The 139921-nt window shown below is 43.4% G+C and overlaps 3 protein-coding genes and 1 long non-coding RNA gene across 8 annotated transcripts; 3 read left to right on the top strand and 1 right to left on the bottom strand.

The window, feature by feature from the left end:
* The first annotated feature begins 11874 nt into the window (after positions 1 to 11874).
* On the top strand, positions 11875 to 62088 carry LOC306925599 (IgGFc-binding protein-like). 3 transcript variants are annotated; one of them, XM_079504524.1, is made up of 28 exons: positions 11875 to 12074; positions 15215 to 15241; positions 17158 to 17822; positions 19020 to 19098; positions 20368 to 20740; positions 22542 to 22714; positions 23447 to 23623; positions 23859 to 24084; positions 25294 to 25539; positions 27195 to 27296; positions 27796 to 27943; positions 30078 to 30192; positions 30475 to 30673; positions 31545 to 31681; positions 32817 to 32988; positions 40108 to 40205; positions 41248 to 41378; positions 42555 to 42724; positions 43499 to 43716; positions 44901 to 45086; positions 45815 to 46018; positions 48106 to 48521; positions 50122 to 50243; positions 52250 to 52446; positions 55853 to 55991; positions 56166 to 56348; positions 56471 to 56613; positions 61203 to 62088. In XM_079504524.1, the coding sequence occupies exons 1-28, from the start codon at positions 11913 to 11915 to the stop codon at positions 61491 to 61493; spliced, it is 5499 nt and encodes a 1832-aa protein (XP_079360650.1). In that variant the 5' UTR covers positions 11875 to 11912; the 3' UTR covers positions 61494 to 62088. The 3 variants fall into 3 exon arrangements, with proteins under 3 accessions (XP_079360650.1, XP_079360651.1, XP_079360652.1); XM_079504526.1 differs by having other exon boundaries at positions 11916 to 12074; positions 15220 to 15241; XM_079504525.1 differs by lacking the exon at positions 15215 to 15241.
* A 48908-nt stretch (positions 62089 to 110996) lies between these two features.
* Positions 110997 to 133303, top strand: LOC306925616 (zymogen granule membrane protein 16-like). 3 transcript variants are annotated; one of them, XM_079504563.1, is made up of 6 exons: positions 111002 to 111063; positions 129883 to 129998; positions 131205 to 131298; positions 131822 to 131948; positions 132460 to 132598; positions 132926 to 133303. In XM_079504563.1, the coding sequence occupies exons 3-6, from the start codon at positions 131226 to 131228 to the stop codon at positions 133109 to 133111; spliced, it is 525 nt and encodes a 174-aa protein (XP_079360689.1). In that variant the 5' UTR covers positions 111002 to 111063; positions 129883 to 129998; positions 131205 to 131225; the 3' UTR covers positions 133112 to 133303. The 3 variants fall into 3 exon arrangements, with proteins under 3 accessions (XP_079360688.1, XP_079360689.1, XP_079360690.1); XM_079504564.1 differs by having other exon boundaries at positions 129935 to 129998; XM_079504562.1 differs by lacking the exon at positions 129883 to 129998 and having other exon boundaries at positions 110997 to 111063.
* Positions 114547 to 116915, bottom strand: LOC306925619 (zymogen granule membrane protein 16-like). Its single transcript, XM_079504567.1, has 3 exons — positions 116895 to 116915; positions 115691 to 115829; positions 114547 to 115329 (listed from the first exon to the last, which is right to left on the bottom strand). Coding segments are annotated over exons 1-3 (327 nt in total). The 5' UTR covers positions 116897 to 116915; the 3' UTR covers positions 114547 to 115143.
* A 2791-nt stretch (positions 133304 to 136094) lies between the features above and the next one.
* LOC306925622 lies at positions 136095 to 139063 on the top strand. Its single transcript, XR_013790272.1, has 5 exons — positions 136095 to 136134; positions 136691 to 136772; positions 137859 to 137985; positions 138462 to 138600; positions 138950 to 139063. It is a non-coding gene; the product is annotated as an uncharacterized lncRNA (long non-coding RNA).
* Positions 139064 to 139921: the final 858 nt, after the last annotated feature.

Raw genomic sequence — 139921 nt, forward strand, 5'->3', positions numbered from 1 at the left:
TATACCGCTGTACATTGCGTTTTATTTAAAGGTCATTCTTATGAGGTTTCCTACATGCACATGAGACCAATAAAAGTATTCTGGATAATAACTGTGTTCGTTTTTCTCTGTCAACACCAGACACGTGAATGTTAAAGGACAACTTTTTTTTAGTTTTTTTTTCAACCAAGGTTCATGTATTAGAGAAAGTAAATGATGAGTGTCAATTTTTTTCTTTCGTTTTAGCTATTTTTGACCGGGGGGTTGGGATTGGCATTCGAACATGGGGCTAAATATGTATTTTTTTTACACCATTTTATAGCGATTTATTTTTTTATTATTTACTATAGTCCTACTAGACACCAGGAAATTACATCTGGCCACAAAAGATCACGGGATCTACTGAATGTGAAGGGGGTGACATGTTGAGCCATACAACACAGTATAGTAAAAATCACACCCGTGTGAACTGAGTGGTGCAAATCCCCCCCCCCCCCCCCCCCCCACTCCCTCTCTCTCTCTCTCTCTCTCATTAGCAGGCAACAGTGCAAAACTCTCTCTCTGTCTCTGGCACAACAGCGCCCCTACTGGTACTCATGAGTCACACATGAGTCACACACATTAACACAAGTCACATATTGCTGTTCCTTGGAGTGGTTGCACCACTCTAAAAAACTAAAGTTGTCCTTTAATTACGTTGTGATGCTGAGTAGCTTACCTACATCGTTGAGTAGCTTACCTATACATCGTTGAGTAGCTTACCTACATCGTTGAGTAGCTTACCTACATCGTTGCTGTCGGGCAGAAGCCTCTTTATCTACGAATTTTGATTTAAAACGTTGGTGTGTTTGGTAAATGAACGCCCTAAGCCTACTGGACTAACCACAGTGTGACAAAAGTATCAAATATGGCAGATCTACAAGCAATACAAAAAAAGTATTTTTGGCATCGGGACCACGAGCTGTCTCCTTTTCTATTTTAAAGATCTACAAGTTCGAAACACTGCGTGAAGTGACGCGCTTTGATCTTGTAGATCTGCTGCTTTTGAATTGAATTGACTCCTGAAGAGCCTAGTTTTGGACACCCGACAGACGATCTCACCATTCATGTATATTTGTGTTCATAAGTAAAGCTGTCAAATGGGGCCTGTCGGCTCAAACCCACAATGCAATGCTTTGTTTTCAAGAGTGTTGCGCACGAACGTCAGATGCATTACAAAGTTAGACAAAACAAAACGGTACCAATTCCATTTCCGCTATTTCCCATTCCAAGTGTCTTATGTAACACCAGCGCCGCTATTCCAAAGCCCCTTCAGGTACATTTTTGTAACTATTTTCAGCAATGATATAATATTTTTTGGCTGGATAGACCTTGTCGCGCTGGTCATTTTGAAAGTAGCTCTCAAGTAAGAAATCACACCTGTGTGAACTGAGTGTTGCAACTCCCCTCCTCCCCCCCCCCCCCCCTCTCTCTCTCTCTCATTAGCAGGCAACGGTGCAGCACTATCTCTCTCTCTGTTTCTGGCACAACAGCGCCACGTTTGCCCCTACTGGTACTCATAGTCACACATGAGTCACACACAAACATAGTCACATAGGTTAACACGGACATTGCTGTTCCTTGGAGTGGTTGCACCACTCAAAAAGTGCGGGCACCCCTGTAGTAGAGTAATAAATGCAATAGAAGTGTAGACTTTGTACTTCAATCAAAGCAGAAAATGGGTTCTGTTTTGGCTAGTATTGTGGGGTATTGTAAGTGGACCTTAGTGAAACAGAGCCTGGCTTGAGAGGATCTAAACCCTGTGGCGTAGTCTACCATCATACGCTATACGTAGTATGCCGTTGCGAAGTTTCTGAAAAAGAAGAGAAAGAAAAAGTGTATACCGCCTGCTAATCATTTCATACATTGACCACGCGCGAGCTGCACAGGGAAGAGTTATTGCGAACAAAGTGAGCACTAACTATAGAAGCTGGCCGAAACTGTCTGTGTGTCTGTCTGTCTGTCTGTCAAGCTGTAACACCACCCGCCCGCCACCAGAGGGCAACTGAAATTGGATCGATACAGAGGTGTGTGTGTGTGTGTGTGTGTGTGTGTGTGTGTGTGTGTGTGTGTGTGTGTGTGTGTGTGTGTGTGTGTGTGTGTGTGTGTGTGTGTGTGTGTGTGTGTGTGTGTGTGTGTGTGTGTGTGTGTGTGTGTGTGTGTGTGTGTGTGTGTGTGTGTGTGTGTGTGTGTGTGTGTGTGTGTGTGTGTCAGTCAGACACGTCTTACTTGTGGTATACCGTCTGCAAAAAACCTAGACTACAGCACTGCCTAAACCCATACACTGACCATCTTACAGTATCAGACGCCCATGCATTTACCTGTATAACCACTTATATAAGCCCTATATGTGACGTCATACGGCGGTGTCATGCCAAAATAACAGGATGAAACGTTGGGGAGTGTTAACCCATTTTGACCTGAGGTCAGATTCTAAAAATGTCTTCTACATCCTGACAGTTTTCTGAAAAGGCTACGTTTCTATGTCAGTCGTTCTTCGATTTTTCAAAAATAGCAGACCTACAAGCTCGTTGCGCGCCACTCGGTGGCGCGCTACGAGCTTGTAGATCTGCTATTTTTCAATAGCTAAAGCATAACATAATGCTAACAACCAAAAGGGGTTCCCGCCCAAAAATGGGTTTTAAAGCTACTGCTGCAGATTCAGACCTTTTTGTTTCTACATTTTATGTTCTGGAGAACATAACACAACATTAACACAGTACGTATTATCGGAATATGCACCCAGTGCGTACTTTTCCCATACTGTCCTTGAGCCGAGCGAGCCTTTCCCTTCCAAATGTGCGTGTCAGGCGGAAGCCTATAACCGGGATCCTCCGACACAGGTGCTTGAGGTCACAATGTGATTGACTGATTAATGTGCCTTTTAATGAAACGTGTATTAAAGTGTGTATCAAAGTGCTAGTGTTGACCCAGAGACAACAAGGACCTGCTCAGTGCACACATCCTGTTTGAGTTCCATCTCATCTCTTGGCCCCCTTTTTTACGCTACTAAATATGTTAAGTTGTTAAACCGAAACTGTGCTGTTGTTTTTGTCACGAAGGTTCTTATTTGACTTGGCCGCCTCCGTGCCTGCTCTGCCTCAATGATAAACACGCACCCACACGCACGCACGCTGGGGCATTAAGCAACTGGTCCACTAGTTCAGGGGTTCTCAACGTTTTTGGCCGGGGACCCCCGGAAATGCTTTGGCAATGTCTCGGGACCCCCGCCCCGCCCCTCCCGACCCCCAATATAAATTGACTGCTACAATAACCTTAAACCATTTTGGGCGGGAGCCGGGAACCCCTTTTGGTGTTTTAAGCATTGTTATAATTTAGCTATTTAAAAATAGCAGATCTACAAGCTCATAGCGCGCTACGAGCTTGTAGGTCTGCTATTTTTGAAAAATCGTGGAATTCTTTTTAAAAAACAACTTTTTTTTTTTTTTTTTTTTTTTTTGAAAATAATTTGGGGACCCCCTAAAATAATTTGGCGACCCCCCGAGGGGTCGCGACCCACGGGTTGAGAACCCCTGGACTAGTTAGTCGGGGCATTAAGCAACTGGTCGACTAGTTCCACTAGTCGACCTTGTTGGTACTAGTTGACTAGTTGATAAGAAGAAAAAAAAAGTGTTTTTTTTTCCTTTTTTCTTTTTTCAATGTTGTAGGCCTCAAGATCAGGTAGATTATAGCACCAATGTACACAGTTTTTAAATGTACACATATTTATTTCCCAAAAATACATAATAGGTAGTTAAATAACTAGTCGACTAGTAAACTAGGCAACTAGTCAACTAGTAAAAATGACTAGAAGTGAATGCCCTAACGCGCACGTGCGCGCACACACACGCATGAATTAATGAAAGTAAACTTTTGAGGATGTCGCATCAACTTAATACAAAATGAGGTCGACACGTCATTTGCAGTAGTTGGAGGCAGGTGTTCTCCATACTCCGTCCATTGAGACATTTGGACCCTGATGTCTGTCTGGTATAGGACAAAATACTGCTTCATAATACGTTGGTTCATATGATAGATAGATAGATAGATAGATAGATAGATAGTTAGTTAGATAGATAGATAGATAGATAGATAGATAGATAGATAGATAGATAGTTAGTTAGTTAGTTAGTTAGTTAGTTAGTTAGTTAGTTAGATAGATAGATAGATAGATAGATAGATAGATAGATAGATAGATAGATAGATAGATTCTTTATTGTTGTGTCATGCACCCAAGGCGCCCCGCCCACATGGACTTATAGGACACACCATACAAATCATTGCGTCAGTATTGCATTGTGTACAAGAAACAGTTTTTCTTCTTTTTTTTTTTCTTTTTTTTTTTTTTTTTACACAAACAAAACATTCTGCCTTTTTTCCCCACGCTTTGCATAAAAATTCTGCTAAAGCAAAAATACCTTTCCTAAAACAAAATTCCAACTTTTCGTAGTCCTCTAACCAGAAAAGGTGAACACAGATGGTTGTCATTTTACAAAATAATACATGTCTTAGTTCTTCATATACAGTTGGAGGCTATCGATATTGTCCTTTTCTTTTTGCTGAGGTTTGCGTGATCTGCGCAAAAGGACAGTTAACCCATTTTGGGCGGGAACCCCTTTTGGTGTTTTAAACATTGTTATAATTTAGCTATTGAAAAATAGCAGATCTACAAGCTCATAGCGCGCCACCGAGTGGCGCGCTACGAGCTTGTAGGTCTGCTATTTTTGAAAAATCGTGAAAATATTTATTTCAGAAAACTGGAGGATTTAGAAGGATTTTTTTTAAATGTTGAGGTCAGGCCTAAATGGGTCAAATGATAAGGGACAATATCGGTGGCACCCAACTGTATCTCCCCTGGGCAAGCAGGGACTGCCTACATTTGTCCTGTGCTGTATATACGGCTCTATGGCTTGTTAAAGGACCCCAGTGGGTTTTTGTTTAAGTTTTGTTTTAATGTATTTGTTTTCAAATAATGTTCAAAATGAAACTCATTCATGTATTCATTCAAAGGACCCCAATGGAAACAAGCCATAGTGCTTTCGTGGGCGTTTAGTCCCATTATTTAGCAGACTTTATATTGAACGCTACAACTACATTACTGTGATTGTCTTTGCAAACTGTTAAGGTATTCCAATCAATCAATGTATTCGCGCACCGTCTCTATTTAACCCATTTTGGGCGGGAACCCCTTTTGGTGTTAGCATTATGTTATGCTTTAGCTATTGAAAAATAGATCTACTATGAGCTTGTAGGTCTGCTATTTTTGAAAAATCGAAGAACCACTGACATAGAAACATAGCTTTTTCAGAAAACTGTCATGATGTAGAAGACATTTTTAGAATCTGATCTCAGGTCAAAATGGGTTAAGATGAAGTACAGTATCTGTGTATTAAAATGATGTGTTTGTGTCATTTTAATTTTATATATGCTGCCTATCACTGCACATGTATATTGTATGTATTTGTATACCCGGCTCCTCTTATAGCTGTGTGTGTGTGTGTGTGTGTGTGTGTGTGTGTGTGTGTGTGTGTGTGTGTGTGTGTGTGTGTGTGTGTGTGTGTGTGTGTGTGTGTGTGTGTGTGTGTGTGTGTGTGTGTGTGTGTGTGTGTGTGTGTGTGTGTGCCACTCGGTGCCACAGTGGCGCGCTACGAGCTTGTAGGTCTGCTATTTTTGAAAAATCGTGAAAATATGAATTTCAGAAAACTGGAGGATTTAGAAGGATTTTTAAAAATGTTGAGGTCAGGCCTAAATGGGTCAAATGATAAGGGACAATATCGGTGGCACCCAACTGTAGAGAAACGAACGCGTTTCAGCACGCAGGCCTTCCTCAGCGTTTCAAACTCATTTGGTAATTCCCCTTTTTCCATTGACCTTGAAGAGTCCGAAAATGTCCCAGAAAATCGCTAGCTTAGCAACTCAGAGAGCTCTGAGAGCAGCGAGACTCAGTTAGCAAATCTGACTTTTACTAGACCTGTATACGTGCCCGTCGGCCACCGGTCTACTTGAGAACGATGCAACTTGGGAACCTAATAATACCCGTTGTCAACTTGTCATAGCACCCGTTTTAACAGTCTGTCTGTGTCCCACATGGAGATCTCTGTATCTATCTGTCTGCCTGTGTCTGAAGAGTGCAAACTGACTGTGAAAAGTGGACTGGTTTGGGGTGTGGGGTTGCCATGGCAATCAATTGGCTGAGGCAGAGGCTGGAAATTGCACAGGTGAGAGGAGTTGGCTTCATTAGGCCCACTGGCAGAGCCTGACCAGAGCCTTTTGTGATGTTTCTGCCTGGACAACGGTGTATGCCACCGACTCTAGGCCGGGCACTGCAGTGTGGAACGTGTGTCGATTTTGAAGTCGGTGGGGCAAATGGTTCTCGGGTTACGTGCATTACAACTAGAGATGTCCCGATACTGTATCGGTATTGGAAAAGTATCGGATCGGCCCTTATTTGATCATATCGGGTCATATCGGTATCGGAAAATATGCCAGTCTAACCACCGATCCGACACAGGGGTATAGGGGTTGACACTATGGCAGGTAAATAAAATGTTGGGGCATGTGGAGTTTGCTTTGGAGTTGCCCCAAACTGCAAGTGCACATTTGAGTGAGGAGTCTGCTATAAACACAACACGGTCGGTGGACTTCAAAATAAGATATTTTTGTATTATTATAAATGCTATTCTCTGGTATTCGGTATCGGTATCGGCTAACACAGAAATTGTGGTATCGGGACATCCATAATTACCATACACACACGTGCACATACACGCACGCACACACAGTTGGCTATTTCAACCAATCAGATTGCTTCCTCGAAACGACATGTTGTATATGATGATTGATGATTGATTCTTTATTTAAGTGTCATGCTTCTTTATTTAAGAAGCCCAGCCCATAACTTACGGGACACTTTTTACAGTTTACATAAACAATGACAATAAACCCACATGACGGTTTGCAAACAATGATCAAGTGAATACCAAACTGACTAATACACCCCAGATCCTTACGAGGCAGATTAAATAATATAAGACATAAAATAAAATACCATAAAATAAAATACACCCTTAGGCCTGTGACAGGAGACACATGTACCTACTTGAAGAGCTGGGATTGTCTTCTAGTCCAGGCTCTAGAAACAAACTGGGCTGTATAATTGTGAATTTGTATGCATTCATTAGGTATTTGTATGGGTGTATTCTCTTTCTATTATTCTCTTATTCTCTATTCTCGCTCGCTCATTTCAATTCAAATTGCTTTATTGCCAAAGCATACATGCTATAACATAAAACAGTATAATCATCCTAAATGTTCTTGTACCCGGTTATTGTGTAGTGTATTATTTTGGCTACTGTTGTATATAATATATTCTATAGGCTTCTGGAGGTATGTTCATGGATGTATTATTTGGCTGTTGTATAACTTGACATGTTTCTAGAGCCTGGAGGTGGAAGACAATCCCAGCTCTTCAAGTAGTTACATGTGTCTCCTGTCACAGGCCTAATGGTGTATTTTATTTCATGGTGTTTGTTTTTATGTTATTTAATCTGCCTTGTAAAGACCTGGGGTGTATTAGTCAGTTTGGTATTCACTTGATCATTGTTTGCAAACCGTCATGTGGGTTTATTGTAATTGTTTATGTAAACTGTAAAAAGTGTCCCGTAAGTCCATAATATGTGCTGGGCTTCTTTGGAAGCGTGACACTTAAATAAAGAATCAATCATCTGTACAATGTAGCGTTTGAAAGTGTAATTATGTATTCTGCCTCTTGGCCAGTTCCCACTTGAAAAAGGGATGCAGTCTCGATGTGTTTTTAGTACTGGTTAAATAAAGGTTAAATAAAATAGAAATCCTAGGATAATGAAGATGAGTGATTAACAAACATAGAGACGAGGATGGTGAATGATGATGATGATGATGTGAACAGTCAGCAGTTTAGTTTAGTGAGTGACTTCAGCCAGATTCTGCCCACTGACTGGCCCTTAAAACTCATTCACCGCCACCAGGGGGCGCCAAAAGTCCCAGACCGCCACCAAATCTCTTTTATTTTATTTTATATATTTTTATTTTTTTCAAAAAAAAAAAGTCTAAAAAAAAAACTGGACATCATGAAAAAGAAGTTAAATAAGTCCTTGGCGACCATTGAGTTAAAGGGACACTTCACCCTTTTTGCAAAAATATATATGTTAATGATGTTTAGAAGATTTAGAATTATAACACTTTCCTGGGGGTCTTTATGTGTGTAATATGTGGTTTTAGATATTTTAGATTTTAGCAGTGAGCCTAGTGTCTCTGATGTCATCGAAAGTGGGCTCACTTTCTTCCTGGACTAGAATTCCCATAATGCTTTGGTGCACTGCTCCTCCTTGTGGAGCAGTGCACCTCCTCCTTGTAGTCCAGGAAGTACGTGAGCCCAGTGTCCATGACATCAGAGACACTGGGTTCACTGCTAACATCTAAAATATCTAAAACCACATATTACACACAAAAAGACACCCAGGAATGTGTTCTAAATCTTCTAAACGTCTTTAACATATATATTTTTGCAAAAAGGGTGAAGTTTCCCTTTAAGTTGATGACAACTACACAAGGTACAGTATATTGTGCAATGTTGTTTTTGGCAGCACATTTTGATTTTAGTTTTAGTCATAGTCTCTTGAATAGTTTTCATTTAGTTTTAGTCTCATTTTAGTCACCCGGGAATGTTTTAGTGTTAGTCTAGTTTCAGTCGACTAAATATCATAAGATTTTAGTTCACTAAATCTACAGTTGATTTAGTCGACTAAAATGCGTTTTGGCGGGCCTTGATGCCGTCGCAATGACTGTTTTCACACCAGCTGAAAATATCCGATCTACAAGCTCACAGCGCGTCGTTGTGAGCTTGTAGATCGGCTATTTTCAGCATGCAACCAAGTGTAAAATGACATACTGGATATCTTGTCCACTAGTCCCTCCCTAACATTTTAGTCTTAGTTTTTATTTGTTGACGATATTGTCAATATATTTAGTCTTAGTGTTAGTCATCATAGCTTTGTTTTCATTTAGTTTCCATTTAGTTTTCCTCAGTGAAAAAAGGCAGTCGACGAACATTTTTCGTCTTAGTTTTAGTCGACGAAATCAACACTGATATTGTGCTGCCAGAAACGATGCATACAGACATTTTGATTGATTGATTGATTGATTGATTGAAGAATTTATTAACAGTTTGCAGAATTACAGTACATTTCAAGTACAAACTCAATACAAAGGCTGTTAACTGTGAGTGGACGACCCAATTAAGCATTACACTTGTTTCCAATAGGGTCCACCATGTTCAAATCATCAAAACATTTAGAGACGTACAAATAGACACTTCTATAGACAGAACAGGAATTCATCATAAAGGAGGTAAAAAGGGAAAAGAAACATATACAGTGAGGGGAAAAAAAGGGGTGGGCGGTGGGGGGGATTCACGTTCAGCTCCGTTCATTTGTTTGTTTTCCTTGGAGGAGCTGCGTTGGGTCCCCAAGTCGGCTCCGTGGCCGTACCTTGAGTTGGCTGTGTGGCCGTGACCGTCTCTTGTGTTGTCCTTGCGTTGGGTCCCCAAGTTGGCTCATTGGCCATACCTTGAGTTGGCTGTGTGGCCGCGACCGTCTCTTGTGTTGTCCTTGCGTTCGTGTTTGAGGGATTCCGATTTTACAGGGGCCAGTTTCGAATTGCAGCCGTCCGTAGGTGCCCTTTGAGAGAGGTTTTGAAAGAGTCAAAACCGCTCTAGATTTCAACTAGAATATACCGAAGTGATGACTTATGAACCCATTAAAACACCATTCTGTGTCATATTAGATGTTTTTGTATTGGCTATTCAAAAACAGCAGATGTACGTACACGCTTGTGCATCTGCTATTTTTGAATACACATTGACCCCCTTTCCACCGGTTGGGACCTCAAAGGCCCTTAAAACCAGGCTCCAGACTTCCCAAAACAAACTGGTCAGGCTCCTACTTCACCTAGCCCCCCGAACCCACCTCACCCCTGCCCACTTCGACAGGCTGGAATGGCTTAGGGTCGACGACAGAGTACAGCATCTTGCAATGGGTCTGGTCCACAAGATTCGATACACCACCAAGATACCCATGTACCTGTCTAGATACTTCCTTAATGTTAACGAAGTCCACACCCACAACACCAGAGGGAGTGCAACGAACCATGTACAACCCAGATTCGGCACAAACAAGGGACTAAATTATTTTCGCTCCTATGCCACCAAAATGTGGAACGCCCTACCAACTGTCATTAAGACATGCAAATCCCTTGACTCCTTCAAAACCGCTCTCAAAGGGCACCTACGGACGGCTGCAATTCGAAACTGGCCCCTGTAAAATCGGAATCCCTCAAACACGAACGCAAGGACAACACAAGAGACGGTCGCGGCCACACAGCCAACTCAAGGTATGGCCACTGAGCCGACTTGGGGACCCATCGCAAGGACAACACAAGAGACGGTCACGGCCACACAGCCAACTCAAGGTACGGCCACGGAGCCGACTTGGGGACCCAACGCAGCTCCTCCAAGGAAAACAAACAATTTAACGGAGCTGAACGTGAATCCCCCCCACCGCCCACCCCTTTTTCCCCCTCACTGTATATGTTTCTTTTCCCTTTTTACCTCCTTTATGATGAATTCCTGTTCTGTCTATAGAAGTGTCTATTTGTACGTCTCTAAATGTTTTGATGATTTGAACATGGTGGACCCTATTGGAAACAAGTGTAATGCTTAATTGGGTCGTCCACTCACAGTTAACAGCCTTTGTATTGAGTTTGTGCTTGAAATGTACTGTAATTCTGCAAACTGTTAATAAATTCTTCAATCAATCAATCAATCATTTTTAGAAAGCGTTTGTTGTCAAGTCGGCCTTGGATTCATGGTAATCTTTAGAGAAGAATGATGCTCTAACGTCTTTATATTTCTCACTCTCTCCACTTAATGTGATCAAATAGTGAATCATCTGATTACAGGTACCTCACTGGCAAACACCCCAACATCCAATATATGCTTGTCATCCACCCATCAGTGTATTTACACTAGTAAACGTGCACCCCCCCCCCCCCTTCCTCTACCGTACTCACAGTATATAAGAGTCTATGCGTGTCTCCATGTCATTGGATTCCCACCACTCTCCTCCAGGTATCGTATGAATGATGTACATATCGTAGTTATAGTTCAGATGAACTCAAAGCATGAGGACAAGAAAACATTCGACTAACTGTACTTATTTTATTATATTTTGTTTTCTTTCATTTTTTTTTTTTTTACCGGAAAATCTGAAGATCTGCCTTTTTTTATTACACTCTCCGTGTTGAGAGTTGTTAACCCATTTTGTGCGGGAACCCCTTTTGGTGTTTTAAACATTATGTTATAATTTAGCTATTGAAAAATAGCAGATCTACAAGCTCAAGCTTGTAGCGGCGCGCTACGAGCTTGTAGGTCTGCTATTTTTGAAAATATTTATTTCAGAAAACTGGAGGATTTAGAAGATTTTTTTTAATTTTGAGGTCAGGCCTAACGTTTTTTTTATCATCTATTTCTACAAATTATAACTTCATGTAGACTATTACTGTAGTGTTAAATTAAAAAAATCTGAACTATCCCTTTAAGTAAGGATATTCTCTCTCTCTCTCTCTCTCTCAGCCATGGACACAAGGTTCCTTCTACTGTGTGCTGCTGCTGCTGCTTCACTGCTCACAGGTGCAATGCTGCAACTTTGATTGACTTCACTTGAATGACTTAACATGACGTGACATTACGGGCGCGTTCGGAAATAGCGCACTGACTGAGCCCACTGCGCAATGCAAACTAATAGGCGAGTGCGCTCCGGTGTGGTATTTCCGAACGCGCCCTACACGTGTTCAATCCAATGTCTCTCCTCTCCTCTCCAGTGTGTCAGAGTTGCACCTCCGGCAGAGAGTTCTTGACGGCGTTTCTTCCAAACCATAGATATAGAAGACAGAAGAGTAAGACTCCCAAACTCCAGCTGGTTCTAGCTGCCCAGGGTTATGCAGCCACCGTCAACATACAGGTGTGCACTGCCCATAATCATGCATTTTCATTTATTTATTTTTGTCACAGCTTAAAGGACAACTTTAGTTTTTTTCAACCAAGGTTCATGCTTTAGGATGTTATTAGAGAAAGTAAAAGATGAGTGTCATTTTTTTTTCATTTGCTGCTTTCTTTCGTTTTAGCTGTTTTTGACAGGGGGGCGGGGGCATTCGAGCATGGGGCTAAATATGTATTTTTTTACAAAATATATGGCGATTTATTTTTTTATTATTTACTATAGTCGTAATAAACCCCAGGAAATTACATCTGTCCACAAAAAAATCACAGGATCTACTGAATGTGAAGGTAGCCTACTGGGGGGAAGCCACACTGTGTGTCATGTGGCTCAATGTCAGTTTGACACATTCAGTAGATCTTGTGATGTTTTGTGGCCAGATGTAATTTCCTGGGGTTTATTAGGACTATAGTAAATAATTAAAAAAGAAATTGCTATAAAATGTTGTAAAATAATACATATTTAGCCCCATGCTCGAATGCCCCCGCCCCCTGTCAAAAACAGCTAAAATCCATAATACGAAAGAAAGCAGCAAATGAAAAAAAAATGACACTCATCTTTTAGTTTCTCTAATAACATCCTAAAACATGAACCTTGGTTGAAAAAAACTAAAGTTGTCCTTTAAAGGGATAGTTCAGATTTTTTTAACTTAAGTTGTATGAAATTCTTGCCATTAATATAGTGGTTGCAACTGTATTAATTGATTGCCCGAGTCCCGTTGTGGGAGTTCTGCTCTGGTTTTGGTCAATATGAAGTAGTTCCGGTCATTTTGTGGGGGGCACTGGGGCCACACAGTAAAAGTAAATTAATCCACAAAACTAGCGTCATTTGTATTGTTGACCTATTTCTAAAATATTAGCGCGACTTTCGTTCAACTTTGACCCCTCCATCACATGGAACTATTTTTTGGGCGTAGTCCTATGGACAAAAAAACATAGTTCTGTGTGATAGAGGGGTCAAAAAAGAACCAAAGTTGCACTAATATTTTAGAAATAGGTCAACAATACAAATGACGTTAGTTTTGTGGATTAATTTACTTTTACTGTGTGGCCCCAGTGCCCCCCACAAAATGACCAGAACTAGAACAGAACCAGAGCAGAACTCCCACCACGGGACTCGGGCAATCAATTCATACAGTTGCAACCACTATATTAATGGCAAGTATTTCATACAACTTAAGTTAAAACAAGAAATTATGACTTTCGTCATATTATTAGGCTACCAGCAGCTTTTATATTTGCGGCGGTGGTGGTCCACAGAAAAAAGATCTACAAGCTCCCAACGTGTGAAGATGTGAATATGATGCAGTGTGAGCTTGTAGATAGGCTATTTTAACTATTTTATGTATTTTTGATAATTGATATTATATATTTTGTAAAGGAATGGTTTTGGTCATACAAGGTTTTCACCTGGCAGCAATATATCTGACTATCAGTGTTGTAAACTCTAAGTACTGGACCCTCGTCTGGTTTGACAGACAGGTAGTGTGTGCAGGCTGGGTGGTGTGTGATAATCCGGTTGAAGTATTCCTTCGGTACGGCGACTGCGGCGGCGGGCCCGGGAGAACAATAACGCGACACGAGACAGTATCACGCTAAAGGTTCACAAAGTTTATTACACAAACTGGAACATATATATAGTGCTGGATCATAATGACGTGACAACAAGATATGAGACATAATAACGTGCCTACTGCAGCAAGGCTGACCTTGCTGTCTGAGATGTCTCTCGTAGCCTAACTATAAAGTATGCTACAGTACAGGCAGTACACAATACATATCAAGTACACTGTATCTCAAGTTGGAGTACACAGACATGGGCAACTCATGATTATAACATAATCTTTTGTTTTGAAAAAACAACTGATACTGTGTTGATACAGTGCGGAAAAGCGTCTTGCAATCACACCTCGGAACCAAAACAAAAATAGCCAATATCACTAATATGACATTGTCACTTCGTCTGTGATATCAATCTTTGCTAGGAAAAATTGTAGCCGAGTCCCCCTCCCCATCAACCATCCAATTGGGCGAACACACGCATGCGATGTGATTGCGTGCGCAAAAGAAAAGAGGAGAGAGAGAGAGAGAGAGAGAGAGAGAGGAAACAAAGAAAAAAGAGGGGAAGAAATCAAGAAATCCAACGCTACATATTAAAAAAGAAAACACATAATCATAAATATACAAAACTCATTAATAAAAGGTGAGGGGAAGGGTAGGGAAAGGGGATTGGGGAGAGGATGAGAAGAAAGGGGAGGATACAAAAAAATAAACATAAAATCATCCTGAATATAATGTAACCTAAGATCACTGATCATTTTCAAAAAACTAACTCATTTCTAAACTAATGAATAATCAACCTTGTCTTAAGTAAGTTGTGTCTAATTTCCACACTCACAGAATAAAACATTAAGAGAATCTTTTTTGCAGGAATCAGTCTAATCTAATCCTATTCCATTCTTGATTATTGTTGCTCCATGATCTCTGAGCATCACCTTTCCACTAAATGTTCTTATTCACTGTCTCCAATCACCGCAAGGCAGTTAACTCCTTGCACACACTCACCTTTGGTGATGCTGTGGCAGCGGTGGCCGAACGGATAGCGGCGCGGTCTTGATACCGGAAGGTTCCTAGTTCGTATCAGCCGTCCGACACGTTAAAATTACCACCGTTGAAGTGCCCTTGAACAAGGCATTGAACCACTACGATGAAATGTGTTCTATGAGCAGGGCCTGGCTGGAAACAAGTTCTTGAGCTTAGCCCAGATACCCTGGGTAAATATAGATTTCATTTCATTTAATTTTTTCATTTCATGCTTGCATTGATAAATTACATTAGCCTCTCTACTTCCTCACGTACTTCACCTAATCCAGAACTTGCCTACTCCAGTCCACAATTTATACCTGTGTGGAATTGTGCTGCCCCCTTTAGAAATGGAGGCCCTCTTTGAACGACTGTGAAATGTGTGGATATCTGCATGTGCAGTGTGTGGATTAACATAGGTTGGCCTACTCACGTATTCGGCAGCAAATAAAAACAAATAAGAACTCCGCTTCAATGAAAACAAAAAAGAAAATAATCCATGTTTGGACCTTCCCTACACAGTGCAGAGGGGGACGCAGAAAATCGTGGGTAAGTATAAGACACACATGCTGAATAAATACACATTCACATTTCTTTTGCTGGCATCCAACTTCTGAACACCAATTGTTGTAAACTCTAAGTACTGGACCCTCGTCTGGTTTGACAGACAGGTAGTGTGTGCAGGCTGGGTGGTGTGTGACAATCCGGTTGAAGTATTCCTTCGGTACGGCGACTGCGGCGGCGGGCCCGGGAGAACAATAATGTGACACGAGACAGTATCACGCTAAAGGTTCACAAAGTTTATTACACAAACTGGAACATACATATATATAGTGCTGGATCATAATGACGTGACAACAAGATATGAGACATAATAACGTGCCTACTGCAGCAAGGCTGACCTTGCTGTCTGAGATGTCTCTCGTAGCCTATCTATAAAGTATGCTACAGTACAGGCAGTACACAATACATATCAACTACACTGTATCTCAAGTTGGAGTACACAGACATGGGCAACTCATGATTATTATTATTATTCCTGAAGAAGATCCTATTAAAGGGATCGAAACGTTGAGTCAAATAAACCAGTGAAGCTGAGTTTTCATACCAGTGTTGCAGACTTTCTTTTTTCCAACTCATGATTATAACATAACAATCAGTATCAGTCAGTTTGACCAGATTGCATTCAAATTGGCTACTATGAGTATGAGGTTTCCACTTGACAGCACTCACACAGTTGGTTTGATTGACACCCGAACACATTGACAATGTCAATCTTTCGTAAAAAGGAGAGTCTGAAATTTTGTAGAGTTATGGGTCCATTTGGTTGTATTTGTACATGCTCAGGTCGCCCATTCTCCAAACCATCATATATCGCATGATTCGCATCGCTCCGTCCGCGGTAGTATGCGTGGGAGTCCGCGAGTACAGTCACTGAGACACAAATGTGTTACTGTCTGTTACCCACGCTCCCATCGCCCAGGACGAAGTTCTTTGTCCTTTCTATTAGTAACGCCCGACGCCCAGGACGAAGTAGTGTCCAAAAGACGAAGATTATTGATATGAGAACGGATCGCATGGCTCCACAGCCTGGGAGCGCCTGTTGGGCAATCCTCGGTGATGCGCAAGAGTGAGACGTCATCGAAAAACTCCCTCCCCTGTTTAGCTGATGAAAACGTTCATAACTCGCGATCTAAATCATCCCGTCTTTTTATGAAAAAAGATCCTGTGTTAGACGGCGCTCCGCGGTCCAGTCGCTAGTCGCGATAGATTTATGGCTCTGGGACTGGTTGAAACCAGTGCGATCATGGCTAATGTCTGGGAAGGTGCGTCACAGTGCGTGGCAGGCGAAATAGCCAATGCGAACTGTCTAATCGTAATACTTAGGCACAAACCAACTATTGTCGAAGAACAATATTGATGTAACTAAGAGATTCGCTGAGTGAGCTATATTTTATATACAGAGATTTAGAAGGAATAAGCAAAAGCGTGATGCGGCAATTCCTCCTCCAGTCCGCTGTGTCTCCTGCATGAGAGTAGGCGAGAGAGATGACGTGTGTGTGTGTGTGTGTGTGTGTGTGTGTGTGTGTGTGTGTGTGTGTGTGTGTGTGTGTGTGTGTGTGTGTGTGTGTGTGTGTGTGTGTGTGTGTGTGTGTGTGTGTGTGTGTGTGTGTGTGTGTGTGATCAGGAAGGCGTGAACATTGCTATTCCATCTGAACTAGCAGATGCTCAGTTAAGTTTTTTTCTGCTAATGCTATACACATCCATGTCGGCATACAGAAGCAACATAGGCTGTCGCACTATGCGCGCATGCGCGTGCGTGCGTGCGCGCGCGTGCGTGCTGTATGCCGACATGGATGTGTATAGCATTAGCAGAAAAAAACTTAACTGAGCATCTGCTAGTTCAGATGGCATAGCAATGTTCACGCCTTCCTGATGACGATGACTGTATTATAAATCTGCAGGAGCCTTATGGACACTTCTCCAGGACTCTTCATTTATCTCCGAACGAACACGTCTGGGTGGAGCTGCCGGTCGAAACGCAGCTCCGGCGCGCCGGCGCTCACCCCGACTTGGCGGTCCGGGTCTCGTCCAGCGAGGACATCACCGTGATGGCGTTCAACAGCCGCTCTGGGACGGGGGACGGCACCGTGGTCCAGCCCGTCCGCCGGCACGCCGTGCAGGACTATGTGGTCTTCACGCCGCCGTTCGGACCTGCCTCCATGGACAAGCTGGTGGCCGTGGTCAACGGCGACAGCGCCAACAACATCACCTTCACGCCTTCTCAGGACGTCACGCTGAGAACACGTCGGACGCAGGACATCTGGACGGGCGGACGGAAAGTGAACGTGGTCTTGAAGCCTCACGAGACGTACCTCATGCGAGGCGCCAGCGACCTCACGGGCACGTGGGTTCAGGCCCAGAGGCCCGTGGCGGTGTTGGTGGGCCACAGTTGCGTGAAGATGGTGGACACGTGTGAGCACGTGGTTGAACAGCTCCCCCCGGTGTCAGAGTTGGGTAAAGAGTACATGGTGCCCAGTATGAGCGATGCCAAGCAACAACTCGCCTACATAGTGGCAGCCGAAAGTGGCGACACAGAAGTGGAAGTGCAGGGGGAACACACGTCCAAGTAAGAGATGGCAGCAGATTTGTTTTTGTAAATGAATGTCCTATTTTATACTTTATCCCATGGCAGACAGTACCATGCAAAAATAGCCATTCTACAAGATGACAATAGAGCGCCATATAGTCCTGACGTCACTCGCTCATCCCCTGGTTCATGGAAATGTTTCTCTATGGACAATAACATGGGGTCATCTTAAAATCGTCTCATATAAGCATTGTGGTCCAAAAATAAACAAACTGCTCCTGCGATATCGTCGGGGAGGTGTCTCTGTATCGTTTATGACATCAGTCCCTCATAATATACAGTCTGTTTCTAGCAAAAATTTAACTAATTCAGCAGCAGTAACGTTAGCGTTTTCTCACAGTCAGTTGATTCTTCATATCCACATGAGTGAAACGGCCTGGATGATTTGCTTATTTTTCAATCACAGTTCTTATATGAGGCGATCTAAAATCCCCCTATGGGGATTACAATGCAAATAAAAAGTACATGAACCTATGGACTTTAACGCCCACTACCGATATTGACGTCAGACCTCGGTGCTCCACTGCGCATCAGCTAATAGAGCGTCGTAGTCCCGCCCCCCTCGAGAGACCCGGAAAAGAATTCCCCGTTAATTTTCCTCATAGACTTTTCAAAAAGTATTTATTTAAAGACGTTTACACCGCAGACAAAGCCAACTCTTGTCGTGACAAATCATGACAATAAACACAATGTTTTGGGCCGAACAAATAATTAGAAAGAAGAAAAAAACGGCAGGTTACAACACTTATTTTGTTCTTTTTCTTCTTTGTAATTATTTGTTTGGTCCAAAATATTGTGTTTCTTGTCATGATTTTTCACGACTCGAGTTGGCTTCGTACGACGCTTAAAAGGTCTTTAAATAAATACTTTTTGAAATGTCTATGGGAAAAATGCATTGGGATTAATTTCCTGGGCCTGGTGTCATGAAAGGGGGCGGGACTGCGACGCTCTATAGTGGATCTGATGGAACACGGGTTATATTTCCCATTTCCTCAAAAGTATAGCAGTTTTTTCCCACAATACAGGGTTTCCACCCGACAGCAACGATATGTATCAAATGTGTAGGAATGGGCTATATATTATTCACAGTCAATTAATAAATATACTATCTATTTAAAAAAAAATCTATATATCAGATGTGGGCAACGATAATCCTCTCCTCCTCTGCGTCGACAGGTTTCGGCTGCGTTTGGGTCAGAGCATGAAGCTGCAGGTCAAAGACAGACACCCGGTGGTCGTCAACGCCACCAAAAAGGTATAGACAAACAGTGTGGTTTTTGGCAGCACATTTTGATTTTAGTTTTAGTTCATAGTCTCTTCAATAGTTTTAATTTAGTTTCAGTCACATTTTAGTCACCTGGAAAGTTTTTTAACTCATACATAGCTAAATGGCAGTAGCAATAGTTCAGCACAGGCTAACATTGATTTGTTCTATTTTTTTTTAGAAAGAGAGTTGTAAGATAATTTTTTTTTAAGTAAAAAAGAAAAAGAAAAAAATTGTTAAAGGACCACTTCACCACTTTTCAACTTCTCTTCCTATAATTGGTCCTAACTAATGTTCATGATAAAATACCACAATTTTTTTCTACTCAGTCTGTGTCTCATAGGAAGGCTGTGGGCAGTTCAGAAACCCGTCCACCAGTGACATCATCGATGGTGAATCCAAGCTAATAGAAACGGCAGGCTTTCTTTTCCTGAAAAGTTGCAATGCAAAAGTTGAAGCCATCGTTCTCACGATAATAAAAATCTAAATATATTTTAAAACAAATCTTGTTATCTGCCTAACGATGATGTCACTCGTGGACGGGTGTTCGAACTGCCCAAAGCCCTCCTATGAGACACAGACTGAGTAGGAAAAAATGGTGGTGTTTTATCATGAACATTAGTGAGGACCAATTATATGAAGAGATGTTGAAAAGTGGTGAAGTGGTCCTTTAAAAGAAGTCAAATAAGTACTTGGCCTAGAATGAAAAAGGTGCTCCTGGATCAGTCGGGATATAAATAAGGAGAAGATCCGGACACTCAAAAGTTTAAAAAGGGGGGAAGATATCCATTTAAAAAAGTTCTTCAGTTTTTCTGAAAAACCTTATGTTTCTGTATCAGTGGTGCTCAATATTTCATGTCAAAGGAGCCCAAAAACTATACGTAATATGCCTCCGCCCCCCATCTGAAAATATGTTGTTCCAGGGACCTCCCCAGAAGCAAAGATTTGACTTAAAATGCTCACTCTGTAATAATATATATTCAAAGATTTGAGGCACATTTGACGATTTTTCAAAAATAGCAGACCTACAAGCTCGTAGCCACACAAGCTTGTAGATCTGCTATTTTTCAATAGCTAAAGTATAACACAATGCTTAAAACACCAAAAGGGGTTCCCGCCCAGAATGGTTAAACCACCCGTTTCGACCAATAACGGTCTTCATCAGGGGCTGGCAAATATAGAGCCTATAAAGGAAACTATAGAAAACATATATATGTCTAAATCTAATGTCCTCCACTAAAAAAAACAAAATAAAACAAGGTGCTGGCCATGTTCCTGAGCAGCAATAAGCCCTTCGACCCGTTCCTGACCACGCTGACGCCCTCGTGGGGCCTGTCGGACGCCTGGGCCGCGGACACCGAGGACGGCATAATGAGCCACGCCGTGCTGCTGTCGGAGAAGGAGGGCTCGGACGGCGTGCGAGTGTGCACGGAGGTGCCAGGACGGGCGACGAGGTGCGTGGAGCCCACGTGGATCGCCTTCCCGGCCGACGACGCGCGCGTGTGGTCCAAGGTGGCGCTGGGGGACATGCAGGCTCACGTGACCGTGGAGGGGGGCGACGCCCCCATGGCGATGTACGTCTACGGAGGGAAGCAATACCGCGGCTACGGCACCGCCGGAGTGTGTCACGAGGGTACTATAATGCACACAAAATAAACATACTCAACTGATCCACCTGCTGGTTGATTTCGGAACTAATTTTCCAATATTTGCAAAAGGAAAAGAACACTTAAATGAAATGGCACAATACCAATGGCACCCAACTGTATACAGCCCCCAAGCAACTCTTATAGGCAGTGGTGGGAAAAAAAGTACTCAATTGTTTTACTTAAGTAAAAGTACCAATACTGCAATTTAGAAGTACTTTGTTACAAGTAAAAGTACGGAATTGAAAAAGTACAGTATGTAAAGCATCGGCATCAAAATGTACTTAAAGTACTAAAAGTAAAAGTACTCATGCAGAATGTCCCATTTCACAAGTTCAAACTGTGTACAAAATCTTTTGAAAATAGCAGATCTACAAGCTCACAATGCAACGTGACACATTGTGAGCTTGTAGATCTGCTATTTTCAAATGGCCGTTGAAGTGGTTAATGTATGTTTTCTAATAAAAATTAAAACTAAAGTTTTCAAATAGTTGTACTGAAGTAAAAGTACAAATGTTGGCTCTGAGATGTAGCGGAGTAGAAGTAAAAGTATTGGAAATTGGAAATACTCATGTAAAGTACAAATACCTCAAAATTGTACCTCAAAAAAGTACAGTACTTAAGTAGAAGTACTTAGTTACTTTCCACCACTGCTTATAGGTCATATTTTTCATATCTGGAATCTAGAGTTGCAATACCAAAACCCTTCACCACACAACCAATCAATAAGCACCTTTGTTTGACCTGGTGGCGCCGCCCGGGACAGCTTAAACCATTTAGGCCTGACGTCGAAATTTAAAAAATGTCTTTTTTAAAATGTATTTTTTTCTGAAAAACCTCATGTTTCTATATCAGTGGTTCTCAATATTTCATGTCAAGGACCCCAAAAAATATATGAAATTGGCCGCTGACCCCCATCTGAAAATGTGTTGTTTCAGGGACCACCTCCCAGAAGCAAAGATTTGAGTTAAAATCTTTACCACATGTTCATGATTTTTCAAAAATAGCAGACCTACAAGCTCAAGCTATGAGCTTGTAGATCTGCTATTTTTCAATAGCTAAATTATAACATAATGTTTAAAACACCAACAGGGGTTCCCGCCCAAAATGGGTTAATTTAGCTTCTCCGAGGGAGATCACGTAATGAATTAAAAAAATCACAGAATGAAAATCCACCATATATACATGACATGTTATGAGCTACTTTCCGTCAATACATTCTGTGCAGGTGATATTTTTTTTGGATTGGATTATTTAAGTGTTATAGGTTAGAGTTTGGAGGCGCTCATTGGAAATCGCAGTAGCTAGTGGGATGTCGCGTTATTGAATACAAAGAGGAAAATCCAAGCTTTCCGTACAGCTGCGATGTTGGTGAGTTTGACATTGTTTAATACAATCAGATTGGACTTTTCTGTACGGATGTATGGGCTGTCAAGGGTTGGTATTGCAACTCTAGATGCCAGATATTAAAAATAGGATGCGAAAAAGAAGGCACTGGAGCAGCTCAGGCAATTTAGGCCCTTAGTTTAATAACAGGGTGCATTAAAAAGTGACAACGTTTCGATGTTTAAGTTACAACTTCGCCAGGCCTGACCTGCGCAGGTGCACATGCACGCCATTGTATTCGATTATTAAACAACCTGTTGTTTTCACCTTTTTTTTTGACGGGGGTGCACATCTTAGGGGGTCAGAATCCCCCAATCACCCCTTAATTTGAACCATGGATGTATTGTGATGTATTGTGTGTGTGTGTGTGTGTGTGTGCGTGCGTGCGCGTTTTCCCCCCAGCCGCTGCTACAACGCCCCCTCCGACGCTGCCCCCAGACCCCTGTCACGGAGTGACGTGTCAGGAGAAGGAGAAGTGTGTGAAAGGCGTGTGTGTTCACACGTCCACAGAGACGTGCCGTGCGGTCGGCGACCCCCACTACCAGACCTACGACGGTCGATGCTACGACTTCATGGTAGGGCATTAAGCGACTAGTAAATCCACTAGTCGACCTTGTTGGTACTAGTTGACTAGTTGATAAGAAAGTTATAGTCACCAATGTAGACGTTTTTTGTACAATTATTTATTCTCCCCCCCCCCTCCCCCCAAAAAAAATCAACTAGTAAAAATGACTAGAAGTGAATGCCCTACTTCATTCATGGTACCCTCAACGTACTGTTAACAATGTTTCACATATTTGAGCGGTTCCTCACCGCTCCAATGAACAGCTATGTGTGTCCCTATGTATGTATGAATGCATGTATGTCTCTATGTAGGCTACAGTATGTATGTCTCCATGTATGTCTGTTTGAGTACGGACATCTGCAATTCCGCTGATTGATGTGGCACTGTTGAGCATTGTGGACGTGTGTCCACACATGTCCACACGTTATTTCTATACACATGTTAAGCCAGCGATACAATTATGTCCTTTCAAGGAGCAAGTGAACATTTGGCAGCAATGCCAAGTAACCTCAAACACACACACGCAAGCATGCACACGCACACACAAACACATGCGCACACACACACACACACACACAGACACATGCACGCACGCACGCATGCACACACGCACACACACACACACACACACACACACACACACACACACACACACACACACACACACACACACACACACACACACACACACACACACAGAGTCAGGTGTGTTCTCTACAATGTCCCGGTGTTTTCCTCCCAGGGTACCTGCACCTATGTCATGTCAACGCTCACGAAGAACATCACCGGCCTCACGCCCTTCACCGTGACAACCAAGAACAATCACCGTGGCAACCGCCGAGTGTCTTACGTGAGGACTGTGACGGTCAGCGTTTACGACCTGACGATCACCATCGACAGACAGAGAGGGAAAGTCCTGGTAATACTGTATACTGTACAGGTCATCCTGTTATCTCTCCTCTCCTCTCCTCTCCTCTCCTCTCCTCTCCTCTCCTCTCCTCTCCTCTCCTCTCTTCTTCTCTTCTCTTCTCCTCCCCTCCCCTCTTCGGTTCATTGTCGTCATATTTCTTATCTCTTTGATCAGGTGAATGGTGAGCTGGTGCACCTGCCGGTCAGTCTGTCGGGTGGTAAAGCGTCCTTATCTCTTTGATCAGGTGAATGGTGAGCTGGTGCACCTGCCGGTCAGTCTGTCGGGTGGTAAAGTGTCCGTGAAGCGCAGCGGTTCCTACGCCGTTCTCACCACCGACTTCAGCCTCCGCGTCAAATACGACTGGAACTCCAGGCTGTACATCACCGTGCCCTCCTCCTACTACCGCCACCTAGGGGGCCTCTGCGGGAACTACAACGGAGACAGGGAAGATGACCTGCCCGCGCCCACTGGTGAGAGGGATGGATGGATGGAAATGAAAGAGTGTGAGGTGAATTTAAATCTACAGGAATCAGATTTAAATAAAACAAGAGAGACCCTACGGTTGTGCCATTTGTGAAACGAGCTTGTAAATACTGATCTGGGAACCCCTTACTGGTGTTGTAAATAAGATGAGAGAGACCCTATACCAGTGTGCTGTTTGTGTGTGGAACGAGATTCTAAGGCCTCACTCAGACCTTTACTGCATTGCTGTATGCTTGTTGGATGAATGTTGTGTAGTGTCATGGCCGCCCCAATGCATTTCCAATGGGAGTCACATGGTTTGAAATAATATTTGTGTTGTATGAGGGGGAGGGGCGCAGTCGAAACACAGCCGAAAGCCATACACCAGCTTGTAGTCCAAAATGTGGACTACAAACCATGTGACTTCCATTGGAAATGTATTGGGGCGGCCATGACACTACACAACATTCATCCAACAAGCATACAGCAATTTCTTTAGTTTCTTGTAAAAAATAACACAATGGTAAATGGTGCATTTATATAAAGCGCCTTTATCCAAGGCGCTTTACATATAGATTGTGCATTACATTCACACGTACATTCACACACCGATGGCGGAGGAAACCATGCAAGGCACCAACCAGCACACCAGGAGCCATTTGGGGTTCAGTGGTCTTGCTCAAGGACACTTCGACACTATGACTCTGGGGGGAGCCCGGGATCGAACTGGCAACCTTGTGGTTGCTATCCAGCCGCTTTACCCCTGAGCCACCGCCGCCCCAGCGTCTTTGAACCATGCACGGATTTCACCCACGTCTTTACTTGTAAAACTGTGACGTGACAATGAAGATGATTCTGATCATGCTCTCCAAGCAGTGGCGTGCACAGACATTTAGAGGGGCAGGTGCTCAAGTGGAAAAAAAGGGCACTTTGTGCAGCGCGTGGAACCGGCCGGTTGCCTTAATAGTGTGAGATTTATAGATTGTGGGGCCTAAATAATATATTAGGAGCGTTTTATCAAGAATTGATCAATGTCACCATGGTCCACATACTGTACAGTGTAACTGTACAAAAAAAGAAAAATAATTCAGTTTTTTTTTCTTTTCTAAAGGGCACATTGCCAAAAGGGCAGGGGGTGCTCTAGCACCCCCTAGTGTCACGCCACTGTCTCCAAGACATACATGTATTAATGTAGTGTGCTGTTTTGTCCCTTGCAGGTGCCCAGACGTCCGTTGTCCTGAAGATGATCCAGACATGGAAGGTGGAGGACTCGGACCGTTTCTGCAGTGATGACTGCGGAGGACACTGTCCTTACTGTTCACCCAGCCAGCGGACTCACTACCAGAAACCCAGCCTGTGTGGAGTCCTGGCCCAGAAACATGGACCGTTCTCAGCCTGTCGCGATGCGGTGGAGCCTGCAATGTACCTGGACAACTGTGTCTATGACGTCTGCATCAATAAAGGTATAGGCCTCACTCAGACCTTTACAGCGTTGTGAGTGTCATGGCCGCCCCAATGCATTTCCAATGGAGGTCACATGGTCTGTTGTATGGCTTTCAGCTGTATTTCGACTGCCCCCTCCCCCTCACACAACACAAATGTTGTGTCAAACCATGTGACCTCCATTGGAAATGCATTGGGGCGGCCATGACACTACACAACATTCATCCAACAAGCATACAGCAATGCAGTAAAGGTCTGAGCTCAGCCATAGGAAGACCAATTAGAAGCCGAGGTGACATCCCACTACCAGAATCAGAATAGTATAGTCGACGAGTAGTGGTGTCTGGTGGGAAAAGTACTCAATTGTTATACTTAAGTAAAAGTACCAATGCTGCAATTTAGAACTACTTCGTTACAAGTAAAAGTACGGAATTGAAAATGTACTTGAGTAAAAGTACAAAAGTATCTGCATCAAAATGTACTTAAAGTACTAAAAGTAAAAGTACTCATATTGCAGAATGTCCCATTTCACAAGTTCAAAATGTGTACACAATCTATTGAAAATAGCAGATCTACAAGCTCATTGTTATTTGTTATTTTCAAATGGCCGAAATGTATAGGGTTGAAGTGGTTAATGTATGTTTTCTAATCAAAATTTAAATTGCCAAAGTAACTAGTAACTAAAGTTCTCAAATGATTGTAGTGAAGTAAAAGTACAAACTTTGGCTCTGAGATGTAGTGGAGTAGAAGTAAAAGTATTGGAAATTGGAAATACTCAAGTAAAGTACAAATACCTCAACATTGTACTTAAGTACAGTACTTAAGTAAATGTACTTAGTTACTTTCCACCACTGCTGGTTGCTAGTATAGGGCACTCCACTTGCTCCAGCACTTCCACAGACTTTACATAAGTACTCTGCCAAGGTTATGGGCTTATTGTCCCACCCTCAATGTCTTCACATTATTGTACGGTTAACATAAAACGCATTATTCAGGCATATTTCAGCCACCTCTTTTGCCCATTTATAGGACCACTCGACGCAATGTCCTCAAACAGTGTCACGCACCTATGGTAACATCATTCTGCAGGCCACAAGTTTCTGCGTTACACTTTTCATTTTTTTCCTCCCATTTGTGGGCCCACAGGTTGAGAACCACCAAACACGATACGACAGTTTTTCTGTCTAACCTGTCTTGTCTGTCTGTCTGTCTGTCTGTCTGTCTGTCTGTCTGTCTGTCTGTCTGTCTGTCTGTCTGTCTGTCTGTCTGTCTGTCTGTCTGTCTGTCCTACCTGTCTGTCTGTCTGTCTGTCTGTCTGTCTGTCTGTCTGTCTGTCTGTCTGTCTGTCTGTCTGTCTGTCTGTCTGTCTGTCTGTCTGTCTGTCTGTCTACCCTATCTGTCTGTCTGTCTGTCTGTCTGTCTGTCTGTCTGTCTGTCTGTCTGTCTGTCTGTCTGTCTGTCTGTCTGTCTGTATGTCTGTCTGTCTACCCTATCTGTCTGTCTGTCTACCCTGTCTACCCTATCTGTCTGTCTGTCTGTCTGTCTGTCTGTCTGTCTGTCTGTCTGTCTGTCTGTCTGTCTGTCTGTCTGTCTGTCTGTCTGTCTGTCTGTCTGTCTGTCTGTCTACCCTACCTGTCTGTCTACCCTACCTGTCTGTCTGTCTGTCTGTCTACAGGTGCCAGGCAGTTCCTATGTGATAACCTAAAGGGCTACAATGACGTGTGTCTGTCAGAGGGAGTGAAGGTCAATCCACAATGGAGGACGATTGCCAAGTGCCGTGAGGAACCTTCCCTTTCTATTCTATTCCATCCCTTCTATTCTATTCTACACACACACACACACACATTTCTGTGTGCTGTCTGTCACTTGTCACTGCTGTTGTATCATATACTGACTCACCTGCCAGTGAGGAGCCCCCGGCCACCGGGAGGACGTACTGTAGAACCTCCGTCAAACACATATCGGTATCGAAATACATAATAATATTTGAACCCATTTTGGGCGGGAACCCATTTTGGTGTTAGCATTATGTTATGCTTTAGCTATTGAAAAATAGCAGATCTACAAGCTCATAGCGCGCCACCGAGTGGCGCGCTACGAGCTTGTAGGTCTGCTATTTTTGAAAAATCGAAGAACGACTGACATAGAAACATAGCTTTTTCAGAAAACTGTCAGGATGTAGAAGACATTTTTAGAATCTGATCTCAGGTCAAAATGGGTTAATTTATAATATGTTGTTTTGACGATGGTGTATTTTTTTCTCTCTCTCCTGTCAGCCCTGTCCTGTCCCGCTGGCAGTCACTATGAAGCGTGCGGCTCCGCCTGTCCGTCGTCCTGTGGCTCTGTGGACAGTGAGAAGCAGTGTACGGACCCCTGTGTGGAGGGATGCCAGTGTGACAAGGGACTGGTGCTGAGTGGAGACCAGTAAGTACACACTACAGCCCTCTGTGTGGGAGGGACTGGTGGTGAGTGGAGACCAGTAAGTATACAGTCCTCGGTGTGGAGGGACTGGTGCTGAGTGGAGACCAGTAAGTACACACTATAGTCATCTGTGTGGGAGGGACTGGTGCTGAGTAGAGACCAGTAAGTACACACTACAGTCCTCTGTGTGGAGGTACTGGTGCTGAGTGGAGACCAGTAAGTACACACTATAGTCATCTGTGTGGGAGGGACTGGTGCTGAGTGGAGACCAGTAAGTACACACTACAGTCCTCTGTGTGGAGGGACTGGTGCTGAGTGGAGACCAGTAAGTACACACTACAGTCCTCTGTGTGGAGGGACTGGTGCTGAGTGGAGACCAGTAAGTACACACTACAGTCCTCTGTGTGGAGGGACTGGTGCTGAGTGGAGACCAGTAAGTACACACTACAGTCCTCTGTGTGGAGGGACTGGTGCTGAGTGGAGACCAGTAAGTATACAGTCCTCTGGGTGGGAGTGACTGGTGCTGAGTGGAGACCAGTAAGTACACACTACAGTCCTCTGTGTGGAGGGACTGGTGCTGAGTGGAGACCAGTAAGTATACAGTCCTCTGGGTGGGAGTGACTGGTGGTGAGTGGAGACCAGTAAGTACACACTACAGTCCTCTGTGTGGAGGGACTGGTGCTGAGTGGAGACCAGTAAGTATACAGTCATCTGTGTGGGAGTGACTGGTGGTGAGTGGAGACCAGTAAGTATACAGTCATCTGTGTGGGAGTGACTGGTGGTGAGTGGAGACCAGTAAGTATACAGTCATCTGTGTGGGAGTGACTGGTGGTGAGTGGAGACCAGTAAGTACACACTACAATCCTCTGGGTGGGAGTGACTGGTGCTGAGTGGCAGTGTTGATTTCGTCGACTAACACTAAGACAAAAAATGTTCGTCGACTACCTTTTTTCACTCAGGAAAACTAAATGGAAACTAAGCTATGATGACTATAAGACTAAATATACTGACAATTTCGTCAACAAATGTTAGGGAGACTAAAATGTTAGGAAGGGACTAGTGGACAAGAGATCCAGTATAAGTCATTTTACACTTGGTTGCATGCTGAAAATAGCCGATCTACAAGCTCACAAGGTGTCGCAGGTGTAAAAACAGTCATTACAACGTTTTAGTCGACTAAATCAACTGTAGATTTAGTCGACTAAAATCATAATGATATTTAGTCGACTGAAACTAGACTAACACTAAAACATTCCGGGTGACTAAAATGAGACTAAAACTAAATGAAAACTATTCAAGAGACTGTGACTAAAACTAAAATCAAAATTTCCTGCCAAAAACAACAATGCTGAGTGGAGACCAGCACTAAAGTATAGTATACATATAGTTCGTTTTCAATGACACCTGCATTTCTGCGTGGAGCACTGGGGAGCAGTCGCGGTGCGACAACGCAAGCGGATTTACGCGAGCGCGTTCCCGTGAATTTGTTTTGCGCGCATGCTCGTTTCGTGCAACACGCCCGCGACTCACCGGACTTGGATTCTGTTTAGCTTCTTTTCCCTCTTGAGCAGACCTGTAGCAGACCTGTCGTTGATCCAGGCCAAACAACGCCTGCGTTCCTCGCTTTTTTGGTCAAAACATAATTTCATTTGTCCAAGTTGTGAGATGCTAATGCTATAGCGTGGCACCATATTAACTAAACATCATAGGTACTGTACTGTACTGTACTGTACTGTACTGTACTGTACTGCAGGGGTTCTCAACGTTTTTGGCCGGGGACCCCCGGAAATGCTTTGGCAATGTCTCGGGACCCCCGCCCCGCCCCCTCCCGACCCCCAATATAAATTGACTGCTACAATAACCTTAAACCATTTTGGGCGGGAACCCCTTTTGGTGTTTTAAGCATTGATATAATTTAGCTATTGAAAATAGCAGATCTACAAGCTCATAGCGCGCCACCGAGTGGCGCGCTATGAGCTTGTAGGTCTGCTATTTTTGAAAAATCATGAAAAAAAAAAAGAAACTTTTTTTTGGAAAATAATTTGGGGACCCCCCAAACTAATTTGGCGACCCCCCGAGGGGTCGCGACCCACGGGTTGAGAACCCCTGCTGTACTGTACTGTACTGTGTGTTTCAGGTGTGTACCTACGTCCAGCTGTGGCTGTCAGCATGAGGGCAGGTACTACACACCAGGGACCACCTTCTGGGCCGATAACAGCTGCAGCACCAAATGTAGCTGTGTTCGTAGAGAGGTGTGTGTGTGTGTGTGTGTGTGTGTGTGTGTGTGTGTGTGTGTGTGTGTGTGTGTGTGTGTGTGTGTGTGTGTGTGTGTGTGTGTGTGTGTGTGTGTGTGTGTGTGTGTGTGTGTGTGTGTGTGTGTGTGTGTGTGTGTGTGTGTGTGCGTGTGTGCGTGCGGACTTTTATTGTTTGTTTAGAGCACTTTTAACAACCATATAGAGTGGCAGTAAAAACATTACCAGGCCTCTCACTTCACACAAGTGTGATTTTCTTTCAAATTAACAAATCCTCTTCAGGTCACGTGCAAGTCAGCTAGCTGCAAGAAGACTGAGCGCTGTGCCGTGAAGGGCGGAGTCAGGAACTGCTACCCAGAGTCCTTTGCAAAGTGCTATGGCACAGGAGACCCTCACTACCGGACCTTTGACGGTCGTCGGTTCGACTTCCAGGGAACCTGTACTTACGTGCTGTCTCGGCTGGTCAAGGGCTCTGACCCAGGTCTGCTACTCTTGGTTTATGACCACTTGAAACCCCAGCATGCCTATTCTATAGGGGAGCAAAAAATGACTGAAAATATATATAATATTGTAATTTACATTATACATAAACCAAAATGTGCTGTCAAAATGAACACTTCTAACAAAGGCTTGCTTGGTCACGAGTTTCATCTTGTATTGTTCTTTTGGGTCTTTGCTGCTATTTCATTGTTTTCCATGGATTATAGAACTATATGACCGGAACTTAGAGGCACTTTATTGGCAATGGTGTGATTATTATATAGCATATATTCCTACTTGTTCTTTTTTTGCTGAGACATTGTAGATACAATGTAATTATGTAATCACAACTGATATAAGAAGAGTACTTAAACCCTGGCCCCTCCAAAAGGTCAATAAAATGTGCCCCAAATATTCTGACTCAATGAGGTTTTCAGAGAGAGGACAAATATGACAGAAAGGAATAATAAATAAAATAAAAATCCACGTCCAGGCACTCAAGGTGGATTTTGTAGGTAAAGGGCCTTTATTAAATGTGGGCTAGCGCCCCTCAAAAATACAACTCTCTAGGTAAAAGTACTTTATAAATTGTCACTCAGGTTTTTGTTATTGTTTCTTGACCACAATTGTGTTCTGCCAATTGTTTTATTATTAACCCATTTTGGGCGGGAACCCCTTTTGGTGTTAGCATTATGTTATGCTTTAGCTATTGAAAAATAGCAGATCTACAAGCTCATAGCGCGCCACCGAGTGGCGCGCTACGAGCTTGTAGGTCTGCTATTTTTGAAAAATCGTAAAAATGTGGCACAAATCAAATTTTTTAACTCTGGTCTAAATGGATTAATATTATTATTCTGTGAATTGTTTTGCAGATCTGGTTCCGTTCCAGGTGTTGGTCCAGAACGAGAACAGAGGGAGGAACAAGGCCGTGGCGTACACCAAGTCTGTCTCAATAACTGTGTATAACAACACCGTCAGCATGAGCAGCGACGACCCGGAGAGAGTTCTGGTAAATATATCTACAGTTACTAGATATCAGTGGTGGAAAAAGTACTCAATTGTTTTACTTAAGTAAAAGTACCAATACTGCAATTTAGAACTACTTTGTGACAAGTAAAAGTACGGAATTGAAAATGTACTTGAGTAAAAGTACAAAAGTATCTGCATCAAAATGTAAGTACTCATATTGCAGAATGTCCCATTTCACAAGTTCAAAATGTGTACAAAATCTATTGAAAATAGCAGATCTACAAGCTCACAATGCGTCGCGTTGCGACGCATTGTGAGCTTGTAGATCTGCTATTTTCAAATGGCCGAAATGTATAGGGTTGAAGTGGTTAATGTATGTTTTCTAATCAAAATTTAAATTGCCAAAGTAACTAACGTTTTCAAATGATTGTAGTGAAGTAAAAGTACACATTTTGGCTCTGAGATGTAGTGGAGTAGAAGTAAAAGTATTGGAAATTGGAAATACTCAAGTAAAGTACAAATACCTCAACATTGTACTTAAGTACAGTACTTAAGTAAATGTACTTAGTTACTTTCCACCACTGCTAGATATACTTCCCAAAAGTCTCTATAATCTGTCTCTGTTACTGTATCTGTTGACGATTCATTGTCAACAGATAATTGCATTGGAACGTTACCATTTGTATTTCTGTTTGCCTCTCAGGCTTCGCCATCACAAATTGCACAGGGCAGATACTCTAGCGCATATAACTTAAATATCCAAAGAAATCACTGACAATCATTTTTTCTTTTCTAGAAAAAAATATAAAATAGCGGAAATAGTTGATCTGTAAGCTTGTAGATCAGCTTTTTCTGCAACAAAAATAAATAAATAATTGTATGGACATTTTTCAACGTGTAAACGATTGACCATTATGTAAAAAAAAAATATTGCGATTATCTCAAATAATTGCGATTAGGCAGCGATTTTTCTTTGATGAATTGAACATGGTGGACTCTCTTGTAAACAAGTGTAATGCTTAATTGGGTCGTCCACTCACAGTCTTTGTATTGAGTTTGTGCTTGAAATGTACTGTAATTCTGCAAACTGTTAATAAATATTTCAATCAATCAATCAAAAGATTAAGTAATAATTGTGACGGGCCTAATCACGAGTCTCTTTGTGGTTCTTTCAGGTCAACGGCCGGCCTGTCAACCTTCCCTACTCCACGGCGGATGAAGAGCTGTCTGTATATCGAAGTGGTTACACCGGCGTCGTGCGGACCGCTTTTGGTGCGACACTGTTGTTTGACTGGAGGAGCCATGTCCGGCTGAATCTACCCAGCATTTATTCTAACGCTGTCGCCGGTAGGTTTGGGATTTTGTTTTTTTGTTTTATTAACTATTAGCTTACTTTACGGATGCGGGTGGTGTACCAGTGTTGTTTTTGGCGGCACATTTTGATTTTAGTTTTAGTCCTAGTCTCTTGAATAGTTTTCATTTAGTTTCAGTCACATTTTAGTCACCTGGAATGTTTTAGTGTTAGTCTAGTTTTAGTCGACTAAATGTCATAAGATTTTAGTCGACTAAATCTACAGTTGATTTAGTCGACTAAATTGTATTTTGGCAGGCCTTGATGCCGTCGTAATAACCGTTTTTTACACTTGCTGAAAATAGCCGATCTACAAGCTCAGTTGCGACACGTTGTGAGCTTGTAGATCGGCTATTTTCAGCATGCAACTAATTGTAAAATGACTTATACTGGATCTCTTGTCCACTAGTCCCTTCCTAACATTTTTGTCTAGTTTGTATTTGTTGACGAAATTGTCGGTATATTTAGTCTTAGTTTTAGTCATCATAGCTTAGTGTTCATTTAGTTTCCATTTAGTTTTCGTCAGTGGAAAAAGGTAGTCGACGAACATTTTTCGTCTTAGTTTTAGTCGACGAAACACTGGGGTGTACAACCGTCAAATGTGTCGAGTCAACTTGATATCAGCTAAACGTGGATTCATGTTTATGAATTTATTTAAGACTAGGGCGATGCCTGCTGGGAACGCATGCCCCTCGCGTTATGCAGTACTCGACATACGCAAAGGACAAATGTGACTCTTTTTGATACAGAGACAGTCATGGCGGCAATACTAACTGTCCAAAATGAGTTAACACGAGGCCTGCCAGGAACATAGACACGTAGAATAGCGTACCGTGCCACACCCGGAAAAGCCGTTTTAACAGCGATGTATTCTTTAATGAATGTTTTAATACGATCAAATCGTTCGCTACCGTTCGTTAGCACAACAAACCGAGAGAGTCAGTAGCCGCAGCCATTTTGAAGATGTGCGCGCATCCACTTCCAGTCTAAGCCAACCAATCACAGCTCTGTATCTCAGAAACAACATTGAGGGGCAGTTTCTGGTGAATACAAGGGTTTTCAACGGGCTGTAGCAAGCAGGTTGACACTCGCGGTCGACTTTTTCCACCACCGACCGACACAACAACATCCGGGTATGAGACCACACACAGCAGTTTGTCATTGTAACACGCCATTACGGATATTTGGATCTTCAAAGTAAGTGTTACGCGCGATTAAACAATGGCAATACGCGATCAATGGATGGATTAATGGTGGTGTGAATTGTGATTTATAGCACAGGCAGACTCTTCACATACAACTAGAGCATGTCTGAAATAAATGTCAGAGCTGAGATCGACATGAAGATATGAAATAAATGCTTAAACATGTAGCTATAGGTGTAATGTTAGAGACCACAGAAGTGAACCTTTCAAGCCTGTTTTCTCAACTCGCTGTTTTCTGCAAGACTCTATAAGCCATATCTCCAAAACTGGTGGGCCAAACTGAACAACGAAATATGTCAATTTGACATATTTGCTTTCACATGACATGACAAAAACTAAAATTAAAAAAATGTCAATGACTTAGCCTCAGTCAGAAGCTGTCACAAATTGATACACACACGCACAGCAGACTCGGAGATTTCATGCATTTATAGAGATTACTTGAGAATATTGATCACCTGACTTTCGCACCTCCTCTGGTCCACGGGCAATACACACGGCAAGTTTGGAGTTATATTATCATATGGATATCTCTGTATCTGTCTGTCTACCTGTTGCCAGTTGTATGGCCATATATGGGCATCTATTTGTCGGTGCAACTGCACAAATCTGCGTTGTTAGGCATGCTTGGCAACCGTTTGTTGACGTGGGCGACGTCACACCACAGCTCCGGTCAGCCTGATGGCTGACCAGATATAGAGTCTAAGATTCCCATAGAGATCTATTCTGCCCCGGGATGACCTAAAGAGAGATTCATATAGTGAGCGACTGGACTCACACAGAAATAAAATAACTAAAACGTGCTGTGTGCTCAAGGTGAATGTCCGCAATAGAGGCGGAATGGGCCCCTCTCCATTTGTCCAAGCCGGGACCCCTCCCCCCCAATATTCCGGAACCAGGGGACCCACCGGCGAAGCCTCCTCCGACGGCGGGGGGTCCCGCCGCCGTCACGCAGCCGGTGGGCTCAGACGTGCAGATCAAGAAGATGCTGACGGACGAGAGGATGCGCTGCGAGATCCTCCTGAAGAACTACAAGGACCTGCACGCCGAGTACACCAGTCTGCTGCAGGGTGAGCTGGCGCAGAGGCAGGGCGAGCTGAAGCAGCTGACGCTGGACCAGCAGTCCCACCAGGAGAGCCTGGAGCTGCTGCTGCGGCTCCGAGGAGAGCTGCTGGCCAAGACCAGGGAGCTGGAGGAGATGCGGCTGCAGGTGATGACCCCCCAGCGGCTGGAGCTCCTCCGGGCCCAGCTGCGGCAGGACATGATGGAGGGGCCGGTCAGGGAGCACTTCAACAGGCTGGAGGAGAAGATCGAGAAGCACAGGTCGGAGTACAAAGAGCTGCTGTACGAGCACATCCTGCTCACTTGCGAAAACATCTCCCTTAAGTCGCGGTGTTACGACGACGACGACGATCCGGAAGAAAGCGAAGGAGAGGAACCGGAAGAGACGACGGTCCGTCTTGAGGCCGAGGCGGCCCGTCCGGAGCGGCGCGAGGAGGGTCCGGTGATCCAGAACGAGTGCGCCTCCGACCCGTCTTCTCGCGAGGAGAAACGCGCGGAGGCTCCACCGAAGGATTCAAGGCGTGCTTCACGGCTGCAAGGACTGGAGGCGGAGGTGTCCGAGCTCCGCGCCCAGAACGCCCGGCTGGCCGACCAGCTGCACGAGGCAGAGGGAGAGGTCGGCTCTCTCACCTGCCAGGTGGACGGCATGAAGAAGCACGCGCTCCGGTCGGAGGCGGCCTGCGGTGTCGAGTCTAAAGCGGACGTAGAGAGGGAGTGCGATGAGCTGCAAACGCAACCTCGCGGTCTGCGGTATGACGCGGAGGTTCTGGAAGAGAGCGCAACGAGGCGAGAGCAACAAGAGGTGCTGACGGAGAAAGACATGGAGCTCATCCGCAGAGTGCCGGCCACCCGCGAGCAGGAGGCCTACAAGACGTGGTTGGAGAACCGCCTGGCGGACACGGAACAAGAGATAGACGAACTGGAACGGCGGAACCGGACGCTGGGCGTCCAGCTGGGGACGCTGTCCCGCTCTCAGAGTGACCTGGTGGAGACCAACGAGCGTCTGAGGGACATGCTGGACAGCGTCTGCGAGGAGCTGAGGGCGACCCGGGCGGAGGCCGATAGGAGCCAGCACGAGGCCGCAGCCGGCAAGCCCGTGCTCGTGGACGAGGAGAAGCACAGGCTTCAGCAGAGGCATACGGAGATGCAGGACAAATACAGCAAAGCCAAGGAGAAACTGCAGAGGAACAACCGCAAGATCCTAGAGTTGGGATTGGAGGCGGACGCGGCCAAGAAATGTCCGTCCTTATCAGAGGAGCATCTCATCAGACAACTGAGGGAGCTCCGTCATGCGATGTAAATCACGTCACTTCCACCCTCCATTGTTGCTGGGGGGGGGGGGGGGGGGGGGGAGGGCCGCTAGCTGTTTTAGCATGTAGCTCAGTGCGACCACCTGTGTACGCAGTTCCTTGCACAGAGGACAAGCCAGGTTCAGATAAATATTATATACACTGTTGTGTTATGGTGCGTTCTACCTTGAATTTATAACTGAAATATAGCCTAAAGCCCACACCAATGCAACCCGTCGCAAGAATGTGCAGCGGTCTTGTACCAAGGCCAGTTGCATAGTATGCATACTGGTGCAATTTGGTAATAATAGTAGTTGCAAGTACTTCAAGTGGTTGCAGTTGCAACTAGTTGCGTAGGTGTGGACTCTGCTTAAGGGTACGTCCAGGAAGGAAAAGCAGTCTTTTCTGAAATACGGTAAGGGGGGCAGGGGCGTCAATCAATGCGATCGACATAAACAGACTCTTATGGAAAGTACCAAATATTGACAGAAAAGTTTTAAACCAGGTGATGTAGGTGTGGAAGAATGAGCAACTATTTCCTGCCTAACATTACCTTTTATAGACAATCTTGTCACGTGAACACTGCCTTGTCTGTGTTTTATCATCGTTAGATGTTAAGGAAATACAATGTAATTATATTAGGTAAATTTGTTGAACATAACTGTGTTTGTTTAACGTAGGATGGTGGTAGAGTGGCCTGCGTGGCCAATAGCAGGCCGTAGAGACACGGCCTGCATGGCCAATAGCAGGCCGTAGAGACACCATTATTCAGCTCTGCGTTGTCACGGTTGTGGCTTTTGGACAGCTGATAAACAGTGGTTCACGTCATAAGTTCACATTTCAATTCTTAAAGCGTTAAACTATTTATTCTCCGGTTATAAAAGCACTCTACGCAGCCAGACAAAGGGGGCTGACGACTATAGTGCCTTCTAAAAGCAACCACAATGCAGTCGACCTTTAGCTCGTTTCTCATAGGGTTTTTAATGTTTTTTTTGAGTGGTGTAAACCACTCCTACAACTGGCTTTGTTAGTCTGTGCAGAAATAATGAGCATGGTTGCTATGTTCACCCTGTTCACCCGGGTGTGATTTCATTACGTCAGACATGATTTAATTACGTCAGACAGGCTATATAAGACCTTACACCACTCAGTTCACACGGGTGTGATTTTTTAACATAAAGGTGCCTAGTGTGAATGTAGCCTAACTGAGTTCACTAATCTAATAATAATGACATGGCAACATGGCAACACAACATACTAATGTACAGTAGGAGTATAGAATGTAGTTACCTGTATAAGAGTGTATAACAAAATCACAGGTTTATTTGGTAAACCACTAGTACATTACCTGGATTTTCACAGAAGAACTAGCAAATAGTCAAACGGCAATGACGGATGACAAAGCTATGTTTCTATGTTCTACGTTCTTCGATTTTTCAAAAATAGCAGACCTACAAGCTCGTAGCGCGCCACTCGGTGGCGCGCTCTGAGCTTGTAGATCTGCTATTTTTCAATAGCTAAAGCATAACATAATGCTAACACCAAAAGGGGTTCCCGCACAAAATGGGTTTTAAAGGCATGACGTGGTAAACGATAGAATTGTAAACAAAGGCCACATGCATTTCACAGAAAGATATTACATCAAACACACAACTGTTTTTTTCTGGCTGCTGGGTTCTAGAATTCCACGAACCCAATGTTATTTAACGGGTGCAGAAATGTCACAAACATGACATCCCGTGACTTAGCATGCATGCCCGTGTATATTAGAGACTCCTTGATATCGGATGTTCAGGCCGCAAGAGTGGCCTGAAAATCTAGCTTATTATTAATGCAAAGATAATGATGACAGAGAGAGATAATTAAAGATATTCAGCTGTTCAGCTATTTTCTTTTGCCATTTTTCGATTTGACATGCCATGTTGAAAGTGGGTATAAAACCAAACAAACGCATCCAAAATTGGAACTCACTTTGATCAATCTAATACCTGTATGGTTTCTGATAACATGCCATGTGAGGTGAATGTAAAATGTTTGTAAAAAGCAGTGGTGGAAAGTAACTAAGTACTTTTACTTAAGTACTGTACTTAAGTACAATTTTGAAGTATTTGTATTTTACTTGAGTATTTCCAATACTTTTACTTCTACTCCACTACATCTCATAGCCAAAATGTGTACTTTTACTCCACTACAATTATTTGAAAACTTTAGTTACTACTAGTTACTTTGGCGATTTAAATTTTGATTAGAAAACATACATTAACCACTTCAACCCTATACATTTCGGCCATTTGAAAATAGCCGATCTACAAGCTCTCAATGCGTTGCGACGCATTGAGAGCTTGTAGATCGGCTATTTTCAATTTTCTACACATTTTGAACTTGTGAACTGCACAATGATTACATTTACTTTTAGTACTTTAAGTACATTTTGATGCCGATACTTTTGTACTTTTACTCAAGTACATTTTCAATTCCGTACTTTTACTTGTAACGAAGTATAGTTCTAAATTGCAGTATTGGTACTTTTACTTAAGTAAAACCATTGAGTACTTTTTCCACCACCGGTAAAAAGGGACAACACTGTGTAGCTCTATTGCAACTATAGGCAGGGACTAATTAGCCATTGGGCCAGTGGGGCCGTGGCCCTAGGGGCCCTTGGCTCTCAGGGGCCCTTCGGGGAAATTGGGCCGCGCAGTACTAGGTTTGACGCCCTAAAAAGGGCTCCTGGGGCCCTTCGTTGGCCAAAGATTTAGTTACATTTAGGTCAAAAACATGATGAAAACACGGAGCCCACACACACTATGGGGGCCCTGCAAATATGACCGGCCCAGGGGCCCCTCGTGGGGGTGAATCCGTCCCTGACTATAGGCCTACAGAATTGCTCCCTGTCTGTATCTCAGATGTTTCTCAGTTCTTTTCAAACGAGCAATAAAACAGAGCTTTAAAAGCTTTCGTGTATATCTAACATTTTACCCAACAGTTATGAGGTTAAAACCCTTTGGTTAACTTTGACTTTTTTTGATGGCTTGTCTTAAACATACAGATGTTTGTATTTCAACCAAATACTTAATCAGCTAATTTCACTAATTGACACGCAATTAATCAATTAATTAATTCAAACTGGCATGATGATGGTAGCAAAATGATACGCACGATACGTTATATTGGACAACATATAAAACTTTATTTCCACCATTGCTATAAATGTAGTCGGACGGGACCAGACTCGATCACAATATAATCGGTTGGGTCTTTTGTTAAATCAAGTCCCTATAGTACTACATTTATTCTGCTGGTTTATTTTGGACTGAAAGCTAAGTGGATGGACATATATATATATATATATATATATATATATATATATATATATATATATATATATAGAAATAATGTAGACCTTCCGTGTTCCTGGCAGGGCTCTGTGGGAACTATAATAATGTAGACCTTCCGTGTTCCTGGCAGGGCTCTGTGGGAACTATAATAATGTAGACCTTCCGTGTTCCTGGCAGGGCTGTGTGGGAACTATAATAATGTAGACCTTCCGTGTTCCTGGCAGGGCTCTGTGGGAACTATAATCAGAATGGTAAAGATGACTTCCTGAAACCCGACGGCTCCCAGGCCAAAAACCCCAACACCTTTGGACACAGCTGGAAGGTAAAGATGAGCAGGGCTGGAGGTTGTATGGCTGAATGAAATCTGTACGTACATTTGTTTCGTATGTATACATACTTGTAAGTATACCTACTTGTATTTGTATGTAACTAGAAGATCGACCCGCCCGCCACATATGTGTGTCGCAGTGCGATCCAAGTGAGACACGCACGCACGCACGCATTTGGGTTGAAAACGCGACCGTGAAGGTGGCACTACTTCCTCATGCTCAGCATATGCACCACGGGTCTATGGCTTGCCCAACTGAACTGTGCATGCGGTGTGCGCTCACAACTTGTTATACCGTCTCTATAAAGGACTACATTTCCCAGCAGAAATGCTGCTCTCTCACCGTTAATAATCACTGTGTCTTCGGTGTTGCAGACGAGAAAGAAAAAGTATCATATGCTTCTTGTTCAGCAGGTCTCTCTCTTGTTCCAAATCACAAATCACGTTTAAATCAATTTCCCCAATGATTTCAGAGGGAGGAATCTTAATTGTTTTAGTCGGGGACGGGGTAGTGCTCGTTTAGCTTCGTTCAACGTGTGTACTTTCATGTACACCGGTTATCACCAGGTTCCATCAGGACCCGGCCGAACTCGACTACTCGTCGATGCATGAGGCCGTCGAATCAGTCAGTCTGCTACGAAATGTCTACATTTGCCAGGAACCATCCATCCATCCATCCATCTTCAACCGCTTATCCGTAGTCGAGTCGCGGGGGCAACAGCTCCACCAGAGTGCTCCAGACTTCCCTCTCCAGAGCAACATTAGTGACTTCCTCCTGGGGGATTCCGAGACGTTCCAAGGCCAATGAGTCGATGTGTTTCCTCCAACTGCGCCTTGGTCTGCCCCGGGGTCTCCTCCCAGTGGGACGTGCGTCGAAGACCTCCCTAGGGAGGCGCCCGAGAGGCATCCTAACCAGATGCCCGAACCACCTCAGCTGACTCCTTTCCAGGCGAAGGAGCAGCGGTTTTAGGAACATTTCCCACAATTCCTGTATTGCTATACATTTCCCACAATTCCTGTTTTCCTACATTTACAGGCAGGAGGGGATGTTGGCTGCACCAGTGACTGCGCTGGTGGAAAATGCCCCGAGTGTGAGCCTGCAATGACTGCACTCTACGAGAAGAGGCAGTATTGTGGCATCATCTCTGACCCGGCTGGACCTTTTAAGTAAGCGCTGCTCAGATCTCACACAATATGACGTTTTCAGAAACACACAAACAATGGATTGGAGGATAAAGCACTCCTCCTGACACATTTCTTGGTTTAAAGCCTGTGTGAGTGTGGCATGGATAAATCCCATTAACCACGTAGCCCCGACTATGTATCTCCACAGATCTTGTAAATGGTAAATGGTGCATTTATATAGCGCCTTTATCCAAGGCCCATTCACACACAAAGCAAAGCAAAGGAAAGTTATTATATTTACCCAGGGTATCTGGGCTAAGCTCAAGAACTTGTTTCCAGCCAGGCCCTGCTCATAGAACATTTCATGGTAGTGGTTCAATGCCTTGCTCAAGGGCACTTCAGCGGTGGTAATTTGAACGTGTCGGACCGCTGATTCGAACTGGCGACCTTCCGGTATCAAGACCGCTCCGCAATCCGTTCGGCCACCGCTGCCACACACACACACACACACACACACACACACACACACACACACACACACACACACACACACACACACACACACACACACACACACACACACACACACACACACACACACACACACACACACACACACACACACACACACACACACACACACACACACACACACACACACACACACCGATGGTGGAGGAAACCATTCAAGGCACCAACATGCACATCGGGAGCAATTAGGGGTTCAGGGTTCTTGCTCAAGGACACTTCGACACGAACTCTGAGGGAGCCCACAGGGTTTGAACTGGGAACCTTGGGATTCCTGAGCCACTGCCGCCCTGCTGCTGTATAGACTGTGGTCGTAGATGGTGTTTACTAAAAAAGAAAGGAAGATTACACAATAGAGAGTGTTTGGAAGCGCTCGTTGGAAATCACACAGCGGTCCTGCGTATACCGCCTAATGTCACATAATGCAGGAGGCAGCAGGACGTTGCGTTATTGAAAACGAGCGCTTCCAAACTCTGACACTCATATAACATTACGGTGGAGTTTTATGAAACAAAAACTCTGCAGATAGAAAGAGGATATTTCAAGCTTTTCGTACAGCTACAATGTTGGTGAGTTTAACGTTGTTGAATACAATCAAATAGGATTTTTCATCTGTCTCTCTGTCTCTCTCTCTCTCTCTCTCTCTCTCTCTCTCTCTCTCTCTCTCTCTCTCTCTCTCTATCTCTCCAGACAATGTCACGCCAAATTGGACCACACAGAGTTCCTCCACGACTGTGCTTATGACATGTGCGCGTACAAAGGCCACACCTCTGCCCTGTGTGGTAGCCTATCAGCTTTCAGCACCGCCTGCCAGGAGGCGGGAGCTACCGTGGAGACATGGAGGACTAAAGATTTCTGTCGTAAGACACACACGACACATGCACGCACGCACGCACGCACGCACGCACGCACGCACGCACGCACGCACGCACGCACGCACGCACGCACGCATACATACATGTACATACGCAAAAGAAATCCACCCTAAAACTGAATGTTTTATTCAATGAACGTAATTACACTTATACTGCCACCTGCTGGACGCACAGCCAACCTCAGACTGCCGAGGCCATTTCAATGCTGCACACGCTGGACCCACATCCTGTTTTGGGCGTCCATGTTTAATGCTAAATAAATAGCGTAAATTCTAGCGAGCTAAGATGAAGCCATCCTTGCTCTAGAAAGCGGCAATGTTTCCATCTAGACCACCGGATAATCAGCAAAGACCTCCGAACATCGCACGTTTTATCCAAACCACGGACATCCGTAGATTTAGACTTATTCAGCTTTTTAGTCAGCCTGTATAAAGGGAGGTGGACGGCAGCGATGTTGCGCAACCCGGTCTAGGATCGCTAAAGAAGGAAAGGCCAAGCCAAAATAATAATGAAAAAATAGAAATCAGCGATCCGGTTTGATATCAATAATAAAGCTTATCAGATGGAACATTACGCCAGAAGCAGTTGCTGGTTGTATTCCTTCTGACGGAACGTTACGCCACGAGCAGCTAATTGGTTAACGCCTGTGTCCTCCTTCTCTATCACTCCTTTTTGTCTTTATTTTACTCTCTCTCTCAATCTCTGTCTGTCTGTCTGTCTGTCTGTCTCTCTGTCTCTCTGTCTCTCTGTCTCTCTCAGCTCCATCCTGTGGTCCCAACAGTCACTATGAGACGTGTGCAGCTCCTTGTCCCCAGACGTGCAGTGGTCTGGTTTCTCCTCCAGCCTGTGGGGAGGAGGAGGAGGCAGGCACTGAAGGCTGCGCCTGTGACGATGGCTTTGTGCTCAGTGACAACACGTGCGTTCCAGTGGCCGAGTGTGGCTGTCAGTATGAAGGGCAATACTACCACCAACGACAGGTACTGTATACACGGTGCATTAACCCAGGGGTTCTCAACCCGTGGGTCGCGACCCCTCGGGGGGTCGCCAAATTATTTTAGGGGGTCCCCAAATTATTTTCAAAAAAAACAAAAAAGGTTTTTTTTTAAATTTTATTTTCACGATTTTTCAAAAATAGCTATGAGCTTGTAGATCTGCTATTTTTCAATAGCTAAAGTATAACATAATGCTTTAAAACACCAAAAGGGGTTCCCGCCCAAAATGGGTTAATAATAGAAGTAGGAGTTGCGACTGTACGTTACAGTTTACTATGAAAACCTGCGTATTGCGTCCGTCACGCCTTGTGACACGCTCCATATATGGCCAATACAAAATTAATTCCATATGTTGATCTGACCTCATCAAACCCTGTACACTCAAGACACGCTCCATATATGGTGGGTAATGCATTTAGGTTTACATTTAAGTCAGTCAATTGGGGTTGTTGGGAGGGGGGGATACGCCTCCACCAGAGGGGCTAAAGCCCCTCCCCCCCTGGAGCCGCCCCTGATAAATATTAAAAAGATTTGAATCTAGAATTGATCAATGTCACCAAGGGCCACATACTGTACACTGTATAAAACACAAATAAAATGAACAAACTGTACAAAAAACTAACTTTCAAAAGGGCACATTGCTCTAGCACCACCTAATGATTACTTAAGCTATTAAGTAATCATCATCATATCATCATATCATACTATAATTAAGCCAGTGTCTGTCTGTCTGAATGAATGAATGTGTGTCTGTGTGTCACTGTAACTGCCGTAGCTCCTCACTGCCTGCTCCAATCGCTCCCACACAGGCATTGACCATAATAATATGGAGGTCTTAACTCAATGGTCGCCAAGGACTTATTTAACTTCTTTTTCATGATGTCCTGGAGCGCCAAGGACGTGTTTTTCGTGTTTTATAACATGGTAAAAAAAAAATATATATATATATATATATATATAAAATAAAATAATATATATATGGTGGCGGTCTGGGACTTTTGGCGCCCCCTGGTGGCGGTGAATTAACGAAGCCCTTTTTTCCAATTTAACAAATTATAAATTAATATTGAATTTATTAGTGAATTCAAAATGGGGGGGGGGGGGGGGCAATATCTCACAACGGGTAAGGGCTAGTAATAACAATATGTGGTTATACTTTGTTCTCTCAGGTCTTCCGGCCCTCTTGCGGCACCAAGTGTGAATGCAAGGCTAATGGACAGATGAGTTGCGCCGCGTTCGACTGTTCGGCCAATGAGAAGTGTGCCGTCGAAGGGGCCGTCGCTTCCTGTGTACCAACGAGCATCGGGTCTTGCTCTGTGGGTGGAGCTAGAACAGTGAGGTCATTTGACGGACGGGTAAGGGAAACATCTTCAACAAGCAAGTTACCGTAGTTAGTTGAATATTTACAGTATGCGCTCAGTTGAACAATATACGGGTACAACAATATCAAGGAGATGTATCAAACGAGTGAATTGTTTTGATTCACAAGTGAATCGTTTGACCTTGCGGATCAAACTGGGAACCGCAAGGTTCCCAGTTCGATCCCTGTGGGCTCCCCCAGAGTTAGTGTCGGAGTAGCCTCGGAAACCCAGACGTTTTTATTTCCAGGGAGGAAAAAAAAGTCTGGGTCCACTTCAATTCGGCATAGAGTAGCGCAAACATCTCTCACTCTCTGCTGATTTCTGATCATCTGCACCTTTGTTAAATTGACACACGCACACATGTACACACACTCCTCTCTCTCTCTGTCGCTCTAAGTAATTAGTCTCATGTCGCGCAGCTGCGCATAGTTTCTCCCGGTGGATCCTGCCGGGAGCTGCCTATGCCATAAAAAGCATAGGTGAGTTCCAGGCTAGTGTCGAAGTGTCCTTGAGCAAGACTCTGAACCCCTAATTTCTCCCGATGAGCAGGTTGGTTGGTGCCTTGCATGGCTTTCTCCGCCATCTGTGTTTGGATGTGGGAATGTAATTGCACAATCTATTGTAAAGCGCATTGGATGAAGGCGCAATATAAATGCACCCTTTACCACTTTGACTTGCTCCACATGTCTCCTCTCCTCTCCTCTCCTCGCCCCCAAATCCAGGTGTATTCTCTCAGGGGAGACTGTGTCTTCACCCTGTCAGAGGTGAAGGAGGAGAGGACAGGAGTCACAGGAGGAATGGCAGCCTTCTCTGTGTCGCTACGGCAACACACCGAGCAGGAGCGTGGCAGCGTGAGCCGCAGTGTGGAGGTCCGGGTCTACGCCTTTAAGATCTCCATGGACAGCGGCGTCGTTGGGGAGGTCAAGGTAACGTCGTTGTTATTAATGTCTTGCTTATAATTACTAGTCCATCCACCCTGGGATATGACATGCCCAATCCCTACCCCTCTCTCTCTCTCTCTCTCTCCCCCCCCCACTCTATCTGCCACTTATATATAACGGGTGTCACCTGTGGCACACCGCACCCGTTATGCGATGCTCAGCCAATCGCAGCGGCAGAATGACACACCTTCCAGCCAATCGGTTATCCAAGGACGCATTCTGTCCACAAATTTCGTCCACACATTTTGTCCTCAAAATTTTGAGGATGCAACGTCTAGAATTATTAGTTAGATGTATAGTTGCTGTAGGCCAGAAACCTTGTTATCTCCAAATGTATTTATTTCCATGTTCTTTGGTACATGAATGCCCTACTTCATCATACTGCACTACTACAGTGTCACACCAAAGTAGCAAAAATAGCAGATCTGCAAGCTCAAAACATGTTATTTTTGCTGCTTTTTGAATTTGAATGCGGAAAAGTATCCGAGTTGGACATTATGGGGTTTCCACCCGACAGCGACAATGATATAATAGCCTACATTGTCGATGACCGATATCCGATCTCCGATTATTTGCAGGGTCATATACCGATTCTGACGGATTCCGATATACGGATTATGCTGCCTTCAGATCAGATTAAAAAAATGTCTTCTACATCCTGACAGTTTTCTGAAAAAGCTATGTTTCTATGTCAGTGGTTCTTCGATTTTTCAAAAATAGCAGACCTACAAGCTCGTAGCGCGCCACTCGGTGGCGCGCTATGAGCTTGTAGATCTGCTATTTTTCAATAGCTAAAGCATAACATAATGCTAACACCAAATCAACAAAAGCGCCAGAGCCATTGACTGTCACATTGTTATTATTGCGTCATCAATATCTGTGAAAATAATCGGGATTATTTTGAGACCGATCCGATACCGATATGGCATTTGTATGGTCGATATGGCCGATTTCGATATGCTACCGATTAGGGGTGTAACGTTACATTTTAACAGCGATACGGTACGTATCACGATACACGGTTGACGATACGATACATGGACGATATTGGTTCATTATGGCGATACGATACGACTCAATGATTTGAAATCGACACAGTAACTCTTTAAAATACATTGCCTTTTTTTCTTTTTTTTTATAATTAAACTCCTTTTTCATTTTTCTTCAAAAAATTGCTAATTACCACACAGAAAAATGTAGCATTGATACAATCGATTAATTGCATAGCAAGACGTTTCGATACCGATTATTTCCATTGTCAATGTTGCCGTTTTCATTTAGATATACTATTTTTCGATGCAGTTACTATATCGTTATACACCGATTATATCGTTCATCACTAACTGTTATCCATACTGTACATGCAACTAGGGGTGGAGCTCGTTAAATTGTATTGATAACGTTCACCTTATCGATCAGGCTTATCGAGCCGGGTTCTTATCGAGCCCACTATCGAGCATCTTCTATTATTTTGTGGAAAGACGGGAGACAATAACTTCTGAACAGAACCAGTATTTTTTACTAGGGCCTTAAGTTCAAATACAGAACTTGTTTAACAGATGCAAGGCAATTTACCATTTTACTAATAAAATAATATAAAAGAAACTGGTTAATGTTTAAAAGCGTAATTTTGTTTCCCCGGACAGTGCTGGTTGGCAAGTATCAATACACTTTTAGACCGACATGTTTGTGCGAGCATGGATGAATAAATGTATTTGTTGATCGCCTCTTGTCTTGATTGTTTAAACATGATGTCATTGGCTGCTATGCTCGATAGCAGGCTTGATAAGCCCAAAGCTTATTGATACTAGGTACTCAATAAGCTTGTTATCGGAAGACCGACATGTTTGTGCGAGCATGGATGAATAAATGTATTTGTTGATCGCCTCTTGTCTTGATTGTTTAAACATGATGTCATTGGCTGCTATGCTCGATAGCAGGCTTGATAAGCCCAAAGCTTATTGATACTAGGTACTCAATAAGCTTGTTATCGGAATTTTTCGGGTATCGGTTATCGTGGTCCATCCCTACATACAACACTAGTAGTTTTGGACTATTCCTCTGCGTCTCAGCTCGACGACATCAGAGCCAGCCTTCCTCTCTCGCTGGCCAATGGGAAGGTGAGCGTCAGCCAGAATGGCATCGACATCATCGTGGAGACGGACTTCGGCCTGACGCTGACCTACGACGGCGTGGCGGGCGTGGTCCTGCGGCTGCCGTCCACCTATCGGAATGCTGTGCAAGGCCTCTGCGGTGACTACAACGACCAGCCCTCGGACGACTTCGTTCTGGCCAATCGGACGGAGCCTGCGCCGCCGGAGGCGTTTAGCGCGGCGTGGGCCGTCGTCGGCTGCGTCCCCACGCCGGTGCCACCGACGGGCGCTCCCATAGGAGGGGATGTCTGTGACATCATCAGAGCTCGCCGCGGTCCCTTTGCGGGCTGCCATGCTGCGGTCCCGCCTCAGGTTCACTATGACAGCTGTGACGCGTAAGTCTAATGAGGGAGTTTAAACCATTTAGGCCTTTTCTGAAATAAATATTTTCACGATTTTTCAAAAATAGCAGACCTACAAGCTCGTAGCGCGCCACTCGGTGGCGCGCTATGAGCTTGTAGATCTGCTATTTTTCAATAGCTAAATTATAACATAATGTTTAAAACACCAAAAGGGGTTCCCGCCCAGAATGGGTTAAGATAAGATGAGGATCAAACATTTGAACTGTTGAATAATCCCCTGAAAATGGGATTTGCAATGCCTTAGATCAGGGGCTGCAGTGTTGATTCCGTCGACTAAAACTAAGACGAGAAATGTTCGTCGGCTACCTTTTTTCACTGACGAAAACTAAATGGAAACTAAAAACTAAGCTATGATGACTAAAAGTATAAAAGCAGTCATTACGACGGCATCAAGGCCCACCAAAATACATTTTAGTCGACTAAATCAACTGTAGATTTAGTCGATTAAAATCTTATGATATATGATAGAACTAGACAAACACTAAAACATTCAAGGTGACTAAAATGTGACTGAAACTAAATGAAAACTATTGAAGAGACTATGACTAAAACTAATGCCATGTGGCCTACCTGCACAGTCTACTGGTAGATCACAATCTACCTTTTGGGCACACCTGCCTTAGATCATGGACCCGCATTTAACCCATTTTGACCTGAGATCAGATTCTAAAAATGTCTTCTACATCCTGACAGTTTTCTGAAAAAGCTATGTTTCTATGTCAGTCGTTCTTCGAGTTTTCAAAAATAGCTAAAGCATAACATAATGCTAACACCAAAAGGGGTTCCCGCCCAAAATGGGTTTTAATACAATTCTTATCTCTCTGCGACCCCAATTGACACTGTCAAATCATCAGTGTTTAATTTCAATTAAGAGTGTACAAACAGACCCCATGAAAGACCTAAAACTATAATAATAAACAAAGATGAGCACATAATAAATATACTTAAATAAAGATCACACTCGTGTCAAGTGAGGGGCGCTCTTTAATATCATCATACATCATCATACATCACATTCTGTGCTCGGCCAATCAAATCATCACAAATCCAGCCAATCACTTTTCTGCCCTCACTTTTATCCTCGATATGTACTTTTTATCCTCGATATGTACTTTGCTCAGCCAATCAAATCATTGCTATCAGCCAATCATCATCAGCCAATGTTTGTGTTCACACACACCCTCAAAGCTGGGCATCGGAGGGGGCTTATAGCACCCCTCAAAAACACATGATTAGTATGCCTAAAGCCTCACTCACACTGTTGTAACATGCATACAACATTTGTCTTGTGTCTTGTCCGTGTTTAATGGCCGCCCCAATGCATTTCCAATGGAAGTCACATGGTTTGACAAAACATTTTTGTTTGATGCGGGGGAGGGGGGCACAACACAGCCATCAAACAAAAATGTTTGGTCAAACCATGTGACTTCCATTGGAAATGCATTGGGGGTGGCCATTAAACACGGACAAGACACAAGACCAATGTTGTATGCATGTTGCAACAGTGTGAGTGAGGCCTTAGTGACATTGTTTTAGAGAAAAGAAAATAATATTGATGGTTTCTTGTAACCAGTGATGTAGCCACGGGTGGAGGAGGAGGGCGGGACATCCTGTGTCGTCACATCCAGGCTTACGTCTCCTCCTGTCAATCAGCCGGCGCCACGGTAACCAGCTGGAGGACTGACAAATTGTGCCGTAAGTGTCTTCACCTTTAGCAAAGCCCCGCCTTCTCCCACTTGGACACTTTCCAGCCGGGCTCATTCATTCCAATGTAAATATCATGGATTTTACACATTCAAAATACTGGTTCATTTTTGGAACCAGACCTTCAAAATCTCTTCCAAATCCTGCCATATGCATGCACTGGAAAAATATGTGTGTGTACATTTTAATTTTTTTAACAGTGTTTTATCATAGGAAAACTATTGGTGGAGAGGTTTGTCTAACCCATGTTATGCTTAGCTGTGATTGGACCATAGCCGTTTGGGGAGGGGCTCAATGGGATAAATAAGAGTTTCACCGACTCTGTGTCCTCGCAGCTCTGCGGTGCCCCTCAGGCAGTCACTATGAGCTGTGTACTGTGTGTGTGTCATTGCAGCTCTGCGGTGCCCCTCAGGCAGTCACTATGAGCTGTGTACTGTGTGTGTGTCATTGCAGCTCTGCGGTGCCCCTCAGGCAGTCACTATGAGCTGTGTACTGTGTGTGTGTCATTGCAGCTCTGCCATGCCCCTCAGGCAGTCACTATGAGCTGTGTACTGTGTGTGTGTCATTGCAGCTCTGCCATGCCCCTCAGGCAGTCACTATGAGCTGTGTACTGTGTGTGTGTCATTGCAGCTCTGCCATGCCCCTCAGGCAGTCACTATGAGCTGTGTACTGTGTGTGTGTCATTGCAGCTCTGCGGTGCCCCTCAGGCAGTCACTATGAGCTGTGTACTGTGTGTGTGTCATTGCAGCTCTGCGGTGCCCCTCAGGCAGTCACTATGAGCTGTGTACTGTGTGTGTGTCATTGCAGCTCTGCGGTGCCCCTCAGGCAGTCACTATGAGCTGTGTACTGTGTGTGTGTCATTGCAGCTCTGCGGTGCCCCTCAGGCAGTCACTATGAGCTGTGTACTGTGTGTGTGTCATTGCAGCTCTGCGGTGCCCCTCAGGCAGTCACTATGAGCTGTGTACTGTGTGTGTGTCATTGCAGCTCTGCGGTGCCCCTCAGGCAGTCACTATGAGCTGTGTACTGTGTGTGTGTCATTGCAGCTCTGCGGTGCCCCTCAGGCAGTCACTATGAGCTGTGTACTGTGTGTGTGTCATTGCAGCTCTGCGGTGCCCCTCAGGCAGTCACTATGAGCTGTGTACTGTGTGTGTGTGTCATTGCAGCTCTGCGGTGCCCCTCAGGCAGTCACTATGAGCTGTGTACTGTGTGTGTGTCATTGCAGCTCTGCGGTGCCCCTCAGGCAGTCACTATGAGCTGTGTACTGTGTGTGTGTCATTGCAGCTCTGCGGTGCCCCTCAGGCAGTCACTATGAGCTGTGTACTGTGTGTGTGTCATTGCAGCTCTGCGGTGCCCCTCAGGCAGTCACTATGAGCTGTGTACTGTGTGTGTGTCATTGCAGCTCTGCGGTGCCCCTCAGGCAGTCACTATGAGCTGTGTACTGTGTGTGTGTCATTGCAGCTCTGCGGTGCCCCTCAGGCAGTCACTATGAGCTGTGTACTGTGTGTGTGTCATTGCAGCTCTGCGGTGCCCCTCAGGCAGTCACTATGAGCTGTGTACTGTGTGTGTGTCATTGCAGCTCTGACCTACCCAGCGGGCAGTCACTATGAGCTGGGTACTGTGTGTGTGTCATTGCAGCTCTGCGGTGCCCCTCAGGCAGTCACTATGAGCTGTGTACTGTGTGTGTGTGTCATTGCAGCTCTGCGGTGCCCCTCAGGCAGTCACTATGAGCTGTGTACTGTGTGTGTGTCATTGCAGCTCTGCGGTGCCCCTCAGGCAGTCACTATGAGCTGTGTACTGTGTGTGTGTCATTGCAGCTCTGACCTGCCCAGCGGGCAGTCACTATGAGCTGTGTACTGTGTGTGTGTCATTGCAGCTCTGCGGTGCCCCTCAGGCAGTCACTATGAGCTGTGTACTGTGTGTGTGTGTGTCATTGCAGCTCTGACCTGCCCAGCGGGCAGTCACTATGAGCTGTGTACTGTGTGTGTGTGTCATTGCAGCTCTGACCTGCCAGGCGGGCAGTCACTATGAGCTGTGTGCAGACACCTGCAGCTCCTCCTGCTCCTACCTGCTGAGTCCAGGCCGCTGTCCTCCGTGCCACGAGGGCTGCGAGTGTGACGAAGGCCTGGCGTTCGACGGAGGACGCTGCGTTCCCATGGAGAACTGTGGCTGCATGGTGGATGGACTGTACTACAAGGTAACGGCAGTAACACTCATTGCGAACGCAGTGAGCACTAACTATAGAAGATGGCCTAAACTGTCTGTCTGTCTGTGACTGTCTGTCTGTGTGTGTCACGCTGTAACACCACCGGCCCGCCACCAGAGGGCGCAGCTGTATCACACACAAAACACACACACACACACACACACACACACACACACACACACACACACACACAAAACTTAACTTAACTTAAAAAAACATTAACTTAAAAAATCTTAACTTAAAAAAAAACGTACCAAAAAAAAGTTTTTTTTGCACGCACACATACACACACACTAAAAAAAGAACTTAAAAAAACTTGAAAAAAATTATAATAAAAAAAAGAGAACTTAAAAAAAACCTTAAAAAAGTACGTAATTTATTCTAATGGTTGCTATTGCAATTTATGAGCTGCGTTCGCTTCCCGCGTTCGCACATCTTACTTGTGATATAGTCGTGTTACCTTCCCACTGAGCATTGTTCAGGCTATTAGACGTCTAAAATATGTCTAAATGGCTGTTTCAAACCTTGTTATGAGGTTTTTTCAACGGCTAGGCTAAGCCTAGACATTAAATGGTAAATAAATGGTAAATGGTGCATTTATATAGCGCCTTTATCCAAGGCGCTTTACATAGATTGTGCATTACATTCACCCATTCACACACACATTCATACACCGATTGCGGCGGAAGCCATGCAAGGTACCAACCAGCACATCGGGAGCAATTTGGGGTTCAGTGTCTTGCCCAAGGACACTTCGACATGTAGACAGGAGGAGCCGGGATTCGAACCGCCGACCCATGGATCATTGGATGACCTGCTCTACCTCCTGAGCCACAGCCGCCCCATTGAAACAATATCATTTCAACAGCTATATATATGGTCTATATCAGGGGTGGGCAACTGGCGGCCCGGGGGCCACATGCGGCCCCCACCTTCACTTAATGCGGCCCTCAGGTTAATGTCAGAATACTGATATAATATTGGTTTCAGCTGTTTACAATTCCACAACATGCAAACATGAATTGCTTTAATTACTTCAGTCTAAATTAGTAGCTCAATGCTTCAACACACGTATAATTAAAGGCATTTTAAATTACATAAAAATGTTAATTTTCAGGATTCCAATTCAAAAATAGCAAAAAATAATGCAAGATTTCAATTCGAATATAGCAAAAATAGCCGATCTACAAGCTCAAAACGCGCCGCGCTGCGACGCGTTTTGAGCTTGTAGATCGGCTATTTTTGCTAGGGAGTGAGTGTGGAAATATAGTGGCCCTCTCCATCATCAAAGTTGCCCACCCCTGGTCTATACAGACGCTTAAAAAGCATCTAAAATCCGTCTAGGCTAAGCCTAGCCGGTGGAAAAAAAACCCTGCTTTTAAACCAGTTATAAGTTATAACCCTGTTTTAGACCGACGTCTTGGCTCACTGGGTTGTAGATCAGTGTTTCAGAAACAATGGGTCGGAAACCCAGTTTTGGGTCACGGACTCACAGGTTTTCTTTTTTTTAGCATATATACAGCTATTTTCACTACTAAATAGGTCTCAAGTGGTTAATTCATAATGTATTTTTGTAAGTTTTGATCCCGGAGGAGACATCACATTTTTTCTTTTGGGTCTCGAACTAAAACGGTCTGGGAACTATTTAATGTAGAGAGATGATGGTTATCTGTGGTTGCTGGTCCAACGCCATCACTACTTTGGGGCCGGCAGTAGCCAAACGGGTAGAGAGAGAGAGGCCGTCTGGGGAATTGGAAGGTTGCTGGTTCGACTCCCGGCTCACCCAATATATCTCTGCTGTCGACATCTTTCAGAAATTGAAGAAAACCTTAGATTTTTGAAACAAAGCAATACTGCCTCATCAAAGTTGGTGTTGTGACTTTGTATATTATCAGGTATACTTGCATGTGTTATTATATTATAAGCACTCGGCCGTAGGCGCTCTGTGTCAGTATGATCATGATTCTATAGAGCAGGGGTTCTCAACCTGTGGGTCGCCAAATTATTTTGGGGGGTCCCCAAATTATTTTCAAATATATTTTTTATTTTGTATTTATTTTACAATAGTACACAGCAGAGTACATGCATAAACTTTCCTTAATGATTATATCTGGTTTCAGTATTCATTTATGATATATTTTCTCTAATATTAAGGTTACTTTTTGCAGTCAGTTTGTATTGGGGGTGGGGGTCGCGAGACATGGCCAAAGCGTTCCCGGGGGTCCCCAGCCAAAAACGTTGAGAACCACTGCTATAGAGGGTATGCGCATGCATAAAGTGAATGGCAGATCGAGTGGCAAATCGAGTGGCAAAGTGAGTGACAAAGTGAATTTAAGGTTGTTTAAAGTCATTTAATGCAATCAAATAGGACTTTTCTATGTGGATGTACGACGTATGGGTTGTCAAGGCCAGAAAGTAGTTTTTTGCCACTCAGTAGGCGTTCCCGCATAACTTCCGGGTATGAGGATGATGTCACACGCATACCCTCTGTTGTTCTCAAACAGTCAGGTGTGTCTGTATTGTCATGAATCTAATCTAATTGTCCTCTCAGTCAGGTGTGTCTGTATTGTCATGAATCTAATCTAATTGTCCTCTCAGTCAGGTGTGTCTGTATTGTCATGAATCTAATCTAATTGTCCTCTCAGTCAGGTGTGTCTGTATTGTCATGAATCTAATCTAATTGTCCTCTCAGTCAGGTGTGTCTGTATTGTCATGAATCTAATCTAATTGTCCTCTCAGTCAGGTGTGTCTGTATTGTCATGAATCTAATCTAATTGTCTTCTCAGTAAGGTGTGTCTGTATTGTCATGAATCTAATCTAATTGTCCTCTCAGTCAGGTGTGTCTGTATTGTCATGAATCTAATCTAATTGTCCTCTCAGTCAGGTGTGTCTGTATTGTCATGAATCTAATCTAATTGTCCTCTCAGTCAGGTGTGTCTGTATTGTCATGAATCTAATCTAATTGTCCTCTCAGTCAGGTGTGTCTGTATTGTCATGAATCTAATCTAATTGTCTTCTCAGTAAGGTGTGTCTGTATTGTCATGAATCTAATCTAATTGTTCTCTCAGTCAGGTGTGTCTGTATTGTCATGAATCTAATCTAATTGTCCTCTCAGTCAGGTGTGTCTGTATTGTCATGAATCTAATCTAATTGTCTTCTCAGTAAGGTGTGTCTGTATTGTCATGAATCTAATCTAATTGTCCTCTCAGTCAGGTGTGTCTGTATTGTCATGAATCTAATCTAATTGTTCTCTCAGTCAGGTGTGTCTGTATTGTCATGAATCTAATCTAATTGTCCTCTCAGTCAGGTGTGTCTGTATTGTCATGAATCTAATCTAATTGTTCTCTCAGTCAGGTGTGTCTGTATTGTCATGAATCTAATCTAATTGTCCTCTCAGTCAGGCGTGTCTGTATTCCGGGACGACTGCTCAGAGAGCTGTGAGTGCCAATCTGGTAACTTCAGCTGCAAAGAACACGGTTGCCAGAAGGGGGAGGAGTGTGGCGTGAAAGATGGGACGCTAGGATGCTACGCCCCAGGTACAGTAATTACACTACCACCATGTTGTTGTTGTGTGTATCTGTGCTTGCTTACATAAAGTCCCCCCCCCCCCCATTTGCATGAATGTCTCGCCGTGAAGCACAACTATACATCATGATTTTGAGAGAGAGTGTGTGTGTGTGTGTGTGCGTGCGTGCGTGTGTGTGTTCCAGACCCCTGTGCGGAGCTGCAGTGTCGTGAGAAGGAGCGCTGTGAGGTCCATGAGGGCGAGGCGGTGTGCGTGGCCCAGTCTAAGGCCGTGTGCTGGGCCATGGGCGACCCACACTACTCCACCTTCGACGGATTCAGGTTCTCCTTCCAGGGAACCTGCTCCTACGTCCTCGTCAACACCACAGGTGTGCGTCAAAGGGACTCCCGTGCTGGAAAAACGGGCGCTTTTTCTCGATTTCACTGGATTCTCGATTTCACTGCAAACATATATATTTATATAGCTTCTCTTATGATGAAATCACTATAGGTCTCGACCCCATGCTCCCCGAGCTAACCGTGACGACTAAGAACGAGCTCCGTGGGAATGACTACTCCTACATTCAGTCAGTCAGTGTGGACCTCCTGGGCCACCGTATCACCATCGTCAGAGGCCAGAATGGCACCGTGGAGGTGAGTTATAGTGTTCGGATGACATTACACTTTCTCAGCAGCATGGGTTGGTGACCTAAACACTAGGAGAAAAAAAAGTCTGGGGCCGAGTCCACTTCAATTCGGCATAGAGTAGCGCAAACGTCGCTCAGTCTCTGCTGATTTCTGATCGCCTACACCTTTGTTAAATTGATGCACACACGCACACACGTACACACACACTCCTCTCTCTCTCTGTCGCGCTAAACCGTAAACCGTAAACCGTCAACCAAGGTTGATTTAAATATAAAATTCTAATCTTCAAAACGGCAAAAAGGATTGTGCAATGGATTGGATTGTCCATCTTCAACCGCTGATCCGTAGTCGGGTCGCGGGGGCAACAGCTCCACCAGAGTGCTCCAGACTTCCCTCTCCAGAGCAACATTAGTGACTTCCTCCCGGGGGATCCTGAGGTGTTCCAAGGCCAAGTGAGTCTGATCTAATCCCTCCATCTCATCTCTTGGTCTTCCCCGGGGGGGGTCTCCTCCCAGTGGGACGTGCCTCGAGAGGCATCCTAACCAGATGACCGAACCACCACCTAACTCCTTCCCAGGCGAAGAAGCAGCGGCTCTATACTCCCGAGTCTCCCTCTTGTGACTGAACTTCTCACCATATCGGAGATGCGAGCCACCCGTCGGAGAAAACTCATTTCGGCCGCTTGTATATTCGCGACCTTATTCTTTCGGTCATGACCCACACTTCATGACCATATTAGGAACGAAGATTACTCATGTTAATACATATGTTAATACAATCTCTCAAGAACAGATTGCCTCAGGTTCCCCAGAGGCAAATTCAAAAGAAACAAAACAGCCGAGGGCGCTGTATTTTCCTCTCTTTTTTTGCAGATGGGTTCCCAGATTGCAACATAACAACAACTATAACTGCAGTGGTTGTAGTTGCTCTGGTCAGCTTGGACCCTTTCTAGGACCACTATTGATTGAAAAGTGGTATTGCGTTAAAATTGTTTATGTTTATTGAAGGATCCCCATTAGAGACACATGACTGGGGTCCTGAATAAAACAAATACAATACAGATGTACAACTAAAAATACAATTTAAAATACAAAACAGAACAAAATAAAAAAACAAAAAAGACGGGTCAAAATGCTCTCTATCCTCTCCCCCAAATTGGCTGTCTTTATTCGCTCAGCAGTATAGAACACTTGGGGATCACACGTGGGACCCGGGTTTGGAATGAGTTCCAGGGGTTCCCCAGCTAAATGATAGTTTGGAACCAAATGGACCCTTATTGGTCCATTTGTACACTCTCAGAGTTCAATTAACATTGATTTTACAATATAAATTGGGGGTCCCAGAGATAGAAATGCCATTAAATGGGGGGGTCCGTAGACTAATGCATGTCAAACCGGGGGGGGGGGTCCTAGAAATTTAACGGGTTGAGAATCACTGCTAGAGCCGTACAAATGGCATATCTTTTTAAATGGGGGGTACGCGGGGCGAATTAGTGTGAATTTGGCGGTCCTTGACATGAAAAAGTTTGGGAACCACTGGTCTCTACGCCTGCACGCAAGACTAATTGTGAATGCAGTGATCACTAACTATAGAAGCTGGCCTAAACTGTCACACACACACACAAACTGTGTGTGTGTGTGTGTGTGTGTCACGCTGTAACACCACCGACCCGCCACCAGAGGGCGCAGCTGTATCACACCCAAAAAACACACACACACACACAAAAAAAACTTAACTTAAAACAAATTAACTTAACTTAAAAAAAACTTTAAAAAAAAACTTGAAGGAAACTTAAAGATGGAGTTTTCCAATTTGTCATGTGTTTATGAGGTGACAGTACTTCATTAGACACCCTGGAGTCGTTTTTATGTGCAATGGTGTAATAACTTTGTATTTAGGGTTTCTTCCTGGAGGCTGAACCCTTGACAGTCAAATGGGCCAATGATATAAACACTGATAGTGTGACGTATTACTATTGCACGCGCACACACACACCTCCCCCTCTATATATTTTTTTAAATACGACAACCTCTGTGGGCGGAGCTGCCTGCCACATACACATGTGTGAACTGAACAAAGCAGTTTGCTGCTCTGTGCCTAACTGTGTGACATATTTTCAAACAGTCATTTTACACATTACCAGTTCACAGCAGAGCAGAGTCAGCAGACGTCCATTAGATTGTTTTTCGTTAGATTGGAAGCAAGTAGATGTTCACGTCGGGTCCTCAGGATTAATTGATTGATTGATTGATTGAAGAATTTATTAACAGTTTGCAGAATTACAGTACATTTCAAGCACAAACTCAATACAAAGGCTGTTAACTGTTAGTGGACGACCCAATTAAGCATTACACTTGTTTCCAATAGGGTCCACCATGTTCAAATCATCAAAACATTTAGAGACGTACAAATAGACACTTCTATAGACAGAACAGGAATTCATCATAAAGGAGGTAAAAAGGGAAAATAAACATATACAGTGAGGGGAAAAAAAGGGGTGGGCGGTGGGGGGGATTCACGTTCAGCTCCGTTAATTTGTTTGTTTTCCTTGGAGGAGCTGCGTTGGGTCCCCAAGTCGGCTCCGTGGCCGTACCTTGAGTTGGCTGTGTGGCCCGTGACCGTCTCTTGTGTTGTCCTTGTGTTGGGTCCCCAAGTTGGCTCAGTGGCCATACCTTGAGTTGGCTGTGTGGCCGCGACCGTCTCTTGTGTTGTCCTTGCGTTCGTGTTTGAGGGATTCCGATTTTACAGGGGCCAGTTTCGAATTGCAGCCGTCCGTAGGTGCCCTTTGAGAGCGGTTTTGAAAGAGTCAAGGGATTCGCATGTCTTAATGACAGTTGGTAGGGCGTTCCACATTTTGGTGGCATAGGAGCGAAAATAATTTAGTCCCTTGTTTGTGCCGAATCTGGGTTGTACATGGTTCGTTGCACTCCCTCTGGTGTTGTGGGTGTGGACTTTGTTAACATTAAGGAAGTATCTAGACAGGTACATGGGTATCTTGGTGGTGTATCGAATCTTGTGGACCAGACCCATTGCAATATGCTGTACTCTGTCGTCGACCCTAAGCCATTCCAGCCTGTCGAAGTGGGCAGGGGTGAGGTGGGTTCGGGGGGCTAGGTCAAGTAGGAGCCTGACCAGTTTGTTTTGGGAAGTCTGGAGCCTGGTTTTAAGGGCCTTTGAGGTGCTGTGGTACCAGGAGGTGCATGCATAGTCAAAGAAACCACTGCTGTCCAGTTGCTCTTGCTGTTCTCAGTTCAGGTTGTTTCTTTTATAATCACTGTTGTCAGGCTTTGATACAGAGTGTAGTGTCACAGTGTGCATTCTTGTTGGCTGTTGTAGTCAATATGTAGGTCCTAATAATACTTATACAAGGCTGTAAAGTCAAGAATTAGAAGTATCTGTTGTGTCGCGCTGGAAGGCAATGTTGCCATGTCTGGCTATTACAAGCGACTTGGGCTTGTTTTCATATAAGTAACTTGCAGGGGAGATGTGGTTGACTTGACCAATGGTTCATGTGAAGGGCCCTCAGATTAATATGTTGTTAAAAGGATTGGTGTTGTTGAAACGTTTTCATAAATATTCAAGGCAATTTCTGTGACTTGTTTTCGTGGACCTGGCCGCTTGTTTCTTTAAACCTGGCAACCCCAGGTTTTGCTTTTGCTGAAACTCAATGCAGTCAGAAGGAACGGCATATTCATGTTGTAAATTGAGTTTGATCAGAGCAATAGAAGAGTGGAGAGTCTTCTGTCCAGAGCATCATGTGCCTAGGGCAGAGCTCCAAGACAGTTTCAATGCCTGGGTGCTTAGCTGGAGGAAATTAATAACCTACAGTATATTGGCAAATTATTCATGCTAAATGATCTATCAATCTAATTGTTTCTGCTGTTAAACTATGATTTCATTGGATGATGAGATGAGCTGATTGTGACAATAGGGTCAATATAATTGGAGGAAATAAATAAATGATTAAAACAAATCAGAAAAAACAGGTCTGATATGGTATGGATGCGTGGATTATAGGCCTATACATGGATAAATGGTGGCAGTATAAGTGCATAATGATGCTTATCCGACAGCTCAGAAATATGGGAAGTGTTAACTTCTAACATTCACAACATTTGTTACATTACAGACACCAATTTGTCAATTTGTAAACAAAAGGGCAGAGCCATGGGCTGTCCTTTTATACGGAGGGGGAGGGACTAGGACAAGTGGGTGGTCTTAAAGGAGGAGGCGGAGGGACTGGATCAGGTGGGTGGTGCTAAGGTTAAACTCACGCATACCTAATGAACTGGTGGGTGTGTCCACATAAAACCATAATTTTAACAAATACTGTACACTTTTTTGAAAAAATTATACCTCCTTATATAACAATAACACCTGATGATCATGTTTAAGGGTGGAAAAAAATCACGGCACTCCATCTTTAAAACAACACACACACACACACACACACACACACACACACGCACGCACACATACACACACACACACACACTAAAAAAGAGAACTTACAAAAACCCTTAAAGTACGTAATTTATTCTAATTGTTGTTATTGCAATTTACGAGCTGCGTTCGATTCCCGCGTCTCTCTCCAGGTGGACGGCGACAGGAAACTTCTCCCGGTGCTGCTGGAAGACTTCTCCGTGGTGGCGACGGAGTCGTCGGCGGCGGGGGTCCGGCGCGTCCGAGGGCTGCTGCACGCGGACTCCGGGGTGGACGTGGTGTTCGACTGGAACGCCCTCCTCGCCGTGACCCTCAGCAGCAGCTTCCACGGCAAAGTGGGCGGCCTCTGCGGCAACTACAACGGCGACGCCACCGACGACGCCCCGCCCGCCGGCACCGCGGTGAAGAAGTGGGCGGAGTCGTGGAGCGTGGGTAAATGTTAGTTAGTGGAGAAGTGGTCCACTATAGTCCCCTTCCTAACATTCCACTAGTCCACTAGTCCCCTTCCCCTTCCTAACATTTTTATTCTGCTCTGAAAGAATATATTTCAAGATTTGCGCCACATATTCATGATTTTTCAAAAATAGCAGACCTACAAGCTATGAGCTTGTAGATCTGCTATTTTTAAATAGCTAAAGTATAACATAATGCTTAATCGTCAGGGAATATTATCAGTATTACCAGTCAAATCTGGGAATACAGTTCTTACCAAGAATTTTCTGTTTGTCAAGGTGTCTACTAACATATCCCACATTGGTTTATATTCAACCACCCTAGGGGATTTTTTGACAGCTGCTGAAAGTTGGGGTACCATCAACAGCCAATATATGGCAAAATGTTCTAAATTTCATGATGCTTTAAATAGCATGTGACGTGTCAAACTAGGGGGTTTTCATCATTCTCATAAATCAGAAGCTGATGTGTCCAGTGTGCTGACCTTACCTTTGTTCTATTATTATTATTCTAACCTCGGCCTGTCACCAAGGCTTTAACTGAGTGTATGTGCGTGCTTTATTGTACTTTTCTGAGTTATTAATCATACATAATAAAGAGCAGTAAGCAACATATTCAGCTGTTGTCTCTGTGAATGAGAGTAATTATCCCTGGGAATATTAATCACTTTATCCCCAGCATCCATATTCTGAGGGGAACGTTAGCCGAAAAATATAGCACTTCTGCGCTGCCTACGGAACTGGCCAATAGAGGGTATGCGCATGCTTAAAGTGAATGGCACATCGAGTGGCAAATCGAGTGGCAAAGCAACAGGCAAAGTGAGTTTAACATTGTTTAATGTTGTTTAATGCAATCAGATAGGACTTTTCTGTTTGGATGTATGGGCTGTCAAGGCCAGAAAGTAGTGTTTTGCCACTCAGTAGGCATTCCTGCATAACTTCCGGGTTTGATGATGATGTCACGCCTTAGAGTATATATGAATAGAGACGGCACCCGGAGGAAACCCTGAGGCGAAATGGACATAGTGGCCGAATTTGTCATTGCAGCGCTGGTCCGTTGACTATCATTGCGCACGTTCATGTTATTGGGCCAATGACACGTGAACGCTGTTTCATACGTGAACGCACGCAATGATAGTCAACGGCAGCGCGTTCATGTTATTGGGGCAAATCCATCCCAGAATGCACTGTGTTCTATACCCGGAAGGAGGAGTGAAATCGCCTCATGCGCTTTTGAGCAACTTAATGCTAGTGGATGGGAGGAGAACTCTGGTGCCGTCTCTATTCATAGTGTCACGCGCATACCCTCTATTGGCTCGTTCCTGCAGCAACGCAGGTGTGCCATTAATGACGGTAATCATGTAATATTGCTTAATTGACTCCAATTAAATGAAAATCATTGTGCAGCTGGAGGAGGCCAATCAGCGCCGGCTGCTGGGCCATTTACTTCCACATTGGTGACAGTATTTACTTTTTTAAATAGCCAATGAACCACCTCAAGGAGCCCTGGGGGTCCCCAAACCCCACTTTGACTGCACTGTTCACTCGCTACAGAGAAAGCATGGAGGGTAAATATGTTTTTTTTGTAAACACAGTGAATAGAAACGGGAAGATTCACCCGTCAAATAGCTCCCTTTTAAAATGATTTTTAATGAGCAAAAGTGTTAAACATAACATAACAAGAGAACAGAACATTAGATTAGATCTAGATGCACATGAGGAATTTAATGCGAGGACACTGAAAACAAGACGAGAATTGAAAACGAGAGAACGACGATGGGTGGTTATTTAATCAAGACCGACTTGATGTGGATAGTTTGTGGATTCATCATCTATAGTGCATACATGGGCAACCGGCGTCAAAGGGGCCACATGTGGCGGCTGGCCCCCACCCATGCAAACATGACCCGCTTTAATTACTTCAGTCTATATTAGTATCTTAATGATTAGTATTAAAGTTCTATTGTCTTTATTTATTTGCATAAAGTTCATAAAGTTAACATGAGTTAACTATATGCATTTGAAATTAAATAAAAATGACACGTTTCAGGTTAAAAAATAGCCCAAAAAAAGGATAGAAAATAGCGAAAAAATTATAATTCAGGATCTCAATTCAAATATAGCAAAAATATGACAGTATAAATTATGTCATATACTGTCATATCAAAAGATATTTTATTTGTGCTTCTTCAAGTGCTTCTTGGAGTCTGAGGCGTGCATGCCCCAGTGAGCTCCGATGGAGGATATTGCAGCGCCATTGTTGCGTCCACTGACCAGCAGCAGCTGAGCGTCAGGGTGAACTGGGTAGAAGTTGAAGGAGTAGCCACTGGGCTGGCCAGCTGCCAAGAAGCGGCCTCTGTTGGTCACAAATTGTATCTGCAAAAGAAACGGGAATCAAAGGTTCAGTGACAATTTAAAAAAAATCTACCAGGCATAAGAACCTAAACAGATGTGAATATGTTGCGTATTCTATGCAGATGTATCTACTGTAGTATTGGGGAAGCTATTTTGAAAACAACGACTACAGCGATTTCACCCTCACGGGAAATAGTGTGACGATAAACTAAAGCCACACAGAAATAGTGTTTAAAGTATATAGTAAATAGTTATAGTGTCATAAAATAGATTGGGTAAGTTTATCCATAGCAAAGCAAAAAGTGAGTGGAATTGATAGATGAAGGTACTGCTGTAGTTCTGACCGAATAGATGTAGTTACTGGCATGCCATTTCCCAGAAATCTGAATAATGGCCTCGCCATCATGCAGCTCCATCTCTATTGTGGTGCCAACGACACCGCCGACTACCGCACTCCAGATGCCATCGTACTGAAACTGCAACCTGTGTGTGTGTGTGTGTGCGTGCGTGCGTGCGTGCGTGCGTGCGTGTGAGAGGGAGGGAGAGAGATTGAAAGAAAACATGCAGGTTTGTTGTCAAATGTTAGATTCTGTCAGCTTTCATTAAATAAAGAGGCATAAAACATGGAAGTGCAGTTCAGGTTCAGAGAAAACATGACAACATTGAGCTGTGACAATTTTTAGCGCAAGACATTGAACCCTTCTACTTGACCATTCATTACACTTACGTACGCATGTGTCAACTAAATTAATAAAATGGGATCTGGGAAGGATTAATTTATGACACACATAATATGTGTCAGTAAATATTATTTACTTACATTACCGGTAGATTAGATACTTGGGTATTAGATTAATTAGATTACACTTGAGATTGGCAGAATACAGATCTTATTGTATAGAGGGTATGCGCATGCTTAAAGTGAATGGCACATCGAGTGGCAAAGCAACAGGCAAAGTGAGTTTAACATTGTTTAATGTTGTTTAATGCAATCAGATAGGACTTTTCTGTTTGGATGCATGGGCTGTCAAGGCCAGAAAGTAGTTTTTGCCACTCAGTAGGCATTCCTGCATAACTTCCGGGTTTGATGATGATGTCACGTGCATACTCTCTATTGTGATTTATTACATTTACACTTACTAGTCTTGGTTTGCTGTATACCGTAGGCTACAAGTTTCACAACTTCTGTGAGAGTTACTCATATTCCTGAACAAGCCTTTGTGTTATCTTTGTTCCTTATCAACATACCACAAAACCTAATGGAACTCCTTTGCCAAGCTGGAGGACTGTTATACCTGCTCAGTGCCTACATTGTCTCAGTACAGGTCAGGGAAAAGTATGTACAGTATGTTTCTGAAGGGCAGCCTATATACACACCCTGTGATGTAGGTGTTATAGTTCTCCCAGATCCTGATGGCGGTGATGTGTCCCTCCCCCGTGGTCTGGTAGGCTGAACCTAAGCCTCTACCCACTGCTAGAGAGTAGCTGTATGTCTCGTTGGTTGCTGGGGAGACAATGTGAGAGAGAGTGAGAGAGAGATTGATATTAAAGGATAATTCCAAACTATCCAATTGGATGTTGGTACTGGTGAACATGTTCATACCGCAGCTCTGAGTGTAAGCAGCGGGGTTTTGCGATACATTGCTTATTAAAAAAAGAAACAACAACACCACAGTGTTTGAGTAGATATTTCACCCGTGATTTCATCCAAAGTCTAGTTTAGTTTAGTTTAGTTTAGTTTATTCACACAATAAAAACAGTACAAAAAAGGTAACATCAATAAAATAGAAATATGTGCAGGTGAGAAAAGAAACCCATGGAGGGCTTATATAGTCCCCTTTGGGACTCAAACACTGTGGAGAGATTTGAGTTATTATGAACGATCGATATCTACGAAAAGTTTAGAATTTTAATAAAATAAGCGATTTGCCACAAAGCCCCCCCGCTCGCGCCTGGAACGGTGGTGCACTCGGGATGGAGTTATGAAACTTTTCACCCGTAACACTCTGGGATATAATAACATCAAATGAAGGTAAGAATAACCTAGTGTGGAATTCTCCTTTAACATCCATTAGTCACTAAAGTTATGCCATGTGTACATTACATTTACACACTTACATTTCTGTATTGTTTTACAATCTTTTTTCTTTTCTTTTTTAAATTTCTGTATTGACAGTAAGTGCACATGTATGCCATGTCAATGAAGTTAATTTGACTTTGAATTAATAATGGACTATTGAGTCAAAATTATTTAGGATTGGCCCGGACAGTTAGCTCAACCGTCTGGGCACCTAGGCTGCTGAGCCAGCCTGACGGCGTGTCGCGGGTTCGACTCCCGATCCCGACGGCCTTTGCCGCCCGAGTGTATTCTCCCCATTTCCTGTCAGTCTACTTTCAACGTATCAATAAAAGGCAGAAAAAGCCCCAAAAATATCTTTAAAACGTTTTTTATTTAGGATTGAATGAATTGCATTCTCTCTCTCTCTCTCTCACACACACACACACACACACACACACACACACACACACACACACACACACAGAGTGTCTAGTTACTACTCACGTCTGGCCCATGCTGAAGACAGCAAAACAATCACAATCACAAGCAGTGAACCGACGGCCATACTGTTGCTGAGTTAATGACACTGGAAAGAGAAAATACAATTATTATAACGTTATTAACAAGTACATTTTCACTATATACAGACAGTACAGTAATAAACGAGGCTGTGGTATATTGTGATTATATCACAGCTGCGTATATTGTTGCCTTAAACACCTGCAGTATTCTACCAACTACCACCCTCTTGTGTATTGTTGCGATTACAGTATATTAAAAGGTTGCACGCAATTGACAACATTGAACCTCAATTTTCTGTGTCATTTAGTATTCACGGTGTATATACAGTATTTGACTCTGAATATTTGGAATGCACATTGAAGAAAACTAAGAATCTAATTGTTCCTAAATAGTGCATGTACCTTAAAATCAGTTTACAGTCAAATCTGTCCGATTTCACTCAAATGTGTCAACTATTCTAATTCTAAATGATTCTAAAGTTTGCATTATACAGTACAGTCAGTCAATGTACAAACAGTATGTATCACTATCAACTGAGATGTCTGCAGCACGACCAGCACTTCAGAAGAACAGCTGTGAATATTGCATTTTATTCTATTGCATGCTATTGTTCCCTGTATGCCTACCTGTGTGCAGCCAGTCTGTGAGAAGTCAAAGTCAGTCCTCCTGTGACCTCGGTCTGTTCTGTATCTGATCCTATCAGACATCAACATGTCTTTATATGCTCTCTTATGTGCTGACATTTCCTGGTAGGTGTCAGAAGACATGGGGTCTTTCCCATAAGGAAGAAACACAGGCAAGCTGCTTTTAAATGTCATCCACGTTGGCATTCGCATTCGCAAGCTCCTTCCCTGTACGGTGCTCCACTTTGCTCCATCCATTTGAGCGGGCGTGGTCTGTTACCAGGGTGACAGTTACTGGCAAGTCGGACTCGGACGTCAAGAACTTACACAGAAAAGGTAGTTAGAATCTCAAAGGTTAACTGTACCGGATTGGCTGGTTGAGTCACCATTATAAGGAAATGTGCCCATAATCAATTGCATGTGTCTGCTCGCTCATACTGTACATACAGTAAGTTACAATGAACAGCAACATGAGTTTAATATGGACGGTACATTTTTCCCACACACCACGCCCATATCTCCCCCCTCCCAACACAACAGTGGTCCCCAGGTTGATTCTCAGTCAGGGTGGCGGTCCCTGGTTCATAATCAGTTGAAAACCCCTGCTATAAGCGCTCATTTTCTCAACTGTGGCATACTTCTGCTCGTGCTTCAGTAACTTGCGACTGATAAGGTTATTGGGTGCTCCTCTCCTCTCCGTTCCTAGCCTGAGACAGCACTGCCCCCATGAAACCTGTCTCCTAGGCATCTGTCTGTAACATGAAGGGGTATTGGGAGTCTGCAGTCACTAACACTGGTTCAGTACTCACTGAGGGCCTCCCGCAGACTTTTGAAGGCTCTCTCTGCCTCTTTCTGTCCATGTTACAATGTTACATGGTGGGCCAGATATACATGCTTGTCATTCATCATACAACAAAGTGTAGGGCTTAAGTGGTTAAGATAACACAAGAGTTGAAATCTACACTGCATAAATCCTCCAGTCATATCCACTCATATCACTAAACCTATATCTATCTACGGTAGCCTACTGTGTCTGTACATAATCCTAGCTGACAGACTTCAGCATCTACGGTATAATCTGCTATGTTCATGTTAGATTATAGATACTAATGTCTAACATTTTCCCTGCTCTCAGCTTCAACGTTAATTGTTTTTTTTATATAGTTTAATAAAAGTGGGTGAAATGCTTTGGTGTGCAAGTCATTTGCTGGACCTCAACACTACATCTACTTTTCCTATCACATATTTATAATACCAAGACACAATTATTTTTATTTGATATAAATGGTCCCTATTTAATTTTGTTTGCTGTGCTATGGTGATATTATTATTATGGCAACAATATCTATACCTTACTTGAGTATGTGGATATTGTTTTGATACTAAATACTTCCTAAACATTTTGGAGATAATGGGTTCTTTAGCAAATAACATTATTTCACAGTTTATCATATTCTAATCAACTGGCTTTAATGATTTAAGCCCTATCTTTGTCGTAATATGATCACAGTGAAAATAACCCACAAACTCTGAGAGTTTGTAGTTTCCATTTTCATTCATTTTGAGCATTTTCACCTTTACAATAAACAGGCTATGGTACAGCTTGTGGGAAAAAATAAATGTAAGCCATTGTCTTTTTCTGTGAACAGTTAAAGAGTTTTACAATAAATCACATCTACAGTCCACGCTTGTGTTTAAACAAGAAATGATTAATACATACTGTATACCCACAGGTGACCAATGTAAGAAAACACATTGAGTGCAGCTGAATAAGTGTGTAGTAAGAGGTGGGTGTTTGGATCATGTCCTGAACAGAAGGTTGTGCCATGCCCTCGATTGCCTTGATAGGTCATCACTGACCAGCGCTCAGCGCTCACACACATAAGTCATTCTGGTGCCAAACGACCGTATTGTACAAACAAAGTGAGTTTTGCATCAATACCCAAATTGAATCTCCACGTTGTCTTCATGGATGATGTCCATAGCAGGTGTTCTAATGGACTCAGACCTTAATTTTAATGCTCAACAAAAAAAAGTGGTTCAAACCTGTTTTTTCCAACTTAGGAACATCTCCAAAATCAAGTCCTTCCTGTCTAGCGCCGATTTAGAAAAGGTCATTCATGCATTTATCACGTCCTGTCTAGATTACTGTAACGCTCTTTACTCAGGTCTAACACAAAAATCACTCTCCCGTTTGCAATTAGTGCAAAATGCCGCCGCTAGGCTTTTAACCAATACCAAAAAGCGTGATCATATCACCCCTGTCTTGATGTCGCTTCACCATCCGAGCACCAAAGCTCTGGAATGAGCTTCCAGAATTAATTTGCCTCACTGACTCCCTCACACGTTTTAAATCCCTATTAAAAGCCCATTTATTTCAAAAAGCATTCCTATAAATAACTTTTTGTTTTTCCTTGCCTTTTACTGATCTTGTGTTATCTTGATTTGTTTAATGTTTGGGTATTTCTTGTTTATTGCGTTCATTATTAGATCATGTCACTTATTTGTTTTTCTATTTTTCTATTGTGAATTTTCTTGTTATTCCTGTGCAGCACTTTGTGGCTCATGCCTAGAAAGGTGCTATATAAATAAAGTTATTATTATTATAGCATTCTTGTTGTTGTAACAAAGGGCTGCCCTGCAGCACAAGGACATTAGAATGAAGGTCTCGTTAACGTCTGTTGACAAAATAAATTCAAATCGCTCCATTTGTATTATTTTGATTTACCCAACCCAAGCATCATGGAGACAGGGCAGATTTAAATGACAAACCTTTGAATGATTTGTTTGGCTGTATTGGGTGAATTACCATCATGTTTTTTTTAAAGATTTGTTTTAGTCTTTTATGCCTTTATTGATAGTTACAGTGAAGACGGACAGGAAAGAGACAGGGAGAGACATGCAGCAAAGGCTGCACAGCCCCGTCCTCCAGCCTCAATGTGCACTGCTTGCAAGCACCATACATTTTCTTGCACTATTTTAATTTACTTAATTTTAGTCCAAAACAACTCCAGCCCCCAACATCTGAAAGCCTGGCCACTGACAACGCAAGGTTACAGATCTCATCTGTATCATGTGATACAAATACAACTAGAAAAAGTGCCCTTCTGGGCACAGGTGTCCACCGGGAGGATAGGAGTGTGTGTGATGTTTGGCAAAATGTTTAGGAGTAATATAAACATGCGTGCGTGCGTGCGTGCGTGCGTGCGTGCGTGCGTGCGTGCGTGCGTGCGTGCGTGCCGCGACTTGGCTTGTTGTAGCGCCACAATGATGCTGGTTTGAAAACGGTCAAGTGGCATTTCTTCCTCAGCCTATAGTGGAAATATGCATGCACAGTTTCACCGCAATCGGACGCTGAGTTAAGGAGTTGTGGCGATTTGTACAAAACGGGTACAAAGCGGGCTACTCCTGAAAACTTTAGAAGCCAATCGTAGCCAATCAGGATGGATTATGAGAAATCAAACAAACATAACTATGGAGAGCATGTGTACCGATTTGCGTGAAAAATTCCAGGCAAAGGTTTTTCCTTGGCCTCTAGGGAGTGTGAATACAAAGTTTTACACAGATCCGTGCAGGTAAAGGTAAAAACACTACAAACACTACAATACATCGGCCAGTTATAGCGTGATGAGGCTGAGTTGAAAATGTTCCAGTGGCATTTCTTCCTCGGCCTAGTGGGAATATGCGTGCACAATGTCACGGAAATCACACGATGTGTTCATGATTTGCGGCATTTTGTTTGAAACTGCGCACGCCTGCGAACTTTGGAAGCCAATATTAGCCAATCAAGATGGAGTCTGAAAAATCTGAAAGACCAGTTTCGTTTGAATGGCTCTAGAGACTGTATACCAATTTGCGTGATGTTTGGACAAAATCCCAGTCCATAGGGACGTCCCTTTGGTCTAGCGGTTAAGATGTTGGACTTTCACGCGGGAGACCCGAGTTCGAATCCTGGGTGTTACATTGGTGCCGTGACCCGGATGGGGTTTCCCCGTGGGAGGAGGCCAATAGGGGGGTGAGTGTATAGCAGAGTTAGCCTGACTAATAAGCCAGACCGAATCAGCCGTTGGCAAAAAGAAGATTGCCTGCCGTATACCACACGACAGTGTGATTTGAGTCTGGCTTATTAGCCAGGCTATAGCAGAGTGGCTCAGAGCCTCAACAGTCTAATATCTCCCTCGGTCCATAAGGATATATTAACATGAGAGATCATTAATGATCTCAGATTGTAATGTCCAGGTTGTTAAGTAAATGACAGTGTCCTGTTTGATTGAATGCCTCACTGACAACAATGTGATGAGCCAATGCCAATACCAGTCTGCCTTCTTGGTGGAAGTCTCTGAGAAGATGAAACAAACAGGACATGCTAAATAAAATTAGTAACAATGAAATAATGAAGCGTATAATGTAGTCAGATTATTTTAATGTTACCCTTTTACAGGTTGGCTTTCTAAAAGACAGAAGAAGCGAGTGTATTCTCCGGCACCGACGATCATCGGCGCTGCTGGGGGGAGGTGGGGGGATTCAGTGTCAGACAAATGCGTAAACACTGCCGCGGCTGTTGTCGGCAGTTGGCTGGCGGAAAATGCACCCGCTCTCTCTCCTAAAAGGAGTAAAAGCAACAAATATACTTGAGTAAAAGTACGATGCATTAAAACTACTGTTACAAGTACAATACATTCAAAAGTTGTTTTAAGTATCTCAAGTGTCTAAATCATTCATGCCACCCACCCCTGGTTTCAAGGTCCATCTATGTGGGTGTGTCCAGGTATGGGCAACGTGCATGTGTCCAGGTGCGTGTGTGTGGGTGTGTCCACGTGCATGTAGGTGTGTGTGTGTCCAGGTGCATGTAGGTGTTTACTTGACCACATGATAATAATGATATTTAAATTAATGTAGGTTTGATGTTTACCTGGTGTCCTATACTTGACTATTTACACTATGTTGTGTGTAGACAGAAATTGCAAATTGATATATTTATTTATTAATTTTCTTATTGAATGCACTACAATTGCAGTAGTGCCAACTGCACTACTGCAATTGTAGTGATGCACAGGAGCGGGATTCGAACACCAGGCATCAACTCGTCAAATAAAGACGCATCTTAGAAAATAGCAATATCTGCATGCTCGCAACTTGTCGTAGCACGACACATTGTGAGCTAAGAGACAGATATATGCTTGTCATTCATCATACAACAAAGTGTAGGGCTTAAGTGGTTAAGATAACACAATAGTTGAAATCTACACTGCATAAATCCTCCAGTCATATCCACTCACATCACTAAACCTATATCTATCTACGGTAGCCTACTGTGTCTGTACATAATCCTAGCTGACAGACTTCAGCATCTACGGTATAATCTGCTATGTTCATGTTAGATTATAGATACTAATGTCTAACATTTTTCCTGCTCTCAGCTTCAACTTTAATTGTTTTCTTTTATATAGTTTAATAAAAATGGGTGAAATGCTTTGGTGTGCAAGTCATTTGCTGGACCTCAACATCTACTTTTCCTGTCACATATTCATAATACCAAGAAACAATTATTTGTATTTGACATAAATGGTACCTATTTCATTTTGTTTGCTGTGCTATGGTGATATTATTATTTTGGGAACAATATCTATACCTTACTTGAGTATTTGGATATTGTTTTGATACTAAATACTTCCTAAACATTTTGGAGATAATGGGCTCTTTAGCAAATAACATTATTTGCAGTTTATCATATTCTAATCAACTGGCCTTTAATGGTTTAAGCCCTATCTTAAACTTTGTCATAATATGAGGTCACAGTGAAAATAACCCACAAGCTCTGAGAGTTTGTAGTTTCCATTTTCGAAGAATTTTGAGCATTTTCACTTTTACAATAAACAGGCTATGGTATAGCTTGTGGGAAAAACATAATGTATGCCTATTGTCTTTTTTTCTGTGAACAGTTAAAGAGTTTTACAATAAATCACATCTACAGTCCACGCTTGTGTTTAAACAAGAAATGATTAATACATACTGTATACCCACAGGTGACCAATGTAAGAAAACACATTGAGTGTAGCTGAATAAGTGTGTAGTAAGAGGTGGGTGTTTGGATCATGTCCTGAACAGAAGGTTGTGCCATGCCCTCGATTGCCTTGATAGGTCATCAGTGACCATTATTGTATAAACAAAGTGAGTTTTGCATCAATACCCAAATTCAATCTCCACGTGTCTTCATGGATGTTGTCCACATGGCATTCTTGTTGTTGTAACAAAGGGCTGCCAGCACAAGGACATTAGAATGAAGGTCTCGTTAACGTCTGTTGACCAAATAAATTCAAATCCCTCCATTTGTATTATTTTGATTTACCCAACCCAAGCATCATGGAGACAGGACAGATTTAAATGACAAACCTTTGAATGACTTGTTTGGCTGTATTGGGTGTTGGGTGAATTACCATTATGTTTTTTTTAAAGATTTGTTTTTGGCTTTTATGCCTTTATTGATAGTTACAGTGAAGACGGACAGGAAAGAGACAGGGAGAGACATGCAGCAAAGGCCGCACAGCCCCCTTGCACTATTTTAATTTACTTCATTTTCGTCCAACTCCAGCCCCCAACATCTGAAAGCCTGGCCACTGACAACGCAAGGTTACAGATCTCATCTGTATCATGTGATACAAATACAACTAGAAAAAGTGCCCTTCAGGGCACAGGTCTCCACCGTGAGGATAGGAGTGTGTGTGATGTTTGGCAAAATGTTTAGGAGTAATATAAACATGTTTTGTGCGTGTGTGCGTGTGTGCGTGCGTGCGTGCGTGCCGCGACTTGGCTTGTTGTAGCGCCACAATGATGCTGGTTTGAAAACGGTCAAGTGGGATTTCTTCCTCAGCCTATAGTGGAAATATGTATGCACAGTTTCACCGCAATCGGACGCTGAGTTAAGGAGTTGTGGCGATTTGTACAAAACGGGTACAAAGCGAGCTACTCCTGAAAACTTTAGAAGCCAATCGTAGCCAATCAGGATGGATTATGAGAAATCAAACAAACATAACTATGGAGAGCATGTGTACCGATTTGCGTGAAAAATTCCAGGCAAAGGTTTTTCCTTGGCCTCTAGGGAGTGTGAATACAAAGTTTTACACAGATCCGTGCAGGTAAAGGTAAAAACACTAATCGGCCAGTTATAGCGTGATGAGGCTGAGTTGAAAATGTTCCAGTGGCATTTCTTCCTCGGCCTAGTGGGAATATGCGTGCACAATGTCACGGAAATCACACGATGTGTTCATGATTTGCGGCATTTTGTTTGAAACTGCGCACGCCTGCGAACTTTGGAAGCCAATATTAGCCAATCAAGATGGAGTCTGAAAAATCTGAAAGACCAGTTTCGTTTGAATGGCTCTAGAGACTGTATACCAATTTGCGTGATGTTTGGACAAAATCCCAGTCCATAGGGACGTCCCTTTGGTCTAGTGGTTAAGATGTTGGACTTTCACGCGGGAGACCCGAGTTTGAATCCTGGGTGTTACATTGGTGCCGTGACCCGGATCGGGTTTCCCCGTGGGAGGAGGTCAATAGGGGGGTGAGTGTATAGCAGAGTTAGCCTGGCTAATAAGACAGACCGAATCAGCCGTTGGCAAAAAGAAAATAGCCTGCCGGATACCACACGACAGTGTGATTTGAGTCTGGCTTATTAGCCAGGCTATAGCAGAGTGGCTCAGAGCCTCAACAGTCTAATATCTCCCCCGGTCCATAAGGATATATTAACATGAGAGATCATTAATGATCTCAGATTGTAATGTCCAGGTTGTTAAGTAAATGACAGTGTCCTGTTTGATTGAATGCCTCACTGACAACAATTGGGCCTCATGCGCCAACCGTTCTTAAGAAGTTCTTAAGAGGAAATTTGTTCTTAGACCCACTTAGGACGTTTTTAAGAAGGTTTTGGGATCCCTCAATCTTTTCTTAGCTGTGATTTGTTCGTAGGTAAGAACAGAATCTACGCACACTGTGGGGCACTCTTAGGGTGCCTTTTTCGTTCTTAATCGTTTACCCGCCAGGAACATAGGAATATTAACACGTAGAATCTTGTAGCCTGCCACAAACGGAAAAGCCGTTTTAACAGCGATGTATTCATTAATGCATGTTTTAATACGATCGTATCGAAATCTACCGTCCGTTAGCTTTGTTATGCTTCTGACACAATGGGCGCGGCCATTTTGAAAATGCGCGCGCATCCACTAACATTGCCGGCTCTGTTTTCAGACGGCTTTATCTCACAGAAGCGACATTGCAGAGGACGCTTTGTCCCAGACAAGCGTTTTCAACGGCCTGTAGCAGGCGCTGTGATACTCGCGGTCCACTTTTTCCACCACCGACCGAGAGAACGAGCACCAGCTTCGTCAACACACACGGAATGGTTTCATAGTAAAATGCGATACGGATATTTGGCTCTTCAAAGTAAGTGTCACGCGTGATTAAACCATGGCAATACGCAATCGAGGGATTAATTAATGGCGGCAGGCTAAGAGTTAAGTGCAATCTGAAAACATAAAGGAAAAACAGCGCCATCTGCATAATGCTCAAAGTTTGGTCTGAGGACCTCAAGGGGTCCTTGAGGAAGTTCCAGGCAGTCCACAGCAAAATATGGAACATTTTACCACTTTAATCCCATTTTATACTTGACAATACTGAAAATAGTCAATCTACAAGCTCACAAACGCGTCCCATTACTGCCCATTTTGAGCTTGTAGATCGGCTATTTTCGAAATATTTTGATAAATCTTCAAAGCATTTCCCTAGCAGAAAATATTTTCATATGGGGGTCTGCAGAATGCATGTCAATTTGGGGGTCCTTGACATGAAAATGTTTGAGAGCCACTGGTTTAGAGCTTACAACCCAACCCAAACAAATGCACCATACCCACCACATAACCCCCACCCCACCCGCCATCACCCCCCCCCCCCCCCCCCCCCCCCTCAATGAATTTTGAATTTCTGTTCACTTCAGTACCTCCACAGTATTATTGATTTTTAATGTTTGGAGTTTGGTGTTCCACCATATTTAGACTTTAGTTTAGGTATTCTTGACTTCACTCAACTTTATTTCTATGTGTGAGGTCCTGTGATTTCTGTGTGCTGCAATCACACACAGGTGTGACTGCAGGCAAGGCCATGGAGTCATGCAAAACCACACCCACCTGGGTGAACACAGGTAGGAAAGTGAATTCCCAATGCCTTATATGGGATTGGTGGGGCGGTTCCCTATGGTAATTAGGATGCTAATTAGGATATATGGGGCGTCTACCTATGATCATTTGAATGAACTGGCACACCCCTTCAAGTTACGAGGATTTGGATTCATCATCATAAGAACATGCTTACGAACAATTCTGAAGAAATGTAAGAGGAAAAGTTAGGAACTTATTGGCGCATGAGGCCCAATGGGCCTCATGCGCCAATAAGTTCCTAACTTTTCCTCTTACATTTCTTCCTAAGTGAATTCCTAAGAGAAGTCCAGTCAGATTCATGAAACGTTCTTAAGTAGGCAGAATTGTTCGTAAGCATGTTCTTATGATGATGAATCCAAATCCTCGTAACTTGAAGGGGTGTGCCAGTTCATTCAAATGATCATAGGTAGACGCCCCACATATCCTAATTAACATCCTAATTACCATAGGGAACCGCCCCTCCAATCCCATATAAGGCATTGGGAATTCACTTTCCTACTTGTGTTCACCCAGGTGGGTGTGGTTTTGCATGACTCCATGGCCTTGCCTGCAGTCACACCTGTGTGTGATTGCAGCACACAGAAATCACAGGACCTCACACATAGAAATAAAGTTGAGTGAAGTCAAGAATACCTAAACTAAAGTCTAAATATGGTGGAACACCAGACTCCAATAATACTGTGGAGGTACTGAAGTGAACAGAAAATTTCAATATTTCAATATTTTCAATAATCATGAATGTATTTCATGATTTTTTTATCTCACAATAGTCAACTTGGGGGGGGATGATGGTGGGTGCATGGGGTGGGGGTTATGTGGTGGGTATGGTGCGTTGGGTTGGGTTGTGAACTCTAAACCAGTGGTTCTCAAACATTTTCATGTCAAGGACCCCCAAATTGACATGCATTCTGCAGACCCCCATATGAAAATATTTTCTGCTAGGGAAATGTTTTGAAGATTTATCAAAATGTTTCGAAAATAGCCGATCTACAAACTCAAAATGGGCAGTAATGGGACGCATTTGTGAGCTTGTAGATTGGCTATTTTCAAAGTATAAAATGGGATTAAAGTGGTAAAATGTTCCATATTTTGCTGTGGACTGCCTGGAACCTCCTCAAGGACCCCTTGAGGTCCTCAGACCAAACTTTGAGCATCATGCAGATGGCGCTGTTTTTCCTTTATGTTTTCAAATTGCACTTAAGAACGAAAAAGGCACCCTAAGAGTGCTCCACAGTGTGCGTAGATTCTGTTCTTACCTACGAACAAATCACAGCTAAGAAAAGATTGAGGGATCCCAAAACCTTCTTAAAAACTTCCTAAGGGGGTCTAAGAACAAATTTCCTCTTAAGAACTTCTTAAGAACGGTTGGCGCATGAGGCCCAATATTGTGAAGAGCCAATGCAAATACCAGTCTGCCTTCTTGGTGGAAGTCTCTGAGAAGATGAAACAAACAGGACATGCTAAATAAAATTAGTAACAATGAAATAATGAAGCGTATAATGTAGTCAGATTATTTTAATGTTACCCCTTTACAGTTGGCTTTCTAAAAGACAGAAGAAGCGAGTGTATATTCTCCGGCACCGACGATCATTCACGGCGCTGCTGGGGGGAGGTGGGGGGATTCAGTGTCAGACAAATGCATAAACACTGCCGCGGCTGTTGTCGGCAGTTGGCTGGCGGAAAATGCACCCGCTCTCTCTCCTAAAAGGAGTAAAAGCAACAAATATACTTGAGTAAAAGTACGATGCATTAAAACTACTGTTACAAGTACAATACATTCAAAAGTTGTTTTAAGTATCTCAAGTGTCTAAATCATTAATGCCACCCACCCCTGGTTTCAAGGTCCATCTATGTGGGTGTGTCCAGGTATGGGCAACGTGCGTGTGTCCAGGTGCGTGTGTGTGGGTGTGTCCAGGTGCATGTAGGTGTGCGTGTTCAGGTGCATGTAGGCGTGCGTGTCCAGGTGCATGTAGGTGTGTGGCTGTCATAAGAACAGTGTGACAGCCGCGCCTGCTCCACACCAGACAACTAACCACATCTTTATCCTGCTCTGTGAGTCCTGCTTTACTTAGACAACCAGGGGCCTGTTCCACGAAACTTGGATTAACTAATCCAGGATTTAGGCCAAAACCAGGCTTTTTAAATCCTGGTCTTTACAGCCTGGTTTATTCCGTTCCACTAAAGCCAAGCAAGGCTTAGAATGGGCGGATTTAGTGAGCCAGGATCATAAAGCCTGGCTGAATAGACAGCCTGGCTTTTTGTCTCTAGACCCATTCGGTGGAACACAGATTTACTGATCCTTCTTCTTCATGGGGTATTATGGCAGTTTGCATCCTTAATAGTTGCATTACTGCCCCCTTCTGTATATCTCAGTATCTTTACTAATCTATTCAAGAATTGATACAAATAAAATAAAATAAATACTGCAGCTGTAATTAAAGGGTAAGACCACTTTTTTAGAGGTTTGGGTTGTTTTCTTACCTTATTATGGGCAAACTAGTCCATTCCATGAGTTATTTCGCTCCGTTGTGTTGTTTATTAGAAATTTGAGAAATAAAAAAAGTCGCTCATTGACTTCCATTGTAACAGACAGTTTATGACACCAGGAAAACTCATACGGTTTTATTTTCGTCTTTTAAGATAGATTTATAAAGTTACTATTTTAGTCGGAGATAGACTGAAGCAGTGCTACGGCGTTCCCAACTCTCGCGGGTCGTCTTGCGAGAGTTGGGAAGTCTCCACGCTGTTTGAGATGCATCCAGCTGCAGCCTCGCATATGAGCAGTCCCAGACACAGACACGTTACACACTTCTTCTAAAGTGTCTTCTAAAGTGTCTCCCTCAAACACGTCCATTGTGTATGTTTTTAGTGACAAGCGGACGAGATCAAATCCATGTGTTTACATCCCCGTCATTTCCAATAAGGAAGTGGTGTACAGTTTTGGTCCAATCAGATCGTTTTTCACAGCAGTGATTCGGTCGGTGTAGGCATACCTACCGGATCTTCTTTCTACACAAATTAGTCAAAACAAGACAAAGTTGACATTTTTTATTAAAAATAAAACCGTATGAGTTTTCCTGGTGTCATAAACTGTCAGAATCAGCTTTTGTTGCGTTGGTTCATGTGCTAAAAGACTGACTTTGAGAGCTGTTTCCCTGTTACAATGGAAGTCAATGAGCGACTTTTTTTATTTCTCAAATTTCTAATAAACAACACAACGGAGCGAAATAACTCATGGAATGGACTAGTTTGCCCATAATAAGTTAAGAAAACAACCCAAACCTCTAAAAAAGTGGTCTTACCCTTTAAAGAGAGAACATACTCTCAATAGTGGATAGACTGAATGATTAACTACCCCAAAAATATAGTTTACATTTTACTACTACTATTAACTTAAAACAGAATTCTTAATATTGTAAGCATAATGATATTGTCGCATTGTGATATTTGGCCATAACTCCCTCCTCTGAGGGAGCTACCTTTGGGGAAGGGGGTTGTTGTCCAGACAGGGGCCAGACTGGTGAACTGGGTGCAATAGTGGGTGAAACGTTACAATGGTAATATGTTGTAAAACAATTACCATTGTAATGTAGTGGTTTTCACTTAAAAAAAATATATATATAACAAATATAATATAATATAATAATTCTTCTTAACCGTGCACCTGCACGACAGAAAACCTATTCTGGGGAACATTCACCAAAAGCAGCTGATCTACAAGCTCACAAGCTGTCATGATGTTGTGCAGCCTATATATTTTGGTTCTTTGATTTTATATAGTGCTTAAATTAGTCCTTTAATGCAGACCGATAAAAATAAGGCAACATAAACCCATAATAATTGAATAAGTGTGGAAAACATCATTGGTTTGTGATACTAGTTTGACTGCTTAACAGATCAGGATTAGGTTAAACCTGGCTGTTAGCCTGGTCCGGAGCAGGCTAAGTCCAAAGCATTAGTTTCCATGGTAACTAATGTAGCATCACTTTCATGAAACCGAATCAAGCCTCAACATATACAGGTTAACTGGTTAAATGAATCTGGCAAGATTAACCAGCTTTCATGAAACCAGTTAATCGCTGATCCAGGATATATTAAACCAGGATATCTGTTAAATCCCGGCTTAATCTCTAATCCAAGTTTACGGAGGCAGATGGATTTGGATCGGTCTGTACAGAGACCCTGGGGACCCTTCTGTCTGGAGGTGGACACGAGAAAGGTTGGTCTTGTTCTGCGGCATCTCACATTTTGTTTTATAATGCCATTTCAGCCTCAGACCCAAAACTAAAGAATATTTTGTTGCCAAAATTCCGTGCTGTATTAATGCGGCACCATTATGCAGAGATATTGTAACAGGCAAACGCTGATCAAAATAACACTTATTCTACAGTCATCTAATTGTGTGGACTTATTGTAAATTAAGTAACGCAGATGTGCTTAAAGGTGTAGTGAAATGAAAAATACGTTTTTCACACTTTTAGACCATCTCCGTGGTCATCATATGGGCATACCTAACAATGGATGCCAAAAAAATGGGAAAATTCTCATTTTTGTGTGTTTTTATATCAAAAGTCCATACAAATAATTGTTTTATTACTTCCTGAAAACAAAAACGTGCTGCGTGATGACGTGTCGAGGCCCACATCGATAAAAGCCAAAATGAAGCTCACCCGTTTAATTCCCCATATCTCCGCATCCGTCCAAACAGGCAAACACAGCTGCTACTGATTACAGAAATCCTCCGTTTTTATTCCCATTCAAGATAACATCCAGAGTGTGTATTACTCGGTTTCAACTTAATCATCACGCTAAAATATGTATCTGAAAACATTATAGGGTAGAAATAAGCCACATAACAGTAAACTGGTACAGCTGGCCGTCTATCTGAATTGTAAACAAACACACAGCATGCGCTGGTTGCTGGTATAGCATAGCTACCGACCCTAGCTACCGTCCCATCACCTGAAGGGATGCAGCGCTCTGATTGGTTCAGAAACTTCAGACCGGTGTTTCAACTTGAAACCGTTTAATAAAATGTCCACCATTTCCGTTGCATTATACCTTTAACAATAATTTAACTCTTGAGAGCGTTTCACACTCTCAAGAGTTAAATATCTAATAGGGGTCCATTTGGTTATATACCAACTCTCCTTCATTTAGCTGAGGACCACCTGGAACCCTTTCAAGGACCACTGAAAAAAATTAAATAATGAACACACACGCACGCACGCACGCACACACACACACACACACACACACACACACAGTCGTGTAATATTGATTTATTTTTATTTTACAGAGGAGACGCTTCAAGTGACACAAACTGGGATACTGGAGAGCCTGATAAGGATGCCAACTGTGGCGACCTTTCCTACTCCAACTTGAAGTGGCACGGTGGTCCTTGCTCCGATCGTCTTCCATTCATGTGTTTCGTTGACAACGTGATCCTGGTGAAGGAGAACAAGACATGGGAGGAGGCTCTGTGGATGACCACCGCTACGCCAGGGACAAGATCCAGGAGGCCACGACCAATGAGGTTTGAGGATTTGGGTTGATGGGTCACATTGTGGCGAGAGAGAGAGGGAGAAGGAATGTTTCTTTGTTATTTAAAAAGAATAATAATCTGTAACATAACTGTCTTATGTTTGATAAAGCTGAGATCCAGAAGAGAGAAAAGATGTTTCTTGCGGGACCCAAACTACTAGTGAAAATAGCCGATCTACAATCGCAAAGTGGCACATCTCGAGCTTGTAGATCGGCTATTTTCACTACTTCTAAATTATGTTTTTTCGTTTTTTTCATTTTTTAATGGAATTGCTATTATTTGTTTGTTTGTTTTAAAGTGTATATAAAAATATATTTATCTCATTTGATGTCTTGAGTGATGAGGGCCCAGGTAGGTAGGGCACTAATAACTTTGGGGCAGGCCCGTCTAGAGTTTGAATGGACAGGTATCAGTCAAAAGGGAGACATCGAAGAGAAAGGACGAGTAGGGTAGGATCAACATACATGGAATGTATATATGCAGATCTAGGTGATGATGCAGTCTTCTACAATCTACATGAATGGCTATCCAGGGTTCGATGAGGTCATGCAGTGTCGTGATCTTCATATATGGAGACGGCCATATATGGAGCGTGTCACGAGGCGTGACGGACTGACGGCCATATGTGGCAACATTATCTCATCATGTTTGACCTCCTTTGCCTTCCATGTTGTCCCCAGGTGTGGACAGCTCTGCGTTTCCTGGCGGGCCAGTGGCTCTGGGTGGACGGGGAACCACAGCAGTACCAGAACCTGCCACTGTGTCCGGCCTGGGGGCGGCACTGTGGAACCCTACCCAAAGACCACAGCACCCAGTGGCAGATCAGGGACTGCATGGAGAGAAGGAACTTCCTCTGCATCAAATCCCCAGCAAAACAGCCAGAGGAGTAGTAGCCAGGCACAGCCAGTGGTGGAAAAAGTACTAGTACTAGTAGTAATTGAGTAAAAGTACAAACGTATTGGCATCAAAATCTACTTAAATAAGACGCATTGTGAGCTTGTAGATCTGCTATTTTCAAATGGCAGAATGACATAGTGGTTTGTGTTTTGTAATAATAATCAAAATCCACAAAGTAAGTAGTAACTAAAGTACAAACAATTGAAAAATACTTAGGGTTAATTAAAAGTACCTCAAAATTGTACTTCAATACAGTAGCCTACTTAAGTAAATGCACTTAGCTACATTCCACCACTGGGCACACCTGGAATGTGTGGTCATGTCTGAATAGAATTCTACTAGTAATATGCAGGTATTGGTTAGTTGTTCACAATAAATAATGTTAATCTGATAGACATGCTGTTTGCTTAACGACACATGTTATGTTGAGAATGTTATTGTCTCCACCAGGCCGAAGGCATGGGGAGAGAGTATGTTTTGCACTCTGAGGAAGAAATGTCACTTTACAGTTTATATTACTCCTAAACATTTTGCCAAACATCACACACACTCCTATCCTCCTGGTGGAGACCTGTGCCCAGAAGGGCACTTTTTCTAGTTAACACTGTAGATGCCATGCCGTGTTTTTTGACAGATGCTACGTTTGATGCTGGTGTCCTAGATCAGTGGTTCTCAACCAGTGGTTCGTGGACCACCAGTGGTCCTTGAATGGGTTCCAGGTGGTCTCCAGCCAAATGATGGCGAGTTGGTATAACCAAATGGACCCTTATTGGATCCTGGGCCGTAGCTACCATATTTTCCCGACCCCCAAAATATATATTCGTGCGGTGTGCGGTGGGGCAAAGATATTACACACGTACACAGGAGCAGCGCTGCCCTCAGACTCCCTGCATGCAGCCCCTCCCCTACTCGCTCTGTCTGTGACAGTCTGTCGCTCTCACACACACACACACACACACACACACACACACACACACACACACACACACACACACACCGCTGTCTTTTCTCCTGAGTTTCCTCCTATCCTCCTCTGCTGCGTTCTGATTTTCTGAACTTCTTATCGTCGCTCGTATTTCTAGATGTAGAAGTGCTTTGGACATATCCTGGTTTCGAGCCTGATTCGCTGGACTCTGTGAACCCGTTCCGTCACTTTTTTGGTACTTTATAATTTACAGTTTGCTAATAAATACAGTGGTGCGCGCTTTCAGTTCACAACAATTAACGAACACATTAAATTGTTTCAGCATCTTGTTTCAACATTTCAGCATGATCAACAGTAAATAATTAAATGGTTTCAGCCATAAGCGGCGGGTGGATTTTACCTTTAGCTAGGTGGGACGACGACGACGCAGATTTATTTATTTATTTCCCCCAGATGGTCTAACAATGTCATGATTTGACCCATTTATTACCAATCTCGTACACCATTGCTCACGAAAGCAAGATCCTTGACCCAATTACAGCCACTGCATCTTACCTTTTAAAGTAAAAGTAGTCTGAGGAAAAGGAACAGTTCTGTTCCCCGGACATTGTTTTGGGATATTTTGGCTGAGATGGCTCTGTTTGTCAAGTCTCAAGTCATGGCTCTTTACAGACGGGCCGACGGTACACAGACAGCAGCCTCTCCGCTGACTGTGTTAGTGTTGTGTTGCTGCAGGAGACGGAGTGTGAATGAACCGTGCGGTCACTGGAACAAAGCCACCGTATTAGCATTTGAATACCTGTTCTGTGAACACCGTAAAGGTGTGTGCCTACGTGACAAAATGACCAGGGGGAGGGGATCTTCAACTTAATCTCAGTGGGTGCTATTTGGCTTATTATTTTTTCAGTGGGCGCCCAAGCCCTCAGGCACTCCCAAAGTTGACGCCGCTGTGTGACAGGTCTACAGAGGAGTAGGAGGAATATAAACCAAGATGATGATGATGATGATAATAATAATAGCTTGGATTTATATAGCGCCTTTCATGAACCGAAGGTCGCTTTACAAACAAACCCCCTCCCACCAAAAAAAACTATGTCATAAGCCTGAGAGAATAGTGTCTTTTCAAGGCAGCCTTTAAAGAGTATAGCCTATATTTGTTTTTTGTATCGAAATATCAATACTTTTCCAAATATCGTATCGAAGTTGAGAAAAACAGTATCGTGACAACACTAGGTATACAATATCACAGTAAAGATGATAATAATCTAATATGATGTGTGTAGTTCTTTATAGATCTAGCCTCTTAATTTTTATCTCAAAGTCCACCAGATTGAAGCATTTACATCGCTAAGTTACACAAAAAAAAAACGAAAGCTGGCGGGGCCACGCTGATTTGTCCTCTGTATTTTCTGGGGTCTGGCTACGGCTACGGCCCTGATTGGATCCTGTAAGTGTGAAACGCTCTCAAGAGTTAAATTATTGTTAAACATCTGCATTACTTAATTTACAAGAAGTCTACACAGTTAGAGAATGTAGAAGAATTGTTATTTTGATAAACGTTTGCCAAAAGAATGGAATTGTGGACAAAATCTTAACCAACGACAACAACATATTCTTGAGTTTTGGGTCTGAGAGGCTAAATCTCATCAAATGGTGGTCCGTAGTGGCTCAAAAGCCGAATAAATAATGGGCCTTGAAATGAAACGGGTTGAAAACCACTGCACAATCTAACTATATGTCCAGGAATTACAGCTGCAGAACCAGTACTGTCTCTCTTGATTCATAACCTGTTCATAAACTGTACTTTCTCGTGTGACTAGTCTAGAACCTGCAAGTAAATGAGTAAATCCAAAATATCCTCGCTTCCTTGTCTTCATTGTATTGTACAGTATAAACAAGCATTGTGACTTTTTTTTTTCATATATATATATTAACCAAAATGGGTTTCTCCTAGTGGGTCCAATATATTTACAAGCTTTTTTCACAAATTGTACAAGGTATTTTTTTTCCCTGCATGAGTCCTCGTGTTCTTTCTCACAGATATTGACAAGCCAAATGTCATGTCGGTAGAAAACGCAGTTTGTTGACTCAAATACCAATTCATGGGCTTGTTTGTTTGCAGAGATGCAGGCATATATACAACAGATAGAAAATGTACACACAGGGACATTAATATACCAATGTCAATTTAACTCTGCGATGTAAATGTTCCCGGGTACATTTGGTTCCATTATGTACCCTCCCTGGGTTACAAAAACACCCAAAATGAAAGAAAGATTAAAGAGTATACAGTATCTTTTTGTTTTTGGCTGTGTGGAGATTGACAGGAAAGAGGGAGGCAGAGAAGGGGAGAGACACGCAGCAAAGGTTGTCATGAACGGGACTCGAACACGCAACACGCTGTCAGGCCAGAGCCTATATACTATGTGGCAACTGCGCCTAGACCACTAGGCCAGCGGGCGCCCGAGTATACAGTATCTTTAACTACAGTTTATTGTTTATGAGCAGCAAAATCTGTTCCAATGCCTCTGCAAGGGCTTGTATACAAAATGTGTTATACGATAAGGGTATCGCAACTGGTCCACCTTTACAGGTACTCGCCCCTGCTCCATCTGTGAGCTAGTGGCATCGCTCTCTCCGCCTCTCCTGCCCTCAAGGCACCAGCAGGACTCGGCTCCCAGTCGGTTAACAATATCAAAGCAATATCAATGTTGATTGACTGTCCGGAGGGTTAAGTGGGGGGATATTGATATATCAATATCAGTTGGATTTGTTTGGGTGGCCCCGTTTGCCTCGTTCTTGATGTACCTGTACACATTGCTCCATGTTGTGTCTTTGCATTGACTTTGTATGTAAACTCACCGTTCAGACTAAATAATATATCGTCAGGTCTGAAGATATCTTAAGAAAACGCACGACAGCATTAGGACATTATAATGAAGGCCTTGTTGACATCTGGCGATCAAGTACATTCTAATCGCTGCATTTGAATCTTGCTGATTTACCCAAACCAAGCATGGAGACGGGACGGGACCGATTTGAATGCATCTGTTTTGAATGGCATAAGTAAATGACCTGTTTGATTGAATGCCTCTGACAACAATGTGAAGAGCCAATGCAAATACCAGTCTGCCTTCTTGGTGGAAGTCTCTGAGAAGATGAAACAAACAGGACATGCTAAATAAAATTAGTAACAATGAAATAATTAAGCGTAATGTAGTCAGATTATTTTAATGTTACCCCTTTACAGTTGGCTTTCTAAAAGGCAGAAGAAGCGAGTGTGTATTCTCTGGCACCGGCGATCATTCACGGCGCTGCTGGGGGGAGGTGGGGGGATTCAGTGTCAGACAAATGCATAAACACTGCCGCGGCTGTTGTCGGCAGTTGGCTGGCGGAAAATGCACCCGCTCTCTCTCCTAAAAGGAGTAAAAGCAACAAATATACTTGAGTAAAAGTACGATGCATTAAAACTACTGTTACAAGTACAATACATTCAAAAGTTGTTTTAAGTATCACAAGAGTCTAAATCATTAATGGAACCCACCCCTGGTTTCAAGGTCCATCTATGTGGGTGTGTCCAGGTATGGGCAACGTGCGTGTGTCCAGGTGCGTGTATGTGGGTGTGTCCACGTGCATGTATGTGTGTGTGTGTCCAGTTGCATGTAGGTGGGTGTGTCCAGGTGCATGTAGGTGGGTGTGTCCAGGTGCATGTACTGTAGGTGTGTGGCTGTCATAAGAACAGTGTGACAACCTGCTCCTCACCAGACAACTAACCACATCTTTATCCTGCTCTGTGAGTCCTGCTTTACTTAGACAACCAGGTCACACAGAGGACTCAGCTACAGAGTGGACATTACGACAACAACTGAGCTCTGCCCTGCACTCTTCTCTGCTTGAACTGATGAAACAACTTGTGAAAATGGAGAAGAGGAGCTCTTTCATGACCCCCCTCTCCCTCTTCCTCCTCTTCATCATCATTGCTGCTCTTCAATTGGAGGCGTTTGTCATGAAGAAAACATTTCACTATGTGGATGAGGAGAAAACCTGGTCTGATGCTCAACAGTACTGCAAGGAGAAGTTCACTGACTTGGCTTCTGGTGGTTATCACAGAGAAGACCTGCTGAATGAGATTGTAAGGAACGGAGGCGGATGGACGTGGATCGGTCTGTACAGAGACCCTGGGAACCATTCTGTCTGGAGGTGGACAGGAGAAAGGTTGGTCTTGTTCTCCGGCATCTCACATTTATTTGTATAATGCAATTTCAGCCTCAGACCCAAAACTAAATAATATTTTGTTGCCGTACAGATAAGATTTTGTCAAAAATGCCATGCTGTATTAATGCGGCACCATTATGGAGAGATATTGTAACAGGCAAACGCTGATCATATAACAATTCTTCTGACCTGGGCCATGGCTCAGCGGTCCAGGCACCTTGGCTGGTAATCCAGTCTGGCTCTCTCCCCATTTCCTGTCTGAGTATCTGTCCCTCCATAAAAAAATATAAAATAAAGGCAGAAGCCACAACATAACAAATAAAATAATCTAATCTAATTGTGTAGACTTATTATAAATGAAGTAATGCAGATGTGCTTAACAATAATTTAACTGAGAGCGTTTCACACTAGTCTCAAGAGTTAAAGATCCAATAAGAGTCAATTTGGTTATACCAACTCTCCATCATTTAGCTGGGGACCACATGGAACCCCTTCAAGGACCACTGAAGAAAACCTGCATGCACACGCACACACACACACACACACACACACACACACACACACACACACACACACACACACACACACACACACACACACACACACACACATTTTTGAAAGTATATGGAAATAATGGTTAACGATAATTGTTACATTTTGATGAAAAGGGCAATTCTAAAGTATTTGCTGTAGAAACACAGAGCAGTCGTATAATATTGATTATTTTTTATTTTACAGAGGAGACGCCTCAAGTGACACAAACTGGGAAACTGGAGAGCCTGGCAAGGGTGAGAACTGTGGCGAACTTTCCTATCGTAACTCTAAGTGGTACGGTTATCCTTGCTCCAATCCCCTTCCATTCATCTGTTTCGTTGACAACGTGATCCTGGTGAAGGAGAACAAGACATGGGAGGAGGCTCTGGAGCACTGCAGGGCCATCGGCAGCGTCGACTCCAGCCGACATAATCATTACCGTGACCACCAGTATGACCTGGTGAGCCTGCAGTCTGAGGACGACCACCGCTACGCCAGGGACAAGATCCAGGAGGCCACGACCAATGAGGTTTGAGGGTTTGGGTTGACGGGTCACATTGTGAGCAATCTGAGAACCCATCGTCAAAAAAGAAAGGAAAAACAGCACCCTCTTTTCCTTGAATTTGACAGCCACACTGTGTGGGCCAGGGGAGAGAACAAAAAGACAAGAACAACTTCATTTGGAATAAAAATAACTCAGATAATACAAATATATAAGGATTTAAAGCAATACAAAACAAAAAGTAACAAGTTGAATTCAAAATTTAGAATCTGAAATGTTTAATTAAATAACATTCTTTGTCATTGAATTAAACATTTCAGATTCTGAATTTTCAATTCATAATTAGGAACAATTAGCTTGGAAAATAAAAGTAAGGTTGATTAGATCTATAAGCTGAGTCCTAATTAAAGCACAGTAACACTTGAGGGAAGATGTTTGACCTCCTTTGCTTTCCATGTTGTCCCCAGGTGTGGACAGCTCTGCGTTTCCTGGCGGGCCAGTGGCTCTGGGTGGACGGGGAACCACAGCAGTACCAGAACCTGCCACCTTGTCCGGCCTTTGGGCGGCACTGTGGAACCCTACCCATAGACAACAGCACCCAGTGGCAGATCAGGGACTGCATGGAGAGAAGGAACTTCCTCTGCATCAAATCCCCAGCAAAACAGCCATGAGGACGAGTAGCGTGCAGGCACAGCTGGGATTTGTAGTCATTAGTATTCAGATTACTACTACAGTAGGCTACTATGCATATAATATACTTTATGTTGGTTATTTATTCATATGTTATGTTATTTATAGCAGTGGTTCCCAAACTTTTTCATGTCAAGGACCCCCAAATTGACACTAATTGGATCCACATTTGAAAAGATATTATGCCAGGGATCCCCATAAGAGAAGGTTTTAACGGCCCTAGCAGTGATTCTCAACACGTTATATTTCAAGAGCCATCGGTTTGACCTGCATTAGGCTACGGTCCCCTATTGAATGGCATTTTTATCTCTGGGACCCCAATTTACATTGTAATCGAATTAAATTAATTTAACTCTGAAAGTAACGGGTCCAACCTGGGGACCCTCTGGAACTCTCTCAAGGACTGAGAGACCCAATTTGGGAACCACTGATTTATAGGGTGCTCGGGAGAGATCTCTGCCGAAACTCTGTGTGTGTGTGCGCGCGCGAGCGCGCGTGTGTGTGTGTGTGTGTGTGTGTGTGTGTGTGTGTGTGTGAAGGGGGAGGGGCCACATTGCGACTCTTAGTTCTGTTCAGAGAGGGAGAGAGAGAGAGAGAGAGAGAGAGAGAGAGAGATAAGTGTGTGGGCATGGGGAAGTCATGGAATGGTTTTAACTAATGGGAGAGATCCTCATGCTCAGTGGCCGACCGTAGGATTAAGGTGCGTAGGTAGCATAGGATCATTAGGTAGATTAGGGTGGGGTTTGTTCCACTTTTTGCTTAAACTGCCTTACTGCCCCACACTTGCCTTGTACCTTATAGCCCCAACACTATCTTTTTGGTAATCTGCATAATACAAATTACTGCCATTGTACAAAGGTTTAAGTCACCGTCTGTTGATTTTATTCAGTACCCAAGCATGTGTAAGAGAATGAAGAGTATCATACAGGCTAACCTGGAGGATTCTGGGGGTGCTGGTGAATGGGGGAATAAGAATGGTGCAAGTTTTATGACTGGGTTTGTGTATTTTGAACATGGCTGTGCAATTGAAGTGTCTGACAAACGTCTTCCATAGGTTTAAAACCAGACTGGTGAGCATTTGGGGAATTCAGGGATTTATTGGGAACATATGAATAAAATGTTCAATGACAATGGCCCAAACAATGCTTTTCAGGTTGCATGTGTTGTGGGTGACCCGGCCAGGCGGTGCTTTTCAGGTTGCATGTGTTGTGGGTGACCCGGCCAGGCGGTGCTTTTCAGGTTGCATGCGCTGTGGGTTGGATTCAGTTTGTCATTTGGCTGTTTGTTGCCTTGGATTGGCAAAAAGCACACTTTGTTGGTGTGTGCCTCCTTTGATGTCCTGTTGAGGGCAAGGAGGACACTTTGGTCCACGGACTAAGCCTGGCATAAGGCTTAAGTCCAAATTCATTTGGATGGCCCATAAATTATTTGGGTCCTAGATCCTGAATTCCAGATACATGGTAGCTTGCCAGCCTTGCCTATTGGATTTAAGTTGCTTCAGTCACTGAAAATGTCAAACCCAGTTGGCTGTATGTATTTCAGTCATGGAAACCACTTGCACTGACTCTTGCACTCATGTTTCAGTAGTATACTGACATGTTTTGTGATCTCTTCAACATTCCGATGCAATGGGTTTTTTGTAGCTACAATTTGGATGTTCAACATATTTATTAAAGGTTACCCTAGAATAGTGTGTCAACCTGTTTTGCTGACAAATCCTGTTTCTTGTTTTCCTCATTATAGACTATCCTGTCTCCGGCTCTCTTAAATCGCTCCTGTGCACAAGGTTGCTGAGGCTGGGGGCAGGATGGTGTGGCAAAGTGGGGAGGCAGGTATTTATGGTTACAGCATACATGGTGCATATTTGTTTGGTAAGCCTTGTTATAAAGTTAAAGATGACGAGGTGGCTAATTGATTTTATTAGTGTTTGTTATATTATTGGTTGCTAATTTGTGGTTTGTTTTCTGTATATAATGTGGTGGAACCACATTCTTATGGAGGGGGGTGTGAAGGCCCTGCCCCCTCTGCCTCACTGTAGGCTAGCCGGCAGCCTGGGTGATTAGGGCAGAGTGGAGCAGGCCGTCAGGCCAACTGTGTACACCTGAGAGGGGTGTGGTTTGGGAGAGTATATAAGGGCCTCTCCTTCCATGCTCTCAAGTAGGCATGCCGCGGTTTACCGAATTTCGGTAATACCGCGACAAGAACAGCCACGGTGTTGATACCGTGAGATTTCCGAGCTTACGGTATTTTAATACAGCGTCGGTGGGCGGCGCATGCTGCGCGCATGCAGTGCAACTCCACTCGCATACTAAGGCAAAACATTTATTTTCACCACACAGCTGCAGTAGATTGAAAAGTTGCTTCCTACCTTTGAGTTAGTGTTGCTGAAAGACACCCAGATCCAATTGTATATTCCATATTTCCACATGTACTAAACTAAAAGTGTGAACTGTCAACACGGAGAGGCACACAGTTGTGAGCATGCAGATTGCACTACCTCTGCTCCAGCGTGCAGGGTACAAAACGGCCATTAGGGGGAGCCATAGTACAGTGAAATACAGTGGGGAATAGCTATTGATTCATTGATTGAATACTTTATTGGAAGAAATGTAATCAGTATAGGGTACAGTACAGTCAAACACATGTCCAAAGGGATCACTGAAAAAAGTCCTTGCAGTCTTGTTTCCATTCGGTCCTGGGTAATCAATTCATAATCATGACAAGTCACATGACAAATAACAAAATTCAAAATATCATAAAAGGTAAAAATAAAAAAAATAAGATATGTAGGCCTACAGGTTGGGGAACAAAGAAGGGCTTATAAGGAGGTTTTTCTTTTTTTATATATAAATACCGTGGAATACCGAGGTATAGGTTATCAATACCGGCACCGTACCGTACTGTAAAATCTCATACCGTGGCATGCCTACTCTCAAGCCAGCTCTCTTACCTTCCTTTCAAGCAGTTGCACACCTTCTACAACACTCACACACAGCACACTCCATACATCCATACACTGCATACATGACTGATTACTGACATTGTCACATCTCATACCAGTTTATTTGATTATTGCCTAACTTATTTTAATTTAGAATAATAAATATATAATATAAAAGGTTTGCCTTGTGTGTGGACTCCCTTTTTGTCATGTATGAATGTGGCAACAGACCCATGTCATAGTGACATTGTTTTGCATCAGATCATGTGTCCCTATCCAAATCAGGTTCTCCAGTAGCCTAGACAGACAGACAGACAGACAGACAGACAGACAATGTTCCACTGAGGTGGGTGATTAATTTGTGATGTACGTCTGTCTTATCACATCAGAATACATTTTTAAAAGTCTGACTTTTATGTAAACCAATATGGATATTATTTGAATAGGAGACATAGGCACACATGGAGAAGGTGCACCATATGACCAATAGGAGACTGACCTGCATCTCTTCACCTGGTGCAACTCTTTCACTCATTTTGTTAAATGCTATTATTAAAAAGGTGGGTTATTATTCAGCATCATTTTTTTGCAGTTTAAGCACAAACAAAAAATATATATATATATATCCACAAATAAATGATGTTGATGTGGCATATACAAAATATATGTTCATATATTTTAGGATTTTTTTTCTAGGGTAGGATGTCTGTATTCCTTTAAATCAATGTTAAAAAAGGCCAAATTGAGTGCACTACATTGTAGGACGGCAACAATTCAGATCTACACTCACATGACTGAGAGGTCATTTTGACCTATTTTTTTTAGATTTTGAACTTGATTATCTTTGCCCATGAAGCTTTCAGAAGGTTCCCCTTCCATGACCATCATCATCCATCATCATTCCATCATCTCCGATTTTTGTTTTTACATCTGAAACATTTTCGAAATATGAATTTAAGCATAGTCTACTTATACCATCTTTTACTTCAGTCATGCAAACAAATCGGATTTGATTAAAGGACCAAGCAGTCCTGAAAGGACTTGGTCCTTTATTGGATTTGTAGTTATTTTTCTTCCGCCAAAAATAGCAGTTCTGGCTGAACCGTGCAGTCGGTTTTCGCGAAATTTGGAGATATGGTAGAGGGCCATGCCAAACGGTGAGGATGCGAAGCCCACAACCATTGGCCAAAGGGTGGCGCTATATTGAAAATGCAAACTTTGACCACGCATAGCTCATGAACCGTTTGACGGTCAGCAATGAAACCTCGACACACATATGCGTCTCCTCATGCCGAACAAGAACGGTGCTCTTACTTTTGACCTCTGACCTCTAGATCACCTGCCATTTTGAATTATATGAAAATCAATTAAAATGCATCTCCTCCCAGGATATTTGATCAAAATGCACGAAAACTTCTACAAATGAACTTTGGACCTATACGGACATGGGAAAGTATAGTACGCTTTTTTAAGTGAAATAATGAAGGTTTTATGAGCCAATGAAAATTGCCGTTTTGTGAAATTGTTTCTTTACTTTGTCCTGTTGTAGTGTGATGGATCTGGTATGAACATGGACACATGTATGTACCAGTCAAACCTATTTTCAGCTAGGTTCCCAGACTGCACACAGAAGGTGTAAGTTGAGACATGCAATACTGTGGTGACACACAGAAGAGTAAACTGCTTAGAGTTATTTACAATTAGGCTGTAAAGACAAAGCCTTTTGTTGAATGCTGCTAAACACCCCAGTGGGGTCGGGGGTGCTGTTCCTGACCTAATCACAGGGACAGCGCCTATCTCGAACTGCTAACTAACAGCTGTGTGTGTTTCAGAGGGCTCCTGCTCTCTGCTCTAGAATCGAAATGACATGAGTCTACAATGTATTTGTGCATAATCATTTAGACTGGTTAACAATACAATTCATTACATGTGTTCTGCATACTTCATATATAGTATAGATATTGAATTAGTCCTATTTGGTATAAAACATATCGTTCATTGCATGAGCTAGTGCCATGATCCCTCCTCCTTTCACCGGAAGATCCTGTGAGTTTCCAGGGAGGCGGGATCTTGAAGTTAGTAAATACTGCGATGCTGTGAACTGCTGTTAGAGTTCACACTGATTAGCTACGATGTGACTACTGTATTCCACGGGGCCTTCTGCCCGTGGAAAGCCTTGTAACTGAGTGATTCTGTTCAATAAAACTGACCAGATTTTGAGACGACTAGAACCTGCTGCTTGCTTCCTTTCTTCCACTCGAACCATCACTGCTACAAAGACACATGTCACTTGGTGCATAATAATATACATCAAGTGCCTGTGGCTTTGCTGACCTCTGTTGGTCTAAAGTGCCTCACCTGTCAATCACCTGAGAGTTCTGGCTGCCACACCCTGTGTCAGCTGTTCTTGATTAGTTGCAGGCTATATAAGAGCAGCTCATTGTCTCCCAAACACCCAAACTGAACAGTTGTGTTCCCTTTTTGTTGCTGTTATTAGTTAAGTTTCAGATGGGCTGGTCGTAAGTATTCTTGTCCATCAGTCCCTGTTTTGCAATGCAGGATTTTAAATACATTTTGTAAACTTTTGATCTGACTTTTTGTCCTATTATGTTAGCCCTTGGTTGAGCCAAGTTTAAAGGGCCGTAACAATGCTAGAAACTGATTTGTTTAGTGGGAAACATGTATAAAGAACTTGATCCTGATCAAATCAGGTTCTTTACTCATGAATTGATAGATTATTTGATGTTGTGTATACAACAGTGATTTTGAAACAAAGACTGATTTGGACACCTGGCCTTTCAGTTCAGGTTTTTTGTGTCCTGAAAGGATTCCCTTGCATGGATGGTTCTGGTACCGGATGGTACCTGGCGAGCCGACCCGGAACTCTGAACCCCCCTTCACCCACAAATGTGGTAATCTGGTTCTCCAAATTGGAGAAAGACACTGCTTTCCCTGAACTGAATAGGAACTGAACTGGGACTTTTCAAGTCAACAACTTAAAGTCGGCCCCATTTGTTTGTTTTTCATGAATGTTCAAAGCTGTTTATTTTCTCTGAAGTTTAATAATATTTTTTCAGTTAACCTTTAATCCCTGTTTCAGACTCATTTCATTGGTTTTCACTCATTGAGCTCCTCATCCGAATCTGGTATATGTGACCGAGCCTGGCAAAATGGTCCTCATCTCGCCAATAATGAAAAGGCAGAAAATCGCTAAATAAATTATTTTTTTTGTGTGATTTTCGTTTTTTTTCATATTAACACAGTTTGAATGTTGAAGGTTTTCATTCCAACAGATTGTTGATTTGGTCAAATTAAACGTATGCATTTATTAGTCAAAGTATGCTTGTTTTTTCGGTAACTTTACCTCTGTTTTGGGGGCGGAGAAGAGCAGTTCCGAGATTTGCATGTAGCTTTCGATTGGCCTTTGGAATGTCTTTGTCCTCAGGTTTCAGGCTCTCAGCTCATTAGCGTGCTTGTGTGTTTGTAAACACATAATTCTTTAACATGGCTATAGTGCGAGTGCACATGATGCGGTGTGTGTGTGTTTGTTGCTGTTGCTGGCTGCCCACTGCGCAGTGAACACAGGCTCGTCGGGCGGCTCAGCTCCAACACGAGCCATATCGGTCCCAGGCAATGGTTTCCCCGCCGTCAGACTCCCCAGTCCTGACATATTATATTATAATTCATTATATAGTGATGTGATCTGTAACCTGCGGACAATGATCTGTAGGCTACTGTACCCGGGGAGGAGGCGCTGCGTCGTGGTGGACTGACTGGAGCGCTCTGGGTTAGATTTTGACGGAGTGGAAAATTATATAAAAGACACCGTTCAAATGACACTTTAACACTGTAGTAGTAGGCTCGCTAAAAACCATAACTCTATACAGTAGCGGAACTATCGACGGTGCAACCGGTGCGATGCACCGGGGCCCAGCGCCCCCAAGGGGCCCATGAAGGGGAAGAAAAAGAAAAAAAAAGTCAGGACGACGGTGAAAGCCTGGTTTCAGGGGCTATCGGTCGCAGGAAGAGTAACACCAAGGATTCGTCAGTGATGTCACTGATTGCTTGTTTATAAACAGCTTCAAGTCCATACTACTTCCGTGTTGCATAACAGTGACATCACTGTCCACTCCTTCTTGGTATTTTTACCACCTTGTTTCAACGTGTGTGTTTGTGTTCATGCGCTGCCTGTCAGCAGCACAACATAGCTCAGCTGTAGCCTATTCTGTCACGTTCCGTCGCGCTAATGAAACACTAGATGGGATTATTATGTCATGTCAGCACTATCAGAAGATGTAACCCAGGTAAAGTAATCTGTCACTCTGCAAGTTTAACTAAAGTTTTTTCCATCTGTCCAAAGTCATTTCTGATAGCCTGTAGGCTGCAGCCCTGCAGTCCTACAGATACACAGATACAGAATGATTGAAAGTGAAACATGCAAATTGATTGAATATTTTACTATCAGATCGCTTAGGTACAGTTCAAAGACGCATTTGGTACAATGAAGCGCTACGCATCATTTTACATCGCATCGCATCGCCGCCCCCCCCCCCCCCCCCCCCCCCCCCCCCCCCCGCAGCACATTATTAGTATTATTATTATATTTTAGGGGGCCCACAACAAATATTTGCACCGGGGCCCACTGCCAGGTAGTTCCGCTACTGACTCTATAGACATAATAACATGCAGCAGGGTGTAATCAGCCCTCAACAGCTTCACAGTGTGGTGGTGGTATGTTCAAACGGGATTCAAATCCAAAGAGTTTCAGTTGAATCAGTTGTAATTAAATCTGCGATTAATTTCAGCTTTGACCAATAGATAGAGATGCCTTGCAATGCGCTGGGTCGCGCATTGCAAAGTGAAACAGTATGAAACTCATCAGCTCCGTAACGTTGTGCTAGAAAGTTGTGTATGTGTGTGTGTGTGTGTGTGTGCGCGTGCGTCGGCCTGCCTGTCTGTGTCTGTGACAACTTAGTGTTAAAGTGCTAGTGTTTTCCTTCTTTTTTTTAATCAATATAATCTAGTCTACAGTGCCCTACAGCATGACTTTGGCTAGGGCCTATATTCTTTATATTTGTATATATTATTATGATTTGGAATGAATTAGCCTTTTGTGTGAACACGTGCCTTGCCTAGCAAAAGTAACTGAAAGTAACCACCTACTTTTTAAATTGTGGTACTCGGATTACGTTACTGACTACAATTTTTAGCAAGTAACTTGTAACTGTAGGCAAGCGGCAAACTGTAGGCAAACAGCGATAATAACCTGCCAGCCCCAAGAATGACCTCACGCCTTTTTTGGACTTGGGCCTCGGGCAGGCAGAAACCGCCTAAGTCTTGTCCAGCTGCTCCCATGAGCCACTCCCTCCATGTCAACCTACTGTACAGCAGAGCCCAAATCACACCCCACTACCACACAGACATACACACACGGTTACAGTTAGGCTGCGGCACCGCTCAAAAAGCAACAATGAGGAGGAGGAGGAAGAGGAGGAGGAGGAGGAGGAAGAAGAGGGAGAGAGGGTTCTTAAATGGTCTCCTCTTCACAAGTTGTTTCTTCAGGTCAAGCAGAGGAGAGTGCAGGGCAGAGTTCAGTTGTTGTCATACCCTGCATGCAGATGAAAGCAGAAGCCAAGTTTGAGAGCTCGTCGTCTATTACTCTTTGGTTTCTCAAGCCATACATGAGATGAATGTGATACAAAAAGGAGATCTCAGCTATGGCTCCTGTTTCTCATCCTTTACGCGCGGCACTCTACGAGCTTGTAGATCTGCTATTTTAAAAAACGGAAGGTTACAACACTTTTTGTTGTTTTTCTTCTTTGTAATTATTTGTTTGGTCCAAAATATTGTGTTTGTTGTCATGATTTGTCACGACTCGAGTTGGCTTCGTACGACGCTTAAAAGGTCTTTAAATAAATACCTTTTGAAATGTCTATGGGGAAAATGCATTGGGATTAATTTCCTGGGCCTGGCGTCGTCATGAAAGGGGGCGGGACTGCGACGCTCTATAGTCCAGAGCCAAATAAATGACTGAATGTGGTTCCGTCAGTAAAAGTAAATTTTTCTTGTAGCTTGGGGTCACCTCTAAAGAATTCAAGATGGTGCCCGGTGATGTAGAGATATGAAGACAATGAATATTATTGGCAAGTCAAAAACATATTTTCGAAATGCTTTTATTCTAGGCTGTATAACATAGTAGGTGATTATAAATTTAAATATATAGCAAGAAACAAATGCAATTAATCAAAAATAAATACAAATTGCAATCTTTAATATAAATAAATCACACTTGCGTGAAGTGAGGGGCGCTCTTATTGTCATACATCATCATACATCACATTCCGTGCACTGCTCAGTCAATCGTGGTAAGCCAAATGTGCACACAAACGCACAAAGCTGGGCCTCAGGAGGCCCTCAAAAAATGCATACTACAATACTACCTGAATTTTACATCTGCGTATTGCAAATAGCCTACGGTACTTCAAAATGTTCTCTCGCACATCAAATCAAAGTAAAATGATGAATTGCAGTTCAGTATTGACGTCACTTGAACAATTGCCCAAGCAATTGCCTAATGAATTGCAGTTCAGTATTGACGTCACTTGAACAATTGCCCAAGCAATTGCCTAGCCAATGGGGCCAATTGCTAAACCATTGGCCCAACCAATGGTCCAACCAATGGCCCAATTTGCCCAGCCAAATGCCCAAGCAATGGCACAGCCACTGGCCCATACAATGGCCCACCGATCAACCATGCAGCACCGCCTATGGCCTGTTTGTACCACTGTTTGTTCTTGTGGACAGGCAGTAGGCCTCAGTGAAGTTGGCTGGGGTCAGGTCAGGGGAATCGCGAAAAACAGCCGCTGGTCAAGGGTCAGGGGCCGGTGACTTCTCAGGACAACCCTCATCTGAGGGAGGGGCCGCCTCTCCAGCATATGACGCAGTCTTCAAAGTATGAGGAAAATTTCCCCAGAATGCAGACCGGGTGGCCCCAGAGCAATGAATATGGGCATTGGGGTCGCAAGGCTTATAATGTTTACCCGAGGGGTCGTGGGTCTCCTCCAAGAGAGTATGTGCAGGACGGACGTTCCGGTCAGGGTGGACCCATTGTGAGACTCTACTGCAGGAACGGGGACTTTTGAAGTTCCACAACAGGCCCACTGATATATCAAAGAAGTCGGCGGTTTAGGGGTGATTGATGTCATTAGTGTGATGAGATCATTGGTGTTGTTCGCCAAAGTGTTTTTGTTTAAATCTATTAATCTATTTTTGTTTAAATCTATTAATCTATTTTTGTTTAAATCTATTAATCTATTTTTGTTTAAATCTATTAATCTATTATAAAGTTTGTATGGTCAAGTTTATAATGGTTACTATGAGAAGATATTTTATACCCCATACGATAAAAGGGAACGAAACAGCAGACGTGCATGTTGTCCTCCATATTAGGAGATTAGTAAACTGTCTGACTGACCTATTGTGACCTCCCCTGGTTTCCCAAAGTCTCTAGGAGAGATTTAAACCCCCACCCCTAGTTTCACCCCATGTCAGCTGATGTGGCAGACACTATTCATTTTGTTGTGTTTTGATTTTGTTTTCGCCTCTGAATCTGATAATATGATTAGTAACCGTTTTGTTTGTAATGGTTTACAAGTTGAATTGAAGAAGGGACGATTGTTTTGACGTCCCTGTTTTTTTTTGGAGTGTGGTGGCGCGTTGCACGCGTTTATCCTCAGAACCGAACCGCTGGTCTTTTGGAACAGGCATGGAAAAGAGGACAGGTGTCAAGCAGACCCTGGAACACAAGCCCACAAATAATCAAGCGTTGGAGGTTCATGGAGCGTGAATATCCCAGCATTACAATGTAACAAAAGGGACATAAAGGATATTTGTTCTCAATGTACACGTGAAAAGGATATTGAAGTGATCAGTGGTCAGTGAATCAGACAACTACCCTGGGAATTGGCAGCAAGTAGTCTCCTCTGGCGAGTCGCTGGGAACTCTTGCTGTTTTTTTCCTGTGAAAAGGGGCTGCTCCACTCTATGCGAGCCGTGTAGAAGGGGTGGAGTGGTGCTTTCTCACTCAACTGAACAGTACATTTCCTGGGCCTTATCGGCGAGCTGCGGTATTGCCCTGGGATCTGTTTGCGCTTGGGAAAGAAAAAAAATAAGAGACGGATTTGCACTCATTTCTTCCCGTGCTCCACATTTGGTGATTGATGTCCTGCATGGATAAGTCTGGTGTGTGCATGGCGGGGGGAGAGAGCCTATTGCACAATGGTGTGTGTGGTGATTGTATGCCAGGACGCACACTCATTTCAATCGGAGCAACTCGCGCAACAGCGTTGGTTGGGTGACCGGTAACACATGAACAACGGGTTGATTGCGGAAACTAATCACAAGAGGGGGCAGTGGAACGTGCAAAACCCCAAATGGATACACTGGTTTTGGAATGAGTGGACACTGGGATGAGTGTAGAGATGCAACCGATCCGATATTATATCGGGATCGGCCTCCGATCCAGCGTAATTAATGTATCGGAGATCGGATTTGACGCAACCGATACACGCTCCGATACAGGAGGGGGAAACGTGTTTAATGTTTACTACGGTCCGTCCTGCTCAGACAGTGCAGTGAGCGAATCCAACCTCCAGTATGTAAGGCTACAGACTGCAAACAGAGACTATAGAAAAAAGCCCCACTAAGGTGCAATATGCAAGAGAATGTAATCACTTACACTTAACAGCTAGTATTAGAAGTATAAAGTTTACCCGTCGTCGCACGGATGTTGTGTGGTGGAGACTTGATCATCTCCACACCACAGCTGCGTTCTGACATTGTTGTTGATGAGATTGCTCTTGTAATCCATTCTTCTGCTATATATTAACTGCACACACGTGCTGTTTAGCGCTATGTGATTCAATCTTTGTAACTTTATTATTGCCATTGGAAAAAAAATGCTGCTGTGACGATGATGATGAAGAATAAGCGCACGTCGTCGTCGCGGTTAAATCCGTCTTTATATAATTGGCTCAGTTATCAAACCATGACATTGTTGTCAGAAGCTCAAATATTGATTCAGATTGTAAGTTTAGTGCAATTCTTAAGACAAAGACAGAGTTTGCAAACTAAAGTAGCAAACACAACACCAGCACCATAACAAACGTCCTGAGACCTGAGGTATTTTTTTTCTCCCTGAGTTCTGTCGGTAAGGCTCAAGGCTTTTGATAGCGCAGCTGATTCCAGGCATCACATTAGGGCTAAAAGGTACCACTCCCACTGTACATAGCAATAATAATTACTATTATTATTATTAATAGACCATAGTATTAATGAACAGGTTACATGCAGGCATCACTTTAGGGGTAAAAAGGTACCTTTGCACATAATAATAATAATAAAAAAAAACCATAGTATTAATTAACAGGTTGCCATTTCCTTAAGGTTTACAGGTTAAACACTTATTGTTCTTATTTTTAAACACTTAACCATAAACATCCCCTCTTTGAATTTAAATGTAAGGCATTTGTACATTATTTGCTATTTAGAGATATGCTGTGTATTACAGCCTTGTGTAACATTACACAACAAACAATATTAATAGTATGACTGCTCTATTATTTAAAGCCTATTCTTCAATTTAAAAAATCACACCCGTGTGAAGTGAGGGGCACTCTTATCATTGTACATCATCATGACGTAACATGTCTATTTGCTGTCAACAGGAATTTAATGTTTGTGTAAGACAAAAATCTACACTTAGCTGAATATAGGAGGGGCTTGCGCCCCTCAAAAATAAGGGGACTTCCCTCAAGTCAGACCACTTGTTAGTCAGACCCATGCTGCGGGTTACAAATCATCGTGGCTTGGGTTAGGTTAGGGTTTAGGATAGTGTTAATAATGGTCTGACTAAATTGAGATCTCTAACCAATGCCACGCTACCAAAAATAATGTCAATGCGCATTTTGTATTTTCATTTTTTGCTATGTAAAATATCGGATATCGGGAGTGTATCGGGAAATTTCAAAAATTAATATATCGGATCGGATCGGAATTGAAAAATCAGTATCGTTGCATCTCTAGATGAGTGTGGAACATGTTGTGCACTGCAGGAATGGTGAAGAGCCCCAGAGCCTGGGATGCTCACACTCACACTATCATCCCAACCATTCAAGGAGCGCGGAGAAAAGAGAGAAGAGAAAAGGAGCTGTGTGGTGAAATTATGCCTACGGCATGTGTGTTTTGCTATTCAAAGAGATGGGAGTTGGGCACAAGGGTGCATCTGGCGAACAGACCCCGGGTCATGGACCCGGTGTGATGGGCTATATACAAATGCACAGGCCGCCTGCTACCGTTGCGGGGGGAGACACACCAGACGCATGAAGGAGATAAACCTGCGGGGCCAGGTGTTGGGACACGCGTCTGATGTGACAGAGGAGAGATCACCCGTGTAAACATACGTGTTGGACTAAATTAAACCAAAACAAGATGAGAAACGGCGATCCAGGAGGATGGTCACTGTTATTAACCTGTGAATTACAAGGGTGAACGATATTTGTCATTATAAAGTGGTATTTTATAATGATATTAGTGTGAGATACGATCAAGAGCGATTTCTGTTGATATCTGCAAGGCCAGAAGTCAACAACAACAACACAGTCATTGCTGGTGGAGCGGGGTCGTGACCCCCTCCCTCCAGCCGCTCGCTGTCTGTTCGCTGCGTGAGAGACAGTGGAAGTTCTGTGACTGTGTTATAACAACACCTACACCTACGTGAATGTTGTAACAGTTTACTCGATCCATTCATAAAGTCGTGAAACCGTGCCTTGGATGCATGAAGGCGGGCACATATAGGAGTATGTCGCATGTGGAGCTGCGACATGCATATGTGCCACAAACATACGGCGAAGAACGAGAGGTGACAAGGAATATTATAGGTGTTTTTAGAGGATGTATTATCACATGTGGACCTGTGACATGCATATGTTTGAATTTTGTTTATCACGTGTGGAGCCGTGACATGCATATGTGTCGGAAACGCTAGGAGCCTCCGCCCCGCGGAGTGATTACAAAATAGGCAGTGGGACAGAAGATCAAGTCATGGAGATCTGGGAATTGTCCCAGTCCTTTTGAAGTTTGATATGAATTGTTTGAACCTTTGTATACCTTTTTATGACACTGGAGTGACAACCTGCCTGCGTTGCCGTGACGACCTGTCTACTCCCTGTCAGATATAGGATGTATGTCGCATGTGGACCTGTGACATGGATATGTATGAACAAGTGAGCCTGCATGGTGGATATGGGGACGAAGCCAATAACGGGAACGCAAACCGAAATATCGGTCAGTGAAGTGTTGCAGAACCCTAACCTGTGCATTTATGCGCAAAGTCATGCAAACGGCTCATGGGCGAGCAGACGAACAATGGCTGGATCATAAGGTCATGGGAGGGAGAGTCCCTGTAGCCTGTATTCAGTGTTGTGGAGCACCAACGTTAAAGGATGCATGCAGTGACAGGGGGTGGCCCAGGGCCCAACTCTGTTGGTGTGTGTGATATGGACCAGTGCAGTGCATCATCGCAGGTGGTGGTTGCGTTTTACACGGGGGTGACTGATCTAGCCTGGCTAATAAGCCAGACTAATATCACACAACACTGTCGCGGTATATCAGTCTGGGCTGGCTCCACTTGGATTTCATTTCCCGGGGAACATTTTCTCTTTGACGCAATTGGTCAGAGCTACTGTCAGTCAAAAGTCTCAAGCATTGAACGTCACTGTACCAAAGCCCGCCTATATTGCATACCGTGTCCCGATTGGTCCGACCTGTTCTCTGCTGTAGGAAAGAGGCGTGCTACTGAGCCTCGCCAGACCGTAATCCGCTGGTAGGCAACTTTTTTTTGCCAACGGCTGATTCGGTCTGGTTTATTAACCAGGCTATGACTGATCACCCACAAAGGAAAGAGATAAGGAACCTATTTACTATATTGGAGCAACACCAAAAGTGTCTTATGGCTGCTGTGGAACACAAGGCTGTCTAAGCCATGAGATTTTGGGAGTTGACCTCGTTTGAGATAACATGTGACCCCTGACCTAGTGGAGGCAGGCTAGGGGTCCCAGAAGATGGATGGAGGGAGCTGGTATACTGACGTGTCACAGTGAGGAGAACAGAAGAAATATTGCTCCTTAAAAACCAACCTGTGATTGTTCAACAACTCCTTGCATGTGTGATTGGATTGGACGACATCCAAACTTCATTAATTCGACCCCCTGCAGCCCTCAGGTGGCTGTGGAAACAGGGCCGAGATGGAGGGAGGAATTTGACTGTTACTACTATATTGCATATATTGAACTATGTTTTTTCCCCACATTTAGGTTGATTGACTGGCTCCAGTAGCTGTTACGGCATCTGTTACGACATCAGCGGTCGACTGTCAACCACAGAGGAAGAACGAAAATGAATGCGTTCGGTGTTTCTACCCCGACGATGAACTGGTATTCATATGATATACCGGAGGAGTGGAGGAGATTCAAGCAGCATGCTGAATTAATGTTCTCGGGCCCACTTAAGAAGAGAGCAGAAGATGAGAAATGCAGTTTCCTGTTGCTTTGGATGGGGGACAAAGGACGAGATATCCTCAACACATGGACGCTATCGGAGGATGAAGCTAAGGTGTTGAATACATACTACGAGAGATTTGCAGACTACTTCACTCCGAAAGTTAATGTAAGTCGCTCTGGATAAGGAGCGTCTGCTAAATGCCTAAATTGTAAATTGTGTATATATATATATATATATATATAAATATAATTCACGCACGCACGCACGCACGCACGCACACACACACACACACACACACACACATGGAAATAATGATGGTTAAAGCTAATTGTTCAAGAAAAAGGTACATTTTTAGAAACTCACCGTATACAGATATTTGCTAACACTCCTGAATGTTAGAGAGTCAGAACAGTCATGTAATATTGATACATTTTTATTTGCCAGAGGAGACGTTTCAAGTGACACAAACTGGGCAACTGGTGAGCCTGAAAACGATGAGAACTGTGGCTTCCTTTTCCACACCGACAAGTGGCGCGGTGGTAAATGTGCGGGACTCTGTCCATTCATCTGTTTCGTTGACAACGTGATCCTGGTGAAGGAGAACAAGACATGGGAGGAGGCTCTGGAGCACTGCAGGGCCATCGGCAGCGTCGACTCCAGCCGACATAATCATTACCGTGACCACCAGTATGACCTGGTGAGCCTGCAGTCTGAGGACGACCACCGCTACGCCAGGGACAAGATCCAGGAGGCCACGACCAATGAGGTTTGAGGATTTGGGTTGACCGGTCACATTGTGGATAGAGAGAGGTTTGTTTTTCAAAAAAAAATTATAAGTTTGTCGAAACAGGGTTTATTTTTTCTCGCTTTCTTTTATTTTGATGATAATGGGTTGAAACCGTATGTGCCCCTAACACTACCCCAACACTAATCCTAGAGCAAGAATAAAACTGGTACATCCGCTGGACGGCATGCAGGTGCAAGACCAAAACTAACAGTGGTTTAAGACAAGATAAAAATATGTCTGCACACTGCTCCCAACCAAGTCTTAATTGTAGATTAATGTTTCGACACATAGTCTTCTGTAATAATAATGATAATAATAATATCTGGAATGTATGAGTCAGGTTGTGTAGTGCCTTAGCAGCATTTTATAGTGGACTGCCAGTGGAGGTCGTAGAGGACTGGCATGATATATGTCAATATACAACATCCAGAATACAAAAGGCAAAGAATTCAGAATGCAATAAGTATAACAAAAAACAACACTTATATATACAAAAAAACAGCAACATTATATAGCATATTATGAAGTTAGGTTTTTTTCAGAATCTAAAATAATGTTTAATTAATTGACTTAAAGATATAATAGGAACAAACAGCTTGGAAAATAAAAGTAAGATTGACTAGATCCTATAATTAAAGCACAGTAACACTTGAGGAAAGATGTTTGACCTCCTTTGCCTTCCATGTTGTCCCCAGGTGTGGACAGCTCTGCGTTTCCTGGCGGGCCAGTGGCTCTGGGTGGACGGGGAACCACAGCAGTACCAGAACCTGCCACTGTGTCCGGCCTGGGGGCGGCACTGTGGAACCCTATACCCAAAGACCACAGCACCCAGTGGCAGATCAGGGACTGCATGGAGAGAAGGAACTTCCTCTGCATCAAATCCCCAGCAGGATAGGCAGAGGAGTAACAAGGAATTTTTCAGTAATTTGTGGTCATTTATATAAAGAATACAACTTAAGTACTATGACGATATACTGTAGGTTGTTTATTTCTTCACATACTGTATGTTTGTTAGAGTGATACTGTTTACTTGACCACATGATAATAATGATATTTAGATTAATGTAGGTTTGATGTTTACCTGGTGTCCTATACTTGACTATTTACACTATGTTGTTTGTAGACAGAAATTGCAAATTGATATATTTGTATTTATTTATTTATTTATTTTTCTTATTGAATGCACTACAATTGCAGTAGTGCCAACTGCACTACTGCAATTGTAGTGATGCACAGGAGCGGGATTCGAACACCAGGCATCAACTCGTCAAATAAAGACGCAATTTAGAAAATAGCAATATCTGCAAGCTCGCAACTTGTCGTATCACGACACATTGTGAGCTAAGAGAGTGAGACAGAATGTGGGGCTGCTTGTTCTGGGTGAGAGCATGTATACAGAAGAGAAGTTGGGAATAAAGTGTCTATAATAATTCCCTACAAGAGATACAAACCACTTTACCTGCCTCTATGTGATGGGCCGTGGGCGGATGCTCTCCATTGTTATATGTTTGTTATGTACTCTGTTGTGTTTTGACAACTTTTGCTCTTTTTGAGTGGTGCAACCACTCCCTTACGGAGCTATGTGTGTGGGTGGCTGGGTGGTGGGTCACCACCTGTGCGCAACCAAAAAACACACATAAACACACACTGTGCTGTCAAAACCCCTAATTGGCCTAATTGGTATCAATCATTGGTGTCATTATTATGGCTGTCAATCACTGATCATGAGTCAGCACCTGGTGGCAATCACTAATTGGGGAGAGGCACAGAAAACAGGAAGTGTTTGTTCAGTATGAAAAGCAGCATCAGTGGTGAACACTGCATGGAGAGAACAGCAGAACAACTAAAAGACTAAAGCCAAATTCCAATACCGCAACTTTCACACTCGCTCACTCCCCTCGCGTCCTCCACTCGCTCCTCGGCTCCGCCCCCAGCGAGGAGGAGTGGAGGAGGAGAGGATTCAATGCGAGGACAGAGTGGTGGAGTGGATTTGCCTCTAGAATCGGAATGTACTCCGCTGTCATTTCAAAGCGACGGCACATTCCGCGATCACTTATGACGTGAATCAATTCAATTCAATTCAAAGGGCTTTATTGGCATGGGAAAACATACGTTTACATTGCCAAAGCAAAAGTGGTGGAACAATACAGTGTCACACAGCTGGATCACTGGAACTCTGAACCCAGAGCCATACAGTCTACAGAATAGACAATTCATTTGTGTGCATGTAACCGAGGCCAATGTGTATGTATTGGTAACATGTGCAACATGGCTATTTATTCCTGAAATAGTGAATAAGCGCCAGGATGCGCACACTTTTATATTATATGATTGTGAATGTGAAGGGAATTCCTGACCTGCCCGCAGCCCGCGTTCCTTTTTGCTCGTATAAATACCCCCCCCCCCCCCCTCCTCGGACAGTCCCTCCTCCGACAGTCTTTGCAAATAACGGACACTATAACAGGAATTATAGGTAGTCTCTCTGACTTACATATTCAGTTCAGTCCACATATAAATAAATACATATTTGTCACCGTCATTCATAGCAGTCTGTGCATTCAGGCATGCACAGAGATAAATTAACTATAGCTTTTGAGGTGCGCACAATATAGCCTACTTTTTTTATGCTTATATCACACAACGCAATAAAGCCAGTGGCTTGTTGTGGTCCTTTCACTTTCACATAGGCTATAGGCTACTGTATCATTCTGAAGCTCTGCTCTATTAATTCAGCGAAAATGTGTCTCTTCAACAAACAGCAAAGCTTTTTAGTTTAATGTGTGTGCGTGCATGTGTGTGTTGGGTCAGCGACAGCGTCTCATCAGCCGCAGCGGCCGGCAGCTAGTGGATGGGGGGGGGGGGGGGGGTGCATAGTATCGGGTTTCAAGCAGTGTTTTCTGTGCCACATGTGGAGGAGGCGGACTTATGTCACTGGAGAAGGAAAAAAACATGTACACGTGATGCGGAAATCCGCAGCGAGGAGACAACATACCCCACCGAGCCTGCACCTGATGTACACTCGCTCTATACGGTCTCGGAGAGCCCACTCGACTCCACTCTCCTCCTCGATGGAGCACTTTAACAATCGGAACGTTAACCATTTCCGGGTCAAGCTGGAATGACCCCGAGTGATCGAGTGGGAGTGAGCGAGTGGCCGAGATTTTGGGTATTGGAATTTGGCATAAGGCTTCGTACACACCTTTCGGACACACAGATCTGTCCGACCGACCACTGATTACATTTTTATGATTTGATGCCTCCATGTCCCACAATGCTTTGCGCGATTTGGGCGGTGCTACGACACGCGGAAATAGATGCACATATGTTCAGTGTAGTTTTCTTGACTGCAGCAGCAGCTAGTGGTTGTCGAGGCCGTTTTTCACACTCAAAGTTCACTTAGAAGGTCCGGATCAAGGACCAAATATTTGCATTTTGATTTTGGTCCGTTTGGTGTTCACACTGGACTTTGTAAAGCGTACCAAATATGTAAACAAATGACACGTGGACATGTTAAGCGAAACAAATAGTGAAAAAAAGAAAAGAGGTCATTTTACGACGGAGGGAAAAATAACATGAGGGGGTGCGGGAAATCACTGTCTACAATTTTTGGGCGCAACCTTCAGTCACACAGAGAAAAGAGAACAGCAACATGAATCATGATTGCAGCAACAACTTGAAATTGCATTAATTCTTAATTATTTTATTAGCCAAATAAGGCAACAGAGGAGCAGGTGTTATAACCTACAACAAAGTATCCCCGAATCCCGATAAAAGGGACTTTTCTTCCATGTGTGCACCTTAACCTGATTCGATATAGGCCTATGTTATTTCTGCGCATCAAATCGACGGGCATTTCCATGTCATATTATGGTTTAAACTTGAAGCCGTGCTGGTCAGTTAAGCTTCAAGTCAGAACAGCTCCACTGCAGTTGACCTATATCACGTCTTTTGCTATAGTGATGTAATCAATTAACCATTTAGGACCACCTGTAGCTTATTTAACATTTGCTCCATTGGCTCTTTATGCGTGCGGCCGTGCGCTAGAGCGAGACAGGATGATTTTAAATATTTCTCTGTCTGCGTCTCTCCCATAGAGCTATAAAATATATCGGGTCTCTCCCCCCACATGTGCGCGCGTCATAACTTTGCGTGGTGGCGGTGGCGCATGCTTAAAATAAACAGATCCACAAGCTTACATCGTGTACCATACCGTAAGTACCATTCGTGTCGATAACTTGTACATCTGTTATATTTGCGCATGTGAACCTCGTACGCTGCCATTACATTTCTACTCTAGGCTACTCATAGACATATATGCGTCTACTATTAAAATCAATAGTGATCCCCGTAAAAAAGACATGCTTTTAGAACTAATTATTAATGCAGCCTCACAACTGCCGAGGCCCGACGGCTATTTTGGCTATCGTCCTGTATTTCTGTATATAGAATAGAACTTAGTACCAGACTGGACTCACTCACTGACTGGAGACAGCCGTGCGCAACTTGGACTCTCCAAGTTACGCACGGCCCTAGCCAAAAGAAGACATACAAACAAGCGATATAATAGTCTGTGTCACGTAACTCAGAAGACTACAGCCTAAACCCCACCCAGTGCTGTCAAGAACGGAAGTTCTCTCCTATTAGTTGGCGGTTAAAAAACACCCTTCTGTCCGATCTGAAGTCCCACCCTGTTCGTTGGCTGTTTTGACTACAAGGTGTCCGATGTGTTTGTTGTGCCCTCCGCCCCCACATCGGACAGGTTTGTCCGATCAAACGACGTGACTCCCATTGAAAATGAATTGGAGCAGCAATCAAATAGCAATCAGGCATCGCACACGGACCAAACATTTGTTCTTTAGGTGTGTACGCAGCCTAAGGCCTAGTTCACACCTACACAACAAATGTTCGGTCCGTGTGTGATGCCTGATTGCTTTTTGATTGCTGCTCCAATTCATTTTCAATGGGAGTCACATGGTTTGACCAAACATTTTTGTTTGATGAGGGGGGAGCAATCAGCCATCAGCCATCAAACACAAATGTTTGATCAAACCATGTGACTCCCATTGGAAAAGCATTGTGGTGGCCCAAAAAAACGACCAAACATTGCTTGATTGGTGTTTGGTACGTGTGAATGAGGCCTAACCAAACATTGGAGCTGGGAAGACTGAAACCTGTCAAGCCATCAAGGGGAATGCCACTGGTGCGATAAGTGTTTCTGCATTGCAGTTTATTTTATTGCTTAAAGTTTGATGCAAGTTACTTATGTTTTTGTGCTAGGCCACATTTAAACTGCTATAATTATGTTTGATTTAAGTTGCATATAGGCTTGCTTAGTCGAATTGATGATCTTGAATTGAATATATATATATAATATGAGTTAATACGACGTTTATTTGGATTACTGAAGTGACTAGTGATTCAGTGCTGTAGGTTACATTTTTAACCTACAGTTATATAAGTTAAATGAGTGAATTTCAGTTGTTTTGATTACATATATGACAGCTTGTATTTTGTTTTTGTCTTTTTCTCTGTTTAAGGTTTTCAACCTATACCTACTGTACTTACCTGTACCACAACTTATTTCAAAGTAAAAAAAAAAACAAATGAGGAAAGAAGTTGTCTTATTGAGTTGACCACAGTTCCCCCTGTCGGCTAAGCCGTTTTTCAAGTTTGGGCAAAGAGGTTTCTGAAAGAATCCCGAATAACTTGACACACACGCACATATTTACTGTATATGATGATTTCGGGTGTGCCAGTACAGTACAGTGAGAGTACAGTATAGGCTACAGTAGAGGGACCCCCACACGGTAACTCTGTCATTTCGCAACCGTAATTCGGACGCAGGGCAGCACGCCGGAACCGGCCTGGCCCCCTGGGTGCGTTTTTGTGGGTCTGGAACTTCCGGGGACCCCCACACGGAGTTACACCACTCACTTCACACAGGTGTGATTTCTTTTCCTTCTCTGCCTCCCTCTTTTCCCTCTCGGCCTCCCTCTTTTCCCTCTCTGCCTCCCTCTTTTCCTTCTCAGCCTCCCTCTTTTCCCTCTCGGCCTCCCTCATTTCCTTCTCGGCCTCCCTCTTTTCCTTCTCGGCCTCCCTCTTTTCCATTAAATTGAGCTCCTTAATGAGCCTGCTTGTTCCCCGGATCCAGAGCAAACACATCCCGGAAATCTTCTTTTGGCCTCTGCGGGCTGGCGATAAGGAAACTCTTGCTGCTCCTGTGGAGAATAATGCATTTCTATAGCTACGGTCTTCGGTTGTGTCTAGAGTCAGACTTCAGAGACATGGTGTTATAGCAATCCAACTCCTGGTACGTCTTCATCTTCATGTAGGCATTGGCTCGGTTGGCTGTTGGTTGATGCATGGTCAGCGATCATGCCTCTGGTGTAGCAATCGATGGCCGCCTGGTAATTCTTATTTTTGAAATGGCCGTTCGATCCCTTCCTATTATGATCGTGGGCTTTCTAGCGTCTCTGCTCCTCCTGGCGTCTCTGCTCATAGACATATAAACGTAGACGCCCTTTCCGGCTCTGGAGCATATGTGCTCAAGGGAGGGCAAAACTTTCCCGAGATTCCTTGCGAAGCACCGCGGAAGCATGAGCGTGCGTCGCAGAGTGCATGTTCGGGTCTGTAAGTCCCGGAAAAGATGCGCTGTGATTGGCCAGTAATCACTTGAGTGGCAGCGTGACGTAACGTTCCTTCCACACTTCCGGCGTACTTCCTCTCCCAGTGTAAATTCTTCCGCCCCTCCTTCAACACACATCGCTCCAACGAACTGCAGCGGCCAATGAGGCATCTATTTTTTTTTTAATATCTATGGCTGCGTTCGAATTCATTCTCTATGCCCCATATAGTGCACTACTTTGGGGTTCCGCCATTTTGTTATAGTGTCCGAATATGTAGTGAGCATTTTTGCACCCTAATGTAGTGGACTGAAGTATCCCACAATGCACCGGGAATTGTAGGGACCATCCGATCACTACAAAAACACAGCGAAGCAAATCTGCCCTATAATGCATTGCGCAAGCTCGCTCTTGAGCGCACATGCACGCGTTTGCGCACGTGCGCTGCTTCTGCGCTCCAACTCGAAGAGGCAGAAGTTGAACCAGCGAAAGAAATTTGTTTATTTTCTTTATGAGGCGATCTGAAAAAACCCTATGGGGATTACAATGCAAATAAAAAGTACATGAACCCGCGGACCTATAGCGCCCTCTACCGATATTGAAGTCAGAGTCGGTGCTCACCATACAGGGAGTATTGTCCGAAATCATCACTATTAGAGTCCACTGAGTCTGGATCCCCGTATGGGGAGTAGGGAACAACCCTAGCAATTCGAACACAGCCTATGGGCTCCATTTCCGTCACTGCTAAACGCCTTATCCCTAAACTTCTTTGCCTTTTTTTTTTACTATTTTGCAAAACATTTTTGAATAGTTAAAATGGCCAGTCTACAAGGTGTCAATGTAGATTGGCTAGTTGAACTATTCAAAAATGTTTTTCAAAATAGTAAAACAAGGCAAAGAAGTTTAGGCATAAGGGGTTTAGCGGTGACGAAAATGGAGCCCCATGTCTCTGCTCCCCTAACTCCGCCATTTTAGGCTCTGATGTTTGGCACTGCCGCCAGCGCCTCCAACAAGGTTTAGGTTGAAACTTTCCTCTCCAAAAGGAAAAACTACGGTGAAAATTATAACTGGCTGAAGAAGTGCAATCTCCGCTCGGCTCGTTTGCAAAGTTCAGTTAAGATTGTCTTCAGCAGAGCGGCGATTGCTTGCTTCATGTTCAAACTTGTTTTATTTTATTTTACACTTTTCTTTTTTTTACTGGCTACCCCGCCTGGGGTAGCCTACAAAAATCTCTGTGGTGTGTTTCAGTCAATTATCTCTAAAAAACAGACCAGGCCCAGCACACGCCTTCCCTACTTTGCTTACACGTGCTCTCCACAACACACACACACACACAATCACTTGAATAATGAATTGCCTGCCATTATATGAAGAAACACTTTAATTTTATAAATCAGAAGCTATTTGTCCAGTGTGCTGACCTCACCTTAATTTGTTCTATTGTTCTAACCTCGGCCTGTCACCATGGCTTTAAGTGAGTGTATGTGCGTACTTTATTGTACTTTTCTGAGGGGAGAATATTGACACGGCTTTGAATCATGATGCGAGTTATTAATCAATACATATTAAAGGGCAGTAAGCAACATATTCAGCTGTTGTCTCTGTGAATGAGATTAATTATCCCTGGGAATATTAATCACTTTATCCCCAGCATCCATATTCTGAGGGGAACGTTAGCCGAAAAATATAGCACTTCTGCGCTGCCTACGGAACTGGCCTATTGGCTCGTTCCTGCAGCAACGCAGGCGTGCCATTAATGACGGTAATCATGTAATATTGCTTAATTGACTCCAATCACTGTGCAGCTGGAGGAGGCCAATCAGCGCCGGCTGCTGGGTCATTCATGAGCACTGTGGCGTTTTGCATTACTTCCACATTGGTTACAGTATTTATTTTTTAAATAGCCAATGACCCACCTCAAGGACCCCTGGGGGTCCCCAAACCCCACTTTGACTGCACTGTTCACTCACTACAGAGAAGCTTGGGGTTAAATATGTTTTTTTTGTAAACACAGTGAATGGAAACGGGAAGATTCACCCGTCAAATAGCTCCCTTTTAAAATGATTTTTAATGAGCAAAAGTGTTAAACATAACATAACGAGAACAGAACATTAGATTAGATCTAGATGCACATGAGGAATTTAATACAAGGACACCGAAAACAAGACGATAATTGAAAACGAGAGAACGACGATGGGTGGTTATTTAATCAAGACCGACTTGATGTGGATAGTTTGATTCAGTTATTCATCATCTAGTGCATACATACACATGTGGCGGCTGGCCCCCACCTTCACTTGATGCAGGTTAATGTCGGAATACTGATATATGATTCATTTCAGCTGTTACGATTCCAAACATGCAAACATGACCTGCTTTAATTACTTCAGTCTTTAGTAACCTAATGATTAGTATTAAAGTTCTATTGTCTTTTTATGTCCAATGTATTTGCATTTAAGTTCATAAAGTTAACATGAGTATAACTAAAAGCATTTGAATAAATAAAAATGATACGTTTCAGGTTAAAAAAAAATAGCAAAAAAGTATTATAATTCAGAATTTCAATTAAAATATATATATTTTTGATTGACATTATATGCAATGTGAGTGTGGAACTATAGTGGCCCTCTGCATCTTAAAAGTTGCCCACCCCTGATCTAGTGCATCTTGGAGTCGGAGGCGCGCATGCCCCAGTGAGCTCCGATGGAGGAGATCCCGTTGCTGTAGTAGCGTCCACTGACCAGCAGCAGCTCAGCGTCAGGGTGAACTGGGTAGAAGTTGAAGGAGTAGCCAGTGGGCTGGCCAGCTATCAAGAAGCGGCCTCTGTTGGTCACAAATTGTATCTGCAAAAGAAACGAGAATCAAAGGTTCAGTGACAATTTGGTTATGCTTTTAATTTAAAAAAATCTACCAGGCATAAAAACCTCAACAGAATATGTTGCGTATTCTATGCAGATGTATCTACTGTAGTATTGGGGAAGCTATTTTGAAAACATCAACGACTTCACTTTGGAAGAACTACAGCGATTTCACCCTCACAGGAAATAGTGTGACGATAAACTAAAGCCACACAGAAATAGTGTTTAAAGTTTTTAGTTTTTTTTACAAAGTATATAGTAAATAGTTATAGTGTCATAAAATAGATTCATAGCAAAGCACAAAGTGAGTGGAATTGATAGATGAAGGTACTGCTGTAGTTCTGACCTGATAGATGTAGTTACTGGCATGCCATTTCCCAGAAATCTGAATAATGGCCTCGCCATCACGCAGCTCCATCTCTATTGTGGTGCCAACGACACCGCCGACTACCGCACTCCAGATGCCATCGTACTGAAACTGCAACCTGTGCGTGCGTGCGTGCGTGCGTGCGTGCGTGCGTGCGTGCGTGCGAGAGAGGGAGAGAGATTGAAAGAAAACATGCAGGTTTGTTGTTAAATGTTAGATTCTGTCAGCTTTCATTAAATTAAGAGGCATAAAACATGGAAGTGCAGTTCAGGTTCAGAGAAAACATGACAATATTGTGACAATTTTTTGCGCAAGACCCTTCTACATTCATTACACTTAATGCTCTGCATGTACGATGTGTCAACTAAATTAATAAAATGTGATGTGGGAAGGATTAACACATATTTACTTACATTAGATTAGATACTTGCGTATTAGATTAATTAGATTACTCTTGAGATTGGCATAATACAGATTTTATTGTATTGTGATTTATTACATTTACACTAGTCTTGGTTTGCTCTTGCTGTATAGGCTACAAGTTTCACAACTTCTGTGAGAGTTACTCATCTTCCTGCCCATGTAATGCCTTTGTGTTATCTTTGTTCCTGATCAACATACCACAAAACCTAATGGAACCACCCGTTTCGACTGGTATCAATGGACAAGACCGCAGTTATCAGTTAGGATCAGTACGAATTTTTCGAGCTAGTATGGGCATACTCTGCCGACCCAACGGCTCAGTCGGTAGTTCTCCGTGATTATTTCGCTTGATAATCACTGATGTCCTGACGGAGGCGCGCTCGGCGCCGTCCGAGTTACGTTCCGATAGGCAGAGAATAGATTAGTAGCCCATAGTTTCCATGCACCGACAATAGTTGGAAATGACCACCAGGGGGAAACCTTGGCCAGTATGGCCATACTGGGCCCATAAGATGCATGATAAACGGACATACTGGGCCCATAGACCAATTATTTGTTTACAAACATTGGGACTGGGCGCACGGGTGACTGTTTCATGTAATCAATTCCCAACAGATCTCCAAACCTGTTTTGGGGACCGCTGGTTTCAGTCCATTCAACCTCCTCTTGTGAGTTGGCTAGTGAGATGCACCCTAGGAGATATTTATACTTCAAAGCCCAACAGTATTGCGCACAGAGAACAGCTGATATAAAAGCTCACATCGCATCGCAGATGCGACTGTTGTGAGCGTAGAGGTCTGCGTGCGCGACACCATCGCGGGACGACGAAGCATAAATTATACTTGATGGACTGCAGGTGCGCGTGCAGCCGTGCACAAATAGGCTCTGCTGCCGTGTTCATGAGCGCACCTCCCGTTTTTATGACAGGGACCGGAGGTGTGGTTTTGAGGACAACTGTTTTGAATTGCTATTATTGTTCAAACACAACAGAAACCAAGGATTATATATTTCAAGGGCGAGAGATCACAATAAAAATCCTAATCATTCTTCCTCCACACTGGGAGAAAAACAGCATCTGAAAGTTTGATGGGGCATTTTTTACACGTGAGTGCAGTTAGAACTTTTCCATTGCATCTTATGAGAGGTGGTGTTCTTCTGCTGCCTTTATGCACGCGCATGCCGTTTCTTATCAGTGTGACGTCGTCTGATAAGGCGTCTATAAGATCGTATGATAACGGTCAAATCCTTTAATGGAACTCCCTTGCCAAGCTGGAGGACTGTTCTGTCTGCTCAGTGCCTACATTGTCTCAATACAGGTCAGGGAAAAGTATGTACAGTATGTTTCTTAACGGCAGCCTATATACACACCCTGCGATGTAGGCGTTATTGTGCTCCCAGATCCTGATGGCGGTGATGTGTCCCTCCCCTGTGGTCTGGTAGCCTGAACCTAAGCCTCTACCCACTGCTAGAGAGTAGCTGTATGTCTCGTTGGTTGCTGGGGAGTGAGAGAGAGATTGATTTTAAAGGATAATTCCAAACAAGGCTTTTTATTACCCTAATTGGATGTTGGTACTGTTGAACATGTTCATACCGCAGCTCTGAGTGTAAGCAGCGGGGTTTTGCGATACATTGCTTATTAAAAAAACAAAAACGCCACAGTGTTTGAGTAGATATTTCACCCGTGATTTCATCCAAAGTCTAGTTTAGTTTAGTCGCACAATAAAAACAGTACAAAAAAGGTAACATCAATAAAAGAGAAATATGTGCAGGTGAGAAAAGAAACCCATGGAGGGCTTATATAGTCCCCTTTGGAACTCAAACACTGTGGAGAGATTTGAGTTATTATGAACGATCGATATCTACGAAAGGTTTTACATTTTTGAGCGATAAAAATAAGCGATTTGCCACAAAGCCCCACCGCTCGCGCCTGGAACGGCGGTGCACTCGGGATGGAGTTATGAAACTTTTCACCCGTATCACTCGTTCTGGGATATAATAACATCAAATTAAGGTAAGAATAACCTAGTGTGGAATTCTCCTTTAACATCCATTAGTCACTAAAGTTATGCCATGTGTACATTACATTTACAAACATACATTTCTGTATTGTTTTACAATCTTTTTTCTTTTCTTTTTAAAATTTCTGTATTGACAGTAAGTGCACATGTATGTATATGTATATGTATATTAATAGTGGACTATTCAGTCAAAATTATTTAGGATTGGCTGGGCACCAGCCTGACGGCGTGTCACGGGTTCGACTCCCGATCCCGACGGCCTTTGCCGCGTGTATTCCCCCAATCTCTCTCCCCATTTCCTGTCAGTCTACTTTCAACGTATCAATAAAAGGCAGAAAAAGCCCCAAAAATATCTTTAAAACGTTTTTTATTTAGGATTGAATGAATTGCATTGTCTCTCTCTCTCTCTCTCTCACACACACACACACACACACACACTCTCTCTCCCCATTTCCTGTCAGTCTACTTTCAACGTATCAATAAAAGGCAGAAAAAGCCCCAAAAATATCTTTAAAACGTTTTTTATTTAGGATTGAATGAATTGCATTCTGTCTCTCTCTCTCTCTCTCACACACACACACACACACACACACACACACAGAGTGTCTCGTTACTACTCACGTCTGGCCCATGCTGAAGACAGCAAAACAATCACAATCACAAGCAGTGAACCGATGGCCATACTGATGCTGAGTTAATGACACTGGAAAGAGAACATACAATTATTATAACGTTATTAACAAGTACATTTTCACTATATACAGACAGTACAGTAACACACAAGGCTGTGGTATATTGTGATTATATCACAGCTGCGTATTGTTGCCTTAAACACCTGCAGTATTCTACCAACTACCACCCTCTTGTGTATTACACATTACAGTATATTAAAAGGTTGCACACAATTGACAAGATTGAACCTCATTTAGTATTCACGGACTCTGAATATTTGGAATGCACATTGAAGAAAACTAAGAATCTAATTGTTCCTAAATAGTGCATGTACCTTAAAATCAGTTTACAGTCAAATCTGTCCAATTCCACTCAAATGTGTCTCAACTATTCCAATTCTAAATGCTTCTAAAGTTTGCATTATACAGTACAGTCAGTCAATGTACAAACAGTATGTATCACTATCAACTAAGATGTCTGCAGCACGACCAGCACTTCAGAAGAATTCAGATATGAAGTTTCATGAATGCAAATTTAGTAGCCAAGCTGTCTTCAATTTCTAATGTTCTTTTGCAAACAAGCTATTAAGCGCAAGAAGAACACATATACATACGTCTGTGTGAGCGGGTTGTATACCTTGCTTCTTATTGTCATGTGAACAAACACCTGTGAATATTGCATTTTATTCTATTGCATGCTATTGTTCCCTGTATGCCTACCTGTGTGCAGCCAGTCTGTGAGAAGTCAAAGTCAGTCCTCCTGTGACCTCGGTCTGTTCTGTATCTGATCCTATCAGACATCACTTGTCTTTATATATGCTCTCTTATGCGACATTTCCTGGCATGGGTTCTTTCCCATAAGGAAGAAGCAGACTATTTCTTAACAGACAATTGAGATGGAAGGAAGATACAGAGGACTGGTTTTTAACAGCCAAGCTGCTTTCAACTGTCAAGATGGCAATTCATTACAGCTGTGATGCATACCTACAGTATCACATTCCACGGGGGAACTTGATGTGTAGTAAGGAAAGTGTTCTATGATAACAGCTTAACTACACAGTAATCTAGTAACTGTCATTATACTAACATGATACTGACCATAATACTGATGATACTGGTTACTGACCATATTACTGACCATGATATTGACATAATACTGATATGATACTGACATGATACTGACATGATACTGACCATGATACTGATCGTGATACTGACATGATACTGACACACTACACTATGTAGAATGTGTACATTTCAAACGAAAGCCAAAACAAGTCGATACAAAAACTGCTACTTTGTGGCCGAAACCATGATAAATCACTAAGACTTGTTTACAACAGGGTCCACCATTTTCAATTCATCAGAACATTTGAAGACGTACAAATATACACTAATATGAAAAAAAGGAAATCATCGTATAAAGAAAGTAAAAAAAAAAGGGGGGAAAATACAAAGGGGTGCGGGGGAACTCAGCCTTTTTTACGGGAGCCAGTTTCAAATTGCAGTCGTCCGTAGGTGCTCTTTGAGAGCGGTTTTGAAAGAGTCGAGGGATTCACATGTCTTAATGGCTGTTGGTAGGGCGTCCACATTTTAGTGGCATAGGACCGAAATTAATTTAATCCCTTGTTTGAGCCGAATCTGGGTTGCACGTGGTTTGTTGAACTTCCTCTGGTGTTGTGAGTGTGGACTTTGTTGACATTAAGGAAGTATTTAGACCGGTACATGGGTATCTTGGTGGTGTAGCACTGTAGTGAATCTTGTGGACCTGACCCATTGCAAGATGCTGTACTCTGTCGTCAACTTAACAGAAAAAGACTCGCTCACTGTATACAAAAAGAAAACATTTTTATTTTATTTTAACATGCTCATAAAGTGCTCTGTGCTCAAAGTGCAATTAAAAGTAGCAAACGTTTCGGTCCCAAGACCTACGTCAGTGCTATAGGATTTTCAAAGACAAAGAACTTGCTCTTAAAGAGCTCCAAAACAATACAGCTCAGGTGCTGAGAATCACTAATTGGTGACATCACCTGATGGTGGGGCGTGGACATTACAGAATAGATATACAAATTCACACAGTTATATAGGAAACATGAATACTGCATACACAACATGTTGACAGTCTTAAGGGCCTTTCAAACGTGAAGCTATTTAACGCGCTTATAGTTCATTTTCAATGAGACCTGCGTTTTTGCGCTGAGAAATTGCGGTGCGACAACGCAAGCGTATTTACGTGAGCGCGGTCCCGTGAATTTGTTGCTCGTTACGTGCACACGCCCGCGACTCACCAGACCTGGCTTGCGTTCGTTGTTGCGCCCCTCTTGAGCAGACCTGGAGGAGACCTGTGTTGATCCAGGCAACAACGCCTGCATTCCTCGCTTCCCATTTGAAAGGCCCTTCATACAATCACTTTTTGAAAATAACTTTTCCCTAGAGAGTATGCGCATGCTTAAAGTGAATGGCACATCGAGTGGCAAAGCAACAGGCAAAGTGAGTTTAACATTGTTTAATGTTGTTTAATGCAACCAGATATGACTTTTCTGTGTGGATGTATGGGCTGTCAAGGCCAGAAAGTTTTTTTTTTCTCCACTCTGTAGGTGTTCCTGCATAACTTCCTGGTTTGATGATGATGTCACGCGCATACCCTCTATATAGGTAGCACTGGAGGGAGAGATCTTCATTCAAGCCACCTGGATTGACAGACTGTAAATAAAAAATCCATATACATTCATTCAGTTTGGAGGAGTTTACAGTGAGCAACCCCCCCCCCACCCCCCCCAAAAAAACAAAAACAAAACAAACAAACATAAGAAGCATCACACCATTAAAACATCTAAGAAAAGGGAACACAACAAATGAAAACAAAAGGGCAAGATATAAAAACGCTTTGTTGAAAAGGAAAGTCTTAAGTCCTCTCTTAAATGAGTCAACCGACTCTTCCTGTACCAATACCTTTCTCATTGTTCCACCCTGGTTGGTGGCATACCATTTCCTTGTGATGGTTTTCTGCTGCCAGTACAATGTTTACCAAATACCTGTCCTCCCTTTGTAACATGGTCTTCCAATAAATTACACATATACAGTCAGTAGGCCTACCATTGGAACATCTGTATCTTTTGAATTGTCTTGTGTTTCATTTTCCAAAAGACCTCTTTTATTTTCTTCATTTACAAAACAGATGTGAATGATCCACATTAAAACTCTCCACACTCTCTCCAACATGGTAGCTGTTTGTGTAATCGTTTACTCTAGCTTTGGTGCTTCATTTTTCCAAGATAGCTCGCTCCATATCTGCAAATTAGTGGATGATTCATGCATTTTCCACATCTTCGTTTCATCCAGTATGCTTCTGAAATGTCTTTGTTGAGCTGTAATTCCATTTCTCTTTTACATAGCCTATAGTCAGTTGTTTATTGTTACTCATCATCAGTTTTAGGTATAGCCTACATTGCAGATATCATTCGGACCTCTATTCCTTTTGAGATTTGAATTATTTTAAACACTAGCTAGTGTAAACATTGTAATTGGTAATTGGATCCATGTGGGTGGCTCAGGGGTAGAGTGGCCGGATGGCAACCGCAAGGTTCCCAGTTCGATCCCTGGGCTCCCCCAGAGTTAGTGTCGAAGTGTCCTTGAGCAAGACACTGAACTCCTAATTGCTCCCGATGTGCCTTGCATGGTTTCTGCCGCCATCGGTGTATGAATGTGTGCGTGAATGGGTGAATGTAATGCACTAAATGTAGTGCCTTGGATAAAGGTGCCATATGCACCATTTACCATGAATTGCATCGGTCTGGAAAGACTAGCATAGTTATGGGTATTGGGGTCCAAAACAAAAACAAAGCAACAGGACAAAAACAAACTAAAATTAATTCTTACAAGCTACCATCTGTTTCAGATGACCTCACTGTTTGAGTTCTTACGCATTGTTCATTTTGTAAACCTTTTCTTCCCTTTTGCATTTCCTGTAATTTCCAGCAGAGTTTTGCGATGTATATTCCGCGTGCGTAACAAACAATGCTCTCATTGTTCCATCCTGGTTGGTGGCATACCTTACACCATTTCCTTGTGCAAATTAGTGGATGATTCATGCATTTTCCACATCTTCGTTTCGTCCAGTATTTTTCTGAAATGTCTAAGTTGAGCTGTAATTCCTATTTCTATTTTACATAGCCTACACTACAGTTAGTACTTATTTGATACTTATGCATCATTTTTAGGTAGCCTATACATTGTAGATATCATTCGGACCGCTATTCCTTTTAAAATTTATTTTTATTTCATATTAGCGTAAACATTGTAATCGGATCCACATAAAGTTGTATTCTTTATCTCCTATAATGTTCAGAATTGGGTGATTACCAAATTCTCTTTCCATCTCTTTCCACTTTGCTATAGCCTATAATCAGGATTACACCAACATACTATCTTAACTGGGCTGCATAAAAATACATCTTCAAATTGGGGAGGCCCATCCATCCCATGCTATCTTTTGGCAGCCACAGGTAGAGTTTAAAATCCTGATCACTCAAGGGCCCTCCACCCAATATAAATCTTGATGTTGTCTTGTCCTATAGGCATAGGCCATACATGGACAACTGGCGGCCCGGGGGCCACATGCGGCCCCCACCTTCCCTTAATAACTCACACATCATGCACTATTGCACTAATTGATTCAAAGCCGTGTCAATATTCTCCCCTCAGAAAAGGACAATAAAGTACGCACATACACTCCGTTAAAGCCATGGTGACAGGCCGAGGTTAGAACAACAGAACAAAGGTGAGGTCAGCACACTGGACAAATAGCTTCTGATTTATAAAATTAATTAATGAAGTGTGTGTGTGTGTGTGTGTGTGTGTGTGTGTGTGTGTGTGTGTGTGTGTGTGTGTGTGTGTGTGTGTGTGTGTGTGTGTGTGTGTTTAGCGGTGACGAAAATGGAGCCCTATAGGCTCCATTTTCGTCACCGCTAAACCCCTTATGCCTAAACTTCTTTGCCTTGTTTTACTATTTTGAAAAACATTTTTGAATAGTTCAACTAGCCAATCTACATTGACACCTTGTGAGCTTGTAGACTGGCCATTTTAACTATTCAAAAATGTTTTGCAAAATAGTAAAAAAAAAAAAAAAAAAAAAGCAAAGAAGTTTAGGGATAAGGCGTTTAGCAGTGACGAAAATGGAGCCCATAGGCTGCGTTCGAATTGCTAGGGTTGTTCCCTACTCCCCATACAGGGATCCAGACTCAGTGGACTATTTCGGACAATACTCCCTGTATGGTGAGCACCGACTCTGACGTCAATATCGGTAGAGGGCGCTATAGGTCTGCGGGTTCATGTACTTTTTATTTGCATTGTAATCCCCATAGGGTTTTTTCAGATCGCCTAATAAAGAACTGTTTGAAAAATAAAAAATCATCCCGGCCGTTTCACTTTGGATATGAAGAATCAACTGACTACAAGAAACCAGTCAAAACGCTGCTGCTGAATTTTCGCTAGGAACAGACTGTATCAAATAAGTGGCTGCAGGCTGTCACCTCCCTGACAAGGACAGTTTGTAAAATTATTTTTTAATTCATGGATGAATAAAGAAAAAATAGGTTTGACACCACGGCGCGTAATCAGCGCCTCAAACGGTGACTCCGCCCACCCCCGGGGGAAGTTGTGATTTGCGCTCGTTCACTGCAATGCAATTTGCAATATTGAGCAGAGTAGCGGTTATCAAACGTATTTGCAATGCCATACATTGAAAGATCTGTTGCCCGTGGACAAGGCACGCTACCTCCGCAAGTTAGATAGCATCGGCATAGATGTTTGTCCGTATGTGATTAAGGATTGGACCAAGTTGCATTGGCAGCCATAGAAAATTCTTACCCCAGGCTAAAACCGGATGTGACGTTTTTGGGCGTTCCTGTCTAGCGTGGTGTCAGTGTATATGTCTATGATAAAAAGGTTATTCTTTTAAAACAACATATATAGGCCTATGATTATTATCAATACATTTATATTATTTCCATTATCCAGCAATATGAAAACAGTGCACCACCTTGACAATATGAAAATATCAGCAGCATATGATTAACCACATGAACCCCCGCTAATCCTGGGGGGGGTGGGGGGGGGGGGGGGGATAGGCCGGGCTACGGGAAAAAATAGTCGATCTATAAGCAACGCGACGTCCGTGTTGTGAGCTTGTAGATCGGGTACTTTTGTTAAATAATTATCAAAAGTAGGGCTCCACAAGCTCTGCTCACAATACGGACGTTTGGTGTTAACAGAAACAGCAGTCCAATAAATTACTATAGGCCTACACAATGAAGTTTTAATGTATTTATCGCAATTCAATGAAATAATGTTAGATAACATATATTTTTTCATGGCAGGAATTAATGAATATTAATAAAACATATGTTCGGACACAATTAATGTGTCTCACATGCATGTATTTAGCCTACGTTTGTGATAAAGAATCTCGCAAATATATTCTACAGCAAGCAACCGATTCCTCTCCTAACGTCATGTGCTGGGCCTGGGTGATACAATGAATCAGATTAGTAATACTATTGCATTGAATTGCAAATTAATTGTAAATAAAACAATAAAACAATAATAAAACAATTGCAAATAAATGCACAGATCATTTGTGACTAGATTTGATCGAGGGACTGCCATTGGATTTTTTTCATTTTTGTTTGTATCATGTCATATGAAAGCAGGGAATCATAGCTTCAAATTGACATAGGGGAGAACGGGATAAGATGAACCACTTTTTGCTCAAGTTGTCCAAGTTGTTCAGGATGTCTTCTATTAATTGAAATGATGAGTAAGCATCTATGACAAAGGGCCATGAAAATATGACCTTTTTAAAAAAAAGTGGTAATGTGGCTCAATTTGCCCCAGGTAAGGGGTAAGTTGATCCAAGGTTGACCCCCGGACATCGGTTCATTTTACCCCCAGCCTCCATTTTAGAAAACAATGACTATAATAATACTTCAGACAATTTATTTGCTAAATGATTCACATGGTTCTATCCATTGGCAAATCATCAACGTGTATGATATTACATTTTAGACCTAGGTACATTTTGCTTTGTATAAAATTGTCAAAATTTTACTTTGACCGACAAAAACCTGACTCCTGTGATGTTATGGGCTCAGGAGTTGCAGTGTGGTTGCTGCGACTGTTGCAAAACTGCTTTCTCTGATATTACCCCTGGGTAGGGGCCGGGCTGCTTCTGATTGCAGACTGTGAAGTGTTTGGTCTGGCATCGGAAATGTCACCAAAAAGAGGATGAGACAAGATTCTTACTTCTTTCTCTAGAAAGCTCACCATGTCTGGGAATGTGGCCCTATAGCCTCGTTGGTCTTGTATCCCACAAGCCTGAGACCTCCATCTTTCCCGCAGCTTGTATGGGAACTTCAGCATGACCTGCCTCATGTTTGATGGAATGTCCATTTCCTCCATATATTGTATCTCCATCATAGCATTGCAGCACCCTCTTTTTTTTTTTTATTTTTTTTTTTTTTATTATTTTGTAACCTATTTTTTCACCCCTGTGCCAATTATCTAATGTGATCCTGGGCTCTCTACACACCCTCCGCCAACCTAGTCCCCATATATGGGGGACATGGGGAGAGCAACAGACTTGAACTCATGCTTCCTTCCTGCCTGAGTGTCCAAGTTGCTCCTTTACATGTGACGGGGGGAGTTTCCCTGGTTGGACGTAGCGCGTGGAAGGAACACGTTATTCCAACCAGTTCCTTTCCCCCTCCATCAGGCGCCCCGGCTGGCCAGGGGGAGGCAGTTTGTTTAGAGACCAGGATTACTGTATGTTTTTGTGAGGGTACCTGCCCTAGGGGACACGGGGAGAACATGCAAACTCCGCACAGAAAGGCCCTTTCGCCAACCCCGCCTCGGGTATGGGCACTGATGACGCGGAGGAGGAAACACGCCGCCAGCACCCACAGCGCCCCGAGCGGGAATCGAACCCAGGACCTTCTAGCTGTGAGGCAACAGCACTACCAACTGTGCCACCGTGCCCCTCCGCAGCACCCTCTTAAGAACAATGCAAATTCCTGCAGTGCTTTAATGTCCTCGGCTTTAATAGGGGCCCATGATGCCCATCCAAAAGCTTTATCCATGCTGTGGCTATTCTATATTCATTGCCAAAGTGCTCTTTCAACAGTGCCTTTGCTCTTTCATAGCCTTCTTGTGGGAGCATGTGTAGGCAGCTCCGCACCAGCTCTCTAGGCTGCCCCCTGGTGTACTGCTCCAAGTAATATAAACAGTCTTGGTAACTGCTTGCCTTTGCTTCGACACAATGTTCAAAGGTCCGGATAAATGAAGTACACTGTAATGGATCACCATCAAACACTGCTATGTCTCTTTGTGGTAGAGTGGATGCCATTTGTTGTTGTACCAGCAGTGTACAGCTTCGCTGTGTTTTTGTAGTGACCATCGGATGGTCCCTACAATTCCCGGTGCATTGTGGGATACTTCAGTCCACTGCATTAGGGTGCAAAAATGCTCACTACATATTCGGACACAATAACAAAATGGCGGAACCCCAAAGTAGTGCACTATATGGGGCATAGGGAATGAATTCGAACGCAGCCATAGATATTAAAAAAAATAGATGCCTCATTGGCCGCTGCAGTTCGTTGGAGCGATGTGGGCGGAAGAATTTACACTGGGAGAGGAAGTACGGCGGAAGTGTGGAAGGCACGTTACGTCACGCTGCCACCCAAGTGATTACTGGCCAATCACAGCGCATCTTTTCCGGGACTTACAGACCCGAACATGCGCTCTGCGACGCACGCTCATGCTTCCGCGGTGCTTCGCAAGGAATCTCGGGAAAGTTTTGCCCTCCCTTGAGAACAAATGCTCCAGAGCCGGAAAGGGCGTCTACGTTTATATGAGCAGAGACGCCAGGAAGCCCGCGAACATAATAGGAAGGGATCGAACGGCCATTTAAAAATAGGAATTACCAGGCGGCCATCGATTGCTACACCAGAGGCATGATCGCTGACCATGCATCAACCAACAGCCAACCGAGCCAATGCCTACATGAAGATGAAGACGTACCAGGACAACACCATGTCTCTGAAGTCTGACTGTCACACCCTTTGATCATGAAGAACAATGGAACGAGGCAGTTTGTTTCTGGATACTGGAGGCTTTATTTATGCCTATATGAATGGCCCAAAAGCCTATGTCAAACTGACGAAAAACACAAAGAATAAATCATAATTAGCATGAGTACCAAAACAAGCACATAACTGACTCTGGACACAACCAAAGGCCGTAACTATAGAAAAGCATTATTCTCCACAGGAGCAGCAAGAGTTTCCTTATCGCCGGCCCGCAGAGGCCGAAAGAAGATTTCCGGGATGTGTTGGCTCTGGATCCGGGGAACAAGCAGGCTCATTAAGGAGCTCAATTTAATGGAAAAGAGGGAGGCCGAGAAGGAAAAGAGGGAGGCCGAGAAGGAAAAGAGGGAGGCCGAGAAGGAAAAGAGGGAGGCCGAGAAGGAAAAGAGGGAGGCCGGAAGGAAATGAGGGAGGCCGGAAGGAAATGAGGGAGGCCGGAAGGAAAAGACGGAGGTCGAGAGGGAAAAGACGGAGGTCGAGAGGGAAAAGACGGAGGTCGAGAGGGAAAAGAGGGAGGCCGAGAGGGAAAAGAGGGAGGCCGAGAGGGAAAAGAGGGAGGCCGAGAGGGAAAAGAGGGAGGCCGAGAGGGAAAAGAGGGAGGCAGAGAGGGAAAAGAGGGAGGCAGAGAGGGAAAAGAGGGAGGCCGAGAGGGAAAAGAGGGAGGCCGAGAGGGAAAAGAGGGAGGCAGAGAGGGAAAAGAGGGAGGCCGAGAGGGAAAGAGGGAGGCCGGGAGGGAAAAGAGGGAGGCCGGGAGGGAAAAGAGGGAGGCCGGGAGGGAAAAGAGGGAGGCAGAGAGGGAAAAGAGGGAGGCCGAGAGGGAAAAGAGGGAGGCAGAGAGGGAAAAGAGGGAGGCAGAGAGGGAAAAGAGGGAGGCAGAGGGAGGCAGAGAGGGAAAAGAGGGAGGCCGAGAGGGAAAGAGGGAGGCAGAGAGGGAAAAGAGGGAGGCAGAGAGGGAAAAGAGGGAGGCAGAGAGGGAAAAGAGGGAGGCAGAGGGAGGCAGAGAGGGAAAAGAGGGAGGCCGAGAGGGAAAAGAGGGAGGCCGAGAGGGAAAAGAGGGAGGCCGAGAGGGAAAGAGGGAGGCAGAGAGGGAAAAGAGGGAGGCAGAGAGGGAAAAGAGGGAGGCAGAGAGGGAAAAGAGGGAGGCAGAGGGAGGCAGAGAGGGAAAGAGGGAGGCAGAGAGGGAAAGAGGGAGGCCGAGAGGGAAAAGAGGGAGGCCGAGAGGGAAAAGAGGGAGGCCGAGAGGGAAAGAGGGAGGCCGAGAGGGAAAGAGGGAGGCCGAGAGGGAAAGAGGGAGGCCGAGAAGGAAAAGAGGGAGGCCGAGAAGGAAAAGAAGGAGGCCGAGAAGGAAAAGAGGGAGGCCGAGAGGGAAAGAGGGAGGCAGAGAATCACACCCGTGTGAAGTGAGTGGTGCAACTCTGTGTGGGGGTCCCCGGAAGTTCCAGACCCACAGGAACGCAGGGTGCCGGCCTGATTCCGGCGAGCCGCCCGCAGTCTGAAACGGTAAAGAAATTACAGAGTTACCATTTGGGGGTCCCTGGGGGGTCCCCGGAACATCCAGACCCCCAGGAACGCGCCCAGGGGGCCAGGCCGGTTCCGGCGTGCTGCCCTGCGTCCGAAACGGTTGAGAAATGACAGTTACCGTGTGGGGGTCACTGTACTGTACTGTACTGTACTGTACTGTACTGTACTGTACTGTACTGTACTGTACTGTACTGTACTGTACTGTACTGTACTGTACTCTCACTCTCCATCCATTTGCCCGCTCAAATGGATGGAGCAAAGTGGAGCAACGTACAGGGAAGGAGCTTGCGAATGCAAATTCCCACGCGGATGACATTTAAAAGCAGCTTGCCTGTTAAAAAAACAGTGTGTTTCTTACTTATGGGAAAGACCCCATGTCTTCTGACACCTACCAGGAAATGTCAGCACATAAGAGAGCATATAAAGACATGTTGATGTCTGGATCAGATACAGAACAGACCGAGGTCACAGGAGGACTGACTTTGACTTCTCACAGACTGGCTGCACACAGGTAGGCATACAGGCAACAATAGCATGCAATAGAATAAAATGCCACCCGCTTCGAATGGGATCAGTGTATTGAAACGGGGAAAATCAGGTGCAATCAGGCCTTTCAATAGACTGAGTAGACGTCTACCCGTCTACTCAGGTGCTCAGTAGGTTGATTCCTTCCTATTGTGTAGGTTGATCTGTGCAGTTTAATGCATCGCATGCAGCTACTGGAGCGGTGCCGTGTCGTTAGTCAGAAGGTTCCTTGTTCCGAAATTACTATCCCTATCTCTAATCCTAACCTAAACATAACCGCAAGCACGGGAGCAGTGCATGTTCGATGTTCGACGCGGTAGACACCACGGCTGCATTGAAAGGAATGATCACCTACTGAGCTCCAGTAGCTGCATGCGATGCATTAAACTGCACAGATCAACCTACACAATAGGAAGGAATCAACCTACTGAGCACCTGAGTAGACGGGTAGACGTCTACTCAGTCTATTGAAAGGCCTGATTGCACCTGATTTTCCCCGTTTCAATACACTGATCCCATTCGAAGCGGGCGAAAATGCAATATTCACAGCTTTTGTTCATGACAATAAGAAGCAAGGTAGGTATACAACCCGCTCACACAAACTTGTTCTTCTTGCGCTTAATAGCTTGTTTGCAAAAGACCTCTTCTCAGTTCCATCTTTTTATTTTTATTGAGGCAACATGAGAAATTGTAGACAGCTTGGCTACTAAATTTGGATTCATGTTTCATATCTGAAGTGCTGGTCGTGCTGCAGACATCTCAGTTGATGGTGATACATACTGTTTGTACATTGACTGATTGTACTGTATAATGCAAACTTTAATTAGAATAGTTGAGACATATTTGAGTGAAATCAGACAGATTTGACTGTAAACTCATTTTAAGGTACATCATGGCATGCACTACATACATTATTAGATTCTTAGTTTTCTTCAATGTGCATTCCAAATATTCAGAGTCACATACTGTATATACACCGTGAATACTAAATGACTGTCAACACAGAAAATTGACGTTAAATCTTGCAACCTTTTAATAAAATTAAAACCTCAACAATATAGGGTGGTAGTTGGTAGAATAATGCAAGCCAACAATATATGCAGCTGTGATCACAATATACCACAGCCTTGTGTGTTACTGTACTGTATAAATGTACTTGTTAATAACGTTATATTGTATCTTCTCTTTCCAGTGTCATTAACTCAGCATCAGTATGGCCATCGGTTCACTGCTTGTGATTGCGATTGTTTTGCTGCAGAACATTGACCCCTCTTCAGCATGGGCCTGTGAGTAACTAGACGCTGTGTGTGTGTGTGTGTGTGTGTGTGTGTGTGTGTGTGTGTGTGTGTGTGTGTGTGTGTGTGTGTGTGTGTGTGTGTGTGTGTGTGTGTGTGTGTGTGTGTGTGTGTGTGTGTGTGTGTGTGTGTGTGTGTGTGTCATCCCGTCATCCCGAGCGGGTGCGAGCAGTGATGTTTTGTGGTAAATCCATTATTATATTCACTCAAACATTCGTAGTTTGTAAATGGTGCATTTATATAGCGCCTTTATCCAAGGCGCTTTACATAGATTGTGCATTACATTCACCCATTCACACACACACATTCATACACCGATTGCGGCGGAAGCCATGCAAGGTACCAACCAGCACATCGGGAGCAATTTGGGGTTATGTTATGAACAATGTACCCCGCTGCTTACACTCAGAGCTGCGGTATGAACATGTTCACCAGTAGTAAGTACCAACATCCAATTGGATAGTTTGGAATTATCCTTTAATATCAATCACTCTCTCACTCTCTGTCTCCCCAGCAACCAACGAGACATACAGCTACTCTCTAGCAGTGGGTAAAGGCTTAGGTTCAGCCTACCAGACCACGGGGGAGGGACACATCAACGCCATCAGGATTTGGGAGGCCTATAACTGCCAAATCACAGGGTGTGTATGTAGGGCTCTCAAGTGTAATCTGATGTATCTAATATCTAGTACCCAAGTATCTAATATCTAATTAGTATCCAATCTAATCTAAGTAAATATGTCTCGTAAATGAATCCTTCGTACGTACATGCAGAGCATTACAAGTGTAATGAATGATCAAGTCTAAAGCCCAAACCACACCAAAGGGTCGGGTCGGGACGAGACGGTTTTTAACGTCCCGTGTGGTTGACCTTAAAACGGTTTTGTCCCAAGGAGTCCCTACCGGTGTGGTTTGGGCTTAAGGGGTCAATGTTCTGCGATAAAAATAAATAAAAAACAAAATAAATATACAGCTCATGTTTTCTCTGAACCAGAACTTCCACGTTTTATGCCTCTTTATGTAACGATAATCTATTATATGGCAACAAACCTGTATGTTTTCTTTCAGTTTCTCTCCCTCTAAATCTGTCTCCCTCTCTCTCTCCCTCTGACACACACACACACACACACACACACACACACACACACACAGGGTGCAGTTTCAGTACGATGGCATCTGGAGTGCGGTAGTCGGTGGTACCACTGGCACCACAATAGAGATGGAGCTGCGTGATGGCGAGGCCATTATTCAGATTTCTGGGAAATGGCATGCCAGTCACTACATCTATCAGGTCAGAACTACATACAGCAGTAACTACATCTATCAATCAATGCCACTCGCATTGTGTAGTGTACAGTTCAAACACAATTGCTATGGACAAACCTTCCCAATCTATTTCATGACACTAACCAATAGCTTTGTAAAAAAAATAACAAATAAACTCAAACAGTAGCTCTGTGTGGCTTTAGTTTATCGTCACACTATGAGGGTGAAATCTCTGTAGTTCTTCCAAAGTGAAGTCATTGATGTTTTCAAAATAGCTCCCCGGACGAAGAGAAATAGAAAACGTAATAACCAAACTGTGTCACTGAACCTTTGATTCACGTTTCTTTTGCAGTTGGTATTCGTGACCAACAGAGGCCGCTTCTTGACAGCTGGCCAGCCCAGTGGCTACTCCTACAACTTCTACCCAGTTCACCCTGACGCTGAGCTGCTGCTGGTCAGTGGACGCTACACCAGCGGTGGAATAACCTCCATCGGAGCTCACTGGGGCGCGATCGCCTCCGACGGCAAGATGCACTAGTTTGTTGAATCACTGAGTCAAACGTTCTCTCGATTTCAATTCTCGTCTCGTTGTCAGTCTCCTTGCATCAGATTCCTCATGCTGTATGTTCACATTTAAAAATGCGTATCTAATCAACAACATATCTAATCTAATGTTCTCTTGTCATCATGTTATGTTTAACACTTTTGCTCATTAAAATCATTTTCAATGCATGGGAGCTATATTTGATGTGTGAATCTTCCTGTTTCTATTCACTGTGTTTACAAAAACCCATATTTACCCATCAGGTTCTCTGTAGCTAGCGAGTGAACAGTGCAGTCAAAGTAGGGTTAGGGGAGTGGGGACCCACAGGGGTCCTTCAACAGGTTCATACAGTTTAATACAGTACATTGGCTATTTAAAAAAAATAGCAGATCTACAAGCTCACACACAACCAGGCAGCAAGGGGTTGGGTCTTGGAAATGAAGCCAATGTGGAAGTAATGCAAAACGCCACAGTGCTCATGAATGGCCCAGCAGCTGGCACTGACTGGCCTCCTCTGGCTGCAAAATGATTGTAATTTCATTGGAGTCAATTAGCCCTTCGCTAAGTCCCTCCCAACCCGTCCTTGTCCAATAGGAACGTTAGCATCGAGGAGACAGGGCAGGCTGTCCTTCCCCCATAGAGATGCATGTTAAATGACGGGAATTCTCCATATAAATAATCGATCATTTCACTAGCAAGAGCATCACAATGTATTCCAAATCTAGTCAACCAGGCCTGCAGTAGGCTATATGCACTGGACAAATTTGCATGACATTATTTAAATAAAATAGAAATACGAGGAAATGACAGAGGGAGAAATCAACTTTTAACGACCACCCGAGATTTCATGTTGCACGGTAAGGCTTTGTACACACATAAAGAACAACTGTGCTGTGCTTTGCCTGTGTTTCATGGCCGCCCCAATGCTTTTCCAATGGAAGTCACGTGGTTTCACCAAACACTTGTGTTTGATTGCCCCCCCTCCCCCCATCACACACAACTGTTTGGTCAAACCACGTGACTTCCATTGGAAAAGCATTGAGGCGGCCATGAAACACGGACAGCACAGAGCATGTTGGTCTGATATGTATGTACAAAGCCTGAGACTACGGTCATTAGTATTATTGCCATCACCTGTGTGTGTCAGTCATGTAACTTTCTCGACGTTGAGCCGTGTACATGTTCAACAACACAGCCATGCAAAATAACATTGACAGCTCTGAGGTGGCGAAAGCTTGATCTGCATGGCAACAGTTGCTAAACTATTTGGATTGGCATTGGACAATCGCTTTTTGAGATGGGATTTAGCGAAGGGCTAATTAAGCAATGGCACGCCTGCGTTGCTGCAGGAACGAGCCGATAGGTCAGTTCCGTATAGGCAGCACAGAAGTGCTATACTTTTTAGCTAACGTTCCCCTCAGAATATGGATGATGGGGATAAAGTGATTAATATTCCCAGGGATAATTAATCTCATTGACAGAGACAACAGCTGAATATGTTGCTCTTTAATATAATAACTCACATCATGCACTTATTGATTCAAAGCTGTGTCAATATTCTCCCCTCAGAAAAGTACAATAAAGCACGCACATACACTCACTTAATTATTCTGATAGTCTGTGTGTGTGTGTGTGTGTGTGTGTGTGTGTGTGTGTGTGTGTGTTGAGGAGAGCACATGTAGCAACGTAGGGAAGGTGTGGGCTAGGCTTTCGGTCTGGTTTTTAGAGATAATTGACTGAAACACACCACAGAGATTTTTGTACCCCAGGCGGGAAGGGTTTTGTTAAATTTTGACCCACACCCCCTACCCCTCCGTTTTGGTTAATAAACCCAGACTTTATGTTGAAACGTTGTGTGATTTCTGAATCCAGGCAAGCCCTGGTTCAAAAAAAGAAGTAAAATAAAATAAAACAAGTTTGAACATGAAGCAAGCAATCGCCGCTCTGCTGAAGACCCAGGCTTCTATACAGACAATCTTAACTGAACTTTGCAAATGAGCCGAGCGGAGATTGCACTTCTTCAGCCAGTAATCGTTTACACCGTAGTTTTTCCTTTCGGAGAGGAAAGTTTCAAGCGAAACCTTGTTGGAGGCGCTGGCGGCAGTGCCAAACATCAGAGCCTAAAATGGCGGAGTTAGGGGAGCAGATTTAAAAAATAGTTGCCTCATTGGCCGCTGCAGTTCGTTGGAGCGATGTGTGTTGAAGGAGGGGCGGAAGAATTTACACTGGGAGAGGAAGTACGCCGGAAGTGTGGAAGGCACGCTACGTCACGCTGCCACTCAAGTGACTACTGGCCAATCAAAGTCTCAGGCTAGGAACGGAGAGGAGAGGAGCACCCAATAACCTTATTAGTCGCAAGTTACTGAAGCACATGCCACAGTTGAGAAAATGAGTGCTTATAGCAGGGGTTTTCAACTGATATATGAACCAGGGACCGCCACCCTGACTGAGAATCAACCTGGGGACCACTGTTGTGTTGGGAGGAGGGGGGGGGGGGGGGGATATGGGCGTGGCGTGTGGGAAAAATGTACCTTCCAAATTAAACTCATGTTGCTGTTCATTGTAAGTTACTGTATGTACAGTATGAGTGAGCAGACACATGCGATTGATTATGGGCACATTTCCTTATAATGGTGACTCAACCAGCCAATCCGGTACAGTTATCCTTTGAGATTCTAACTCAATTTTCTGTGTAAGTTCTTCACGTCCGAGTCCGTCTTGCCAGTAACTGTCACCCTGGTAACAGACCACGCCCGCTCAAATGGATGGAGCAAAGTGGAGCACCGTACAGGGAAGGAGCTTGCGAATGCGAATGCCCACGTGGATGACATTTAAAAGCAGCTTGCCTGTTCCTTCTTCCATGGGAAATACCCCATGTCTTCTGACACCTACCAGGAAATGTCAGCACATAAGAGAGCATATATAAAGATATGTTGATGTCTGATAGGATCAGATACAGAACAGGCCGAGGTCACAGGAGGACTGACTTTGACTTCTCACAGACTGGCTGCACACAGGTAGGCATACAGGGAACAATAGCATGCAATAGAATAAAATGCAATATTCACAGCTGTTCTTCTGAAGTGCTGGTCGTGCTGCAGACATCTCAGTTGATAGTGATACATACTGTTAGTACATTGACTGACTGTACTGTATAATGCAAACTTTAGAATCATTTAGAATTAGAATAGTTGAGACACATTTGAGTGAAATCGGACAGATTTGACTGTAAACTGATTTTAAGGTACATGCACTATTTAGGAACAATTAGATTCTTAGTTTTCTTCAATGTACATTCCAAATATTCAAATACTGTATATACACCGTGAATACTAAATGACAGAAAATTGAGGTTCAACCTTGTCAATTGCGTGCAACCTTTTAATATACTGTAATCGCAACAATACACAAGAGGGTGGTAGTTGGTAGAATACTGCAGGTGTTTAAGGCAACAATATACGCAGCTGTGATATAATCACAATATACCACAGCCTCGTTTGTAACTGTACTGTCTGTATATAGTGAAAATGTACTTGTTAATAACGTTATAATAATTGTATTTTCTCTTTCCAGTGTCATTAACTCAGCAACAGTATGGCCATCGGTTCACTGCTTGTGATTGTGATTGTTTTGCTGTCTTCAGCATGGGTCAGATGTGAGTAGTAACTAGACACTCTGTGTGTGTGTGTGTGTGTGTGTGTGTGTGTGTGTGTGTGTGTGTGTGTGAGAGAGAGAGAGAGAGAGAGAGAGAGAGAGAGAGAGAGAGAGAATGCAATTCATTCAATCCTAAATAAAAAACGTTTTAAAGATATTTTTGGGGCTTTTTCTGCCTTTTATTGATATGTTGAAAGTAGACTGACAGGAAATGGGGAGAGAGATGGGCGGAATACACGCGGCAAGGGCCGTCAGGATCGGGAGTCGAACCCGCGACATGCCGTCAGGCTGGCTCAGCAGCCTAGGTGCCCAGACGGTTGAGCTAACCGTCCGGGCCAATCCTACATAATTTTGACTGAATAGTCCATTATTAATTCAAAGTCAAATTAACTTCATTGACATGGCATACATGTGCACTTACTGTCAATACAGAAATTTAAAAAAAGAAAAGAAAAAAAGATTGTAAAACAATACAGAAATGTATGTGTGTAAATGTAATGTACACATGGCATAACTTTAGTGACTAATGGATGTTAAAGGAGAATTCCACACTAGGTTATTCTTACCATAATTGGATGTTATTATATCCCAGAACGAGTGATACGGGTGAAAAGTTTCATAACTCCATCCCGAGTGCACCGCCGTTCCAGGCGCGAGCGGGGGGGCTTTGTGGCAAATCGCTTATTTTTATCGCTCAAAAATTCTAAACTTTTCGTAGATATCGATTGTTCATAATACCTCAAATCTCTCCACAGTGTTTGAGTCCCAAAGGGGACTATATAAGCCCTCCATGGGTTTCTTTTCTCACCTGCACATATTTCTCTTTTATTGATGTTACCTTTTTTGTACTGTTTTTATTGTGCGAATAAACTAAACTAAACTAGACTTTGGATGAAATCACGGGTGAAATATCTACTCAAACACTGTGGCGTTTTTGTTTTTTTAATAAGCAATGTATCGCAAAACCCCGCTGCTTACACTCAGAGCTGCGGTATGAACATGTTCACCATGACCAACATCCAATTAGGGTAATAAAAAGCCTTGTTTGGAATTATCCTTTAAAATCAATCTCTCTCTCACTCCCCAGCAACCAACGAGACATACAGCTTCTCTCTAGCAGTGGGTAAAGGCGGAGGTTCAGCCTACCAGACCACGGGGGAGGGACACATCACCGCCATCAGGATCTGGGAGCACAATAACGCCTACATCGCAGGGTGTGTATATAGGCTGCCGTTAAGAAACATACTGTACATACTTTTCCCTGACCTGTACTGAGACAATGTAGGCACTGAGCAGACAGAACAGTCCTCCAGCTTGGCAAGGAAGTTCCATTAGGTTTTGTGGTATGTTGATCAGGAACAAAGATAACACAAAGGCATGGGCAGGTTGTTCAGGAAGATGAGTAACTCTCACAGAAGTCTAGGGTTTAGACAAGTTGTGAAGAGCATTAAGTGTAATGAATGTAGAAGGGTTCAATGTCTTGCGCTAAAAATTGTCACAGCTCAATGTTGTCATGTTTTCTCTGAACCTGAACTTCCATGTTTTATGCCTCTTTATTTAATGAAAGCTGACAGAATCTAACATTTGGCAACAAACCTGCATGTTTTCTTTCAATCTCTCTCCCTCCCTCTCACACGCACACACGCACACACACACACACACACACACACACACACACACACACACACAGGTTGCAGTTTCAGTATGATGGCATCTGGAGTGCGGTAGTCGGCAGTACCGTGAATACCGTAATAGAGATGGAGCTGCGTGATGGCGAGGCCATTATTCAGATTTCTGGGAAATGGCATGCCAGTAACTACATCTATCAGGTCAGAACTACAGCAGTACCTTCATCTATCAATTCCACTCACTTTTTGCTTTGCTATGAATCTATTTTATGACACTATAACTATTTACTATATACTTTATACTATAACTTTCTGTGTGGCTTTAGTTTATCGTCACACTATTGTGGGGGTGTGAGGGTGAAATCGCTGTAGTTCTTCCAAAGTGAAGTCGTTGATGTTTTCAAAATATCTTCCCCAATACTACAGTAGATACATCTGCATATACGCAACATATTCACATCTGTTGAGGTTTTTATGCCTGGTAGATTTTTTTAAAATTAAAAACATAACCAAATTGTCACTGAACCATTGATTCCCGTTTCTTTTGCAGATACAATTTGTGACCAACAGAGGCCGCTTCTTGGCAGCTGGCCAGCCCACTGGCTATTCCTTCAACTTCTACCCAGTTCACCCTGACGCTGAGCTTCTGCTGGTCAGTGGACGCTACAGTGGCTCTGCAATAACCTCCATCGGAGCTCACTGGGGCATGCACGCCTCAGACTCCAAGAAGCACTTGAAGAAGCACAATTAAAATATCTTTTGATATATTTGAATTGATTTTCTATCCTTTTTTTGGGCTTTCTTTTAACCTGAAACGTGTCATTTTTATTTAATTTCAAATGCATATAGTTAACTCATGTTAACTTTATGAACTTAAATGCAAATAAATAAAGACAATAGAACTTTAATACTAATCATTAAGATACTAATATAGACTGAAGTAATTAAAGCGGGTCATGTTTGCATGGGTGGGGGCCAGCCGCCACATGTGGCCCCTTTGACGCCGGTTGCCCATGTATGCACTATAGATGATGAATCCACAAACTATCCACATCAACTTTGAAGTCGGTCTTGATTAAATAACCACCCATCGTCGTTCTCTGTTATGTTGTTATGTTTAACACTTTTGCTCATTAAAAATCATTTTAAAAGGGAGCTATTTGACGGCTGAATCTTCCTGTTTCTATTCACTGTGTTTACAAAAAAAACATATTTACCCTCCATGCTTCTCTGTAGCGAGTGAACAGTGCAGTCAAAGTGGGGTTTGGGGACCCCCAGGGGTCCTTGAGGTGGTTCATTGGCTATTTAAAAAATAAATACTGTCACCAATGTGGAAGTAATGCAAAACGCCACAGTGGTCATGAATGGCCCAGCAGCCGGCGCTGATTGGCCTCCTCCAGCTGCACAATGATTGTCATTTCATTGGAGTCAATTAAGCAATATTACATGATTACCGTCATTAATGGCACGCCTGCGTTGCTGCAGGAACGAGCCGATAGGCCAGTTCCGTAGGCAGCGCAGA

This window comes from Electrona antarctica (assembly GCF_951216825.1).
Source record: "Electrona antarctica genome assembly, chromosome: 6".
Classification (NCBI taxonomy): Eukaryota; Metazoa; Chordata; class Actinopteri; order Myctophiformes; family Myctophidae; genus Electrona; species Electrona antarctica.

Coding starts and splice junctions, on each gene's coding strand:
- LOC306925599 (XM_079504524.1), top strand. CDS start 11,913: ATGTCTCTCCTCTCCTCTCCAGTGTGTCAGAGTTGCACCTCCGGCAGA. Junction 23,624..23,858: donor GACAGAGAGGGAAAGTCCTG/GTAATACTGTAT, acceptor CTCTTTGATCAG/GTGAATGGTGAGCTGGTGCA. Junction 27,297..27,795: donor GAGGACGATTGCCAAGTGCC/GTGAGGAACCTT, acceptor CTCTCCTGTCAG/CCCTGTCCTGTCCCGCTGGC.
- LOC306925619 (XM_079504567.1), bottom strand. Junction 115,330..115,690: donor CCAGTAACTACATCTATCAG/GTCAGAACTACA, acceptor TTTCTTTTGCAG/ATACAATTTGTGACCAACAG.
- LOC306925616 (XM_079504562.1), top strand. CDS start 131,226: ATGGCCATCGGTTCACTGCTTGTGATTGCGATTGTTTTGCTGCAGAAC. Junction 131,299..131,821: donor CCCCTCTTCAGCATGGGCCT/GTGAGTAACTAG, acceptor CTGTCTCCCCAG/CAACCAACGAGACATACAGC. Junction 132,599..132,925: donor CCAGTCACTACATCTATCAG/GTCAGAACTACA, acceptor TTTCTTTTGCAG/TTGGTATTCGTGACCAACAG.